Source organism: Sus scrofa, chromosome 2 (assembly GCF_054392235.1).
Source record: "Sus scrofa isolate SSC_HxYL_T2T_F1_AM1 chromosome 2, Sscrofa_HxYL_maternal_Yorkshire_Landrace_v2.0, whole genome shotgun sequence".
In the NCBI taxonomy this organism is placed as follows: domain Eukaryota; kingdom Metazoa; phylum Chordata; class Mammalia; order Artiodactyla; family Suidae; genus Sus; species Sus scrofa.
The window spans coordinates 6,700,165-6,828,961 of NC_139384.1; the positions used below are offsets into that span (position 1 = coordinate 6,700,165).

Sequence of the window (128,797 nt, forward strand, 5' to 3'; positions counted from 1 at the left end):
GTGAGTGAAGTCTTACCATCATCATTCCAATTTACAGATGCAGAAGCTGAAGCCTGGACAGGTGAAAAGATTTAGATACAGTCACTCTGCTGGGATGTGGCAGGGCTGGGACTCCATCTAAAGCCTGTTTCTCACCAGGGGACTTTTCTTGGATTCAGAAGGTAGAGAAGGATGGTTGGACCGAAGCCCCTCTCTGACAGGTCAAGCGTGAAAATGGTTCATTTCACTTTCTGGTCCCATCTCTCCGTGCCCCTCAGCACAGTAGGGCACATCAGCGGGACCTGCTTTTTTTTTTTTTTCTTTTCGCAGCCACACCTGCAGCATATGGAAGTTCCCGGACTAGGGGTCAAATCGGAGCTGCTGCTGCTGCTGGCCTACACTAGCTACACCAGATCCCTAACGCATTCATCGAAGCCAGGGATGGAACATGCCTCCTTATAGAGACAATATCCGGTCCTTAAGCCACTGAACCACACGGGAACTCCAATGTGACAGCCACTTTCAGTAAAGTGACTTTGGAGAAAGAGTCAGGGCAGAATTGTCCCCTCCAGGCCTTTGAAATTTCCAACCATCGCCTTTAGAACCCATCACCCCCGGGACCATTTCTTTCTTCAGAGTCTAGAAGCTTCTCAAAGACTTTCAGAACTCAGAGAGGTGACACAGAGCCTGGTGCACAGTCAGCTTTCTTTCAGCGGTATTCTCCCCCTCCTCACAGGCAGCCCTGCTCCCCGCCCCACCCCGGCAGCCCATCGTGGACCCCAGACCAGGTGATGAAAAAAGCTAGTGTATACTGAGTACCTGCCGTGTGGCCAGCATCCACTAAGGGCTTTATGAATTTCAGCTCCTTTGCTTCTCTGTCCAAAAATAAGGATGGAAATTCCCTTGTGGCCCAGTGGGTTAAGGTTCCAACATTGTCACGGCAGCAGCTTGGGTCGTCAGCCAAAAAATGAAAATAAACAAAAATAAATAAATTTGGGGAGTCCCCATTGTGGCTCAGTGGGTTAAGAATGGGTTCAGTATCCATGAAGATGGAGGTTCAATCCCCAGCCTCACTCAGTGGGTTAAGGATCTGGAGTTGCCAAAAGCTGTGGCCTAGATCACAGATGCCGCTTGGATCCTGAGTTGCTGTGACATAGGCCTGCTGTTGCAGCTCCAATTGGACCCCTAGCCTGGGAACTTCCATGTGCTGCCATAGGTGTGGCCCTAAAATGGAAAAAATAAAAATATAAATAAATAAAATTTTGGGGGGTCCCTTTATTTTTTTAGGGCTGCACCCACGGCAGGTGGAGGTTCCTAGGCTAGGGGTCCAATCAGAGCTGTACCTGCCGGCCTACACCACAGCCACAGCAATACCAGATCCAAGCCACATCTGCGACCTACACCACAGCTCACGGTAACACCAGATCCTTAACCCACTGAGTGAGGCCAGGGATCGAACCCTCATCCTCATGGGTGCTAGTTGGGTTCATTAACAGCTGAGCCATGACGGGAATGCCAATAAATTTTTTAAAATGAGGAAAGGCGGCAGAGAGAAGATGGAGAATTTTCCAGGTTCACACAGCTGGTGCAGGAAAATCAAAATCCCCAAAACAACCGCTGTGTTATGCTGCCCCCTGAAATGTAAGTTCCATTACGCAGGCTGCTGCTGCCCTGTCCAGACTATGCCCCCGCCGTTGACCAGCTGTGTGACTTTGGCCAAGCTCCTTGCCTTCTCCAGACCTCAAGAACCCCTCTGCAGGGGTGTTCCTGTCATGGCTCAGGAGAAATGAATCTGACTAGGATCCATGAGGCTGCAAGTTCAATCCCCTGCCTCGCTCAGTGGGTTAAGGATCCTGCGTTGCTGTGGCTGTGGTGTAGGCTGTGGTGTAGCTCTGATTTGACCCCTAGCCTGGGAACCTCCATATGCCGCAGGTGCGGCCCTGAAAAAACAAAAGACAAAAGAAAACAAAAACCCCTCTGCAGGACATTTCAGCAGTCTGCACATTTCCGGGGCTGGGGCTCTTCCTCGTCCCATGCCAGCAGAGCTCCTCATGGTCCTCAGGACCCCTCCTCTCTTTCGGACATTTGTGGGACCCTCTCACTCCTCCCTCCCAGGAGCACCGTGTAGGGCTCGGGTCAGGCCAGCTCAAATTCAATCCTCATATCTTACTCACCAGGTGATCTTAGTCTAATTATTTCGCCTTTCAGAGCCTCGGTTTCCCCTTGGCAGGGTCACTAGGAGGGTGAACAACATGCCAGTGCAAAGTGCATGGTAAACGATGGGCGCTCCTGTCGTCTCTGTTCATTCAATCAACAAACTTCAGCACCTTCTGTGTGCCAGGCCCTGGGCTAGTATCTGGAGGCAAGGCAGTGCCTTCCTGGGAGGGCGGTGAGACAATAAGTAACCAAATCCTTAGAGAAGACTGTTTCAGGAGTTCCCATTGTGGCTCAGCGGTAACAAACCCGACTAAGTATCCATGGAGATGTGGGTTTGATCCCTGGCCCCACCCAGTGGGTTAGGGAGCCAGCATTGCCATGAGCTGAGGTATAGGTCGCAGACACCGCTTGGATCCAGCGTTGCTGTGGCTGTGGTGTAGGCCGGCAGCTGCAGCTCTGATTTGACCCCTAGCCTGGGAACGTCCATAGGCCACACATTCGGCCTTAAAAAAAAAGTTTCAGGCTCTGATGAGAACGAGCAGGAGACAAACAGCTGATGTGACCCAGAGGGCCAGGGCCAGCTGTTTTAGAGAAAGGGAGGCAGGAACCTGAGATGTGAAGGATCAGCCCCATGCAGAGGCGGGAGCTTGAGGCATAGAGGACCTTGTGGGCCCAGGCGCATGGAGGGAAGCTGCTGGAGGTGGATTTTTTTTTTTTTTTTTTTTTGGCCATGCGCAGGGCACATAGAAGTTCCTGGGCCAGGGATCAAACCCAAGCCACAGCAGGGACTTAAGCCTTTGCAGTGACAACACCGGATCCTTAATCTGCTGGGCCACCAGGGAACTCCCTGCTGGATGTTTTTTAAACTGAGAAGGAGTATGGTTGGACTTAGGTGTTTGCTTTTAAATTTTATTGGACTATAGTTGACTTACAATGCTGTGCTAGTTTCAGGTGTACAGCAAAGCGAATCAGTTATACGTATACATATATCCATTCTGCTTCAGATTATTTCCCTGTATAGGTCATGACAGAATATTGAGTAGATTCCCTGTGCTGTACAGTAGGTCCTTATCACCATCTATTTTATATGGTGTAATGTGTACATGTTAATCCCAAACTCCTAATTTTTCCCTCCCTGGCCCCGAATTAAGTTTTATTTATCTTTTTAACAGAGGAGTGGCAGAGATCAGTATGTATTATTATTTATTTACTTTTATTATTTTTGTCTTTTGTCTTTTTAGGGCCATATCCTTGACATATGGAGGTTCCCAGGGTTGAATCAGAGCTGTAGCCACTGGCCTACACCACAGCCATAGCAACGCTGGATCTGAGCCATGTCTGCGACATACCCCACAGCTCATGGCAACACCAGATCCTTAACCCACTGAGTAAGGCCAGGAATTGAATCCGAAACCTCATGGTTCCTAGTCGGATTCGTTTCCACTGCACCATGACCAGAACTCCACTAGTCGGATTCATTAACCATTGAGCCATGACAGGAACTCCTGTATTATTATTTAGAAAAAAATATTGTTTTGGGTTCCTGTCGTGCTTCAGTGGTTAACAAACCCGACTAGTATCCATGAGGATGCACGTTCCATCCCTGGCCTCGCTCACTGGATTAAGGATCCAGCGTTGCCATGAGCTGTGGTGTAGGTCGCAGACGCGGCTTGGATCCCGAGTTGCTGTGGCTGTGGTGTAGGCTGGCAGCTTCAGCTCTGATTCATCCCCTAGCCTGGGAACCTCCATATGCTGCAGGTGCAGCCCTTAAAAGAAAAAGAAATTTTTTGGCTGTGCCCATGGCATGCCGAAGTTCCCAGGCCAGGAATTAAACCAGGGGCACAGCAGTGACCTGAACCACATTCATTAGGGAACTCCCTGGAATTAGGTTTCTTGGGGGTTTTATATTTATTTTATTTATTTTTAAATTGTATTTATTTATTTATCTTGTTTTTCAGGAGTGCCCCCTTGGCATACGGAAGTTCCCAGGCTCGGAGTCGAATCGGAGCTATAGCTGCCGGCCTATGCCACAGCCACAGCAACTCAGGATCTGAGCCGCATCTGTGACCTATACCACAGCTCACGGCAATGCTGGATTGCCAACCCGCTGAGCAAGGCCAGGGATCGAAACTTCGTCCTCATGGATACTTATCAGATTCATTTCCATTGTACCACAATAGGAACTCCGTGAAATTAGGTTTTAAAAGGTAACTACGGGGAGTTCCCATTGTGGCTCAGCAGTAACGAACCCAACTCATATCCATGAGGACTTGGGTGCAATCCCTGGCCTTGCTCAGTGGGTTAACGATCTGGCACTGCCGTGAGCTGCAGTGTAGGTCGCCGACACAGCTCCGATCTGGGGTGGCTGTGGCTGCGGCTGTGGCGTAGGCTGGCAGCTATATCTCTGATTCGATCCCTAGCCTGGGAACTTCCATATGCCATGGGTGTGGCCCTAAAAAGACTATATAAATAAATAAATAAATAAATGAATGAATAAATGGTAACCGTGGGAAGTCCCCCTGTGGCACAGTGAGTTAAGGATCTGCCTTGTCCCTGCAGCAGCTTGGGTCACTGATGTGCTCATGGTTCGATTCCTAGCCTGGGAACTTCCACATGCCATGGGCGTGGCCGATTAATTAATTAATTAATTAAAAGTGACTCTGGCACCAGGGGGAGGAAGGACGGGGCAGGCAGAAATGGTAATTGGGAGACCCATTAGGCGGCAGAAGGAGTCCGGACTGACCACAGAGGGCTCGGTCTCCTTGGACTCTCAGGAGAACTTGCACCTAGGAGGCGTGACGGCATCCTGGTAGATTCTAGGAGGATGGAGTGTCTGGTGTGGTGACACAGGAGATGCGGACAGAAAAGGTGGACAGGCCATGGAGACCACCTTCACGGGACTGTCACAGTCCGCCCTGCAGATCCCATCTGCATCCTTGTCTGCCCTGCTTCCTGCCACAAGGCTAACCTTGCGGGCCCCAACCCCTCCCCAGGCCCCCCTTCCCCAAGGCTTCCTTTGGGGCTCGGCCCTGGGAGGCCCAACTGGACTGGAGGAGACTAGGGTGGTATTTATTTCCTCGGCTCCCACTGGCGGCGGGGGGTGGGGTGGGGACAGGTAGTGCCAGTCTCTGCAGAAGGCCACAGCCTCCCACAGGGCAGCCCTCCCCTCCAGCTCCTGTGGCTCCTGGGTTAGGTCAAGACTTGTTGGTTTTGTTTGTTTGTTTGTTTTTGTTTTTTAGGGCCACACCCACAGCATATGGATGTTCCCAGGCTAGGGGTCCCATCAGAACTGTAGCCACCAGCCTGTGTCACAGCCACGTCCACACGGGATCCGAGCCATGTCTGCAACCTACACCACAGCTCATGGCAATGCCTGGATCCTTAACCCACTGAGCAAGGCCAGGGATTGAACCCACATCCTCATGGATGCTAGTCAGGTTCACTAACCACTGAGCCATGACGGGAACTCCCAAGGTTTGTTGTTTGTTTGCTTGCCACAGCTGTGGCATGTGGAAGTTCCCAGGTTCGGGGTTGAATCTGATCTGCAGCTGCTGGCTACACCACAGCCACAGCAACTCAGGATCCGAGCCGCATCTGTGACCTATACCATAGCTCATGGCAACACTGGATCCTTAGCCCACTGGTCAAGGCCAGGGATCAAACCCGCATCCTCATGGATACAAGTCAGGTTTGTAAGCCTCTGAGCCACAATGAGAACTCCACTTTTTTTTTTTTTTTTTTTTTTTTGGCCATGCCCAAGGCATATGGAAGTTTCCAGGGCCAGGGATTGAACCCAAGCCACAGCAGTGACAACACCGGATCCTTCACCCGCTGAGCCACCAGGGAGTTCCCAGCGTTAGGTTAATGTTAGTCACCCACCCTAGGGTGCCCACTGCTTCCTGCTGGATCCCTGCTGAGCACAAGGCATTTGGTAATGACAGTAGGTAAACTCATTGACCCCACAGCACTGCCAAGCACTGGGCTGGGGTGCTGGCCCTCATGGCTCCGAGTCAGTCCCCCAGCAGCCCCCAGCAAGGGCTGCCTTCACCCCATCCCACTCTCAGTGGCATCAGACACTCTTGGCCACATCCTCCTTCGTCCTCTTGGCTCTTCCTGCACCGCACTCCTGGTTTCCCGCTCTCTGCTCCCTCCAGCTCCAATTTGAGTCACTCCTGACTCTGTCTCCTCTCTCTGACCTGACAGCAGTGACGTCCAGGGTCTGCCCTGAGCCCTCTTCTCTCGAGGAGCTGAGGCCATCCTTCCCTGCGGCTGCAAATGTCTCTGTTGGCTGGGGACCCGAGTCCGTCTCCAGGGCAGACATTCTGTCTGAGCCCCAGGCTCCTGGACTGTTCCACTTGGATCAACACAAGCATCTCAAACTCAGCAAGTCCCGAACAGAGCCCGCCCCCCCCCCCCCCCCCCGCCCCTGGTCTCCCTCTCCTCCGCTGCCTTCCTCACCCACCCAGGGGCTCAGGCCAGACACCCGGGAGCCCTTCACAGCACCTGCCTCTGCGGTACCTTCCGCTTCACCTCATCCCCAGATTCCACCTCCCAAACACATCTCCACAACAGCCAAGCTGCATCATCTCTCTTGGGAAGGTGGCAACACACACCCCTTGCCCTGATACGGCCCCCCCTGCAATGGAAATAAAACCTCAACTCCCCACGAGGCCTCCCGCCTCCGGATGCTCTCTCTCTCCCTGGTTCCACCCCGTTGCTCGGCTCGCCTTCTCTCGGTTCCTAGGAGAAGTGAGTCTCTTTTCTAGCCCTCATTCCCACTCCACCCCATGCTCCTATGTAAGTAAATTGTCCGCTGAAGGCCCTTCAATCTCCTGGGGCCTCCTGCAGGCTTTCCCCAGCTGGGCTGGCTTCGCACCCAGTTAACTCCTGCTCCTCCTCCAGCTTCTTTCTGGCTTAAAAGTCCCTTTCTCCCAGGGGCTTCCTGGACCTCCAGGTCCCGCCACTGCCCTTCTTTCCAGCTCCCTGCTCTTCGCTGTCCCAGCACCAACCTCTGTCACAGCTTTCCATGTGGGAAATGATTTACTGTCTGTCTCCTCCAGGACAGAAGCGCCAAGAGGGCAGAGATTGGTTCGACTCTTTAGCAAGAGCATGTGTCAGGTTCCTAGTTTGTTGAATGAATAGATGCCCATTTTACAGGTGAAAAAAACTGAGATTCAGAAAGATTAGGGCTCCAACCCTCATCTGTTTATGCCGTGTTGCAAGGTGAGTCACGGCCTGCTCAAGACAGAGGAGGTCAGGTTCAGATGCGTATGAAGGAGAATAACTACAAAACGCTCAGCCCTGGAGTTCCCATTGCGGCTCAGAGGTAATGAATGCGGCTAGCATCCATGAGGACTTGGGTTCGACTCCTGGCCTCCCTCAGTGGGTTAGAGGGTCTGGATCTGGTGTTGATGTGAGCTGCAGTGTAGGTTGCAGCCTCGCTGTGGCTGTGGCGTTGGCTGGTGGCTACAGCTCTGATTTGACCCCTAGGGCCTGGGAACTTCCCGAAGTCGTGGGTGTGGCCCTAAAAAAGACAAAATAAATAAATAAATAAAACAAAATGCTCAGCCCTACACCTGACCGGTGGTAAACAGTCCTATCTCCTGCCTCAGTGTGTGACCCGAGGGATCGCGGGGCAGCGGGGGGGGGGGGGCTGCTGCTACACACCCTCCTAGCTCCCCTGGGGTGCGGGATTGTTTCCATCCTACCTTTGCAAATCCCGGCTGTCTGCACAGAGCCTGAGCCCACTGAGCAATTCAGCAGGGGTCCACTAAAGGGTCTCCCTCAGCCCCCGCCCCCTGATAAGCCCACCCTCAAGGGAAAAACCATGAGTTCCTTGCACAGGTGTGCTCGGGGACTTGAAGGCAAGTCCCTGAACCCCCATTCCCTCAGTCAGAGGGCAACCCCTCATCCCCTCGGAGAGAGGGTGTCACCTTGACTTGACTGCGTCGTGTTCTGGTCACGCCCACCCCCTGCTGAGTTCTGTGAGTCAGAGACTGAATCCTAGGGTCTCCTGGCCAGACCCCCTGGGTATGGCGTGGGACCAAGGACACTGCAGCCTTCCAGAGCCTCACTTCCAGACCAGGGGACAGGCCTGGCCCCTCTCCAGCCTTGACCAAACTCAAGCCCCCTCCCTAGCTCCTGCCACCCCCTGCCCTGGGGCCCTGCTGTGCCCCTCCCCAGCCCCGGGGCCCTCAAGCATCACCCCCCTCCTCCCGGCTGTTAGCCTGGGAAGGGGGCCAGGTCCTGAGCTCAGACCTTGGCGATTCCGGAGTGTCTGAGGCCCAGAGCCAGCCCCGCCAGCCCGGCCAGACAAGGCAAAGGGGTGGGGGCAGGGTGGGCACCAGGAAAGCCATTTAGAGGGGGGCGGGCAGGGAAACTGGCTTTCAAGCTTGGTCCTATCGGCTCCTCTCCGGGACCCCAGGGCCGTCTGGCTGGGCCACCGCGGAGGCCCTGGCTAAGGGGTGCTCCCTCCTTGAGTCCTCTGCTTGGAGGGGACTGGACCAGAACTAATGAGAGGTGACTTTGGGGTGGTGAGACAGTCCTGCGCAAAGAAGCAGGGCTCCTGCCCCCCTGGCCTCCCCCAGCCTCGGTGGCCCACTTTGATGCCCGCGGGCCGGAGGTGGGCGCGGGCCTCCCGGCCCCGCCCGGAGGAATCCGGCGGGGCGGCCCGCGGTCCCAGGTGAGGGCCCTCTGGAGCGGGCCCAGCGCGGCGGCGGCGGCGGGTTCCGGCGGGGCGGGCATCTGGGGCGGGGACCGCCCCCAGCCTCCACCCGCCCGCACACCCTCGCTCCCCCAGGCGGCAGCGACGACGCTTTAAACCGAAAAAAACTGTCTCCCTGGCCCGGGGCCAGCGTCCCAGCCCCCCTCGCCGCCGCCGCGCCGCGCTCCAGCCAGGGAAAACAACTGCTCACTTCTCCCTGCGTCCGCCCCGCGCGCTCCCTGCTTCCCGGCGGCCGCGGGAGCCCAGCCCGGCCGGGGGAGGCGCGGAGCGGGCCGGCCGCCCAGCCTTCCCTTCCCCTCGCGCCTCCTCTCCGCCTCCACTTGCTCCGGCCTCCTCGCTCCGGCCTCAGTTCGCGGCCTTCGCAGGCCGCCGGCCCCGGCTCGTGGCGGGGCTCCTTCCCGCGGCGGTGGAAGTTTCTGGGCGCCCCGCAGTCCAGCCTCCATCTCTCCGCCTCTCCCCGGGCCCGCGCCTGCTGTCCCCTCCCCGCGCGCTTCCTCCGATCCTCTCCCTCGCGGCCCTCTCTACCCCTCTCCCGGGGCTCCCGGCTCGCTCGCTCCCCTCCTCGGGCGCCGGGACCATCGCCCCCGCCCGGGCGCGCCCCCCGGGTCCTGCGGCCCCGGATGCCCGGGCCCCGTGGGGCTGCTGGAGGCCTGGCCCCTGAGATGCGCGGGGCGGGGGCGGGGGCGGGGGCGGCGGGGCTGCTGGCGCTGCTGCTGCCGCTGCTGCTGGGCCCGGGCGGCGGGGCCGAGGGGGGGCCGGCGGGCGAGAGGAGCGCTGGCGGGGGCGGGGCGCTGGCCCGCGAGCGCTTCAAGGTGGTCTTTGCGCCCGTCATCTGCAAGCGGACCTGTCTCAAGGGCCAGTGTCGGGACAGTTGTCAGCAGGGCTCCAACATGACGCTCATCGGAGAGAACGGCCACAGCACCGATACCCTCACGGGCTCCGGCTTCCGCGTGGGTGAGGGCCAGGGGCAGGGGCAGGGGGAGCGGGGACGGCAGGCACCGCGACGAATGCCGGATCCAGGGCAGGGGAGGCCAGGTGACACGGGAGGTGGGGGGCTGGGTTCAGAGCAGGGCCTGAGGGCTGGGGCTCCAGGGACAGGAGGGCCGGGGGCGGGGGGTGGGGGGAGGTGCTTGGGAGGCTAGAGTCCTGGGGTGGGAGAGGGGAGGGCTGCGTGGAAGCCCGGACTGCACAGCTTTGGGTTCAGATTGAGGCCTGAGGTGGCTGTAAGGCTGGGGTCCTGGCCAGCACCGGCCTCTAGAAAAGTGCTGGATTCTGAGAGGGCGTCCGGGTCAGCTGGCAGGGGTTTGAGGGATGCGTGCTTTCGAGGGGCAGGAAGTCTCAGAGAAGGGCTGAGTATTCCCCCAAGAAACAGACTTGCTGAAGAAACAGGAAAAGCCTCTAAAAAAATGTCTAAAGTAGGGCCTGCCAGCGGTAGACACCTGCATTCTCTGGGAGGAGGAGCTAAGGTCAGGGCTGGGAGTGAGGGAATTAGTGACTGGCAGGTCTTAGAGGGGAGGGGAGTTGAGGCCTAACACTGGCGGTGGGGGCTGGCTGGGGGCCTCAGTCTCTCCTTCCCGATGCCCCCTCTGTGCTTCCCTGATAAGCTCTCCACAGCTCTGCCTCGGTCTCCCCCCTAGCCAGCCCTGATAAGTCCCCAGGTCCACCTGGAGCCCCCGCTTTCCCAACATCTGTCTTCAAAGGGCCAGCCTGGGGCCCAGCTCTCCCCGCGCAGAGCCCTATGGGCCAGGCTGGGGGAGGTGTCCCCGCAGTAATTACCCTCCTGGACAGGGTAATTAGGCCAGGCCCAGGATGGCACCAGCAAAACAGCCCCTCTGACAATTTTCTATACTCACATACCCACTCACAGACCCGAGGAACCCCACAGATGTGGTTCCCCGTTCTCATGAGGTGTGTGTGTGTGTGTGTGTGTGTGTGTGTGCACCCGCGCGCCTGTGCGCTGGTGCATGGCACACACATGAGGGCATACACAGGCTTTGGAGCAGCACCCTGGGATTAAGTACGTGTTTCTTTGAGTTGTCTTGGGTGCGTGTGTGCAGACACTATGGGAGTGTTTATGTAAGCCTGTGTTGGTGTCAGAATGAGTCTGTGCATGTGTGTGTGTGATGAGATGACTGTGCGTGTGAGTGTACACAGGCCGGCCTCCCAAGCCCCCTGGCCGTCCTGCCCAGGCTGCTGTCTCCATCTGTGCTGCCCACATCCCCCAGGCTCGGCGCCCAGGCCACAGTGGGCGGGTGTCACTGGGAGGTCACCCTCACCGCTATGGGTGACTCACTGGGAGGCAGGAAGGAGAGGATCCTGCCTCCCCCAGCCCAGAACACACCCCTTCTGCCCTGAGAGCCTGGCCCCAGGAGGCCAGCCAGGATGGGCTGGTCTGGGATGCTCTTAGCCAGGCCCTGATGGCCATGTGTGTGGGCTGTCCCTCTGAGGCCCTCAGGTTTCCAGAGAGTAGTACCCCCACCTGCCCATCCTGGGAAGGGAGGGCAGCCATGCGGCAGGTGGGAGAGGGGCTGGGGCTGGGGCTGGGGCTGGAGCGTGAGCTCAGGTCCCCATGGCTGGACTTCAGATATGAGTGTATGACAGTAAGACAGAGATCCCGTCCTCTCAATGAGTCGCCCCTTCATTCATTCCTGCTGCACCTTCTCTGGCACCCAGAGCTGAGGCCCCCTTTATGGTGTGGGGAACAGACCTGAGTATAACCATGTTGAGTGCTGGGCAGAGTTGGGCAGAGCTGGGTGGAGGGTGGGTGGGATATGAGGAAAGGCTCCCTTCCTGGAGGAGGAGATGAGACTGGAAGGCTGAGATGTGACTATGCAGAGATGGGGACAAGGCTCTGGGGGGGTAGGGGGGGCATGATGAAAGCCAGGGAGGCAGAGGACGTGGCATGTTTTATAGGAGATGGGAGGTGAGTCCTGGAGCATAGGGTGCACGTGGAGAGAGCAGAGGCAGGAATGGACTGAAAGAAGGTTCCTTCTGGGCCACGAGAGCAGGCAGGAAAGCAAGCTATGAGCAGGTGTCTGACCCTGCCAGAGCTTTTTGTGAGGCAAGGGTCTTGAGGATGCTGGGAGGTGGACAGGCGGGGCAGGGGCAGGGGGGCGCAAGGAGGAGGAGGGATGGATTCATGAGACATCACAGAAGCCAGAACTGGCTTTCGGGACTAAGAGCAGGAGGGATGGAGCCTCGAGGCTCCCTTATGAATACTAGGCAGGCAGGGATTCCAGGTGGTGGTCCAAGGCTAAGAGGAGGTGGGGAGGCAGGATGCCGATTTCTGACAGGGTGCCCTGAGCGGAGGTGTTTAAGAGAGGGCCCTGGAAGATATGGCTCAAGTTGACAGTGGTGAGCCGTGGGCCGTGGGATGGCAAGACAGAGGGAGAGCCCAGAGAGGGCTGGATCCAGGGAATCATTAGGCAAAAGGAGGTGAAAGCGCCAGGTAGAGACTGGGATTTCCAGGAAAGGCCCACGGGGAGGAAAAGGCTATTCCATCATCACCATCAGCAGCAGCAGCAGCATCACCTTTTACTACTACTTATTAAGCACCCTCTGTGTACTAGGCATCGTGCTAAGCAATTGTACAGGCATTGCCTCATTTAATTGACAGGACACCCCTAGAGATGAGGACACTGGGGCACAGGGAGGGGAACTCAGGGCCACACAGATGGCACACGGCCCTCTAGCTGGGATTTAAGTCCAAGACTTATGACTCTGGTCGTCCCATGGGTCTAAGGATGTTGGGGAACCAAGAGGGTAGTTTCTCTGTGTGTGAAAAAAACAAAAAACAAAAAACCCAGCTTCCCAAGGAAGACAGAACCAGTGGGTGGAAGGAAGGAGGGAGGAGGGGAAGAGACAGGATGTGGCTGAGGAATGGCAGGGGTGGGTGGGGGGTCTGGGGATCGGAGTCTGCCTGGGCCCTGACCCACCTCTCCTCCCCAGTGGTGTGCCCTCTGCCCTGCATGAACGGCGGCCAGTGCTCCTCCCGAAACCAGTGTCTGTGTCCCCCGGACTTCACCGGTCGCTTCTGCCAGGTGCCTGCCGGAGGAGCTGGTGGGGGCACCGGCGGCTCAGGCCCTGGGCTTGGCCGGGCCGGGTCCCTGTCCACAGGCGCGCTGCCGCCCCTGGCTCCGGATGGCGAGTCTGTGGCCAGCAAGCACGCCATCTACGCGGTCCAGGTGATTGCTGATCCGCCGGGGCCCGGGGAGGGACCCCCTGCCCAGCACGCGGCCTTCCTGGTGCCCCTCGGACCAGGACAGATCTCAGCGGAAGGTACCAGGCAACAGCAGACCCCGGGAGGCCGAGGTGGGCGGGCGCGAGGGTGGCAGAACCCCCGCGGAGGCCAGCCCTGGAGGAGCTCCGCGAGGGCAGCGCTGAAGCCACCGTGCCCCGCCTCCCAGTGCAGGCCCCGCCCCCTGTGGTGAACGTGCGGGTCCACCACCCGCCCGAGGCCTCCGTCCAGGTGCACCGCATCGAGGGCCCCAACGCCGAGGGCCCGGCCCCCTCCCAGCACCTGCTGCCGCACCCCAAGCCCCAGCACCCCCGGCCGCCCACCCAGAAGCCCCTGGGCCGCTGCTTCCAGGACACACTGCCCAAGCAGCCCGTGAGTGAATCCAGTCTCGGCTGTACCGGCCCTTCCTTCTCTCAGGGCTGCAGGGTTCCAACCCGTCCTTCTCGGGATTGCTCAACTCCCAGGATCTGCTGGTTGAGGGGGGCAGGAGGAAAAGGGCCTCAGGAGGGAGGCCAGGTGGGGGCTGGGCACCCGGTGACCCCTGCCCACACTCCTCTCTCCAGTGTGGCAGCAATCCCCTCCCGGGCCTCACCAAGCAGGAAGACTGCTGTGGAAGCATCGGCACTGCCTGGGGCCAGAGCAAGTGCCACAAGTGCCCCCAGCTGCAGTGTGAGTGCCTTGGCTCTGTGAGATGCCCCCCCCCCGCCCGCCTCCACAGGGTAGACCCACTGACAGCCCTCCCAGCCCAGCAGTGGGAGATCCCAGCCCAAGCAGCCTGAGCCCTCCACTGCCCATAGAGTTCCTCTCAGCATCCTACTCTGCCCTTCCCAGTGCCTCTCTGCAGGCCCCCAGGGTACCCCCCTGCCATGCTCTCCTTTCTCTGCAGACACAGGGGTGCAGAAGCCAGGGCCTGTACGTGGGGAGGTGGGCGCTGACTGCCCCCAGGGCTACAAGAGGCTGAACAGCACCCACTGCCAGGGTATGGCCGGCTGGGAGATTCAGTGGGCTGGAGGGGCAAGCTGGTCGTCGCTGGGGGAGGTCCTAAGGTCGGCGAGGGAGGAGGCGGGGCTGGGGCAGGACTCTGAAGTTCTTGGAGCAGCTTGCTGTCACCCTGTGGCCCCAGCCTGGAGGGACCAAACTCCCACTTACCACAGACATCAACGAGTGCGCGATGCCAGGCATGTGCCGCCATGGTGACTGCCTCAACAACCCTGGTTCCTATCGCTGTGTCTGCCCACCTGGCCATAGCTTGGGGCCCTCCCGCACACAATGCATTGGTGAGACTGGGGGACCCTGGAAGGTCACAAGGTGTGGGTGGGAGGGTAAGCAAGGATCAGAGGTCACAGAGGTCAGAGTAGGGTCAAGGGCCTATTTCAGGAGGAGAGGACCCAAGCAGATAGGAGCAGGGATCAGTGGGTTCAGGAGTCACAAGTCACCTAGGGTTAAATGTCACAGAGGGTTGGGGATTATATGGATTCAGGGTCATGGGAGATCACGGACTTGGTGAATGGGAGGGATAATGTCTAGAGCAGTTAGAAGGGGGTCAGTGGGGTCAGTGGTCACAGGAGTATCAGGGGTGAGTGAGGTCAGAATAACAGAGGTTCCGGGGTCATATGAACTCAGGGTCACGTCGGTCAGAGGCCACATGAGGATCAAGGGTTGTCTGGGCCAGAGGGGCAAGGTCTGGAGCAGCTGGGAAGAGGGCTGTGGGCAGTGTTGAGGCCCAGATGCCCATGCCCACCACGGCCCCTGCAGCAGACAAGCCGGAGGAGAAGAGCTTGTGTTTCCGCCTGGTGAGCCCTGAGCACCAGTGCCAGCACCCGCTGACCACGCGCCTCACCCGCCAGCTCTGCTGCTGCAGCGTGGGCAAGGCCTGGGGTGCCAGGTGCCAGCGCTGCCCGGCTGATGGCACTGGTGAGCCTGGGGCTTTGGGGGCCGGGGAGGGGGCTGTCTGCGTGGCTCTCCAGGCAATGCCCACTTCCCACCCCTTGCTCTGGCCACAGCTGCCTTCAAGGAGATCTGCCCAGCTGGGAAGGGGTACCACATCCTCACCTCCCACCAGACGCTCACCATTCAGGGCGAGAGTGACTTTTCCCTTTTCCTGCACCCTGATGGGCCACCCAAGCCCCAGCAGCTCCCTGAGAGCCCCAGCCGGGCACCACCACCTGAGGACACAGAGGAAGAGAGAGGTCTGGCCTGACCCCTTCTGGTTCCTGACAATTGCTAAACCCTTAGGCCTGAAACCTTGACCCGTGAGCCACAGATGTGACCTCAGAGTATAACCGCTGTACCTCCTAATCCTAGACCAGCACTGACCCCCAGAGCTGACGCTCTGACCCCTAACCAATGTTGTAACCCCAGGATTTAACCCCTGATCAACAGGATTGGACCAGTTGTTGCTCTCCAGATTCCATTCTCTGACCCTGGGATCGCTTTGGTTTCCAGACCAGAGCATTGATTCAGCCTAAATGATGCCCCTAGATCTGACCCTCTGACCCCTGACCCAGGGATTCGACCCAGTATAAGCTTTCAAGCCAAGGACCTTGTCCAGCCTTTGCTTCACTGACCTGTAATGGAAACACTCCCTGCCTGCTCTGAGGCTTGACCCAGAGACATGGTTGTTGAACTCCTAGAGACCTGACCACAAATACCCACCTGCTGACCCCAGGCTTGACTCCCTTCTCCCAGCCCCACACTTAATAGCCCGTCTTCTTCCGTTCCAGGGGTGAGCACAGACTCAGTGAGTATGAGAGCCCAGGTGGGAGGGGCAGGGAGGCCGAGGAGACACAGAGGGCTTATGCTGCTGTCACCTACAGCCAGTGGTTGAAGAGCACTCAGCGCAGCAGAGCCACCCGACTGTCACCACATCTCCTGCCCGGCCCTACCCTGGTGAGCTGGGCGCTGCAGGGACGAGTCCTCAAGGGCTGTTACTGCCGGCGAAGTACACAGCCTAGGCACCAGGGGGCGGTAAAGCTGGGTGTGAAATTCCCCGCCGGTGATCTAAGGCAAGAGGGGCGGCTCTCTCAGCCCCCTCACCCGCCGACGGGTGTGTGCTGCCGCCCGCAGAGCTGATCTCCCGGCCCTCGCCGCCCCGGTTCCTGCCCGACTTGCCCCCATCCCGCAGTGCGGTAGAGATCGCCCCTACTCAGGTCACAGGTAAGACCCGCCCACCTAGGCCACGCCCCGGGTAAGCCACGCCCCTAATGGGTTTTTCTCCTCCCTTAACCCCTCCAATCCTTCCACAGCGCTAACACCTCCTGGGCCCTGGACTGGGCGCTAGGGGAGCGTTGGAGTGCAGCAGAGATGCCACTCTGCCCTCAAGTGATGCGGGTATTATGGTGGTCCGCCCAGTCTGAAGGCATGTCGTCACATATTCGACAAATAGTTATTGAGGACCTACTATGTGCAGGCACTGTTTCAGTACTGGGGATGCAGGAGAAAACAGAACAGACAAAAATTCTCTGTCCTTGTAGCGTAGACAACGAATAGATCAATGAGTCAAAATCAGAGTTCCCGTTGTGGCTCAGCGGTAACGAACCTGACTAGTATCTATGAGGGTTTGATTTCTGGCCTCGTTCAATGAGTTAAGGATCTGGTGTTGCAGTGAGCTGCGATGTAGGCTGCAGATGAGGCTTGGATCTGGCGTTGCTGTGGCTGTGGAGCTGCGGCTCCGATTTGACCCCTAGCCTGGGGACTTCCATATGCCACATGTATGGCCCTAAAAAGACGGGAAAAAAAAAAAAAGAGAGAGAGAGAGAAAGAGAGTCAAAATCTAGTATGTCTCATAAATGGTACAAAAGATAAATCAGAGAGGAAGGAAGGAAGTCTGGGCGTTTTGATAAGATGTAGAGTGGTGATGAGAGAAAGCTTTCTGAGCAGGGCTTTGAAGATCGGTAGAAATCAAGGACAAGAAGTGGGAAATAAATGGGCATGTGCGTTGGGCAAAAGGACAGTCTAGTTTGGGCAAGAGTTTGGGCAAGGGCATAGAAACATGAAACCCTGGTTTTGTGCAGGAGGGAGAAACCACACACAGATCAGTGTTTCTGAAACAGGGGAGGGCCGGTACAGGGAGCCTTGTTAAGAGGCTTGGGTTTGATCCCAAAGGCTGTGGGAAGTGTCTGCAGGGCTTTGGGCATCGTAATAATTGCTAGCTGCAGCTGAGCAGCTGCCCTGGGCCAGGCACTGATTGAAGAGTGTTACACAGTAAATACCATTTAAGCTTCTCGTACTCTGTGAAGTGGGCACTGGTAGCCTCTTTTCCTAGATGAGAAAACTGAGGCTAAGAGAGGTTCAGTAACTAGCCCCGGTCACACAGCCGAGCCAGACTCAAGCCCACGTCTGTGTGGACTGCAGAGCCACAGGGAGTTACCAGCCTGATTGAAAACCAGAGGCTAGAGGAGCTCCTAGGGTGAGGACTTAGGAGGAATGTGGCTGCCCTGGAAGTCTGCATAGGCTACGGCAACCCAGTGATGTCCCGGAAGCTGTGGAATGTGGAAGAAGAAGCATTTGGGGAGGCTTCTCAGAAGAGAGGGTGTTAAGGATGCCTGGGGAGAGGCCCTCTAGGCAAAGGGAACAGTGGGCAGAAGGCTGCTGGCCAGGCGTGTTTGGGGTGGGACAGAGTTCAACTTCAAGGCTGGGCTTTGCACAGCAGGGCTCACAAAGAGGGAGAGGCAGAGAATACTGAGGATGGGAGCAAAGCGGGTGAAGGTGATTCCTGGATCTGACCACTTATGCCCAACCATGGGTGAGGCAGGATTCCCAGGAAACCAGCTCCCTCCCAGCCTTGGGAGGGGGAAGAATTCAACTATTCTGGAATGGGGGAGGGGGCAGGTCCCTAAGACAAGGGGTGCTGGGGAGTCACTGGTCTAGAGGATATTAGTGTGACCGGGGCTTTAAGGCATTGAGGCGACTGGGGTCAGAGTACAGTAAGTGGGGACAGAAATATCAGGGGTCCTGGGAGTTTCCGTTGTGGCTAGGCGAGTTAATAACCTGACTAGTATCCACTAGGATGCGGGTTCGATCCCTGGTCTTGCTCAGTGTATTAAGGATCCAGCGTTATTGAAAGCTGCAGCTCAGATTGTGGACGTGGTCGCAGACGCAGCTCCGATCCAGGGTTGCTGTGGCTGTGGCATGGACTGGCAGCTGCAGCTCCAATTTGAGCCCTAGCCCAGCAACTTCCATATGCCTCGCGGGTGCGGCCCTAAAAAGAAAAAAAGAAAAAGAAATATCAGGGGTCCTGGGGTTGAGGACATAGGGATGTCAGGGACCTGGGGTCATGGTTTGGGGCTACCCGGGGTTGTGACGTCAGAGTTACCTGTGATGAGGATGCAGGGAATCCTCGGATTGGCGTATGGATGTACAGAGGCCCAGGTGCGACCAGGCTCAGGTATCCACCGCATTAGGAATGGGGTATCCAGATCCTCCTCCCAGAGGACTTGGCAGAAAATGAAGACTCCCTGCCCAGCTCCCTGACCTGCCGCACCCCCCCCCCCGCCCCTCCGCAGAGACAGACGAGTGCCGATTGAACCAGAACATTTGCGGCCATGGAGAGTGCGTCCCCGGCCCCTCGGACTATTCCTGCCATTGCAACCCAGGTTACCGGTCGCACCCGCAGCACCGCTACTGTGTGGGTGAGTGTGGCGAGTGGGTGGCCCGGGGACGGCCTCGGCTCTGCAGAATCCTCTGACACCTCCCGGCCCGCTCGTCCTCCTCAGATGTAAACGAGTGCGAGGCTGAGCCGTGCGGCGCCGGGAGGGGCATCTGCATGAACACCGGTGGCTCCTACAACTGCCACTGCAACCGCGGTTACCGCCTGCACGTCGGCGCCGGGGGGCGCTCGTGCGTGGGTGAGCACGGCCCGGCCCCGGGCTGCGCTGGGGCTCGGTGGACCCTGGGGACTCTCCTGACCGCATGTAACCCTCTCCGCCGCCCCTTGCACTCCCCTCTCGCCCCTTTCCTCCCGCTCAGACCTGAACGAGTGCTCCAAGCCCCATCTGTGCGGCGACGGCGGCTTCTGCATCAACTTTCCCGGTCACTACAAGTGCAACTGCTACCCCGGCTACCGGCTCAAAGCCTCCCGACCGCCCGTGTGCGAAGGTGGGGAAGACCCCTTCCCAGCCGACGGGGGTCCTCAGCTGTCCCTGGGCCGGGGGTGGGGGCGGAGGACCTCACTCCGGTCTCTGCCCAGCTCTGGGCCTCTCAGAGGTTTCCTTCTCGGAGCCCAGGGGGCCCGTTTCACCTTGTTGATCTGTGATGGAGGGAAATCCTGCCTTGGACCCTGAGCGCCTGGCCGCCACGTTGTCGCCAAACAGTCCTCCTCCTCCCTACCACGCAGACATCGACGAGTGCCGAGATCCTAGCTCCTGTCCGGATAGCAAATGCGAGAACAAACCTGGGAGCTTCAAGTGCATTGCCTGTCCTCCCGGCTACCGCAGCCAGGGGGGCGGAGCTTGCCGCGGTGAGGGCAAGGCCTGGGTCCCGGGTCGGGTAGGAGGCGGGGCTTCAAACCTGAATGGGCGGGGCCCTTCGACTTTGCCGGGTGGATGGGGCGGGGCTGGTGGCGGTGGGAGTTACCTCCAGAGCCGGGCTTCCCGGGAGTAGAAGGCCGCGTCCAGAACGCAGGGGACTCCAACCCCCGCAAGGTGCATCGCCCAGTGGGGCGGAGTCCGAGGCGAGCCTTCTCCGCCGCAGACGTGAATGAGTGCGCCGAGGGCAACCCCTGTTCGCCCGGCTGGTGCGAGAATCTCCCAGGCTCCTTCCGCTGCACGTGCGCCCAGGGCTACGCGCCCTCCCCGGACGGCCGCAGTTGCCTGGGTGAGCTCCAGCCTTCCCCGCCCTGCCACCCGCCACTCACTTACGCGCCGAAGCTGAGGACTGAGTCACCCATCTGTCAGAGTGTCAGACTGTCAGACTGTCAGACGGGTGGGCAGGAGGCAGCTATTTCACAGACATCAACCCCTTCACTGGTCCACTCCCTCATTTCCTCAGAGAACCTGGCGGAGGAGGGAGCTGCCAGAATTTCTCAGTAGAAAGGATCTTAGGAGACAAGGCTTGAAGCTGAGTTTGCAAAGCACGTTCCTTAAATTTGAGGGGAAAATATATATAAAAGAAAGCCCCTCCCCCAACATTGACGTTTCCTATGCACCAAGAGACGGGCTGAGGGCTGGGGTTCAGAGAAACTGGAGAACTTTGACACAGACTGCAGACTTGGATCGCGTCTGGGTGTTTCTGGGAAACCTCAGCAGGGCTGGGAGAAGGGGGAGGCCTGAGTTGTCTTAAAGGATCAATAGGAGTTAGCCAGACAAAGAAAGATGAGAGGGAAGAGCACGCCAGGCTCAGCGCCAGCGAATTCAGAGAAGAACTCCCGTGCTGAGTGTGAGGGAACTGTAAGGTACGGGCAGGGGATGGGGGCTGCGGCTGGCTGGGGAGGGGCAGGCCCTCACCGCTTGAAAGCCCCCTCCCCCACGCCCTGCTCAGGAGGTTGAGCTTCACTCCCAGGGTTAGAAGGCACCTGCAGCTTTTTAATGGGACGAAGGCCAAGAGTTGCCATGTGTTTTAGAAAGTCCCCTGAGGCTCCTTGTGGACAGTGGCTGGAGGTCTGGTGGAGACTGAGACAGAGGCAGTGGTGGAAGCAATGAGAATAGTGGCCTCGGGATGGTCATGAGATTATGTGATAGTAAATACATATCAGAACCAATTACCTGGGTTTGTTAACTGGATGTCAAGATGAAGAAGAGATGAGACTAGGGGTTCCCCAAGTTTCTGGTTTGGATGACTCCGTGGGTAGTGCTGCTCCCTGGGATAGGGTTCCAGGGGTGGGGCATGTTTGAGAAGGAAGACATTGGAGTTCCTGTTGTGGCTCAGTGGAAACGAACCCGACTAATACCCATGAGAATGCAGGTTCGATCCCTGGCCTCGCTCAGTGGGTTAAGGATTGGGCATGGCGTGAGCTGTGGTGTAGGTCGCAGATGCAGCTTGGATCTGGCATTGCTGTGGCTATGTTGTAGGGCGGCAGCTGCAGCTCCTACCTAAGCCCTAGTCTGGGAACTTCCATATGCCGCAGGTGCAGCCCTTAAAAAAGAGAGAGAGAGAAGGAAGATACTGCATTTTGGGATGTGGGCCTCTCAGCTGAAGATGCCAGCAGAGGGTGCACCATAGGGACTGGAGGCTTTGGGCCAGACACATCCACCTGGAATTGTGGAATGTGGGGGCTGTGAAGCCATGGGGGTGCAGCCAGGGAGGGGGGGGTCTGGTGAGGGGAGCCTTGGCAGAGCCTTGTGTGGACATGGCCACATGGGCAGCAGGGAGACGGGGGGGGCAGGGTGGTTGGAGGGCCCAGGGAGCACTAGCTGAGACACTGGGGAGGGGAGGCTTCCAGGGCAGAGGAGGGCGAGCTCAGTGCAGTACAGGTTCTTGTGAAATAGCTCCCTGGGGAGACGAGAAAGTCCTGGTGGCCTCCCCGCTGGTTGGGGTTTAGGATGCAGGCTGAGAAGGTAGAGGCTGGGAGCTGTCCAGGGCCATGGAGGCTACCTAGGGGCTTGCCAGAGTCAAGGCTTGAGAGGAAGAGGAGAGAGTGGCGTTAACAACGCTGTGGATCAGGCTGGGCTGGAGGCCAGAGGGTTTGGAGTGGCCCAGCGTGCTCAGCTTGGTGGCTGGCTCCAAACCACTCAGCACCCAGGATGTGAGAAGCAGGCTGGGGCTCTGACTTTGCTGGACCAGTGAGGCAGAAGGAGAGGTGTTCGTGGGCCCTTGTGAATGGAGGTGGAGTAGGGGACTTGGGGACCGCAGAGGCCATGGGAAGGAAGCCACATCTGAGATGCCCAACGTGGGGGAGATCCCAGCCTTTCGTACTGAGAGTGAGTGGCTGGCACTGAGGGCAAGGCGACAGAAACTGAGGGATCGAGGAATGTAAGGTCAGAGGTTGGGCCTGGTTGTCCAAATGGATGTTGAAAACACCTAGGATGGGGAGGAAGCAGAGGGAGAGGAGCTAGGACGGTGGGCGCTGACGCAATAGAGAGGGTGGAGGCTGGTGCGGGGGCCAAGGGCACCTCAGGGGAAGCTTGTGGTTTGGAAGGGATCTGGGTGTGGGCAACAGCCAGCTTCCACCAGAAAGGACTGCAGAGATGCATGTGCAGTCCCTTTACTGCACAAGTGGAAGAATTGTTCTCTGAGAGCAGGCATAGGGGAGCTTAGGGGAAGAAAGGGAGCCGGGGAGTTCCTATTGTGGCTCAGTGGAAATGAACTCAGTAGTATCCACGAGGACACAGGTTGGATCCCTGGCCTTGCTCAGTGGGTTCAGGATCTGGCGTTGCTGTGAGCTGTGGTGTAGGTTGCAGATGTGGCTCGGAGTGGGCGTTGCTGTGGCTCTGGTGTAGGCCGGCAGCTGTAGCTCCAATTAGACCCCTATCCTGGGAACCTCCATATGCTGCAGGTGCACCCCTGAAAAAAAGGAAAAAAAAAAAAAGCAGAAGAAAGGGAGCTATGGCAGGTGGGGAAGGGCAAAAGCAGTGGTGAGTGCAGTTGGGCCAAGGAAGCCCAGGGCCGTATGAGAGGAAGGGATGGACCAGGGGGCCTCTCGTTCGGTGAGAATGGATGAAGGATGGGGAAGCCTGAGCTTTTAGGAAGCAGACGTGGCCCAGGGCTCCTGGCAGCCCCTGGCCGGGTCCTGAGGGCTTGGTGTGCACACAGGAGCAGGGTGAGGACCCCACGCTTCTCTCCGGCTCCACTGGCCTCAGCTCTGGCACTCCAGGCCATGGGAAGGACAGGGGAAAAGGGTAGCAGAGGCCCAAGAACACCCCCACCCTGGCCCTTGACAGTCCCTGTGCTCCACAGATGTAGACGAGTGTGAGGCTGGGGACGTGTGTGACAATGGCATCTGCAACAACACGCCGGGCTCCTTCCAGTGTCAGTGCCTCTCTGGCTACCATCTATCAAGGGACCGGAGCCGCTGCGAGGGTGAGGGGGGCCTGGAGCTGGGGGAGCTGACCTGTCCCTCCCCACCCTAAAACCTCCACTGCCCAGGCCCCACGCCCAGGGGCTACCTGTAAACAAGCCAGGCACTCCCACGTCCTGCCCCCATCCAGAGCCAAGATGGGGCATGGGGGGGTGGGCCCTAGCCAGGCTCTTCAGGAGGCCTTGGGCTTAGCCTCTGAGATCCTCCACTTTTTGGATCCCCTACAGACATTGATGAGTGCGACTTCCCCGCAGCCTGCATTGGGGGCGACTGCATCAACACCAATGGCTCCTACCGATGTCTCTGCCCCCAGGGGCATCGGCTGGTAGGCGGCAGGAAGTGCCAAGGTATGGGGGGACTGGCTGAGAGCTCCCGAGGAGGAATAGCAGGGAGCAGTAATTGCCTAGACACACTGTTGATTTGTCTTTCCATCCATCTATTCACTCATTCATCCTTCTACTCGTTCCCTGAAAATAACAATAACAGTATTAATGGCAGTAATTGCATGGAACTTACTATGTGCCAACTCACCCCTACATGCATTTATCCAACAAGTTTATTAAGAATCTAATATTCGGCAGGTTCTATGCTCTGTACTAGATATTAAGCAATGACCCAGGGCTCCCAGCTAGGGGAGACTTGCATGTAATTTGATTCTTACAGTTCAGGGTGCTGGGTGCCAAAAGAGGTCTGGACTAGTGATTAGTTACAACAGAGAAGTGACAGTTGAATTGGAACTTAAAGCATAAATAGGGTTCCCTAAAGCCTAAATAGATTCCCTAAGCAGAGAAATGCATGGGATGGTATTCTAGGCCCAAAGAACAGTATTTGCAAAGCACAGAGATCTGGATGGAACAGTGTTTTCAGGGAGACCAGACATCTGTGCCCTGAACATAGAATTGAGGGTGTTGGTGGTTTGGAGTAAAGGGTAATGAAACTTAAAGATATTGGGAGACCAGGAGTTCCCACTGTGACATAAAGATCTGGCATTGTCTCTGCGGCAGCATGGGTTCGATCCCCAGCCTGGAATAGTGGGTTAATGATCCAGCATTGCATAGATGTGTAGGGCCTGGGAACTTCCATATGTCGTGGGTACAGACCAAAAAAAAAAAAAAAAAAAAGACATTGGGAGACCAAACTGAAAGTCTTCAAATACAGGGCTGAGTTAGAAATTCATTCTCTTGTCAGTGGGAACCGGTGAAAGTTTTGTGAAGTATCAAGCACCAAACGTGCACACATCTACCCAGGTGCCCAGAGAGACATGGGCAAGTGGGTTTCCTGTTGTGCTTGCTTTGAAGCCAAAGTGGAAATTCAGGTTCTAAACTTATGTGAGGCCCTTGAGGGACACTCCCGGGAAGGAGGGGCTAGTTTCCTTCTGAGACATTCTTTCTGCTCCCCTCACTCGGGAAGACATAGATGAATGCAGCCAGGACCCAGGCCTGTGCCTTCCCCACGGGGCCTGCGAGAACCTGCAGGGCTCCTACGTTTGCATCTGCGATGAGGGCTTCACGCCCACCCAGGACCAGCACGGCTGTGAGGGTGAGTGCCCCCTCAATCTAGACAACTCCCCTGAGCGACAGCTGGTATCTGGGGATCAGGGAGAATCTCTTTCCCCTGGGAGAGCCCAGTGGGGCCAGGCCTCGCAGGAGGGCAAGGACGCCACATCAAGAATGGAGCTTGGCTTTCACAGGACCGCCAAGGGGAGCCAGGGGAGGTGGGGAACAGAGGGATGAGGTGGGTGGGCTGCGTGGACAGGCGAAGAAGACATTCTGCTGGACCCTGAGCTGTTCTCCCCTCCCCTCAGAGGTGGAGCAGCCCCACCACAAGAAGGAGTGCTACCTTAACTTCGACGACACCGTGTTCTGCGATAGTGTACTGGCCACCAATGTCACCCAGCAGGAGTGCTGCTGCTCGCTGGGGGCTGGTTGGGGAGACCACTGCGAGATCTACCCCTGCCCAGTCTACAGCTCAGGTCAGGAGTCAAGCTGGCCCTTTCCCTTTCCAGAGCCTCGGTTTCTTCATTTGGAAACGTTTTGGGGGACAGGGCCCCTCCCTGTGTAGGTGGGAAATGAGGCGGAGAGCTCTGACCTGCGCCCGACCGCCAGCACGCACGCGCTCAATCCTGCCTCCTTCCTTCCCCACGGCCGCTGTCTCCTCGTAGCTGAGTTCCACAGCCTCTGCCCCGACGGGAAGGGCTACACCCAGGACAACAATATCGTCAACTATGGCATCCCGGCCCACCGTGGTAAGCCTCAACACCGCTCCGCCCGCCTGACACGCTCCGCTCCTACGGCAGAGCTTTGGCCCGCCGGGATCGCGCCAGTGCTGGCTGGTCTGTTTCCCCGCCCTGGGGTAAGGCCCGCCCACTCCGTCACTGTCTGCCCCGCCCCTCCACCAGGCCCCGCCCCATCACTCTTAAGTCCGCGGGCGGAAAAGCCCCTAGCTTAGGGTTTCCTCCCCTTCCAACGTAAGCCCCGCCTACACGTCCTCGGCCGCAGGGCCGGAGTGGCCCGGCAGGTGGAGAGTGCGGGCGCCCACGGCCTGTCACTCCATAGACATCGACGAATGCATATTGTTTGGGGCGGAGATCTGCAAGGAGGGCAAGTGCGTGAATACGCAGCCCGGCTACGAGTGCTATTGCAAGCAAGGCTTCTACTACGACGGGAACCTGCTGGAATGCGTGGGTGAGTGCAGCTGGCCCCCGTGGCCGTGGGAAAGCATCGTGGAGACACCCACAGTCACCTGACTCCGGGCCGGTTCCAAGCACTGGAGCTTCTCCTCCCCGCAGACGTGGATGAGTGCTTGGACGAGTCTAACTGCCGGAACGGAGTGTGTGAGAACACGCGCGGTGGCTACCGCTGCGCCTGCACGCCCCCGGCCGAGTACAGCCCCGCGCAGCGGCAGTGTCTGAGCCCAGAGGAGATGGGTGAGGCACGGGTCGGCAGGCTGGGGAAGCAGGAGGGAAGCTGGCCGAGTTGAGCTGTGACTTCCACCCCTACCCATCCCCTCGCTGCCTGCAGACGTGGACGAATGCCAGGACCCCACAGCCTGCCGCCACGGCCGCTGCGTCAACCTGCCGGGCTCCTATCGCTGCGAGTGCCGCCCGCCCTGGGTACCTGGGCCCTCAGGCCGCGACTGCCAGCTCCCCGAAAGCCCGGCCGGTGAGGGAGAGGGTCGTCTTGGGCTCTCCAGAGCCCTCTCCTCCACGTGGAGACCCGGGGCCGCAGTTCCCGCGAGGGTGGGTTGCAGTGGGGGCAGGCTGTCCCCGCTTTGGGCTCTTCCCTGACACTGGGTCCCCTTCCACAGACCGTGCCCCGGAGCGGCGGGACGTGTGCTGGAGCCAGCGCGGAGAGGATGGCATGTGTGCGGTCCCCGTGTCTGGGCCCGCCCTCACCTTCGACGACTGCTGCTGTCGCCAGGGCCGAGGATGGGGAGCCCAGTGCCGCCCGTGCCCGCCGCGCGGCGCCGGTGAGCAGGCCCTGGAGGGATCGGCCCAAGGGAGTTCGGGGGCGGGGGCTGGGGTGAATGGATGCCGCAGACCAATGACCGCCCCCTGCCCTTCTCAGGGTCCCAGTGCCCGACGTCACAGAGTGAGAGCAATTCCTTCTGGGACACGAGCCCCCTGCTGCTGGGGAAGCCCCCGCGAGGTGAGGGTAGAGGGAGGGGCAGGGGCGGGGGCCCTGGCCGTCGCTGCGGGCGCTGTTGACGTCTGCTTCTCCCTGCCCGCGCAGAAGAGGACAGCTCCGAGGAGGATTCAGACGAGTGCCGCTGCGTGAGCGGCCGCTGTGTGCCGCGACCCGGCGGAGCGGTGTGCGAGTGTCCTGGCGGCTTCCAGCTGGACGCCTCCCGCGCGCGCTGTGTCGGTGAGCGGGGCCGAGGGCGCGGCGCCGAGGGCGGGCGGTGGGCCCGGAAGGACCAGAAGCTGAGCGCGTCCGCACCTGTCACCCTGCCTGTAGACATCGATGAGTGCAGAGAGCTGAACCAGCGCGGGCTACTGTGTAAGAGCGAGCGCTGCGTGAACACGAGCGGTTCCTTCCGCTGCGTCTGCAAAGCTGGCTTCGCGCGCAGCCGCCCGCATGGAGCCTGCGTGCCCCAGCGCCGCCGCTGACTCCACCTGCCGGGACCTCGGCGATCACTTCGGCGGCGAGGGGTTTCTGCCTGACACTTGGGGCAAGCAAGCTTGGCCCTCTCGCTTGGGCCCCAACTCGGGGCTCGGACCCAGGGACCTTTCGGCCCGCAGACTCCTTCCCCGGCCCCATATTCCAAAGTCACCCTTATTAGCCGGTTCATTAGGCAGATGTTGGGTTTCTCGGGGGAGCTTCCGGAGGGCGTTTCCTAGAAACTGATAAATCAGATCGTGCCTCTTTACTCTTGGTTTTCAAAGCAAACTGATGTTCCTGTCCATGTGAGCAGACTCCCCAGGGCAGCGCTGGACCCCAGCTCCTTGGAGGGGCTGCACTGAGCCCAGCACAGGGGTGTGAAATAGAATTTATTGTGGCTCTGATTATGTACATGTGAGATGTGCCTGGCCACACAGGCCAGGCTCGCATGGTTTGTACAATAAATACATCTGCGGGGCCTGCTCTCCCTAGCTGGTAAGCGCCCACACCCACGATTCAGTCCAGCTTCCGGGTCCCCAGCTTCATGGGGCCCTTGGCCGCCTTTTTCTCTGCGCGTTTGGCCTCCATCTCCCTCCGCCGCTCCTCACGCTTCTTCCGGGCTAGCTCCGCCTTGGCCTGTCCTGGGAGCAGGAAGGGGAGGAGGGCAGACCTTCAGGACAACCTGAGTCTCAGCTCCCTAGCCCATGCCTGTCCCAGTGGAGGGGAGCCCTGGCCCATCACCGGCCCCAAGGGAGGCACTTACGGCTCTCGGTCTCCAGGCCCTCCCAGTTGTCATCACCCCATGAGTCGGGTCTTGGCTGAAAATAAAAGCGTAGGCTGGAGTGGAGGCCTACTCCTAGTTGAGGTCCACCCCGGTCTGCACTTCCCACTGGACAGGTGCCAAGTACCTGAGCAGCAGCCTCCCGACGCGCTGACAGGGCAGCAAAGGGGTCGCCTTTGTCACTAGGCTCTGGTCCACCCCAGTTATACTCGCTGGCCAGTCGTGTGCCCTCAGGGGGTGGCTCTGGGGGGCTTGGCTCCTGCCAAGCCTGCTCCCATGAGCCCTCAGCTTCCCAACTGCTCCAGTCTGACTCTGGGGATTTGTGGCCAGAGTTGCTGGTCTGCAGAAGAGGAGGAGGAGACAGTGCCAGAGAGAGGGAGGGAGGGGCAGGGCCCCCCCAGACATACACACACCTTCTCGCCCCCAGCTCACCTGCCCAGGCTGGCTGGATTGGCCCCCAGTGCTCCAGTCGTCCTGCTGGGCCAGCACAGACTCGGCCTCCTGCTGCAGGGTGGGAAGGAGAGCATGACCGCAGAGCCCCCATTCCTCACCCAAAAGGGCAAGGAGGCCCCAGCCAGGGGCTCCACCCTTTCTTTTGCCTTCTATCTCATTGTCTCTTTCTTTCTCTCTCTCTCTTTCTTTCTCTCTCTCTCTTTCTTTCTTTCTTTCTCTCTCTCTTTCTTTCTTTCTTTCTTTCTTTCTTTCTTTTCTTTTCTTTTCTTTCTTTCTTTCCCTCCCTCCCTCCCTCCCTCCCTCCCTCTCTCTCTCTCTCTCTCTCTTTCTTTCTTTCAGGGCTGTACCTGAAGCATGTGGAAGTTCCTAGGCCAGGGGTCGAACTGCAGCTGTAGCTGCTAGGCTACACCACAGCCGCACCAGATCTAAGCTGCATGTGCAGCTTGCGGCAATGCCAGATCCTTAACCCACTAAGCCACAATGGGAATCCTATCTCATTCTCTCTTCAGGCCTTGTTTCTTGTCTATAAAGTGGACACGCGGAACCTGGCTTGTCATCACTCCTCTGTGAGGCTGGGGAATGAGCTCTAGAGTTCCCCACCGGCACCTGTGGCCTCAGGGGCCAGAGACTGCTGTCAGCCAGATGGGCTGACTGGGCGCAGAGCTCTGCCCCCAGTCCCTTCAGGACAGCCGCATTCCGTCCGCAGCCTACCTTGAGCCCACCCCGGGGAGGACTGGCTCCGGCTGTAGGCCTAGCACTGACCTCTCCTTGCTGATCACAGGGCAGGGTAGGCACCAAAACAGGTGCAAGAGGGACAGGGAGCAGAGGTGAGGGGGGAGATCAGCGGGCTGACCCAACCATCACCAGCCCGGCCTCATTTCTGCAGTTGAGTGGGGCTCAGCTGTCGCCCTGGGCCACAATGGCTGTTCCATGACACCTGCTTGCCAGGGATGCTGTGCAGATGAGTTCCTTGCATGGCAGCCTGTGACCTCCTGGGCCCCACTCACCTCCAAGCTGCCCCAGTCTTCATCATCCCATCTGTCAGCAGCACTGCTGTCCTCTTCTGTGTCCTTGGCCTCCTCTTGTGTCTCCCAGTGGCCTGAGGTCGTGGCTGGGGCAGGGGCAGGGGCAGGGGTGGGGGCAGGAAGCCCTGGGGAGCAGAGGCCCACTAAGTGTCACACACTGGGCCCCAGGAAGGTCTCAGAACAGGGCAGCAGTGGCTGGGGATGGGAGTGCAGAGGGGAAGCTGGTCTCGAGGGGACCAGACTGTACTTTGTCCCCAGGGTCCCCATCACCATCCCAGGGGGAGTCAGTCAGTAATAGCTCCTGGGTGCCAGCCCCCCTAGGCCCTCTCAGTCACAGGTACAACCGGTCTGAGACACTCACCCTCAGGCACGGGTCTCTGGGGAACGTTGGTCTCAGCTGGGGCAGCAGTGGGGTGTGCACGGATCAGCTTAGAGGTGAGCGAGGAGACCCCTGTCACAGCCCAGCCTGCCCAGCTGGCTGCGGCTCCTCCTACTCCAGGGCTGGAGGCTGCATGGACATCCTTCTCTGGGCAGTGACAGGAGAGACAGGTGCGGACACCTCAGGCTTCCATGGGGAGGGTGATGGGAGGGCAATAAGTGGAACAGAGTGGCTTGTGGTGGCCCCCCTCTCCAGGCCTGAGTTCTCCCAACTGTGAGATGCTCAGGGCGGGGATGGGGGATGACGCTGATATCCAGTCTGTCCCCTGGGTTCTTCCAGCTTTCAGATACTCCAAAGGGGTAGAAGGGAGCCATGACAGATGACAGTCAAGAATGTGGCAAGAAGAAGAGGGGACATGAGTGTGGGCCACTCACCCACTTCCGCCAGCTGGGTGGGGTCCTCTGACACAGACTCCAGTTTGGACAGGAAGCTTCGAATGGCCTTGAAGGCCTGTGGGGTAGCAAGGGGCAGAGCTGGGGCCGCCAAGGTTCCCGTGAGCCTGCCAGGCCAGCGAGGGCCCAGGTATCCCCCAGAGCCCCAGCTCCAGGGCCCAGCCCCCGCTGTGCCTCACCTGGTCCCGCACGGATTTCTCAGGATCCACGGTGAGACCGCAGAGCACAGGCAGGATCTTGTGGGCACAGTCGGTCATCGAGTAGAGGTTGTGGGTGGCAGCGAAGCCCAGTACACCCGCGACCCGGGATGGCGCAAATGGGTCCTTAGTGGCCCGGCTAAAGGCGGAGGTGAGGACCCTGTGTCTGGTCTGGGGTGAGGCGGGGAGAGGGCTCCTGAGTATAGGGTCACTACTGGGGCCCAGAACCGCCTGCCAGGCCTTGCCCCCCAGAACAGAGGCCATCGGCAGGGCTTCTGGAGTCTAAATGTGAGCTAATCACTAACAGGTGGGGAGAATTTACTTAAAAAAACCCTGCGTCTTGGCCTCTCCTCCCAGATCACTGGGCTCATGCTGCCTCAGAGCCACGGGGGCCGGAGCAGCAGCTGCCCCAGGGCTGGGGCCAGGGCCTCCCTGCCCCCCCATCCTGCTGACCCAATGCATTCATTCCTGTTAGGTGCCCAAGCACGGCAGGTGTCTGCATTTACAGACCCTGGCTGAGGGGAGGGGATGCCAGACCTCAGGGGCAAGCGGGCCTGCCTCAGTCCCCAGACCCACCACCTACTGGCTGTGCGACCCGGTGCATCTCACTCCTCCCCTCAGACACTGGAGCTGGGGCAGCCAGAGCCTAGTCTCTGGGAGAACGGCAGCTCCCACACAGGGAGACCTGGCCCTGGAGGGCCCGGCTGTGGCCCCATGATGACGACAGACCTCCCAGCACCTGTGAAGGACACTCACGCTGGCACTGAGGTAGGAGCCGATCTTGCCCAGGCAGACGGTGGTGTTGCAGCGGATGGGGCCCTGCTCGTCCTTGGCCTGCAGCCGCGCGAAGTGCTTCATCAGCTCCACATTGAGGTTGGCCTCATTCAGCTTCGGGGCCAGGAGCAGCATGGACTGCGGGGCAGAAGACGTGCGACGTGTGGCCAGAGCAGGCAACGCGCCGCAGGCAGGAGCGGCCTCTTGGAGGCCACCAGCAGCCCTGGGCGCTGAGGAGACCCGCCGAAGCCCTCCCCAACGTAGCCCGCAGCCCGGTCCCGGCCCCACCGAGTGCTGAGGATGGGAAGGCCATTCCTCTGCCTCCTCTACAGCAAAACCTCCAAAGGGCGTCAGCACTCCTGTCCCCAGCTCTCTCCTGCGTCCACTCTGCTCAGATTTTCCCCAACCACCCCCCTCCCCAAGGACACCCAGCAGCTGGCTTGGGGTGAGGTCACCAGTGACCTTCATGCTTCGAAATCCAATGACCAATCCTCCATCCTCACCAGACCCGAGCCCCCAGCAGTCTGACACCTTGGACTTCTCTCTCCTCCTTGTAACCGTGGCCTCTGTTCTTCTGGGACAGCACACCCTCTCCTGGTCCTTCTCTGACCTTGCAGGCTGCCCCTTCTCAGTCTCCTTTTGCTGAGGTCTTACTGTTTAGACACCCCACAGTGACTCCTGAAAAGCCTCTTCTTTTCTTTCTCTCTTTTTTTTTTTTTTTCGGCCGCGCTGGCAGCATGCAAAAGTTCCCGGGCCAGGGACTGAACCTGCACCACAGCAGTGGCCCGAACTACAGCAGTGACAATGCCAGATCCTTAACCCACTGAGCCACCAGGGAACACTGAGCCTCTTCTCTTTTACATCCTAGGCAAGTTCACCCATCTCATGCCTCCGAATGCCCTAGTTAGCTGACGGTGCCCAGAAGTGCAGCCCAGACTTCTTCCCTAAGCTTCACACACGCATAAGCAGTGGCCCAGACTCAGCATCTCCACCTGGCTGACAGACATGGCGGCCCAACCTCCTCCCGCAAAACGGTCCCTCCCGGTGTTCTCGGTAGAAGGCAACTTGACCTTCCACAGTTGCTCAGGCCAGAAACCTCAGAACCGTCCTGGACTCCATCTCCATCCATCAGCAAATACTGTCAGCTCCACCTTCAGAATGTGGCTTCCCTCCACCTGCTGCTACCACTCAGATCTGAGCCACCGTAACGGGCCCTAACAGCCCTGCTTCCACCCTTGCTCTGAGGGTCAGGTCTCCACACAGAAGCACAGTGTGAGCCTTTTGACACAAGTCAAATCGGGTCAGTGCTCTGCTCATCACCCCCTGCCCTGTGGCTCCTGTCTCACTGAATGCATCACGGCCCGGCCAAGCCCTACAAGGCCCTGGCGCCCACCCCCACCACTACCTCTCAGACTCCAACTCCCACAACCACGCCCCTTCAGCCACACGGAAGCTCTTGCTGCTGCTCCTACACGCCAGGTAGCCAGCTCAGGGCCTCTGCACATGCCAATCCTTCTGCAGCGAACGCGTCTCCTCCACATCTCCACGTAGCTCAATCCTTCACCTCTTTCCGCCTTTTTTCCTTAAACAGTACCTCCTCAGCAAGATCTCCCCTTCACTGTTTTTAAAACTGCAAACCTTTCTCTTCACACTCTCCATCACTTTCTTTTTGTCCTTTTAGGGCCACACCGCAGCATGTGGAGGTTCCCAGGCTAGGGGTCCAGTCAGAGCTGTAGCCGCTGGCCTACGCCAGAGCCACGGCAAGGCGGGATCCTTAACCCACTGAGCAAGGCCAGGGATCAAACCCACAAACTCATGGTTCCTAGTTGGATTTGTTTCTGCCGCACCACGCCGGGAACTCCTCCATCACTTTCTAACATAATGTATCTTTTCCTAGTTCTGTTTACCGTCTGCCAAGCCCACTCCCCATCTCCTCGAAAAGAAGCCCCATGAAGGTGGGGAGCTTGGTCTGTCTGTGCACACTGCATCCGAGCACGGGACACCAGGCCAGGCACAGACAGGTGTTCAGTGAGTGTCTGCTGAACGGAGGGCTGCTGGCCACACCCACCCCGTCCCCCCACCAGCTGCTGAGCTGCACCCACAGCCCGGACCCACGTGCAGAAGAGTGCCTGCCCCTCCCGTGACGTGCCTGACCCACAGGCCAAAACCAAGGCCTCTGTGCCTCCTGGTGAGCCCCCTCTAAGTCCTGGAATACAAGGGTGGGCCCCTCTGGGCCTGGCCACACCCACCTTGACTGTCTGCTCCCGGATGGCAGGATTGGTGTCTAGGAAGCCGTGCACGACGTGGGGAAAGATCTGGGTGTTGACTGTTGGCTCATCAAGGTACTGGATGAACTGCTCCATCTGTGGCCCAAGTTGGGACATGAGAACTCAGTCAGCCCTTCCACCCCTCACCAGAGCCATGGGGCCACCCTTGGCATGGCTTTTCCACCTGGCAGGCACTGGCTGGCCAGGTGAGTCTCCTGAGCTCCCCATCTGGCCACTCCATCTGGCCTCCAGCCCACATGGAATGGTGAGGATGCCAGGAGCACTGGAGCCAGGGACTAGGACCTGGAGGGCCTGGCCTCTGTCCTGTTCCTCAGGCCAAATGGTCACACCCCTTTCTGGAGCCTCCACTGCCTCTTCAATAAAAAGAGGGCATAGGAGTTCCTATCATGGCTCAGCAGAAACAAATCTAATATCCATGAGGTCACAGGTTTGATCCCTGGCCTTGTGCAGTGGTTAAGGATCCGGCATTGCCATGAGCTGTGGCGTAGGCCACAGCTACAGCTCCCATTCGATTCCTAGCCTGGGAACCTCCATATGCCACGGGTGTGGCTCTAAAAGAGACAAAAAAAAAAAAAAAAAAGAGGGTATAGGGAGTTCCTGCTGTGGCTCATGGGGTTAAGAATCCACCTAGTATCCATGAGGATGTGGGTTTGATCCCTGGCCTCACTCAATGAGTTAAGGATCCAATGTCGTGAGCAGCTGCATATGTCACAGAAGCAGCTTGGATCTGGCGAGCTGTAGCGGTGGCGTGGTGTAAGCTGGCAGCTGCAGTTCTTATTCGACCCCTAGCCTGGGAACTTCATTTGCTGCAGGGGTGGCCGTAAAAAGAAAAAAAAAATCTAGGGGTATAACCCCTGCCCAGAGAAGTGCCGTGAGCAGGGCTGGCGTGTGGCGCCCGGAGACAGAATGATGCGTACACGCGGCCCCCACCCTCCGTCCCGTCTGGCGCTCCCAGCTGGCCCGGGCTGGCAAGAGAGACATTATCCCCACTCTAGAGGGCTCGAGCGACCGAGCCGAGAGTTTGGGCAGCGCCGGGGGAAGCGGGGAGGTGGGGAGCAACTGAGCCCTGCGGCCGGGCAGGCTGGGCATTCCCCAAGCTGCCGACAAGCCCTGAGAGGATCTCGACTTCTCAGGAACACAGCCGCAGTGGGCCCTCATCTGTGGGTACGTTTCAGGGAGAGGTTTCTGGGGTCCCTGCGCAGCCCTGCTTGGGGCTGGAGGTGAGGCAGGGGCGTCCCGGGTGGCCAGGGTGGGGTCTGGGTGGGGTGGAAGGAGGCAGGGTCCGGCCACGGCCCTACCTGCTGCAGGAGGCGGATGCGCATGGCGCGGTCGGTGGATGAGAACATCTTGACCACGACAGGGACGATCTTCTGCTGATACTCCTCGGCGCTGAGGAACTTACCCACCTGAGCGGAGGAGCGGGGAGGGCGCTTAGCTACGTTCGCGGGGTGGGATGGGGTGATGGGGGGGCAGGCGTTGCCTCAGCAGCCCCTCTGCCCCCACTCCATCTCCGTCAGCCCTGCCCTTGACCTTTCTGGCTCGAGGCCTCTCTTAGGAGGTTCCCAAAAGCTAGTGCCCTCCCTACCATCAGGCACCTAGATGCCACGGGCACACAGGATTCGGCCTGTAACTGCCGGGGGTTCTCGGCTACCCGGGAGACTTGCTGTCTACCCCGCCCCCGACACCACCAAGTTCCTCTGGGGAAAAGTTCTCCAGCTGAGCAGGAAATGGCAGGTGCCCGGCTAACAGAGGGCTGGGGTCAGAGGAGAGGGGAGAGGGTCTAGTCCCTAGATGCCAAGAGAGCCGAGTGCCGAGCGGTCAGGAGGGAGAAGGAGAGTGAGGGGGTGGGCAGGGGGCCCCCTGGGCCCAGGAACCAGAGGGTCCAGATCAGGCCAGGGAGGCCGTCTCGAGGCAACGGAGGACAGGCTGTAGGGTCTGAAGCAAGGGGTCTTTGGAAGAAGAACTTGGCAGGCGTAGAGTTTCCCCTGCTTGGACAAGAAGTCCCCACCGCCTCGCCAACAGCTGGTCACGTGGCCCTGGCTGGCTGAACCCGCCAGAGGTCAAAGCTCCCCCTCATGTGGGCTCGGGGCTGCCCGACCAGGACGCCCCTCACAGGAGGCCCGCAGGCCGGCCCCAGCCACGGCCTCCCCTCTGCCCTTGACCCCGACCCAGCCAGTCTCTGGGCCCCACAGCTCCTGAGGCTCCGGGCCCCGCTCACCTTGAAGAGGGGCGTGAGGACAACGGCCCCCGCGTTGCCAAACTCGAAGGCGGTCAGCAGCTGGGGCAGCACCTTGTGCCGGCAGAAATCCTCCGGGAACGAGTCCAGGCTCTTGCTCAGCTCTTGGAAGAATTTTTGCTTCTCGGCTGGCTCTTTGATCTAGGAGAGCGAGGACAGGGTGCAGGGAGGAGGCAAGCAGCCTGATCACGGGCCCTCCAGCCATGGGCAAGCATTGGGGGGTGGGGGGCACCTCCAACCCGAAGGAAAACTTAAGCTTGTGGGCTCTGGAGCCAGACTGGCTGGGTTCGAATCTCAACGCTCCTATTTATTAGCCTCGTGACCTTAGGCGAGTTCCTCCACTTGCAAAATGGCCCGACAGCCACATCGCCTCACTGAACGGTTCTGAGGATTCAACCTGAAAACGTACGCAAAAGCTGCCACAGCACAGTGCCTGGCACACCCACTGCAGGTGCTCCAGTTAGTTAGCGACTGTCATTATCACCATGGCCACCTGACTTGTTGCTATGAAAGCAGCCACTAGGGGGATCAAGCCCTTTGCTAATGTCGCCTCTACTCCTGAGGACAACACAAGTGGGTACCATGAACCCCGCCACACAGATGAGGAAACAGGTACTTGCCACCCGGGCCGACGCTGGACCGGGCACATCTGCACCTCCGTGGGAGGGTTGGTGGCAGGCTGGGGGGAAGGCAGGGAGGAGGTGCGGCTCACCCCCAGGCCGGGGCCTCCCACTGAGCCCACAGGGGCCAGGCTGTCAGCTCAGTGGCCTCCTCAGTCTTCCTGACTCCCTGAGGCTGTGATACCCACGACTCACATTTCCCGAGCACAGACTATGTGCCAGGCAGGGGTACGTGCTAAAACCTTGACACACACAAGCCTTTCTATGCCCCCATTTCTGCTTTTTAGGGACTAAGTTTCAGCCTCCATGACCTTCCCAGAGTTCCAAAGGGCAGGTTCAAACAGTTATGAATCAGGTGAGGGAGGGGATGCAGAGACAAGGAACAGTCAAGAAATCATAGTACACAGAGTTCCCGTCGTGGCTCAGTAGCAACAAATCCGACTAGTATCCATGAGGAAGCAAGTTCGATCCCTGGCCCTGCTCAGTGGGTTAAGGATCTGGTGTTGCCATGAGCTGCGGTATGGGTCACAGATGCAGCTTGGATCTGGTGTTGCTATGGCTGTGGCGGAGGCTGGCGGCTGTAACTCTGATTAACCTCTAGCCTGGGAACCTCCATAAGCCACGGGTAGGGCCCTAAATAAATAGAACGAAGACCCTGGACAAAAGAAAACAAGATAGAGGCCAGTCCTGGGGCCACTAAAAACCAACTTTGAAGAAGGATGAAAGCTTGCATCTACCCGATCCTTATCTGTGGCTCTATTTTCTCTTCCCAAACTATAAAAACCACTCTCTAATCTCTCCCAAGGGAGGGCACAGTCTTTAGGGCATTAGCTTGAGGTGGCCTCCTTTGTCTGGCAAATAATTAGCTATTTTCTTCTTGACTCCCCCCCCCACCAAAAAAATATAATAAAATAAAACCTTTACACAGATGAACTAATCCGACAAGGAAGCTGAGACACGGAGAGGGCAAGGAGCTTGTCCAAAATCACACAGCTAAGAAGCAGTCTTGGGGAAGCTGTGAGCCAGTGGTGTGGCACCTTGCTGTGCTGCACCCGGTGAAGAAGGGCTGTCACACCCCCATTGACAAAGGAGGCGGCCAAGGCTCAAGGTCACCAGCCGGGCAGGGATTATAACTCTGTGCTCTGTGTTTCCCAAATTCCTGTGACCTCTGTGGCACCCTCACCGCCACAGCCACTGCCTGGCCCAGCGGAGGTGACCTCTAACCGGGGCTGGGGAGGACCTGGTTGGCCCTCAAGCAGCTCAGTCTAGCGTGGGGAGCAAGCTTGGCGCTCTGACGACAGAGTTCAGGGGAGCAAAGGCCCAGAGAGAGGCCAAACCACATCCATGGGGTCACACTGAGAGTCACAGCTGGGCTCTCCACACCGACCCACCCAATGACAGGAGGTGGGGCCTCTGGGCCCCTCCAACTGCCATTAACAGCCTATTTCCTATGGGGCACATACTAAGGAGAAGGGCCGCCTGCAGAGCCAACCATGTGAGAAGAACTCCAGGTAACAGAGCTCATGCTGTCCCCACACTGCCCAGGAGGCAACAGGGCTCAGAGATTCCAGCACCTTCTCCTTCAAGATGCCGCTCAGGTACCTCATCGTCAAGGCCCTCCAAGCCCCTGCCTAAGTTAAACTTCCGCCCACCATCCAGGCACCCCCCCGCCCCCGCCCTTTATTCCAGATTCTCAGGCACCAAGGCTGGGTGAGAGCAGGTGTCCGGGACAGCGCCTCTCCCCCTCACTCCCTGTGGTCAGCAGGTACTGCGGTTAACCTCGTCATGCAGATACGGAAACGGAGGTTCAAAGAGGTTAGGCCGAGGGCTCCCTCCTCACCATCTTCCATTTTTTGCTGTTCCCTCTGCCTGGAACATTCTTCCCCGGGTACCATCCCCGTGCCTCCCACCTTCACACCCTTCAGGTCTCAGCTCAAATCACCCCTGAGAGAGCCCTTCCCTGAGCACCCCACCCTCACTCTCCTGGCCTTATCCCCATCCCAGGAAGCACATGTTTCTTCCTTTATGTTTTCTGTCCCCTTCTCCCAGTGAGATGGAGGCCTGGTCCAATTATCCTCAGCTGGATCATCCTTGGGGGGCAGGGGTCTGAGCCTGACTCTCCCTCCCCACCCTGCTACCCACACCACAGCCCAGCATCAGGACAGGTCTAGAATGTAAGTGTGCAGTTAACAGGGGGCCAGGAGCAGACACTAAGCTCCTACTAGGGGCCAAGCACTATACCACGCACTTCAAACTCACTGACTCCTCACCAAACTTCTTTGAAGTAGGTACTATTATTGGGACTGAGTGTCAGCCAAGGGAAGTCACACATAAATAACAGTTGGAGCCAAGGTTTAAGCACAGAGAGCCTAGCTCTACAGTCTGTGCTCATCTCCAAGGGTCTAATTCTCAGGGGGCCTGAAAAGTGGGGGGAGGGAAACTGGGTGAAGAACGTTGGGCCAAAGCCCACAGTGGGGCAGGGGGCTCACCTGAATCTCTTCCAGGAAGAGGTTGGTCTCCACAAAGCGGTTGTTCATGAAGCCTCCAGGCGCCCGGCAGTTCTGCAGGAAGCGGGCTGGGTTGGGACGAACCTTGGGGTTGGCTCCGACCAGCTCACAGTAATGGGGCACCAGTGATTTGGGGATCTGTGGGAGAAGCAGCAAGGTCAGGGCAGGGGCCACCTGGCTGGCGGACAGGGGCTGGGGTGGGGTCAGATATTCACCTTTCCAGGGTTTCGCAGGGCGGCTGCACGAGGTAGGGGCCCATTGAAGACTTCCCAGATGAGGCAGCCCAGGCGCCACATGTCGGCTGACCTGAGGCAGTGACCAGAGCTGCTCAAGGCCCAGCCACCTGCCAGCATAGAACTCCAACCTATGCTGAGCACCAGGCACTCACTGCATGGCAGACCCTGTGCTCTGTCCCTCAGCTCATCCTCCCATCAGCCCCGAGAAGTAGGTTTCATCAGCCCCATTTGACAGATAAGGAAACTGAGGCTCAGAGAAGCAAAGACACCCACCCCGGGTGACACAATTTTCAAATTCAGAACCACCTAACCCCAAAGTCTGTGTTTATCCTGCCCTACTTCCCTGAGGATCCTCGGAGCAAGGAGTGGGCCCACCCTGAGGACCCTGGTCCCCTCCCAGCTGGGCAGCAAGGGACAAGGGAGTGACACATAACTTAGGGGGCCCGAAGCTGCAGGGGCTTCCAGAACAGGGCAGGTTGGGGCATGCCGCCCCCAGTCACCCACCACTTCTCTCTGACTGCTTTGCCACTGCCATCGGCCAACTCTGGGGGATCGTACTGCTCAAGTTCGGGGACCCCCTTGCGGGGAGGACCCCCACCATTGCCCTGCGCCGAATACATGTAGTCCAGGCCCCCAAGCTTCCACTCCCCAGCGCGGTCCACGAACACAGCGGCCATGCAGACATTATTGTGGATGAGGCTGCAGTCGTTGACCAGGAAGCTGAGGGCTTTCTGGGGACAGAAGGAGCCATCACAGCCCTGTACCTGCAGCCCCCCCATCCCTGCAATCATCACCACTACCCCCCCACCTCACCACAATTTGGTGTAGCCCCCAGGAGAGCTCCATCTCCCTCAGATCACCAGTCTCTGTTCGAGCCTTGAGGTACGCTGCCAGCGGGGTCACAGCCTCCGTCACCACGTGGAGGCATTTTTCTGTCTGAAGAAGGACGTGGAGTATCAGCGCAGAGTGGAGAAGAAGCAGGGGGATGAGAGACGTGATGGGGACCGGGTGGAGAAGGGGAAGTCAAATCTGGGGGTTACTGGGGCAGGGGGCTGGGAAGGGGCAGGAAGGCAGGAGCAGGAGACTGGGAGAAAGTGAGGGGCAGAGACAGAGCAGACTGAGCGGCCGGTAGGTACCTCCAGCCCATCGATGTAGGCCAGGATGTTGGGGTGCCGGAGAGTTTTGAGGCGCTTGAAGGCGGCTTTGGCCACCTGGGTCTGCTCTTCGGCGCCGGGCTTCACATCATAGACGAAGATGGACACCGGGCTGCCTGTGGCCTGGGGCAGAACAGAGGGGCCTCAGGGGTGTGGGCCGAGCCCCAAGCTGACCACTCCATCTCCGAGATGGTCCCCGGAGCTAAGTACCGGAAAGGAAGACCCGCCGGCCGGGTCTCCCCGCAGGACAGCCCTTGGGGACTGAGTCGGGCCCACGTAACCCCGGTTGGGTGCGCCTGTTGGTCCCTCGGTCCTTCCGCCCGCCACGTCGGCACTACCCGTCCCCCTCCCCCGGCCCGTTGCCCTAGAGGCTCCGCAGCCACGTCAGGCGGGGCGCGACGCGGCGGGGCCGGCGGCGCTGACTAGGCGAGACCGAGGTCGGCCGCGGCCTGCGGAGCGGGGCCGCGCTCACCTTCTTGCGGCCGCGGTGCAGGGCCCAGGGTCCGGGCGGGCTGCCCTCGGGAGGTTCCGGGCTGAGCTCGAACGGGAAATCCCGGACCGGGTCCCGAGCAAAGAACCACATCGTCCCCGCCGCCGCCGCCGCCGCCGCCGCCGCCGCCGCGGCCTCCGGCGCTTCAGCTCCGGGTCCTCCCGCTGCCCGAGCCGGGGCGGGGCGGGGCGGGGGCGGGACGGGGGCGGGGTCGGCCGTGGCGAGGGCGGGGTCTGTGTGGGCGGGGCCTCGTGGGGGCGGGGCTGGTGGGCGGGGCGGGGCTGGTGGGCGGGGCGGGGATCCGAGGGCGGCAGGTACTGGGGAGACCAACCCTCCTTCACCCCCTGCCCTGGCGGATCACCCAAACTCTCAGGGCCTCTGCGTCTTTATATCTAAAATGTGGAAAGCCTGAGAAGGGACAGAGGATAGGGAAACGGAGACAAGGAGGCGGGGAGATGGGGAGACGCCAGAGGAAATCGTCAGAGAGACAGACATGAAGGGGTGCAGGGTTCAGTGAGGAGTGAGGAAGAGACTTAGAGAAGATGACTCTCCCCAAACCAGACGCTCTCCCACACCAGCCAGTGGGCACCTCCAGGATGCGGTGAGGATCAAGTTGGTGGAATGACTGAGTGACCAGGGAAGAGGCACAAGGAAGCAAAGCCGGTGAGAAGGAGCGTGGGTGAGAGGCAGAGAGTGAAGCAAAGGTCCTGAGGAGGTCTAGGAACCCTGAGACAGGGAGAGGGGACCTGGGGAGGGGAAAGGCAGTGACCCCAGGAAAGAAGGGTAGGAGGAACAGCCCAGCAAGTTCAGAAGAAGCCAGGAGGCCAGGAGGGGCCCCTGCTCTCCTGGGCTCAGTAGAACTGGCTCTGTGTCTCCAGGGTCAGCACCTCCAGACCCCAGCACCTGTGCAGATAGGGGCTGTCAGTGGCAGAATGGTGTCAACAGCTCAAATGCCATTCATGCTGGAGGAGACCCAGCTCCTTAGCTGGACAGAGCCCAGCATCCAGGAGGGGCTGGGCTGGCAATGGTTTCTCCAAAAGTAAGGTCACATTCATTACAACACTATTTACAATAGCCAAAACATGGAAACAAGCTAAATGTCCATCGACAGAGGAGTGGATCAAGAAGATGTGGTACATATACACAATGGAATATTACTCAGCCATTAAAAAGAACGAAATACCAGCATTTTTTGCAACATGAATGGACCTAGAAACTATCATTCTAAGTGAAGTCAGCCAGACAATGAGACACCAACATCAAATGCTTTCACTCACATGTGGAATCTGAAAAAAGGACAGACTGAACTTCTTTGCAGAACAGATGCTGACTCACAGACATTGAAAAACTTATCGTCTTCGGAGGAGACAGTTTAGGGGGTGAGGGGATGTGCTTGGGCTGTGGGATGGAAATCCTGTGAAATCAAATTGTTATGATCATTATACAACTACAGATGTAATAAATTCATTTGAGTAATTAAAATAAAATAAAAAGATTTTAAAAAATAAAACAAAACAAAGGAAATTAAAACTTATTCATCACTATGTGTCAAACACTGTATCAGGCAGTTCTGCACACAGTAACCCACTTGGAAGTTACTTGGCCTCTCTGTGCCTTATTTCCTTGTCTGTACAAACAAACCTCCTGGTGCTAGAACTTCATCAGTACTGTTTTTTAAAAAAAAGAAAGAGACTGAGGTTCTATATGCAAGATACTCAGAACAAGGCCTGCAACTGAAAGTGCTCAATAAATGTGAGGAGTTTATTTCATTCAAAACAAAACAAAACAAAACAAAACAAAACAAAAAAAGGTCACAAGGAACCCAGGGTTGGGGACAGTCTTGCAGCTGCATCCTACAGAAGATGGATGAGATGCTGGAATTAATTAGGAAACATCTGGTTGGGATGCCTTTGGGAGCAGGTTCAAGGGCAGGGGTGCCAAAGTCAGTAGGCTGGGTTCACTGGCTGTGGAGACTCACCTTACCTGGGAGCCTCGGTTCCCCCATCTGTAAATTGGGGTGGACGGTGCCCTGTGCCTCACCTGACACCGCTCCTCAGCAGTGACTCGTTCTCCCTTTTCTTGTTCAAGTACCCATGCAGGATGCTGGGAGGAGGATCCGACACAGTGGGGGCTGTTCAGGGCAGAACAAAAATAATAACTAGAGAGCCTCCTGTGGCTTCACTAGGAAGACGGTGACCACATCGGGAGTAAGGGAGTTCCCGTTGTGACTCAGCAGGTTAGAATCTCACATAGTATCTGCAAGGATGTGGGTTTGATCCCTGGCCTCGCTCAATGGGTTAAGGATCCATGTTGCCACAAGCTGTGGCCTGGGTTGCAGATGTGGCTCAGATCCAGTGTTGCCATGCTGTGGTGCAGGCCAGGAGCTGCAGCTCAGATTTGACCTCTAGCCTGAGAACTTGCATATGCCCCAGGTGAGTCCCTAAAAAGAAAAAAAAAATTGTGATTATGGAACTGGCAATGTGGGCGCGTGGGTAGCATCTTGTCATGGGAGAAGACCAAGCAGGGGGCTTAAATGCCAAATTAGAGAGTCTGGAATATTACCCCTTTACTGAAGGGTGAACCACAGCCTGAGCTGTGTGTGTGAGGGCAGAATGCTGGCATGTGGCAGGCAGGGTGGGGTGATGCTTTGGGGTGGAGGTCATGGTTAGGGGTGAGGGCCTGTGAGCACAGGGTTTACGTGGTGATGTTTAGTGAGGGACACATTCTCTGAGCACCTAGCACATGTGAGGCCTGTCCAGTGCATGGGGCTGAGCCTGGAGAGGAAACGAGGGCAGGAAGGCCAGGGCCATCGGGCTGGGGGGAGACCTGGGAGTCCTAGGGCACCAAAGAACAGCAAGGAGGTACAACAGGCTGGGCAGAGGACCCCAGGAAGAACAGTTACAAATGAAGAGACAAGAGTTCCCGTCATGGCGCAGTGGTTAACGAATCCAACTAGGAACCATGAGGTTGCGGGTTCGGTCCCTGCCCTTGCTCAGTGGGTTAACGATCCAGCGTTGCCGTGAGCTGTGGTGTAGGTTGCAGACGCGGCTTGGATCCCGCGTTGCTGTGGTTCTGGCACAGACTGGTGGCTACAGCTCCGATTCGACCCCTAGCCTGGGAACCTCCATATGCCACGGGGAGCAGCCCAAGAAATAGCAAAAAAAAAAAAAAAAAAAAGACAAAACAAACAAACAAACAAACAAAAAAGCAAATGAAGAGACAGAAAGGGGGTTTGCCTCCCAGGTTCTCTAGCTAACCCTGCTTCTCTGGCACAACAGGGCCAGAGGCTAGCATCCTAGGAAGGGAAGTGCACCCCTTTCCCAAGTCCTCAACTTGAGCCTCTCCTGCCCGCTCACCGTGAGCCTCCATCTCATCCAGCTACAAGATGGGGATGATGCCAGGTCCTCACACTGACCCTAGAGGGGGGCCCGTGTTCCCATCATACAGGTGAGAAAACTGAGGCTCTGCAGGCTCAGTAGGGAGTGGCAGGACCTGAGCACTCTGCTGCCGGCTGCCTCCCTTACCAGCCAGGACAAGTGCAAGTGGTCCTGCCAGGACCCGAGGACATCCAAGGGCAGGCAGGTCTGGGCTCCGCAGGTGCATCAGGAAGCCAGTTGTTCCAGAGGAGAAACAGGAGGAGGTCAAGCAGGAGAAGCTGTGCACAGATGCCTCAGTTTGAATCCCGTTTTTACAAGATCTTGGGCCAGTCACTTCACCCCTTTGCTCATCTGTAAAATGAAGGCAATAAAAGTAACTATACAAGTGTTTGCTGTTGTGGTTGGAAGTACTGGGAAATGGGAGTTCCCTGTGGTGCAGCAGGTTAAGGATCCAGTGTTGTGACTGCAGTGGCAGAGGTTCAATCCCTGGCCTGAGATCTTCCATATGTCTCAGGCACAGCTAACAACAACAAAAAAGAAGTACTGGGAAATGGAAAGCCTTGAAAAGGAAGCTGTAAACAATACTTGTGGCCTAGATGCAATATAAGGAGGAAGTGATTGGAAAGGCTCAACGTGGAAGTCATTTATTTATTTATTTATTTATTTACTGTCTTTTTAGGGCCATGCCTATGGCATATGGAGGTTCCCAGGCTAGGGGTCTAATGGGAGCTGTAGCCACTGGCCTACGCCAGAGCCACAACACCTTGGGATCCGAGCTGCGTCTGCGACCTATACCACATCTCACAGCAACGCCAGATCCTTAACCCACTGAGCGAGGCCAGGGATTGAACCCATAACCTCATGGTTCCTAGTGGGATTCGTTAACCACTGAGCCACAATGGGAACTCCAGAAGTAATTTATTAAGCAGAGATCTTCAGAAGATGACACGGAAGATGAAAAGAACAGGAGTTCCTGTTGTGGCTCAGTGGAAACGAATCTGACCAGTACCCATGAAGACCCAGGTTCGATCCCTGGCCTTGCTCAGCGGGTTAAGGATCCGGCGTTGCTGTGAGTGTGGTGTAGGTCGCAGACGTAGCTCTGATCTGGCGTTGCTATGGTGTAGGCTGGTGGCTACAGCTCTGATTCAACCCCTAGCTTGGGAACCTCCATATGCCTCGAGTGCAGCCCTAAAAAGATAAAACAAGAAAACAATACACGGAGGTGGAAAACCATCAGACATGGAGTTCCCTGTTGTGGCTCAGCGGGCAAGGACCTGACCAGGATCCACGAGGATGTGGGTTTGATCCCTGGCCTCACTCAGTGGGTTAAGGATCCAGCGTTGCCACAAGCTGCATCGTAGGTCATAGATCTGGATCACCAGTTGCTGTGGCTGTGGGTTAGACTGCAGCTCCAATTTGACCCCTAGCCTGAGAACTTCCATATGCAACAGGTGCAGCCCTAAAAAATAAATAAATAGGAGTTCCCGTCGTGGCACAGTGGTTAACGAATCCGACTAGGAACCATGAGGTTGCGGGTTCAGTCCCTGCCCTTGCTCAGTGGGTTAATGATCCAGCATTGCCGTGAGCTGTGGTGTAGGTCAAAGATGCGGCTCGGATCCCGCGTTGCTGTGGCTCTGGCGTAGGCCAGGGGCTACAGCTCCGATTGGACCCCTAGCCTGGGAACCTCCATATGCCACAGGAGCGGCCCAAGAAAGAGCAAAAAGACAAAATAAATAAATAAATAAACAAACAAACAAACAAAAAACCCCCTCAGATGTGGTGACAAGGTAGAGCTTGCACGTCTCAGTGAGGAAAGGAAACTAGAATCACGGTCAGTGTTAGGACATTGTTTTCAGCCTTACAATAAGTTAAGGTAACCAAATTATTTTATCTTCTCCAGGAAATTGATGCTTCTTTATTGCCACTCTAATTTTTTTTATTATTAGGTAACTAGTGTTCCTCTCCTTTCATGAAGGGAAACATTTTTCAGTTCCTAACTTGCTAACAAGCAGGAAAAATCCTTTGGTTTTGTGTATTCAAGTAACATTCTGCTGTCTGAGCATCAGGAGTTGGGGGTGAGGCAGAATTCAGGATTTCAGGCATTGCCGATGGAAATGACATGGCACGGCTGTAGCGAAGGACACATGGGCAATACCTGCTAAGCAGTTTACCGCACTCTTTCCACGCCTCGAAATGTATCCTACACAAACCCTCGTTCAGGTACGCAAAGATTTCTACGAAGCTGTGTAATCGATAGAGCCTGGATTATCAAGCCAGACCACCTGTATGCTAGCTTGGCAGCTTATGAGCTGTGTGACCGTGGGCAAGTTACTTACCCTCTTCTCACCTCAGTTTTCTCACCTGCAAAATGGGTAGAATAATGGCGTCTAGTTCATAAGTAAGGGAGGCTGAATCATGTCTGCACAAAGACGTCCACATCCCAATCCGTGGAACCTGTGACCATGTCACCTTACACAGTAAAAGGGACTTGACTGTTTTAAGTTAAGGGTCTTGAGATGGGGAGATTAGCCTGGATTACCTGGGTGGGCCTGAGCAGTTGCAAGTGGCCTTCTAAGAAGGAGGCAGGAGGATCACGGGAAGTAGTAGGAGATGGGACAGTGGGAACAGGAGGGTGGAGTGATAGGAGGAAGGGGTCAGGAACCAAGGAGGACAGGAGGCCTCTAGAAGCTGAAAAGACAAGGAAACAGATTCTCCCCTGCAGCCTTCAGAAGCACACAGCCCTGCCCACACCTTCATCTAGACTTCTTCTGTTTTTGTTTGTTTGTTTGTTTAGGGCTGTATCCGTAGCACATGGAAGTTCCCAGGCTAGGGGTTAAATCAGAGCTGCAGCTGCTACAGCCTACAGCAACTTGGAATCCGAGACGAGTTTGCAACCTACACCACAGCTCACCACAAAGCCGATCCCAAAGCCACTGAGCGAGGCCAGTGATCAAACCTGCATCCTCATGGATGCTAGTTGGATTCACTTCCACTGCGCCGATGGGAACTCCTTCATCTTAGACCTTTGACGGTCAGAACTGTAAGATAATAAACGAGTGTTGTTTTAAGCCAGTAAGCTTGTGGTAATTTGTTTATCTCTTTAGGGCTGCACCCGAGGCATGGAGGTTCCCAGGCTAGGGGTTGAATCGGACCTGTAGTTGCCGATCTAAGCCGCGGCCACAGCAACGCCAGATCCAAGCCTCATCTGTGACCTACACCACAGCTCACGGCAACACCAGATCCTTAACCCACTGAGCAAGGCCAGGGGTCGAATCTACGTCCTCATGGATACTAGTCAGATTTGTTTCCGCTGAGCCACGATGGGAACTTCAGTTTGTGGTACTTTGTGACAGCAGCCATATGAGCTAATACAATAGACGTGCTGTGAAGTTTCTTAATATATGTAACTGCTTCGGTGATAGCATGCAGCAACTGCCCGATAAATGACAGCTCTTCTGTGGATTGTAGGACTATTTATAATAATGGAAAACTAGAATATTCCAAATGTCCATCAGAAATGGCGTGACTGTGGAGTTCCCATTGTGGCTCAGTGATTAATGAACCCACCTGGTATCCATGAGGACATGGATTCCATCCCTGGCCTTGTTCAGTGGGTTAAGGATCCGGCGTTGCCATGAACTGTGGTGTAGGTTGCAGACATGGCTAAGATCCTGCATTGTTGTGGCTGTGGTGTAGGCTGGCAGCTACAGCTCCAATTGGACCCCTAGCCTGGGAACTTCCATATGCCACAGGTGCGGCCCTAAAAAGACAAAAAAAAAAAAGAAAGGAATGGCGAGATTCAAAGCTTCATCCATCCTGTGGAACCACAAGAGTTGGAAAGAAGGAGGCTGCAGTACAGGTATTGACTTGGAGATGGGATAATCATGGCAGCCTTATTACACCACGAACATCAGGACATCAGGCACTGAGTATTTTCCCGGCAGGATCTCCTCTGATCTTCCTAACATGAGGGACCTGTACCAGTCCTAAAGAAACCACAAAGTGATTTGAGCAGGGAAAGGCTACATAAAGAATTATTATCTGGGAGTTCCTATTGTGGCTTAGCGGGTTAAGAATCTGACATAGTGTCCAGGAAGATGCAGGTTTGATCCCTGGCCTCTCTCAGTGGGTTAAGGATCCCGAATTGCTACAAGGTGCTGTGTAAGTCACAGTATCGACTTGGATCTGGCATTGCTGTGGCAGTGGCTTGGGGAGCACGCCCGGGGTGGGGGGTGGGGGGAGGCATGACCCCTAGTCTGGGAACCTCCATATGCCACGGATGCAGCCCCCAAAAGACCAAATAAATAAGTAAAAATAAAAGAGAGAGAGAGAAAATAAAGAAAACTCTAAAGAATATAGGAATAGCAAATACAAGGAGCAGCCCCCACCCCTAGGCTGAGACAGATCACACCTGCTGCCCCACGTCTGAGAATCAGACTTGGTTGGAGAGGGAACGGCTCAAGCTCATTGGAACGGCTCAAGCTCATTGGATATCCGGTCGTGGCCCAGCGGAAACGAATCCAACTAGGAACCATGACGTTGTGGGTTCGATCCCCGGCCTCTCTCAGTGGATTAAGGATCCAGTGTTGCCCTGAGCTGTGGTGTAGGTGGCAGATGCGGCTCGGATCCGGCGGTTGCTGTGGCTCTGGCGCAGGCCGGCAGTAACAGCTCTGATTAGACCCTTAGCCTGGGAACCTCCATATGCCGCGGGTGCGGCCCTAAAAAGATCAAAAGACAAAAAAAAAAAAAGAAAGAAAGAAAAAAAGAAAGCCACCTGGGGTGCTGGGGAAAGCTGTGTATGGGGAAATGTTTCACTAGGGGCGTTCCAAGCCTCCCACCGCGGTGGTAAAGGCTGCCAGTCACCTGCACAGCAGGAACCCTGCGCGGACAAATCTGCCCCGAGGCCTTGAACTGGACAAGGCGGCTCCCGCTGCGGCGGAAGCCGCCGAGAGCGGCGCCTCAAAACCCGGAAGCAAAACCTCTTTCTCAAGCGGTGTCTGTTAGCGCCCTCTACTGGCCACATTGAACGTTGTGCCCATCTGGCAAAGCAAAATTATTTAAAGGGCTCACTCAGATCCATACTCACAGAGCAGGCGAACCTGATGAATTGGGATCCGAGAGTCAGTAAGTTAATAACTGGCACATACGCATTCGTTTCACTTTTACAGATGAGGAAACTGAGGCTCCAGAGAGGGGAGGCAGCACAACAAGTGCTAGGGTTTGTTTTGCTCTATCAAAGCATTTAGAAAGCAGCTTGCAAAATTATCCGTATGTCATTACTGTAATACTCCATTTAATCATAAATATGCATAGACATAATCTCCAGTATGAAGGACTACATACCGAATGCCACTCTTTTCCTTCAGGACATGGGGATTACAGGGAGTTCTCCTTGCTATGTTATTAGGTTGAACAGTATGAAATTCCTGTGTTTATTGGTCAAAATAGTGAAACATTCGCAAATTCATACAGTTCAACATAATACTTATTTCTGTGATGTAATGCTTGAAGTTTTCACAATAAATGTGAATTCCTTTTGTAAACAGGAAACTATTTGTCTATATGCATATATGATTACATATACATGCATATATACATATAATTTCATTTTTATACATATAATTTCATCATACATATGTGTCATTATATTTTTCATTATAAAAATGTATATAATATAAATGTATTATATATGCATATATGTATGTTTTGAAAAGTCCCACCTCCAACTGTCTCTTGCTCGTGGTGGTATCTTTCCCTCCAATAAAATAGAAACTTTAGGAGTTCCTGTCGTGGTGCAGTGGAAACGAATCTGGCTAGGAACCATGAGTTTGTAGATTCAATCCCTGGCCTTGCTCAGTGGGTTAAGGATCCGGTGTTGCTGTGTAGGTCACAGACACGGCTTGGATCTGGCATAGCTGTGGCTGTGGGGTAGGCCAACAGCTGCAGCTCCGATTTGACTCCTAGCCTGGGAACTTCCATATGCTGCAAGTGCGGTGCTCAAAAGCAAAAAAAAAAAAAGCGAAAAAGCTACTTTGGCTTCATTACTATTACCTTTCCAAAAAAAAAAAGATTCTGTGGCTTTTGTTGTGTTTTTATGCTTATTTTTTTTGGTTAGCAACTGTGATGCCTATTAAAAAAAAAAGCTGTTTATGGTTCTGGCCTGTCGTGGCAGGCAGAATAATGACCCCCTGAAAATGTCCATATCCTATTCTCAAAACCTATGAATATGTTACTTGACAAAGGGGAATTAAGGTTGTAGATGGAATTGAGTTTATTAATCAGCTGCTCTTAAGATAGATTATTCTGATTTTTCCCTTGTGGGCCCAATGTAATCCCAAGAGTCCTTGAAATTAAAGAGACACAACCTGAAGCCAAAAACACATAAAAAGATCTCAACATCACTAATTATTAGAGAAATGCAAATCAAAACTTGGAGTTCCTTGCCAAGGGGAGGGGGAGGGAGTGGGGTGGTTGGGGAGCTTGGAGTTAATAGATAGAAACTATTGCCTTTGAAATGGATGAGCAATGAGATCCTGCTGTGTAACACTGGGAACTATGTCTAGTCACTTATGATGGAGCAGGATAATGTGCAAAAATAGAATGTGTAAATGTATGTGTAACTGGGTCACCATGCTGTACAGTAGGAAAAAAAATTGTATTGGGGAAATAACTATTTAAAAAATTACTTATCTGAATCCAAAGTTGAGAAAACGACAACAGAAAAAACGGAGTTCCCATTGTGGCTCAGCTGTAAGCAACCCAACTAGTATCCATGAGGATGCGGGTTCAATCCCTGGCTCTGGTTAGTGGGTTAAGGATCCGGCACTGCTGCAAGCTGTGATGTAGGTCCCAGACTCAGCTCGGATCTGGCATTGTGGTGGCTCTGACGTAGGCCAGCAGCTGTATCTCCAATTCAACTCCTAGCCTGGGAATGTGATGTTTGACAAAGTGCCAATATCTCTGCTTTTGGCTTATCTGACGACAGTTGTCTATAGCTAAAAATCTTTTCCAACTGATTCCCATTTGAATTGGGCAAGGTGGGACCAGGATGGGGACGTAGGCAGATCACGGGAGGCTCCTCGGTCAGGTCATGGAGGCTGACTATCTGGGAGAAACAGGACTACTGAAGGAGTGGCACGATCAGATGTGCTCCTTAGAAACACCTATCACGGAGTTCTCTGGTGGCCTAACAGCTAAGGATCTGGTGTCGGTACAGTGGCTGTGGCCCAGGAAGTTCCACACGCCATGGGCACAGCCAAAAAAGAAGCATCTATTCAGCAACAGCCTAGGATAGGACTGGACGGAGCAGAAGCATCATGTGGAGAACACCCAGGAGGGCTGTGGATGGTCAAGGCAGGGAGCCTGGGCCAGGGCGGGGGCGGTGGGCATGCGAAGCATGGAGGGAGAGCCAGCGAGAGGGAAGCAAGGGACTGCTGGGCAGGTGGGCTGTGGGTATCAGAGGGTGGCTGGAGGCCAGCCAGGATCTGCACGGGAACCCTAAGGGGAGTCTGGGAAGGTGGATGAACAGGGAGCAGACCAGGGCCTGGAAGACACCCTGGCAGCAGAACCTTGGGGAGATGTCACGTTGGGCTCTACTTCGAGACTTGAGCTGCCAGGACTTCCCGTCGTGGCGCAGCAGTTAACGAACCAGACTAGTAGCCATGAGGACTCGGGTACGATCCCTGGCCTCGCTCAGTGGGTTAAGGATCGGTGTTGCTGTGAGCGTGGTGTAGGTTGCAGACGCAGCTCGGATCCCGCTTTGCTGTGGCTGTGGCTCCAATTCAATCCCTAGCCTAGGAACTTCCATATGCTGCACATGCGGCCCTCCCTAAAAAAAAAGACAAAAAACGAACAAACAACTCACTTCTTTCTCGCAACATAATTATTTTGACATTTCCCCATGCTATTGTGCACATCAGTGGTTTGTTCAAGATTTTGGACATCCCTACGGGCTCAGTGGGTACAGGATCCAGCGTTGTCACTGCAGTGGCTCAGGTCATTGCTGTGGCATGAGTTCAATCTCTGGTCCAAAAATTTCCACACGTTGCAGTCATGACAAAAACAAACAAACAGGAGTTCCCGTCGTGGCGCAGTGGTTAACGAATCCGACTAGGAACCATGAGGTTGCGGGTTCGGTCCCTGCCCTTGCTCAGTGGGTTAACGATCCGGCGTTGCTGTGAGCTGTGGTGTAGGTTGCAGACGTGGCTCGGATCCCACGTTGCTGTGGCTCTGGCATAGGCCGGTGGCTACAGCTCCAATTCAACCCCTGGCCTGGGAAACTCCATATGCCGCAGGAGCGGCCCAAGAAATAGCAACAACAACAACAACAACAACAAAAAGACAAAACAAACAAACAAACAAACAAACCACAACAACAAAAAGACAGAAAAAAGTTGTAAAACTTCTGCTGTTTAAAGACACAGTCACAGGGAGTTCCCGTTGTGGCACAGCGGAAACAAATCTGGCTAGGAACCATGAGGTTGCAGGTTCAAACCCTGGCTTCTCTCGGTGGGTTAAGGATCCGGTGTTTCTGTGAGCTGTGGTGTAGGTCACAGACGCGCCTTGGATCCCGTGTTGCTGTGGCTGTGGTGTAGGCCGTCAGCTACAGCTCCAATTCAACCCCTAGCCTGGGAATCTCCATATGCTGCAAATGCAGTGCTAAAAAGCAAAAAACAAAAAAACAAGAAAAACATAGCCCCAGGAATTCCCATTATGGCTCAGTGGTAACGAACCCAACTAGCATCCATGAGGATGTGGGTTTGATACCTGGCCTTGCTCAGTGGGTCAAGGATCTGGCACTGCCATGAGCTGTGGTAGGTCGCAGATGTGGTTCAGATATGGCATTGCTGTGGCTGTGGAGTAGGCCATCAGCCCCAGCTCCAATTTACCCCCTAGCCTGGGAACTTCCATATGCCACAGGTGCAGCCCTAAAAAGACATAAATAAATAAATACACAGTCACAAAAAAATGAAAAGGCAAAGCACAAGCTAAGAGAAAATATATTCAAAACGTACACTGGCAGAGAGTTCCCTTGTGGCACGACAGTTTAAGGATCTGGTGTTTTCACTGCAGCAGCCTTGGTCGCTACTGTGGCTTGGGTTCAATCCATGGTCCAGGAACTTCCATGCCAGGAGCATGGCCAAAAACCTCCACATACATTGACAAGGGAATTGTATCTTGTAAATGTAAAATCTCTTATAACTCAGCAATAAAAAGATAAACATCCCCATAGCAACACTGGCAAAAAAATTAAATGAATACTGCACCAAAGAACCCATATAAACAGCAGGTAAGCACATGAAAAGATACTCATCATTGGTCATAGAGAAATGCAAATCACAGTGACGGAGAGTTCCCTTTGAGGCTCAGCTGTAAAGAAACCAACCAGTATCCCTGAGGACTTGGGTTCGATCCCTGGCCTCAGTCAGTGGGTTAAGGATCCGGCAGGCCCTAGAAAGCAAAAAAATAAATAAATAAATTAAGAATCAGAATAGTATCCATGAGGATGCAGGTTTGATTCCTGGCCTCGCTCAGTGAGTTTAAGGATCTGACATTGCCACAAGCTGTGGTGTAGGTGTGCAGATGAAGCTCGGATCTGGCTTTGCTGTGTCGATGGTGTAGACCAGCAGCTGCAGCTCTGATTTGACACTTAGCCTGAGAACTTCCATAATGCCGCAGGTGCAACCTAAAAAAGAAAAAATAAATACAATTTTAAAAATCACAGTGAGATACCACTACATATTCACTAGAATAGCTAACATTTAAAGACATGATGGGAGTTCCTGCCGTGGCGCAGTGGAAACGACTCTGACTAGGAACCATGAGGTTGCCGGTTCAATCCCTGGCCTCGCTCAGCGGGTTAAGGATCCGGTGTTGCCACAGGCTGTGGTGTAGGTCACAGACATGGCTCGGATCTGACATTGCTATGGCTGTGGCGTAGGCCAGCAGCTGTAGCTCTGATTACACCCCTAGCCTGGGAACCTCCATGTGCTGCAGGTGTGGGCCTAAAAAGACAAAAAAAAAAAAAAAAAAAAAGGCATGATCATACCAAATGCTGGTGAGTATGGAGCAGCTGGAATTCTCAACCCTGCTGTGGACATGTGAAATGGAGGAGCCACATTGGAAAAGAGTTTAGAAAATTTTCTTAAAAACTACACATCTGGAGTTCCCCCGTCGTGGCACAATGGTTAACAAATCCGACTAGGAACCATGAGGATGCCGGTTTGATCCTTGGCCTCGCTCAGTGGGTTAAGGATCTGGCGTTGTCGTGAGCTGTGGTGTATGTTGCAGATGCTGTGTTGCTGTGGCTGTGGTGTACGCTGGAGGCTACAGCTCCTATTGGACCCCTAGCCTGGGAACCTCCATATGCTGCAAGTGTGGCCCTAAAAAGCAAAAAAAAAAAAAAAAAAAAGAATGAAAGAAAGGAAAGAAAAAGGAAAATTTATATCCAGACTTGTACATAAATGTTTATAGCAGCTTTATTCATTTTTACCAAAAATGGGAAATAACTCCAATTATAATATCCATATAATGGACTACTACTCAGCAATAAAACTAAATGTTTGTTGAACGAACGAGTGTATTTTAAGTATTCCGAGGAGTTCCTTAATGGATCGGCGGGTTAAAGATCCAGTGCTGTCACTGCTGTGGCACGCATTCCATCCCAGGCCCCAGAAGGTCCACAGGCAGCAGCAAGGCCAAACAAGAAAAGAAGTATTCCAAGGACTGGATATGCAAATATCCTGTATGCAATACTGCATTTGTTCACTAGGTGGCGGTAAACGCACACTCATTTCCAGTTCCATATACTTGCATCTTCTGTGGTTGCTCTTCATTGTCCCCATTTGTCAGGAAAACAGACCTGGAAAGGTCAGGTGACACCTCGTTTGCCAATTTGTCAGAGCCAGGAGCTAGGACTCTGACCCATGTCTCCTAGATTTCTCTGAGCCTGAATCAACAACCCAGCTAAACACTTTCTGTCTCAATTTCCCCCATACCCTGCCCCCAACCTCCAAGTCTTATTCAAGTTTCACCCTTTTACTGATGTCAGAAATATGCCTTCGGAGTTCCCGTCGTGGTGCAGTGGTTAACGAATCCGACTAGGAACCATGAGGTTGCGGGTTCGATCCCTGCCCTTGCTCAGTGGGTTAACGATCCAGCGTTGCCGTGAGCTGTGGTGTAGGCTGCAGACGCGGCTCGGATCCCGAGTTGCTGTGGCTCTGGTGTGGGCTGGCGGCTACAGCTCCGATTGGACCCCTAGCCGGGGAACCTCCACATGCCGCAGGAGCGGCCCAAGAAATAGCAAAAAGACCAAAAAAAAAAAAAAAAAAAAAAAAAAGAAATATGCCTTCCAAGTCCAAACCAACTTGAGGGCAACTTTGGAGAAGCTGGGAAATGGTGACGTCATGGCTGGAATTCAGGTTTGTTGTAGGCATGCACTGCAGTACTGAAATTATCAGGATAATGAAATCCAAGCAAACACACACAAAAAACAGCATGTAAGCACTTTATACAGCTAGGGGAGTATATAAAGAATTTTCCTGGGTTTTGTTTTTTGTTTTGGGAGCGATTTTGGCTGCACCCTTGGCATACGGAAGTTCCCAGGGCCAACAATTGAACCCATGTCACATCAGTGACCCAAGCCACTGCAGTGACAACGCAGAATCCTTAACCCACTTTGCCTGGGGAGTTCCCGTTGTGGCGCAGAGGAAACAAATCCGGCTAGGAACCATTAGGTTGAGGGTGTGCTCTCTGGCCTCACTTATTTGGTTACGGATCCAGCGTTGCCATGAGCTGTGGTGTATATAGGTCACAGACGTGGCTCGCATCCTGCGTTGCTGCGGCTGTGGTGTAGGCCAGCAGCTGTAGCTCGATTAGACCCCTAGCCTGGTAACCCCATATGCAGCAGGAGCTGGCCTTAAAAAAAAAAAACAAAAACTAGCTATCTACCTCCTTCCTCCATTAACTTGTTCGGCACCAGGAACAATCCCCAGCCTTTCCTAACTGCTTTGCTTTCCAGTGAAGTCTGTGCTTCCAGGGAGTCTTCTAGCTTCTCCAGAAGATGCTGAAACTCAGCACCAGTTCAGACAGTACTTGCTCAGGCCCAAGAGATCAGCATGGTGGGGGCTGGTCTGCTGCCGACCTGACTGGGCAGTTAATTTTTTTAACCACAGTTGATTAACAATGTTGTTTTGGGGGGACGGCAGTGATTGAGATGTATGTAGATTAGACTTTCATTCTTTTCCATTATAGGCTATTATGTAATTCCCTGTGCCCTTATTTGTCTATTTTATATTAAGTTGGAGAGTTGATTATGTGAGGACACTTGTGCACTGAAGTAAAAGCAACTGTGTTAAGTGTTGGTTTCACATCCCAGCCCTGCCGTTTTGATAGTGACTCAGAGCTTGCCCCCCCACCCCCCGCCACACCCGAGTCACTTTAGGTCCAGTAAAGCAGGACAAAATGCTGCTTGCTGAGGCCCCCCCCGCCCCCCCAGTGGGCTGAGGACGTAGCATCTTTTTCAGACCTGGGCCCCACACTCTTGGGTTTATTGGAATGAGCTCTCCTTTTCAGGGAACAGGGCTTGAGAAGCAAGGACTTAAAAGATGGGTAGGACTTAAAAAGGGCACTTCAGTTGCAAATGAAGGTCTATCTGCCGGAACACTGGCCATTCCACAGGACAGGTGACCACAAGATCACTTTACAGCTTGGGAATCGACAACCTACCAGACCACGTGGTCTCCAGCTCTCCAGATCCAGCCACACTCACGGCCAACTGCTGCTTTAAAGTGTCCCTTCTTATTTCTGTGGGTATGTTACTGGGTCTTTCGGGTCACTCACCCACTAGACCACCTCCCCCTCCAGAGGGGTCCCCTGCCCCCCTAGAAATTTGGTGGCTTGACAGTGCAGTGTGCTTTTTAGACAACTAGTTAAAACAGGAACAAGAACCCCCACAAGACACCCATCTTCTGACTACTCATGGATAGAGAAGTTCAGCTTATGCACAAAAGAATCACACCAATGAAGTTTTTCAACCTTTATTAATATGTCATCTATTTTTAAAAATAGTGAGACTGCTCCAAACAACAGATGCATGAGAGATACCTGAAAATTAAAAGGGCAAAGTAATTACACTAGATTCCTGTGAAAATACAAACACAAACCAGTTTAGGACAACAAATTCAATCAAGAGGTATAGTATAGTTTGAAGCTACTTCTACTTCCCCTAACTTCATCTGAAGAAAAAGGAGGAAAACGGAAAGGCAGAAGTAAAAGTCAAGCAAAGACGCCGCAGGGATTTGAACCCTGTCCTGGAAGCCAGGAGTGCCAACCACCAGCATCTTTTGCTTTTTTTTTTAAAGCTAGGTAAAGGCCAAAAAGCAAAACCTGAGAAAACAAAGTATTTTGTTTTCTCAGGAAAAGAAAAACCTTTAAATTTTAAGACCCTACTGAAGAGCACTGGAGAATCTGCTTCAGCTAAGATGCTAGCTTGGCCAAGTCTGTTATGTTCACCTGAAAAAGTCTTAGCAGAGAGTTTTTGCATTCCCACCCAACAGCCCTCAACTGCTAAAATGCCTATCTCCTTCAGTTTGCTATACTTTCCCACCCAACAGTATAGTTCTTACATGTTATTTCTCCATTTACTGGTTCAAGTTTGTTTTCAGCACTGGACAGAAATAATGCTACACATTTAAAACATCTGAGAGCTTTTTAGTTGTGGTCTTAATGTCATTAAACGTTTACAGGCAAATTAACGGTCTTTTCTAACAGTGCAACCCACCCAAGACCTCGGCACCAGTTACCTTAAACTGCTTATGGATCATGCCCACAAGGATCCAAGCTACCGACAGCATCGAGGTGAGGGGTGAAGGGTCTGCGCTAGGCCAAAGGCAGGGGGTGACGATGTGGCAGAGAAGTCACTTGTGGGGAGACCTTGCTTTTTAACAGGTTTCTGGAAAAGCTAGGGAGAAGTGGTTGCCCGCTTTCCCCCTTTCCCTCCCCTTCAAGCACCACTCAGGTCTGGGCTTCATCAAGGGCTGCTCTAAAAACAGCCCAGGGAGGCGTTACACAGGCCGGGGGTACGCAAGGTACGCAGGCATTCCTTTGGATGCTTCACTCCCCAGAGGCAGTTGAGGCAAGTCCTCATGTCTAACCGAAGGTGGGGTTGTGAGGCTGACACCACTTAGATTGACCTTAGTTTAATAGCGCTTTGTTGTCTCTCTTGCCACAGGAAGGCGCCAGGGTTGTCCTACTTTAAGCCTTCGGGTGCCTTTATTGAGGGGTACCTGAAAAATCTTAAAAAAAGGCTTAGCGCCCACCTCACCCCTCCACCCCCAGGCCAACAAACTTGCTCATGCTGTTTATTCCAGCATAAAGCTGAAATGAAAGGCCATTTGACACTAATTTACCCGGAACAGATCTGACTTGGTATGTAAACGTAGAAAAAGCTTGTTCACCTGTTGTCCTCATTTTGTCCCCTGGTGAATTCAACTGGAAGCTCCTTCTAGTCTGAAGAGTACCATCTGAAAGAACTAGTGGTTCCCAATCCCCACATTTAAATGGAATGTTTGGTTTGTTTATTAAAAGCAAATGAACTATTTTTTTTTCCTTACTGGGTCTGGCTTCTCTGGCCCTTCATCTGTTGTTCTGAATGTTCCTGTGTATAAGAATTGAGACCAAGGGAGGGAAGAGAGAAACCTGCACACACAATGCACTAAGACCACTGAACTGATGTTAAAACGTTTCCACTTGCCAGTTAAACTTCTTGAAGTCTGTTGTTCGTTTGGAACTTATTTCTTGTCACTGATTTTAAAGTTGCATCTGGAAAAGACTAAAGGCTTCAGTGCCCTCCCCACCCCCCCTACCAGAAGTGAACAAAAAGCATTTTACCTAAAGCACAGCAAAAAGGACTGCTTCAATCACAAACATGAATGCTTAAAGCTGCAGAAATTTCCTCAACACTCAGCCTTTTATCACTCAGTGGATTTTCCTTCAACAATCACTACTCCAAGCATTGGGGGAAACATAACTTTTAATCATACTCCAGTCGTTTCACAATGCATTCTAATAGCAGCAGGTCAGAACAGTACTGCATTATTACTTGCCAACAGAACAGACAGACCTGAGGTCAAGACAACTGCATTCTGTGTAGTCTGCAAAAAAAAAGCTAAAACAAGTAAGCCCCACCCTCTCCTCCCTTCCCTCCAAAATCAGGGGGAAAAAAATTTTTACTTGAGTATGCTGAAAACTCACTGCAAGGTCTCACACACCCACTAGGAGAACAGAAGGCAGAGCCAAGCGTTTATATGCAAGTCAAAATCCTGAACAGCCTCATGAAGGATGAAACGAAGCCTCTGCAAAGGAAAGTTCTTTAAAAAACCCACATGCCCCCCACCAAGTGTCTATATAAAAGGCTAATAAGTGTAAAGCATTGGCTAACACTAGATGAGATGGTAAGCATTTCAATTTAACATGCAAACTTTGGAAATGTGGACCGCATTATACTTCAGTACTGTCAATTTCGACTCCTGACTTTCTGAAAAATGCGTAGGTGTAGTTACCTGTTCTTCTGATCATAATCTCCCACCTGCCTAATAAGTATTTATTCCTTATTTATTTAGAGGGTCTCTATGGCCATGTGCCTGGAATTATTAAATGGTCATCAATTTTACGAAGGATAAAATTTGTCTTTCCTGCCTTAAGTTAAATTCGTTCTTCAGCTCAATTCCTGATCTTGTCCATTACAGAGTGTTCGCAGACAAAGTCTCTGAAAGATGAGAAGAATCCCCCCAAGATTGCCCAACACTAACTACAGACAAACAATATTTTATTTAAATAAGGAGACAGCTTTCTAAAAGCATACATTCGCTAAATAAAGTATTTTATTTTGAGTGATTTTACGGTTTTCTGCACAATACACATAACATTTAAATTTTAGCAAGGTTAACATATCTGATTCTGGTTAACAGCACATTATGCTATCTTTTCATAGGGTTTTCAAGAATCAATGCTAAACAAATTTTTATTTTATCAACATTATCCTTGATTATTAAGGTATTAATCTCAAGAGGCTTTAAGGAATTACTTGCCTCGAGTGAAGTGAGTTAGCCCATCATGGAAGCCCACAGGCATAAGGCCTGTCTCATTTTAAAAGGCTGGATGGGAAAATTCCTCAAAATCCTGAGATCCCTTGAGTAAGGGACCTAGGACCTCCACAGCTCTTATTAAACATAGCACTTATCCCTAACATGCAATACTGCAGATGCAAGTTAAACTTATCTGTGAACAGCTGCCTGCTGTTTTCTGCTCCCAGATGATATGAAGCAACTCTTCTGATAGAGAAACCTGTCTGAGGCAAACGAAAGATTGGCAAACAGCACAGCTTCCTCTCAATCCACTTGATCCCACTCCTTTCAATTATTTCAGCTTCTTTTATTCCAGGGTTAATGTGTAGCTTTATCATTTTCATTTCATTTCATTTTTTATTCTGCTTTTGTAAAAGCAGTATTTTGAGGTGGGCATTAGATCTTCATGGTATTTCTCATCATTTCATTATTTTATTTCTCATCGATTCATTATTTTTGTGGATACAGCTTGATATGCCATAACTTTAAGAGTAGATTCCATTAACTTTAAATTGGTAGCTTTCATTTGCTTAAATTTTTTTTTTGCATATGCAGACCATGAGTTCATCAGTAGTAAGGATTTCAGAGTTATGCTTTTGCCCAATGAAGATAGGTATGAAATATAATCTTTTCTGCCTTTACTTATCATTCACCAAGGAGCTGTTCCCCTCTCCATCTAGGCCATCATATTGCCAGGCTGGGTATGACTCAGAAGATGTTATCTGAAAAAAGTCTACAGAAAAAAAAGGTTTCCCCCCCATCAACAAAAACCCACCCCTTTTAATTGATTATGATTTACAAATACTTAGGTGCAAATTCAATACACAATTTACAACAATTTTGAAGCATACCTTTACATCTTGTCTCGCAGCCATACAAAAATTTCCTATACTAAAAAACTTGCTTATGTAACTGAAAATAGAATCTTACTTGATAATATAAAAGCTACCATCAGAAGAAATCCCTTCAGGATCATTAAGCCACTTCCTTTGCTCTGAAGCTCCTATAGTAGTATTAAGTTTTATTAAATCACCTGAAAAAAATTCCAAAAGAGAACCACACACTACCATATCCAAACAACTTTAGTGTTTAAACAATTCCCCAAGTTTTTATCTTGGTCAACCCAGTGGGCTAGACCAACCCCCAATCCAACACTTTCCTTTCCCAAGCCCTACACTTTAAATCCAGTGAATCTTTGAAGTTCCCAGCTGTCCAGTTCAAAAATTGGGGTAAAACAAGAAACTAGAGGATCAGGAGTTACTTGCCAACTTGGGAGGTGAGATTTCTTTAGTTTTTCCATCCTAAGTATTTAAGTTCTCTGGCATGAGTTATCTGAAATCATAAACTAAACAATTACCTAAACCCAACCCACCCAACCCCAACCAAAACAGGCCACTGCCAACTAATTGCCAAAACTTGCCCCTCCCCTTTAAAAGGCATCTTAAAAAGTTCCATTATTTGAAAACTTAACTTCAATATTTGGCCTAGTCAAGCTCTTCTGAAGTTCTCCTGAGATGACTGAATATGAACCAAAGCTGCACTGTGCTGTATATTTCAGCTTCACTGGGAATACTCCAAGGAAAAAAGCAGCTCCAATCCCTGAAGGTGTTTGGTGCCAACAGCATAGCAGTACAATCCTTCTCTAACTCAGTTTGTCAATAGTACTATAGCATCTGTGGAAAGTCTTAGAAAAAAACATTTTCTCCCCCACCCTCTTCCCTGTTAAGACCACCCCAAAATACTTCAAGTAAAAATAACCGGTTACATACTTTAATTAAAAAAAAATCTGATTAAGGGGTGGAAAAAGTACCAGCCATTTCTCCACTGGAGTTCCATCACAGACCTTAAGTGAGAGCTGCTCGTGTTCTAGTTTCTACAAACTGTAAACCTGTGGTGTTCTGATTATCCTGATACTGGATTTTCTTTTTTCCTGTTACCTTGAGTCATTTGCCTTTGGAATTCTAGACAGACCTAAGGGGAAAAGAACTCAAAACATATTTTGCCCCCCCAAAACCTTTACCCCCCCGAATTACACACCCAACTATATATATATAGGTAACTTAGAATAGAGAATGAGAAAGAAAATTAAGTCATCTACTCACAAAACGGAAATGCTTCATTACCAAGCTAAATATAAAACCTGCTTACAAAGCTGGCTGAAACTGTCTCAAGGTTGTTCTATCAAATTCATTTGTTTTCCCTCATATTGGTTAAAAACGAAAACACTTGCCATCTACTATTCCTCCGGGCCTTGGTAGTCTGCCCTCAAAAGCTTCAGACAAGATGAGAAAATACGCCTGAAAAAGAGAAACCTACAACACCCGAAAATCGGCCTACATCCCCATAAAACCCTTTATGCTTAAGTACACAGCTCCCCCATCACCATTAGGAAATACAACAAAGATTACCGTACTGTTACCAAAAAAAGGTGAAGAAACAAAGCAGAACCCACGATACTGCCGACCTCACGGATTTTTACCACACCACTGGCTCTCCCTGCCGGCCTTGCACACTGGGCTGCCGCTCTAGGACGCTCTATCTAGCCTCCACACCGCCTGCTCGCCTCCTCCGCGGGGTTGCCAAGCCACGCCGCCAAGCCGCACGCTAGCTTCATCACCACATCGCACTGGCTTCCTCCTTCCTGGAATCCTCTCCTAGCTTCACCTCCAACCGTTAGGGCTCCTTCCTTCTTCCTAGCTTCCTTCACCAAATCGCACTGGCTCCCGGGCTCCTCCTTCCTATCTTCACGAACTGCCGCTCGCTCCTCAGTCCTAGTTTCACCAAAAACTGGCTCCTGGAATCCTGTCTGCTGCTGTCTTCCTAGGTTCTCTGAATCCACTTCTGTGTAGCACCTGGTCAGCTGTTAATTAGCGCCTAGTCCTCAGGGTTTAGAAATTCATCTTAGCTCAAAGTCCAATGCAAAAAATGTTAACTTGGTTATCCTCGCTGTTGAATTTATCGTCCTTTAAGTTTTCCAGAAGAAACTAAACTACTGTATGGATTTAAGGCCTTTCAAATTTTTAACTCTTCCGTCTACCTTAATTTTTACATCAGTCTTTTTAGTAGCTTTTTGCTGTGATTTTAAATTTACTTCCCTCTACAGCTTCGAGATATTCTTCTAAGTTGGTCTTGGTCTACTGTAGTTTAAAACCCTCTTCTCAGATCTAACTTCTGCACCACCACAAATTAAAGTTGATGGGCTTTTTAAATAAATTTAACTATTAAAAATTATTTTTCTTAGTTTTGCGTCTTGTACTTATCCAATTTTTTGGCTTCGGACTTTTCTATCTTCCAATTACTTGGACCTCTATCTTGTATGCTTGTCTCCAACAGCTTGTTTCTCATTTTCTACCTCAAACACTCGAACATCTTTTCAACCTTCTCTTTCTAGATGTCTTCTGCCTCCTACCTTCTGGGCTTAGTTTTTTTCTGTCTTCTAAAAGCCGTATTTTTTATCTTCTAGTTTTCCTATCTTCACTAATCTTTTCTTCACCTTCCTGTACTTGTCTTCCGAGTTTTCCACTTCAAATTTCTAATCTTCTTTCTCCACTAATACTTCCATCAACTTCCAAAGAAAGCCTTAAGGCTTCAAATGACGCAGTTTTGATCGCGCCGTGAATTTGAAGGCATTTCTTAAATCACCTTCAACTGACCTTTAAAGATGGCTTTTAAAACATTTTAATCCATCTACGACTGGACTTTAAAAGTATTGTTTAGGTTCTATTTATAGCATTACGTTTGAACAATAATCTAAAAAGCTGCCCTTCAATTTAAGACTTTAAAATTCCATACTTTGCAGTCCTGTCTCGGCAACTCCTTTTAAAATTAGCTTTCTCACTCCATGAAGAAGCTTCAGCTCTTAACCTCCGTCATGTTCTAATATTATCTTTTTTCTTCTTTCTTCCTTTCTCATACTATTTTTTAAGGACGTCTCCATTTTCCCCTAAAATAAGACCTTCCTATTAATTATCAGATCTACTCTCACGAATTTAACTCAAAACTACAGCTCAGTATTTTCGCTAATTTATAATTCCTAGAGAATAAGAGTAATCCCTATCTTAACAGAAAAACTTATCTGCGGTCTCCTCAAGAAGCGTTTCCTGCCTCTCAGCCGTCTCTGCGCTCGCTGCCTCAATGCCTGCCTCCCGACCCGCAGCGCGCGGCGTATTTATAGCCCAAGGACACCTCACACCCCCGTCATCCAATAACCCTCCGCCGCCTTTGTGAGGGAAGCAAAAATAGTTCCTCGGAAGGAGTTAAAAATAGAATCTGGTTTATAAGACTCTAGGTTTTTCCTTAACAGTTTATATAACTTGCTCGCAAACTCTGTACCCAGATGTTTAAGTAGATTTGAACTGAAAACTTGAGTAAAAACAATGGAAACCACGTTTAAACAGACCATCAAACAGCTGACAAAAACTCAGAATTACTTGGAAATGTTTTAGTAGCTTTTAAAATACCTTCTGTGTTTCCTTCGAGTACAGTAGGTACAATTTAGTGCTTTGGAGGCTAGGAAAGTAAAACTAAGTTTGCTGATGGCCTTCATTTCCATTATGTAACAGAGCTTCAGCCTCACAAATAGAGCGGAGCCATCTTAGAAGGACCGAAGGGTGGGAGTTTCGCCCCCATGGGCCGCAGGTCCTGAGGATTATATCACACCGTCTTGATTGCCATTTTATTCGTGAGATCCGATCAGCCCAGGTGATCTATGTAAGAATTGGACTAAATGTGGAAATCCACTTCTGGAAAATGTCTGACAGCCACTCTTTACCACTGTTGCCTGCAACAGAGCTGGTCACGCATCGCAAGGGATTAGGACCAAAATTGAGGCATCCAGGTGGGCTTATCTTAATTTGAAAAACTTCGTGTTTTTATTGTTGATTTAGTAGGTAGGAAACATCAGCTAGGACACCCCTCCCCCCATGCTTTTGGTTGTTGCCTTCTTGGGACATTTTAAATGAAGCCTGGATTAACTTTTTCAAACGTGAACCGTGGCTAAGCTTCTAGGCCTGTCTCTCTAAAGTGTTCAAAACCCAAGTCCAATCAAAACTAACTTTACATGTCCTCTTTAAATTATCTGAAAAGGCCAGGTTTCACCTCCGAAGATACTGCGACCTTGAGCCGTCAGTGGGGGAGGGAACTTGTTCTCAAATTATTTACGAACTTTTACTGCTGGTCTGCTTTTCTAGGTTCTAATATTTTTACGTATTTTGTATTATCTCTGGTTTGACTCCCTTTAAGACTTTTAAAAGTGGAGCCGGGAGGAAAATAAAATTTTTCTCCAAACCCAAAGCCTCCCTTTCTGCGGTTTTATTTTTAAAGCACCCCGTGTTTCCCACCTGGGTGGAAAAGCGGAGGGAAGCGCCAGGGCGGAACTGGCTGCTGTGTCTCAAGGACTCTAGGAGAAGCCTCGGTCCCCGGGGCGGCAAAGGGGACCCGAGTGAGGCTTGAGGACTTAGAAATGACAATGGCGCCAGGGAGCGTCCCAGATACCGGCTTCCAAGCGGCTAAAGCGGCTGAGGCGCGAAGAAGAAGCAGGTAAGAGGCCGAGCGGGGTGGGCGCGAGCCCCCGGGGCCGAGGGGGTGGGGGACGGGTTTCCCGGCCCAGCGCTGCCCGCGGCCGCAGAAAAGGGAGAAGCGGTGGGGGAGGGGTGCTACCCGAGCGCCGCGCCCCTTCCCCCCGCCCCCCCCAAGCCTGCCTCGCGCAGGGATATGCTGGCCGTGAGCCGCCGCCTCCCTTTGTGAGGCGTAGGCTCGCGGGCGGGCGCCGCCGGTTCTAACCGGTTCCAGCCGGTCCCGGCCGCCTCCGGGAGGGATGGCGGTTGGCGCAGCCCGCCACTGCGCACGCGCGCCCCGCCCCCACAGGGCCCCCGCCGGTCCTGGGGAAAGGGGTGGGGGAGGGCGGACCTGGTCCCCGGGAGGACCTTCCGGGCTGCCCTTTCGCCCTCGGACCGCTCTTGGGCAGCTCTTCCTTTGCAGGCCCTGTGCCCTCTTTCCCTTTCCAGCCTGGGTCGTCTTTTTCTTCCCCTTTCCTGTTCTTTGTCGTTTCCTCCTTATTGTCGCAAAGTCATCTGTTAATGAAAAATCTGCACGTCATTCCCTTGGAGGTATCAAATTCTGTTTATCGTAACATCCCTTGAGTGCGTGTATGTCACCAGATCTTAGTGTCTAGAATGTTCAAAGGGGTCTCAGACCTTGCAGCTGCCTGGGCACTTTTTTTTTTTTTTTCTAGAACAATCCAGTGGTGGTGAGCTAACATGGAGAGCGCCAGGGCTTGCGATGGTTTAGAGCGTGGAGGTCAGGACAGGGTGGGGACAGCCACCCTTTATTCCAGAACCTCTGAGATGGTGTGTGTTTAGACAGTGACACCGGCAGGGGAAGATGGAGTTGAGTATCATGGGGTTGGTTAGGATGGCAACTAAATAACGACATAGGAGTTGTAAAAAGTCCCCGGTCTGTATTTTTAAAACTGCTGGCAATGGTTGTGGAAGGATCTCGAAGCAGGCTGGGGGGCTCTGGCAATTGAGAGTACTGTCTCCTGTTAACCTTCCACCTTCACCCGTCCCCCGCCACGATAAATAAAGCAGGGCCAGTTCAAGCAGCTATTTTAAATGGTCCCTGGCAGAGCTGTTCTTGTTTAATCAGTCTTTCTCCCTGAAGAGTGGAATATTACTGAGATGCAGATGGTTCCCTTCAGACTCAGTCTTGATGTTTGCTCTGGGACTGGAAAATTTTTAGTAGAATTTTACAGCTGGAAGGAGGAACACTGAGTTGGGTCACCTCATTTTACAGATGGGGATTTGGGGGCCTGGGGAGTTTGTGATTTGCCTAAAACCAGACACAGCTAATTAGTACCTGAACCTATTCTTGAATCGAGGATTTCAACTTCACTGCACCTCTTTTTCTCCCCCGCTACCTCCCACCCCACCCTCACCCAGTCCTTCTGTCAGCCCCCACAACTGATGTTTTTGCTAGGGCTGGGGGAGGACCTAGCCCCTGTCTGTCATCTGAGATCTGTCTCCCACTGCGGAGCTGCTGAAATGAATTTTAAGAGTCCTAAAGTGCTTTAAATAATTGTCAGTGCAGCTAAACCAGTCGTCTCCATCCGCCTTACACATGGATGATACTGTTAGAACGGCTGTATGTCACTTGGCTAATTCTCCCTGAATCTGGGGAAAGAGATTTGAACGAAGCTCAGCACTCAGAAGTCTCTTGTGCAGAGAGATGGCTTGCCAAAGCAAGAGACAAATATTCTTGTTTTCCCAGTTGGTAAGTGAGAAACATTTTAGAGGTTATGGACACTAGGCCCAAAGATTTACTGCCTTCATCTCTCCTAGCTCTTGCTTCTCAGAACTGTCTAGCTGTCTCCAAAATGCTCTAATTCCTTCCTCTACTTCCTGATATACTAAGCCTCTTTTTTTCCTGAAAGATGTGTTTAAACAAGATGGCCTAAAATCACCATGTTCTTTGGTGAGAAGGTAAATAATACACTTGCTTAAGTGTTCTTCTGTCAACTCTCTTGAGCTAAGGATCCCTTTAACATAAAACTAAGTTTTCTTGGAGTTCCCGTCGTGGCTCAGTAGTTAACGAGTCCGACTAGGAACCATGAAGTTGAGGGTTCGATCCCTGACCTTGCTCAGTGGGTTAAGGATCCGGCGTTGCCGTGAGCTGTTGTGTGGGTCGAAGATGCGGCTCGGGGTTGCTGTGGCTGTGGCGTAGGCTGGCGGCTACAGCTCCAATTCGACCCCTAGCCTGGGAACCTCCATATGCCATGGGAGCAGCCCTAGAAAAGACAAAAACAAAACAAAAAAACTAAGTTTTCTTTAAGGCAGCTTTCCTCTGGCCTCCATCCATGTGCCTTTTAACTTCATCAGGTCCTAAGGCAGCGGCTCTCAATCCCCTGTTTATTCCTCTCTACCTTACTCTGAAACCTAGTCTTCATTTGGGCCCAAGGGTCTAGGTATAAGAGGGCTAGTCCGTTTTGGAGGGTCATCTTGTGCTCCGCACCCACCCCACCCTCAGAAGAGCCCTCACTAAAAATAGGAGGCCCTTGGTTCTGGTTTCTGGCAATTACTCCCCTGACAAACAGCCTGTGATCTTGGGCAGGAGCCCAAATAACTTCTCAATGGCAATTTCCTTATGCATAAAACAAGGGGATGGGACGAAAGAAGTGTTGATGCCAATTCTATAAAATGCTGTAGACAAAGAGATGGGCAGGAAGCAGGATTTTAGGTCTCCTGGCCCCGGGGCACTGAAAAGGACTAAAGCAGCAGAAATTTAGAATCAGGCCTCCAGATTCTAAATCCCAGTCCTCCGGAGTCACTCAGGCCAGAAACGTCCAGAGAATGCTGGCAACCGCTCCACCTCCTTCCCTTCTGAGCAAGGCCAGTCAGGCTTAGTCAAGAGTTTCTAAGGCCCTTCCTTTCTGGGTCCAGGGTTCCCAGGCCAGTCTGGGCCCGTCTTCAGCAAAACCTGGTCTCCCCTCAGGCCTCTTTTGTCCTCATCTTTATTCTTGGGATAGTTATCTAATCCTGCTTTGCCAGAGACAGTTTTGAAATGCAGATAGATAAAAGGCCAGAGGAGTGCCCCCGGAAAGAACTTTCTAGTTTTCTAAAGACTCAAGGAATGCGCAGTTCCCAGCCCCCTCCTGCCGCCCACTTTCCGAAGCTGGAAGCTGATCTCGGGAACAAAGACAGCACCGGAGTTCAGCTCCCTCCTCCCCACAGCAGCCAACTCCCCGGGCAGGGAAAAAACCCGGCGATGACGCAGCAGCTCTGAGCTCCATCCTGCAGAAGAGAGGGCGTTGTTTTCTAGAGGGTTTGGGACAGCTAAAAATGTCCTTGGGGAAGGGGCGAAAGCTGCCAGTGGAATCCTGCAGACTCACTCCTACCTCTCAGAGGGCCGAGGGTCCTTTTAGCAAAAACAAGTTACAGAAACTACAAAAGGCTGTGTCATCGGCCTTCCCCAAAGTGCTGTGGGGCCTGGGCCACCACCAGGCCTTTCCCTCACAGGCCCTGAACGTCCCTAGGCCAAGGAGCAAGGGAGCGGAAGGATTCTGCGTAGGTGGAATCCTCTTTCTGGGGGACAACTCGGCGAAATTATCTTGAAAAAGAGGTTTCTCACCCCCGGGCCAAGACCTCAGTGCTGCTAGCTCCCTTCTCTAGTTTATTCCTCACACAATGTCCTTGGCCCTGGGCCCTGTAGCCTGTTTGTGGAGCTTCCCGGAAGGCCTGGCTGTGGAGGCCCAGCTGGAGCCGCGGGGGACGTGGGAGGACAGCATGACAGGAGGCTGGATCGCAGCTCTCCAGACCGGCTGCGTCAGCTCCTGAGCTTTGCAGGCCCCGCACTGGCTTCACCCAGTGTTTCCAGACCTTCCTTCCCTCCCCAGCAGTCCGCCCCCCTCTCTATTTTCTCTGGCATCCGTGGAGCCCTGCACCATATGCGTTCCCTACACCATCTCGCTTCAGTTCCCCCCGCCGCCTGTGAGAGAGATGCTGCCATTAACCCCTTGGACGGATGAGGACACTGAGGCGTGGGCTGTCTGAGCATCACTCATGCCTGGCACACGCTAGGAGCTCAAAATGTGTCTGTTGAGGAGTTCGCATTGTGGCTCAGTGGAAATGAATCTGACCAGTATCTATGAGGATGCAGGTTCGATCCTTGGCCCTCACTCATGGGTTAAGGCTCTGGCGTTGCCGTGAGCTGTGGTGTAGATCCCACATGCGGCTTGGATCTGGCGTGGATGTGGCTGTGGTGTAGGCCCGCAGCTACAGCTCTGATTCAACCCCCTAGCCTGGGAACCTCCATATGCCATGAGTGTGGCCCTAAAAAAAAAAGTGTTGAGTAATGATTAAGTGAATAATTTGGAATAGCATCTCTTTTAGAATTAAAAACCAGGCAGGGGGTGTGCCCTGGTGGCCTGGCAGGTTAAGGATCCAGCATTGTCACTGTTGTCACTGCTGTGGCTTGGTTGTTGCAGTGGGGCAGGTTGGGAGAGGGTTCCTGCCTGGGAAGGAGTTGCAGGGGTGGGGTTGGGGGGGTAAAAAATCAGGCAGAATAGTGCAAAGACCACATGCAGTAGATGCCCAGTAAGTGCAGTGTGACGAGGGACTGGTAACCCAGCCCGGGAGGGCTGTCAAAGGACGATGTGTCCCGCGTTCCGGAAGCCGTAGCTGCCGGCCTGCACTACAGACACAGCAACACCAGATCCGAGCCATATCTGCGACCTACACCACAGCTCGCACGGCAATGCAGGATCTTTAACCCACTCAGGCAAGGGATTGAACCCACGTCCTCATGGATACTGGTCCTGTCATGCTTTGATAGGAATAAAATGCTTTTCAGCGTGACACGACATGACCACCCAGCAGGATGGCGTGAGATGGCACTGAGCTGTACTGACACGGGGAACTGCTTCCCTCTGCGGAACTTCTAGACAGACTGATCCACCAGGGCAGGGAAGGGGGTGGCCCAGAAGGCTGCCTTTGGTTTCCAGGGAGCTCCAGCCTCCAGAGCGGAGGGGAGCGAGCCCAGGCTCAGGCCTCCTGTCGCTCAACTGCAGGACTCACTGCGGGAGGCGGGAGGCGTCTCATTAATCACCCTCTGGGCCTGTGCGTGGGCCTCCCACACAGCCTGAAGGAATCCCATCCACAGTCTTGGATCCCTGATCGGTTCAGTACCCTCTTGAGGTCCCAGGCGGATGTTTGGGTGAGCCCTGCATGCCCAGCATGGTGCCCATGAAACACAGCTCCTCATAGGAGTTTCCTTTTTGGCTCAGTGGTTTACGAACCCGACTAGTAGCCATGAGGAGGAGAGGTTGATCCCTGGCCTTGATCAGTGGGTTAAGGATCCGGCCTTGCAATGAGCTGTGGTGTAGGCCAGAGATGCGGCTCAGATCTGGTGGTGTTGTGGTTGTGGTGTAGTCTGGCAGCTGCAGCTCTGATTCGATCTCTAGCCTGGGAGCCTCCCTCTGCTGCGGTATGTCCCTTAAAAGACAAAAGACAAAAAAAAAAAAAAAAAAAGTTTCACAGCTCCTCCTGGTAATCAGGATAGAGGTCACCAAGGTCCTAGGAACTTTGCCTGAGGTCTGTTTCTCAGCACCAGCCAGATAAAAACAAGCCCTCAGCCCAGGGCTCTTTCTCAGGGTCGCATGCATGCGGTAGAGGCCTGCAGTGATTGAGGTAGAAAAGGCCTGAAAGCTCATTAGGTGATAAGAACTCACTAGAAGCAGAGGAAGCCAAAGGGGAGATAGAGGGAGGTCTGGGAGTTACCTGGAGAGGGAGTTTGGACTCTGCTCTTTGGACAGAAGGATGACTTCTGAGCTCGAGAGGCTCTGGCTTTGGAAGTATTGTGTAGCTACTCTTTGCAAGGTGGCTGAGCTCGGAGAGGTGACAGAGGGGAGGGCACTGGAGTCCATTGTCCAGCCTGGGACAGGGGTCACGGAGGCCTGGATTGGGGGAGGGGGAGGCATGGGACAACGAAAGAAGACAGGTCCGGCTCTCCCTGAGGCTCTCTGGGCTCCCCACACAGGTCTCCTCCTCTCTGTCTCAGCACCTCTAGCCCTTTCCGGGCTCGTGTTCTTTACTTTTTGTTTGGTCCATATATGCGGCATGAGAAAGTTCCTGGGGCCAGGGATTGAACCTGCGCCACATCAGTGACCCGAGCCACAGCAGTAACAACGCCAGATCCTTAACCTGCTGTGCCACCCAGGAACCCCTCTTTTCTCTTTTTAAGCATTCATGTTCCTCTTTATTTACATTTTGTACGTGCTCAGTCGATGTTTATTGAATGAAAGAGTCTTTGAATTCTATAGTGCTTTATAATTTTTAGGAGTTCTCTTGTGGCTCAGCGGGTTAAGGCTCCCGTGTTGCCACTGCAGAGGCTGGGGTTGCTGCTATGCCGCAGGTTTGATCCCTGGCCTGAGAACTTCCACGAGCCATAGGTGCAGCCAAAGTTCCACCCACATGGTCTCATGTGATCCCATAATAACCCTGTTGCCCCACCCACATATTGCTGCTCCCCCCCCCCCCCCCGAGGTAATTGCTAGTTTGTCCTCTGTGTCCGAGTCTAGACTCTTGTTTACCCTCAATGACACATCTGCATGGAATGAACCTCCCCACTCTTAGGATGACACCATTGTCACCATCCTGCCTTGACCACGTCCCTCTTGGGAAAGGGCCTCTCAGACCAGCAACGTCATCCCGCGTCACCACCACGTAGTTACCGCTTGTCACAACGCAACCCGTGTTTTCCCGGATGAGTATGTGTTTGTTAACATGTTCCTCTTGGGAGTTCCCATCGCGGTGCAGTGGTTAAAGCACCTGACTAGCATCCATGAGGACTGGGGTTCAGTTCCTGGCCTTGCTCAGTGGGTTAAGGATCCGGCGTTGCGGTGAGCTGTGGTGTAGGATCGGAGCCCACGTTGCTGTGGCTGTGGCGTAAGCCCGCAGCTACAGCTCCAATTCGACCCCTAGCCTGGGCACCTCCATATCCCTCGGGTGTGGCTCCAAAAAGACAAAAACAAAAACAAAAAACCACAGACCTGTTCCTCTTGCTCCCTCCCTGGAAGGTCAAGGGGACTCCAGGGCTGCAGGTTGCCAGGGAGGAGGGGCTGCCTCTGCTGGAGGCTGAATGTGGGGACAGAGAAGTCTCAGGCTGGCTCTCCAGCACAGACACAGGAGAAGTGGGTCTGTGTCAACATCCTGAAAGTCCCAGCTGTGGGCAAAGGGTGGGAACTCCACAGAGCCATTGTTTGGCTCCGCTTGGGGACAGGGACTTTACAGCTCTGAGGCCATCGCTCCTCTGGCTGGGGGTGGAGCTTCCAGAGTAGGGAAGTGAGGGGAGGGGAGAGGGAAGTGCGAGCTTCCTGTGCTTTCCCGGCTCCCCACAGATGTCACTTCTGCTAGGGAGCTCCTAGAGAGACTCAAAACACTCCCCCCCTCCCCGAGAAAACAGAGCATTGCGGTAATTTCTGGGGAAGTGACGTCCCCCCAGTATTTAGGTGCCCTGGGCTTGTTCCAGCCCTGCTGCCCTGCACCCCGCCCCATGGAGTGACCTGTGACCCTGGAGAACTGTGAAGGGGGTGGCCCAGTGGGGTGTCTCTCCTCCCCTTTGCCTTCCCCAGGAGCAGGAGCAGGGTTTCTGGCACCCTCAGGTGGGGGGCCAGCTCTAGTGTCCCACGGCAGCACCGGCCTCAGGCCACTTCAGCCTGCCCCCTGCCCAGAGAACATGCACGTAGACTCAGACTCGGCAGGGCCTGGGAAAAACACAGAGCCCAGAGCAGCCCTGGGGAAAGAAGCTGCGCGGAAATTTCCATGACCCTTCTGCCAAAGCAAGGACGCTTCAGCTGAGGCTCAAGGCAGAGACAGAGACCTGGGAGCTAGAAAGCATGGAGGTCACCAAGGGTCACCCTTCCTCATTCAGATCTTTGTCATCTGCTGTCCACCCGAACCCAGCCAGAAACCTCAGTCAGTTCCCCTCTGTTCCAGCCCCATCTGCTGCCAGATGCCTAGTTCACACGACGGGACATGCCACCACCTCTTTCCCAAGGACATGGCCGACTCTCGGCCAGTGGGAGCTCTCCTGTAGGAGCCAGGTCCTCGAGGCCCCTCTCCCCCTGCAGGAAGCCCTCCCCGATGAATGGTCAGTCTTTCTGCAGACGCCTGCGGCCATCAGGTTCCAGTGACCTCACCAGCACTCCTGTGATCACGCCCTTCCCTCAGGCGTGACTGACTCATCTGTTGTTACCCTGAGCTAAGGCCTATGGCTTGGATTGCTGTTGGGCACTTATCCCTTTTTTTTTTTTTTTTTTTTTTTTGCTTTTTAGGGCCACACCCGAAGCATATGGAGGTTCCAAGGCGAGGGGCCTAATCGGAGCTACAGCTGCTGGCCTACGCCACAGCCACAGTGATGTGGGATCTGAGTCGTGTCTCTGACCCACACCACAGCTCATGGCAACATCAGATCCTTAACCCACTAAGCAAGGCCGGGATCGAACCCGCAACCTCATGGTTCCTAGCTGGATTTGTTTCTGCTGCACCACAACAGGAACTCCCACTTATCCTTGAAAATACTGTCCATGTCTTCCTATAGCCTTGCCTCAGTCAGAGCAGCAATACACAGAGCTTAGCTGCATCCACACAGTCGGTCCTGTGTGGCCTCCAGCAGTGCTGGGGACTCTGAGAGGCTCACCTTGGGTACTCGCTGATGGTCCCCAAGCCAGCACATCCCCGGCAGGAGTCTGGCAGGAACATTTATAGGCTTGCCCTCTCCCCCTACCCCAGCCAGAATCCCAGCATGGCCATTCAGAGGCAGCGTGACGAGGACTCGGCCCTGGGTCCCGTCCGCAGCCTTCGCTGGGGCCTGTCTGGCCTCGCCTGCCAGCCCTCGGCCCCAGCCTGGCATCATGGGTGTCCCAGAGCCAAGCTGGTGTCTCCTTCCTGTTCTTCCACTCAGCTGACCTGTCACCTTCCTCCAGCTCCCCAGAAGACCGTGGCTCTCCCCCCACCCCGGCGCCCTGTCCCTGTCACCACCCCATCTGGTTCTGTAGCCCTTCACGCACTCTGGAGGGGCCGTGGTGAGCGTGGGCTTGAGAGCCCCACTCTCGGTCAGTCTGGGCTCATCCCTCCCCTTGCTGGCTATACTCAGAGACGGTAGCAAGTTACTTCATTTCTCTGAATCAGGTTTACCCCTCAGTGAAACAGGACCCCCTTCTCAGGGCTAAGTTCCCACGTCAGGAACTTAGTACAGTGCTGGCTCAAATGATGTGCCATAGAAAGGTGGCTGTCACTGCCTTCCCTTCCCGTCCCCTTCCTGTCCTACACACGCAGCCCCCTTCCTGCCCCTCCCCCAGATCTGACTGGAGCCAGGCACATCTCAGGAAGGGGTTAGACAGTGGCGATGACTTCATCTTTGCCTTGGCGCAGGAAGGAGGCAGGGAAGGTAACACACTCAGGCCAGAGGCTGGATGGAATTTTCCAGCGCTCATAAACAGGACCATTGCGGTTGCTAGCTGAGGTCACCATGGAAACGGTCACATGCGCTAGCCCGTGGTTCTTCCACTCTGGCTTCAGGCCCATGACACAAGCTCCAGGCCTCTTCATTGGCTGCCACCTTCCTCTTGCCACTGAAATCTGGCAGGAGATTGGCCAAGGGTAGTTGCTGGGCTGGAGTTAGCTCCCCACCCCCAGCCGGAACCTGCTGGAAGCTGTTGTTTTGAACCAGAGGAAGATGGAAAATAGGCTGGCAGAGATGTTGCCATAGCAACTGCTTTCCTTTCTGTTCTCCTTGGAGTTCGTGGTTGACTTCTTTGCGGTTGAAGCACTTTTCCAAAGGCAAAGAGGGCGGCGGCCCCTTTACACTGACCTGACTTCTTCTTTTGAGGGGGACCTCCCTCAGCTTGCAGAGCAGTTAGAATTTCTGAGCCTCTGCTTGGAGCTTTGTTTACTAATCTGTGCCTGGTTGCTTTCTATGAAATGGAATATTCACTGTAGGACCCCCGTCCTAGCATCGAGGGCTGGAATAAGGCTCCAACTGGACTAAGGTGGCAAATGCTCCTTGTCACCTGTAAAGCTCTGTGCACCTACCACATGTCTTTAATTGGCTGCCACTGAAGTTAGCATAGGGCAATGGCCCTATCAGCTGGAGTCCGGGGAGATACCAACATGTTTAGCAAAGCCCAGAGCCCTGCGACCCCCAGGCCCTTTTTGAGTCTACTTCCTCTTGTCACCACTGCCTTCTGGGACCGTCAGCAGTTCACACAGATCTCCAGGGACTTCATTTCTCTTTCTGTAAAAGAACTCTTTAGGAGTTCCCGGCGTGGCTCAGTGGTTAACGAATCCGACAAGGAACCATGAGGTTGTGGGTTTGTTCCCTGGCCTCACTCAGTGGGTTGAGGATTCGGCGTTGTTGTGAGCTCTGGTGTAGGTCGCAGACACAGCTCGGACCCCGAGCTGCTGTGGCTGTGGTGTAGGCCAGCAGCTACAGCTCCAATTGGACCCCTAGCCTGGGAACTTCCATATGCCGTGGGTGCCACCCTAGAAAATACAAAAAAAAAAAAAAAAAGTAAAAAAAAATAACATAAAGAGACATTTAAAAATTATTAGCAGAGCAGAACCTGGTTTTCCTGACTTCTAGCTTCATTCTTAATATGATTCTGGAACAGAATTTCAGTCATTCATCAAACACCCTCCATACAAGGCACAGTTGGTAGAAATAAGGCAGGAGAAAGGCGAGGTGTCTGCCTTCATGGAGCTGGTATTCTCGTGGAGGAGTCGGGCAACCGTTGGTGAAGAGCAGCAGTGGAAGTGTTCTGAAGAAAGTAAGCTGGTGGGGTAAAGGGAACTGGGGAGGGGACCGATTTTCGATGGGGTGGACAAAGAAAGTGAGCAGCCGGCATCGACGCATGAGAATGAACAGGCCTCCAGAAGGGGCGGGGGTGGGGAATTCCAGCCAGAAAGAAGAACAAGGGTGGAGAGCAGGTCAGGGTCAAGGAGACGGTGACCTGGGCAGTGGGCTGTATCCCAGGCCCAGGGCGGGAGAGAGGGGTTCCTTCCCCTTAGTCCATGGGGAAGGCTCCAGTGTGGCCATCTGCCCTGGGCTTACAGGTGTGAGATACGCAGCTGCTCTCCTTGTCCCCCCTCCCCCCATTCTCAGCACTACCCGTGTTAAGACACATGCCCGGGAGTTCCTGTCCTGGCTCAGCAGAAACAAATCTGACTAGCATCCATGAGGGTACAGGTTTGATCTCCGGCCTCGCTCAGTGGGTTAAGGATCTGGTGTTGCCGTGAGCTGTGGTGTGGGGTGCAGATGCAGCTCGGATCCCGAGTTGCTGTGGCTGTGGCGTAGGCCAGGGGCTACAGCTCCAATTCCACCCCTCTCCTGGGAACCTCCATATGTCACAGGTGCAGCCCTAAAAGGACAAAAACAAAAAAACAAAAAAACCTCCAAAAAACAAAAACACATGCCCATCTCCTTCTTCATAGGTGGGGCTCCAGGGCTTCTGACTTTTGGACTTAACCTCAGACAGGCAGCTCCTGGAGTCCTGGCTTCCCGTACCACACTTGCTTTGCCCATGATACCTGCGCTCGGGGCTGTGCCACACAGGAGCCGGGTTTCCCCTGGACCAGCCTCGCTCCAGTGAGAGCTGGAAGCTGAGGGAATTTTTCAAAGCTCCGGATTCAGCTTTCACTGGGGGTTGGTGAACTAGTCATCAGCAAAAGCCTTGGTCAAGTCCCAACCAGAAGGGGTTCCACCTTTTCTGGGTTAAGAAAGTGGGGGTGTGATCAGTGCTGATGAGGGGAAAGCTAGGGGTACTAGAGCAAAGAAGACAGGCTTGGGCTTAAGGCAGAGGGCAGAGCTTGGAGGGCTTCCAGGAGTAAGCAACCCACACACTCAGAAGAATCCTGGAGCATCAACCAAAAGGCTTGGTTTTTTGTCACGGATATTTATCTAAACCAGTACACAGTAGGTGCTTGGCAAACATCTGCTGAATGAATAAATGAGCCAGGGGGGTGATAATTTAAGAACTTTTGTTAGTAGTAATAGGTAGTGAGAGCCTTATTACCGGGAGGAACCAAGGATCTGCTGGATGGCCACTTGTCTGAGGCCCCACCTTAGAGCGGTGAGGTCTGAGGTCCATCCCAGAGTGCGTGAGGCTCACCCAAAATAACCTGCACCTGGGGGGGGCGGGGGGGGGTCAGATCTGAACAAAGCAATCCACACTCGCTGGGACTGTGTGCTTAACCGCTTTGAACCTAGACCCCTCGGCGCCTCCGAAGCCGCTAATCTAGTCCAGGCGCTCTTGTCTCCCAGGTCCCCAGACCTGCAAAGCGCCTGCGCCTCCCTCCGGCGGAGCTCAGCCTGGAGAAGCCGGGCGTCGGGAGGGCGGCGGCGCTAGCTCTGACTCCAGGGAGGCGAGGCGGGGCGCGGGGGCCGCAATTGGGGTTCTTGCGTTTCCGCCGCCGAATGAGCACAGCCCCTGGGCAGCCGCCCGCGCCCCAGCGGCTGGAGGAGGACGGGGAGGGGAGGGGGCGCCAGCACCAGGGTGGTTCGCAGTTCCGGACGCCCCACTTCTCAGCCCCAACCTGGGGCAGGCAGAGCCCAGAGCCCCACACTCCTCCTTCCCTCCCACGCTGTGCCCCCTCTACCCCGCCCAGTGTCTCTTGATTCCCACAGAGGCGAGGGACCTGCCCACTCCGCGCTCAGCCCTGTGCGGTTCCCCGCCTCAAAGCCCTTTAAGTGCAAGTGACAAGTCCAGCGCGCACGCTTTGGTTCCTGGTCCGATGAGGCCGGAAAGTGGCTTAGAGTGGAGCTGGTGGTAGAGAAGGCGTTCCGGAAGGGACTGCTCTGTATCTGGGTAGGAGACTCCGGAGTCTCCCAGAGAGAAGAGCGGTTGCAGAGAAGGCAGTCCAGGTGCAGGGAACAGCGTGTGCAAAGGCACAGGGGCGAGTAAGAGCGCCCCGTGGAACAGGAAGAGGACAGGCGCAGCCCAAAAGGCAGGGCCGGAGAGGGCTTTGGAGGGGATGTGAAAGGGCCGGATGCCACGCGGTGGATGGGGCTGGGTGCCAGGGAAGGCTGCTGGCCCTGTGTGTGTCCGGGAAGGGAGGAGGACCACGCGGGAGAGGCTGAGGCCTGAGTTTCCTGGGGTGCCAGTACCATCGGAGGCACGGCAAGGGCTTGAAAGCTGCTTAGGGGAGGATGAGAGCCCAGAGTGTAGACCCTCGTTCCCTCTCCCCAACCCCCCCAGCACAGGCTCCCGCCCCCCCCCCCCCCGCCGCGTCCCTCCCCAGAGGCTTTCCCCAGGCTCTCTCCGACCTTCTTACCCCTCCACTCACTCCTGACGACCCCACCCCACCTGTCCTGAACCCCAGCAATGAAAGCATGAAGGTCCCAGGTTCCTTCCAGACCCCCTTCCTGCCCTTAACTCCCCTCCCCAGCCCGGACTCCTGGGGCTTCCCAATCGGTAAGACCAGATCCAGACCCTGGGAAGGGGAGAGGCTTTCCTGCGCTCCTCCGCGCCCCACCCTGCCCTGGGGCCTCTCGGCTGGGAGATAGGCCAGGCCGGGACTGGCGCCTCTTCGGCTCCTATCCAGCGGCTCAGTCCGCGTGGCGCCTCATGTGACTGCCCTAGTAAACATCCGCCCGGGACGGGGGTGGGGCGGGTGGCATCTGGGAGTCCCTGGACTTGTGAAAAAGCCCCTGCCTCTCCTCCCGGCCACACCCTGTTCGGGGACAGACGGGCAGCCTCACTGCTTGGTCCCTTCGCCCTGGGCGGTTCCCTGATCTGTCATTTGTGGGTGTGTCAAGGCCCGGGGCGGTGTCCGAATTGGCTAAGGAGGAGTCTCGCTGGAGGGAACTCCCTGGTTTGTGCCCGCCTTGGTCTTGGAGAAGAGCTTTTCCTGCCGTCTTGGCCCAGCTTGGTGCTTGCATAGTGCCAGGCGGGTCCCTGATCCAAAGGCGCAGAAGCGAGATCTGGGCAGGGGCCTGGGGGCGCCGGGCGGAAATGGTGTTTGGAGGGACCAGGTGCCTAGGCCTCGATCTCCGAGTCTGGAAAGGTCTGGGGGATACAGGCAGGTGAGGCAGGACTGCTGCCCTGGCTTTTACAGCCTGAGGTTCATCTCTTGCTGCCTCACAGGGGCCTCAACTCCTGCTGATTCTGCCTCCTCCAATGGCCACTTCCCTCTTCCCTCTACCTACGGCATCCTCCCCCCAGGCCAGGGCCTCTCCCCACTCTCTGCTGTACCCCTGTCTCTTCCCCTGAGCCTCAGTCATCTGCCTTCAAGGAACTTTGACCAACCGATCTTTGGTCCTGTTCCATCCAGGGCCTTTCTGAGTTAACCCCGGCTTCTCTAGATTTATTATTCTCCAGGCTCACCCCAGTCACCCTGCTCTGTGGTCCTGGTAAACTCTAGTTTATCCTCAGGTCTCAGCTCAGCCCTGAGCCTCCTTGAAGACAGGGGTGTAAGTGTGCTCCCCAGGAGTTCCCCTCATGGCGCAGTGGCTAACGAATCCAACTAGGAACCATGAGGTTGCAGGTTCGGTCCCTGCCCTTGCTCAGTGGGTTAACGATCTGGCGCTGCCGTGAGCTGTGGTGTAGGTTGCAGACGCGGCTCGGATCCCGCGTTGCTGTGGCTCTGGCGTAGGCCGGTGGCTACAGCTCCGATTCGACCTCTAGCCTGGGAACCTCCATATGCCGCGGGAGCGGCCCAAGAAATAGCAACAACAACAACAAAAGACAAAAAGACAAAAAAAAAAAAAAAAAAAAAAAGAGTGCTCCCCAGGGCTCCCTGACCTTGGAGAGAGAGTGGACTCATTTCTGTCCCTGGGTCCCAGCTTGGCCCCCAAGACAGGAGAACCAAGAGTTCCCATTGTGGCTCAGCAGTTAACAACCCAGCTAGTATCCACGAGGACTTGGGTTCGACCCCTGGCCTTGCTCAGTGGGTTAAGGATCCAGCGTTGCTGTGGCTCTGGTGTAGGCCAGTGGCTACAGCTCCGACTGGACCCCTAGCCTGGGAACCTCCATATGCCATGGGTGTGGCCCTAAAAAGACAGAAAAAGACAGGAGCACCACTGGTCCCAGAATCGGGGTAGCTCAGAGGGCTGCCACCAGCGTGGACAGTTCAGACCAATAACTCGGCGAACACTCACGATCAGCAGAGAACATTTTGAGAAGGGGTTAAATACTGCTCCTCAGTTAAGAGAAACTTATTTAGAATTTCTGACTGTCAGTCCCAACTTGGTGAGATGATGTCAGTGACTCTGGGAGGTGGAGAATGTGACCCTGACGGTCACCAGCCTGTTTGTCTGTAACTCAGTCATCTCATTCCAGCCCTTTTTTTGGAGGCTCTAAATGCTCGTCTTCCTGGTTCTTTATGAACCAGCTCTTCCACCGTGTTGGTACCTTCCTTAAGGCGTGAAGTCATCTTCGACACAGGCTTTATACTGAGAGTCATGCTTTTAGTTTTGAAAATTATAGATTGTGACGCTTCCAGGGACTGTCCACCAAAGTGTCCACCTGGATTCAGCGGCCAGAGCCAATTACACTTTGTTGGAGAAGCGTGTCTCGCGGGCTTACCTGGAACACTGCCTCTCTTACCTCCAGCTTCTGGATTCCGCCCTCCGATGCGTGTGTGATATTATTATTTATTTAGAAATACCTAATGCTTTATTGTTACGATATTTAAACAGTAGGGGGTAAAGGGCCTGGGACCATTGCCTCCCATCCTAGGCCTAAAGCTAATTGCTGTTACTCTGTTAGGTGTTATACATTTATCAGTGTGCAGAATATATACACGTACTCCAGTTTACATATATGTATATACACAAACATACATATATTAAATAAATATACACACCACACACATACACACACATATATACAAATACACACACATTTGATGTATGTGTATATATGGTATATACAATATGCAAATGTACCATTTGATACAAATATATCATTTTAGTAGTTGGGGATTTTTTTTCATAAAAAGTATTATACTAAAGATATATATATACTTTTGGCCACACCCATGACATGTGGCAGTTCCCAGACCAGGGATTAAACTCCTACCACAGTAGTGACAAAGCCGAATCCAGGGAACTCCTAGAGATATTGTTTTGCAACTTACTTTTTCTTAGAGATCTATTTTGGCACAAAAGACCTACCTCATTCTTGTTTTTTTTTTTGTCTTTTGTCTTTTTAGGGCCCCACCCTCGGCATATGGAGGTTCCCAGGCTAGGGGTCCAATTGGAGCCTTAGCTGCTGGCCTACACCACAGCCACAGCAACCCAGGATCCAAGCATTTAGATCCGGACCTGCCTTTTCTTTTTCTTTTTCTTTTTCTTTTTTTTTATTTTTATTTTTTTTTGGTCTTTTGTCTTTTGTCTTTTTGTCTTTTGTTGTTGTTGTTGTTGCTATTTCTTGGGCCGCTCCCGCGGCATATGGAGGTTCCCAGGCTAGGGGTCGAATTGGAGCTGTAGCCACCGGCCTACGCCAGAGCCATAGCAACGTGGGATCCGAGCCGCGTCTGCAACCTACACCACAGCTCACGGCAACGCCGGATCGTTAACCCACTGAGCAAGGGCAGGGACCGAACCCGCAACCTCATGGTTCCTAGTCGGATTCGTTAACCACTGCGCCACGATGGGAACTCCTGCCTTTTCTTTCTAACTGCTAACGTGGCAACACAAACCATAAAATACCTGGGAATAAATTTAAGAAATGTGTGACACATTATGTAGAAAGTTATTAAAGATTTTGTTATGCTATACAAGTTAAAAGGTTATAGGAGTTCCCGTCATGCCTTGGCGGTTAACGAACCCGACTAGGATCCATGAGGATGTGGGTTCGATCTCTGGCCTCGCTTAGCGAGTTAAGGATACGGCGTTGCAGTGTAGGTGGCAGACATGGCTGGGATCTGGTGCGGCTGTGGCTGTGGCTATGGCGAGGCTGGCAGCCACAGCTCTGGTTCAACCCCTAGCCTGGTAACCTCCATATGCTGCGCGTACGACCCCAAAAAGACCAAAAAAAACCCCCCAAAAGTCATAATATTTACAACCTTGTAATATCGATAAATTTTATAAGTGATGAAATATATGAAGTAAAAAGTAGAAGGGCGCACCCCCCCCACCCAAGGCAACAGCATTGTTTTTTTCCAGGCTGCTTCTCTCCCCTCCCAAGGGTATTATTTCTGGAACTTGCTTTTGGGGATTGAGTTAGTGCCTCCTCACAGGGAGTTGACGACACCTATAAATAGCTGTGACGCAGCCTCCGCCTGCCAAGTGCTGACGCTGAGGCATCGGCTCTGCTGGGGACCTGCGTCAGGGGACAGTCACAGTCACGAGCCAGGAGGAGGCTTTAATTAGACCAGGAAGGATGAGCTGGGGGATCTGTTGGGCAGGGCATTCCAGGCAGGGGACTTGGTGTGGACGTGGGAGAACCATTTCTGAATAGCAGAGCCCTGACAAGGGTGAGACCCCATGGAGGGGAGCGGGGGGCTGAGCCAGGCGGGGGCCCCACGGCCCGTGGCCAGAGCCAGACTGTGGCTCCTGTTCCAACCCCCAGAAAGAAGCAGGGTCCAGGCTGTGAATCTCCTGCACCCCTCAGAGTGGGGGCAACAGGGGGGCCCCTCTTTGCTACATGGAGAGGGGTGTCTGAACCCTAACCCTAACCCAGAACGTGGGGGTTGGGACCATGTGTGGCCACAGCAGCCACAGAAATCAGGGGGGGTGGGTAGGCCGCCTCTATATCCCCCATGCCATCAGCTGGCAATGGATGTATTTGTTCTGTATCACGAATCCCAGTTCTGACACTGAGAGCCCCTTGGAGGAGGGCACACTGCCAGGCAGCCTGGCAGGGCGACACCTGCTCTCAGGGTGGAGCGGGCCCTTCACCCTCTCAACATTTCCATGGCCACGGGGACACAGAGGCCCAGAGACAGCTCCGTGGGGAAGGAGAAGAAGCCAGTCGGGAATTCACATTTCCCGCCCCTCAGTGTAGGTCAGGCCTATGACTGGTCTTTTTTTCCCATCACCAGATGTGCCCACATCCCATTATTCCTGCTGTGGCACAGTGGCTTAATGATCCAGCAAGTCTCTGTGTCGTTGCCAGTTCAGTTCCTGGCGCATTGGGTTAAGGATCTAGCATTGCCACTGGGGCTGCTCAGATTGGCTCCGTGGCCCAGGACCTTCCATATACCGCAGGTGTGACCAAAAAGGGGGAAAAGAAAGTATTGCTCCATCCTTACTTGTCCCGCATAGCACGGCTAAGGCAGGTCAGCTTCAGGGCACTAGGTCAAGGCCGAGGTCTCCCAGACCTTCCTCAGTTTCACCTGAAACTCCCACCCCACCTCGAGAGGATCTAAGCAAAAAAGGTACAGGCCTTCTCATGTCACTTGGATAAAGTGGTTTGTACTGTACAGAAGGGACAGTACAAATGCTTGTTACACTGGTTTAACAAGTTTTGAACGGTCGACAGTTTACGGGGATTTGCTCATGCCGTGGAATGCTGCAGCTGAAGGAATCAGTGGGAAGCGCTTTGAAATTATCCAAATATCGGATTCATCTGACCCCCAGACCAGAGAGGAAAAGCTGGTGTCAAGGTCAAAGCAAAGCAGTCGGACCAGGCCAGAAGAAATGCAAAGGGGGATCAGAGGACAAGGCGCGAGACAGGCCCCGGAAAACTAGGTGCTGAAGTTCAGTGTGAGTTTAGGACACAGAGGCTGAAGCCAGAGGGAAGGGCGAGCCGGTTCTCTGCCCATCTCAGCCCTAACTCGAGATGGGGACAGCACGACCTTGACTATTTCCCATGCTCTGTGACTAGGGGTTTGCAGTGCACAGACCCAGTGTGTGGCTAACGGGGGCCTTTTTGCAGCTCGCTCTGCGGCGGGCCTTGTGTCTGCGGTGTCTCTGGTTCTGGCACATTTCCGTTTTCCTGCAGAGCCCTGCTGAGCTCTTCCTGCGCTCCTGGTTCCCTCTGGCCCCTGTATGTTATTGGGAGACAGAGTTACCTGGTCAGGAGTGGCTGGGAGTTGAGCATTTTCTTTCTTTCCTTTTTTTTTTTTTTTTTTTTTTGAATTTCTGTCCTTTTTAGGGCCGCACCTGCGGCATATGGAGGTTCCCAGGCTAGGGGTCTAATCAGAGCTGTAGCCGCCAGCCTACACCACAGCCCCAGCAACTCGGGATCCCAGCCGCATCTGCGACCTACACCACAGCTCATGGCAATGCCGGATCCTTAACCCACTGAGTGAGGCCAGGGATCGAACCCACAACCTCATGTTTCCTAGTTGGATTTGTTAACCACTGCGCCACGAGGGGAACTCCGAGCATTTTCAATTAGAGGGACTCCACACATTCCATAGCCTCTTGTGGGGTTGGTCCTGGAGCCTGCACTCCTCTGCTGGGTCTGCAGCCTGTGGATCTCTCTCTCCTGGGCTTTTCGGAGACAAGAAGTCAGCTCATAAAGGGATGGGGAGGAGATGAAGCTGCAGGATGAGGCCATGGAGTCACCAGGGCTTCCTTCAAGCCAGGCTCCTCTGGGGAGCGGCAGGCTTCCAGCAGTGGGAAAGCCGTGGTGCGGGCTGTGGACCACAGCGGGTGTGAGATAAGACAGCCTCCAGGAGGTCTCTAGCAGGGCCCCCAATCTTTTGTGCTGCAGGCGGACTGGACAGTGCAGGAGAAGCCCACTCATGCCCACAGAGCCTGCATCTATCTTGAGTGGTCATTTGAGGCGAACATGGAGTGAAATTGATACAGCTACACAGGAACTTCCAAAGATAATGCAGGGTCAGTCCCCTTCGCCCAGTTTCCTCCGCAGCAGCATCTTACATAATTACAGCACTGCCTCCATCTTTCAGCTTTGTCTGGGGAAAACTCTCCTGTCTTCCTTTTTTTCTCACGCTGCATTTCATGTCTAACACCAGATGTGTGGGTTTTCCACACACCAAGTGATTCTTCAGCCCCAGCGGATGTCCTGCAGTTCAATTCTGACACCATCCACCAGGAGTGAGCATCTGATCCCACGAGTTAAGGGTTCGGTCCCACAAGACCGTCCCCACTTCAGACACCAATCTCAAGTGCTAGGCTGTCACCTATACTTCTGACCAACTGGCTCTAAGTTGGGATTGAACCCAACCACGCCACAGCAGCAACTTGGGCCACAGCAGCGACAAAGCTGGATCCTTAAGCTATAAGTCGGGATTTCCACAATCTCCTCTTGGGTTCAAAATTTTTAAAAAATTCTTTTTTTTTTAGGGCCGTGCCTAGGCACGCGGAAGTTCCCAGGCTAGGGGGTCACAGCAACTGGGGATCCGAGCCTCGTCTGCGACCTATGCTGCAGCTCACAGCAACGCCGGATCCTTAACCCACTGAGCAGGACCGGGGATCGAATCCACATCCTCATGGATACTACTTGGGTTTGTTTCCGTTGAGCTGCAGTGGGAACTCCTGGGTTCAGCAGTTTGCCAGCATGGGTCACAGATCTAAGAGAAACACATTTACTGGGTTATTATAAAGGATAGAATAAATAACACAGATAAAGGCCAGGTGCAGGCTCAGTGGTGACTAGTATCCGTGAGGATGCGGGTTCCATCCCTGGTCTCACTGAGGGTCCAGGATCCGGTGTTGCCACGAGCTATGGTATAGGTTGCAGACGTGGCTCAGATCTAGTGGTGCTGTGGCTGTGGTGTAGACCGGCAGCTGTAGCTCCTCTTTGACCCCTAACCTGGGAACTTCCATATGCTCCAGGTGCGGCCCTAAAAAAAGAAAAAAAAAAAAAAAAAAAAAGCCAAATGAAGAGATACAAGAGTTCCCGTCATGGCTCAGTGGTTAACGAACCCAAGTAGGATCCATGAGGATGCGGGTTCAATCTCTGACCTCGCTCAGTGGGTTAAGGATCCGGTGTTGCCATGAGCTGTGGTGTAGGTCGCAGACACGGCTCAGGTCTGGCCTTGCTGTTCCTGTGGTGTAGGCCGGCAGCTGTAGCTTCCAGCATCTTAATGTGTTGAGCAAGCTTGAAGCTCTCCAAACCCCATAATTTGGGGATACTTATGGAGGGGGCATCACAAAGGCATGATTGAGCTTTGACTCAATCCCCAGCTCCTCTCACCTTCCCAGAGGCTGGGAGGGGCTGCAAGTTCCAAGTTTGTAAGCCTGGCTTGATCTTTCTGAAGCGTCACCCTCCTGGAGCTATCCAGGTGTCTACCAAGAAGAGTTCCCTTGCTGGAACAGAGGACACTCCCATCACCCAGAAAATTCCAAGTGATCCCAGAGCTCTCTGTCAGGAGCTAGGGTCAAAGACCAAGTCGCAGGACAAAACTGACTCCTCTAGTGTTCTTATCCCTTAGGAAATTACAAGCGTTTTAGGGACTCTGTGGCAGGAGATGCTGGCAGAGACCAACGTAGATACTTTGTTATTTCACAGGCGACTATAACATTTTCACATGAATTTTGGAATTAGCCTGTATTTTTATTGAAAAGACTGGGGTTTTGGAGTTCCCGTTGTGGCTCAGCAGGTTAAGAACCCGATGTTGTCTCTGTGAGGATGCGCGTTCCATCCCTGGCCTTGCCCAGTGGTTAAGTATCTGGTGTTGCCTTGGTTGTGGTGTAGGCCTCAGCTGCAGTTTTTTTGTTTTTTTTTTTGTCTTTTTGTCTTTTTGCCATTTCTAGGGCTGCACCCATGGCATATGGAGGTTCCCAGGCTAGGGGTCCAATCAGAGCTGTAGCCGCTGGCCTACGCCAGAGCCACAGCAACGCGGATCCGAGCGCCACAGCTCACAGCAACACTGGATCCTTAACCCACTGAGCGAAGCCAGGCATCGAACCTGAATCCTCAAGGACACTGTGTTGGGTTCTTAATCTGCTGAGCCACAACAGAACTCTCAAAGGCAGCAGTGAAACTAGAGCTAAATTTGCCTCACTACCTGAGCCAAAGCCTTCTGAACACCCTACCTCATCCCCGCCAGGCCCTCCGTGAATTCTGAGCCTTTCCACTTTGGCTGGAGGGGTCCCAGTCCCGTGTGATCTCCGGGGAGTCTTCGTTCTAATTCCTTCTGGTGGTGCTTTCCCTGCTTTAGATAATGTCCATAGGTTCCTGCCTTGGTCAGAACCCACATGAAGCCCGAGGGAGACCCTCTGCAGCTCCTCCAGTTCCCTCTCCTTTCAGATTCTGCCCTGGGACCTCCAGCCACCTTGGTCTCCCCCCGTAAATTGGGGAGTTCTCTAGACAGTAAATTGGGAGAATTAGAGGACTCGCCTTGTTGGTTTGTTGTTTGTTTCTGACCCCGGGGCATGCAGACGTTCCCAGGCCAGGGACTGGACGTGGGCCACAGCAGTGACCAGAGCCACAGCAGTGACAATGCCGGATGCTTAACCAACTGAATCACCAGGGAACTCTAGGATCGCCTTGTTTTTTTCCGTCTTTCATTCTTCTCAGCCCTTCACTGACTGATGATCAAGATCTTAAAAACTGGTCTTTCTTATATTTTGTCTGTTTTTTTTTTTTTTTCAGTTGTTTGAGGTGGTTTGGTAAATCCTGTCCTTGTTGCCCCATCTTTGCTGGAAGTGGAAATTTAACGGACTTACAGTTCCCTCATCTATATATAGTGCCATACAATTAGCGAATCAAGAATACTGATATGGGAGTTCCCGACTAGGCACCATGAGGATGCGGGTTCTATCCCTGGCCTGGCCCAGTGGGTTAAGGATCTGGCCCGTGAGCTGTGCTGTAGGTCGCAGACGCAGCTTGGATCCCGTGTTGCTGTGGCTCTGGCGTAGGCCGGCGGCTACAGCTCCGATTGGACCCCCAGCCTGGGAACCTCCATGTGCCACGGGGAGCAGCCCAAGAAAAGGCAAAAAGACAAAAAAAAATTTTTTTTTTAAGAAATATAAATTAGGAGTTCCCATCATGGCTCAGTGGTTAACGAATATGACTAGGAACCATGCGGTTGTGGGTTCGATCCCTGGCCTTGCTCAATGGGTTGAGGATCCGGTGTTGCTGTGAGCTGTGGTGTAGGTCGCAGACATGGCTTGGATCCCATATTGCTGTGGCTGTGGTGTAGGCTGGCAGCTGTAGCTCCGATTCGACCCCTAGCCTGGGAACCTCCATGTGCCATGGGGAGCAGCCCAAGAAATGGCAAAAAGACAAAAAAAAAAAAAAAAAAGAAATATAATTTATATAGTATAAAATGGGCCCATTCTATGTGGATAGTTCAGTGTGTTTTAACAATGATAAAAATGACCATCATCAACATAGAGCACTTTTCTATTAATTTTGTCGTTTGCAGCTGGATCCAGCGAGGTCCGAATATGGTCCAGTTAGCTTGGGTCTTTTTTTTTTTTTTTTTAGGGCTGCAGGTGCAGCATATGGAAGTTCCCAGGCTAGGGGTGGAATCAGAGCTGCAGCTGCCAGTCTATAACACAGCCACAGCAACACCAGATCCAAGCCACATCTGCGACCTACACCACAGCTCACAGCAATGCCAGATCCTTAACCCACTGAGCGAAGCTAGGGATGTAACCCTCATCCTTATGGATACTAGTTGGGCTCTTAACCTGCTGAGCCACAATGGGAACTCCCCCAGTGGACAGTGTTCAATGGCTGTGGGCTATGAGCAAGAAAGAAAAAAGAGAAAGGAGAAAAAAGAAAGAAAGGAACCCTGGCCCTAAGGTGGTGCCAGGGTCTCTAGCCTGAGCGGTTGGATGACAGAAATGCCATCAACTGCACTAGGAGATTTTGAGGAAAAACTGGCAGCTCTGTTGTGGAGTTAGGAAAGAGAGGTCCATAGGCAAGTAAAACTTTGGGAGTTCCCATTATGGTGCAGCGAAAACGAATCCGACTAGTATCCATTGAGGATTCAGGTTCAATCCTTGGCCTCACAGTTGGTTAAGGATCCTGTGCTGCCGTGAGCTGTTGTGTAGGCTGCAGACATGGCTGGGACCCCATGTTGCTGTGGCTCTGGCATAGGCTGAAGCTCTGATTCAGTCCCTAGTCTGGGAGTTCCCATCGTGGCGCAGCAGAAACAAATCTGACTAGGAGCCATGAGGTTGTGGGTTCGATCCCTGGTCTCACTCAGTGGGTTAAGGATCTGATGTTGCTGTGCCTGTGGTGTAGGCTGTCAGCTGTAGCTTTAGATCCCTAGGCTGGGAACCTCCACACACTTTGTGGCCCTAAAAAGCAAAAACCTGGAACTTAGCCTGGGAACTTCTATATGCCACAGGTGCGCTCCCCCCCAAAAAACCAAGGCGTTCCCATTGTGGCACAGTGGAAACTAATCCAACTACTATCCATGAGGATGTGGGATGGATCCCTGGCCTTGGGGATCCTGTGTTGCCATGAGCTGTGGTGTAGGTCACAGATGGGGCTCGTATCCCACATTGCTGTGGCTGTGCCATAGGCCGGCAGCTATAGTTTGACCCCTAGCCTGGGAACGTCCATATGCCATGGGTTCGGCCCTAAAAAGACAAAAAAAAAAAAAAGAGAGAGAGAGGAGTTCCTGTCATGGCTCAGTGGTTAATGAATCCAACTAAGAACCATGAGGTTTTGGGTTTGATCCTTGGCCTTGCTCAGTGGGTTAAGGATCTGGCATTGCTGTGAGCTCTGGTGTAGGCCAGTGGCTACAGCTCCGATTAGACCCCTAGCCTGGGAACCTCCATTTGCCTTGGGTGCGGCCCTGGAAAATACAAAAAAACAACAGTAATAAAATAAAATGAAAGAGATTACAACAGGATAAGGAAAACCATGAAGAAATAGCAGGTATAAGCAGTCACTACCCCGAGAGCTGAAGTTGGTGCCCAAGGAAGAAGTTCCCCATTGCAGAGCTAAAATCCAGATCTTGTTGGACAGGGCATGGCCCACCCTTAAGGAACAGCAGAGAAGCTGCTTCTGTGTCACACTGGAAGAATTTTCTGGAAATCTGCTCTCTATAGTACTAGGGAAAGTTTCACGGGGAAGTGTCTCAGCAGAAGGACTCCATTACATAAGAGGCGGAAGGGGGAAGGAGGGGAAGCTGCTGGTACCCAGGTACTGCTGATGGCTTGGCAGGAGCCTGATGCTGGAGACACCGCCTGCAGGATACCGCCCAGCGAGCACACAAGGAAGGGACTCTCCTTTCTTTTGCAGTGTATCTCCCGTGCCCTCTGCTGACAAAGCTTAACATCACGCCAGCCATCAAAGGAAAGATATTTAAAGGCCCAGATCCTTTTTTGGAGAGCAGACAATGAAGGATACACTTGGAGCTGAGAGGCGAGTAATTGATAACTGGTGCAACTCGGCTCAAACATCCACAGAAATTCTATAGTTCAGCCATATTTTGCTTAAGGCTTGAGACAATGAGAAATACATCAAGGAGTTCCCGTCATGGCGCGGTGGTTAACGAATCCCGACTAGGAACCATGAGGTTTCGGGTTCGATCCCTGGCCTTGCTCAGTGGGTGGTGTAGGTTGCAGACGTGGCTCGGCTCAGATCCCGCGTTGCTGTGGCTCTGGAGTAGGCCGGTGGCTACAGCTCCGATTCGACCCCTAGCCTGGGAACCTCCATATTCCACGGGAGCGGCCCAAGAAATAGCAAAAAGACAAAAAAAAAAAGAAAAGAAATACATCAAAACTAATTGTGGTAACTAACTCCATTAAGCTGAAGTCTCAAAGTTGATTAGCCAAGTAGGTTACAAAAACAAGTATAACAGGTCAGGTATATCCAGGGGGGAAAAAAAAACAGAACCACTTGAGCTTAATATTTTATTGAACCACAGTGTAAGCATATAATGTACAAAATGTATAGTACTGGCTATTTCAAAGATAAAATTTAGAAATACATGTTGAAAAATACAAATCTTTAATTGTTAAAATTTTCTTTCATCATCTGTTACTCCTTTGACTTGGATCAGAGCCCTGACATCTTTTTCTCTGCATCTTGGTGGTCTCATATTTCAAGTTGCAATGTGTAGAATTCAATCTTGCTTTGGGAGCAAAATTTAGCTTTACTCAATTTCCTAACAAAAAACAGCCGTTCACAGACACAGATACTTCCCAATATGGACAGAAACTTTGCTCAATGGTTTCTATATCTACAGTAACTCTTGCTGAGGTACTTGGAGAACTCTGGTATTCTGACGTCATCACACTTCGTTTTCAGGACTGTAGACACTGAAGCTCAATAACTTCCATTTGCAATTTTTTTTTTCTTTTTTTTTTTGTCTTTTGTCTTTTTAGTGCGGCACCTGCAGCATATGGAGGTTCCCAGGCTAGGGGTCGAATCAGAGCTGTAGCCACCAGCCTATGCCACAGGCACAGCAACACAGATCCGAGCTGCACCTGCGACCTACACCACAGCTCACAGCAATGCTGGATCCTTAACCCACTGAGCGAGGCCTAGGATCGAACCCACAACACTCATGTTTCCTGGTTGGATTCGTTAACCACTGAGCCACGACAGGAACAACCTTATCTTCAGCAGTGAGGCCTTCCAGGGAGGCTACATGGGCCTGGGAAGGAAAGGGAGAGTGGAGAGTGTTCTCTGAGGAAGCCACAGGAGGACTGGCAAAGGGCGGACGGCTCAGGGATACTCTATTAGCTCTACCTTGATCTGGGCAACTGTCTCCAGGCCGGTCACTTCAAGAGCATGCAGCTCCCAGACGTGGACAAACAGCTGTATCTTGGCGACCTGACAGAGAAGAGTGAGGTCAGGAGCGGGGAGACGTAGGGGGAGAGGGGTGGGAGTACAGGACAGTTCTTGGGTCCGAAGGGCGCTTGTGCAGCGGACCGCATTCTTAGGAGAATCGTGAGGCAGAGCTGGCCAGAGCCCGTAGGAGGGGCACAAGCGGGGCAGGTCAGGACCTGCTTCCTGGTCCTCGGAGCCCTGCAGCCGTCAGTCCCTCAGGTTTCACGGTTCCGTTCTACCAGGATCTTACCTGGACCCTGTCTCGCGACGCCGCTGTAACCGTGGAAACACAACTCAGAAGCGGGCGCGAACACATCCGCCACTAGGGGCGCAGTGTGTCCCTGCCGCGAGCCTTCTCACGCCTTCCACTGGGGCCACACCCCCTCCTTTGCCGCGCCCCTCCACGATCTGCGCAGGCGCGGGCACCGGCCTGGGCGCCGAGGCTTTCGGAGGGGTTGGCCAAGACGGCAGCGCGCGTGTTCCGTCCGACGCTTGGTGAGCTGGAAAGTTGGCTCCCTGCCCGACTGTGGACCGCGGGAAATGATGGGAGCCGCTAGGTCTAGCACTCTTAGGAAGGCCCAGATTTTTGTCGGGACCTCGGAACAATGAGTTTTTCTCCTTCAAGATGACATTTTTAAAAGCAGAGACAGGGTTTTGGGGCGCACAGGATAGACGGTATGACGTGGCTTCAGGTGTGGCTAGCAGAGGTTTTCGCCCAGGATGGGGAGGCGGCGGAGGTCACAGTTGGCTGCAGCTACGGAAAGCACATTTGGTGCGGCTGCCTTATTTCACTTAGGCAGGGGGAAGGAGGCAGGTGTGGAGGTGAAACTGCCCGGATCGGTGGGTCCCAGAGCCTCGGTGCCCCAGCTTTGCAGTCCCTTTCTTGTAACCTTCAGGCCTAGTCCAGCACTGGACTCTGGTTCTGGAAAGAGAAATACTCGAAGAGCGTCCTTAAGGCAGAATAGTTAAGTTACAAATTGTAGAAAAAAAATCTACAACTCAGAATTTAACCCTCCCCAGCCCTAAATTTCAGTGAAGCTGGGTAAAAATAACTAGGTAAGTTGGTCCCAGAAAAATAGACTTAAATATTGAAAACTTTAAATCTTGGCCTTGTGTAATGGTTCAGACTTTGTAGCCAGACTGAGTTCAAATCTCAGCTCTGTTCTGTATGGCTTATAATGTTATGACCTTGGACAAGTCACATGATCTTTGTACCTCAGTTTTCTTTTTCTTTTTGACTTTTTAGGGCCATACCTGCAGCAGGCTAGGGGTCGAGTAGGAGCTATAGGTGCCAGCCTACTCCACAGCCACTGCAATGCAGGATCTGAGCCTGATCTATACCACAGCTCATGGGAACGTGGGACCCTTAACCCACTGAATGGGGCCAGGGATTGAACCCATGTCCTCATGGATACTAGTTAGGTTCATTACCACTGAGCCAGGACGGGAACTTCTGCAGTTAGCTTCTTTAACCCACTGTGCCACAGCGGGAACTCCTCATCCCTTTTTTTCTTCCTTGTATGCCAGCAGCATCCCAGAGCCCTCAAAGCACATACTGTGTCCCATCCTTTATTTGGGAGTGGAGGTGTTGAGAGTGTGCCATGGCTTGTAGAAGTTCCTGGGCCAGGGATCAAACCTGCACCATAGCAGTGACAACACTGGATCCTTAACCCACTGTGCCCCCAGGGAACTCCTGCTGTGTCTTGAGTGCTAGCACCTCCACTCCATGTGAGCCCAGGATATGGGGGTAGCGTGAAGGCTCTCGGGGACCTCCAGGTGCACTGTGAGGACAATAGCATCCAGCACCTTTGCCCTTGGCATTGGTGGAAGAGCCCTACTCCCACACCTCATGGTCTGCTGAACCTGTGCTTGGCTGGGTGGGAATGGGATCTATGGTGAGATCCCCCAGAGCAGGCATCCCTCCTCCTGGGGAGGAGACAGAGGGCAGATGGGGAAAGGTGAAGCACCCAGAAGACCTCAGTGGCAGGATGCCCCCAGCAGGCCTGTTCTTGGCCTTGCCTCTCTTCCATCCCTACTGGACAGGTGGCATAATGAGAACATGGGCTTCTCTGGGTCTGATTCTGGCCCTGCCACTCACTGCTGGTGTGACCTGGGTTAATCACTAGCCTCTATCAAACTCAGTTTCAGCAAAATAGAGATAATCCTACACTGGACTTCAGAGGGCTCTTGGGAGGATAAAATGAGGATGCACATAAATCACTTAGAACTCTGCTCCTTTGTTTCAAAGATTTTCCTGAGCCTTCCTGCCCTAAAGAAGGGAGATGTCAGCCCGAGAGTCACCTAAAGACCCACTGCAGCTGCGGTGCTGGGCTCTTCATTTATCCGTGCGTTTCTGCCTCCGTGGGGGGTGCTTTCAGAGGTGCAGGATGTTCCCCCTCGTCTGCAGTGACCACCCACACCAGCTCCATGTGAGAAGGGGGTAGCAGCTGGTTACTGGGTGGTGGTTCAGGCTTCTGGCCTCTGCCTTTTCGGGGCTATAGAGATAGGACCCAGAAGGCCAGGCTGCCCTCTGGAGAAAGAAGCCCCTGGCTGGGCCTGACTGGCCTTCCCTCTGGCCCCACAGAAGGCTGTGGAGGGCTTCGCCATGACGCTGCTGGATGTGATGCCCATCACCCAGATCAGTGAGGTCTTGGGACCACGCTGGCCGAGGGCCGCTACATCCTGGCCCCTAGAGAAGGGCTTCTGAAGCCTGCGCTACAGTGTCGCCCGCATTACTGCCATGCTCAAGGGGCCTCTGAGCTGGGGAGAGGTGCTGGAACTGGGACATGGGGAGCACAGTGACTGGATCTTGAGCCCTGGCCCTGCCCTGAAAGGGGTGCGGGTGGGAACCCACAGAAGTATCAGCAGTGGAGGAAGGCTGACAGGGCTGGGGTCAACGGCTAGGAGCCTTCAGGGAGGGGCGTTTGTAGAGACCCACCTGGTGCAGCCAAGCAAGGGGTGGGGCGGGCTGCTGGCACCCGTGTCCAGCCCCTTCCTGCTTCGCAGGTGGCGCTTCTGGCCCTCTCCCTGGCGGGAGCATATGTCCTAACCCAGCTCTAGCAGGAGGCAAATTCAGCCTCTGAAGTTCATGTGGAACTAGGCCCCCTTGTCTCTGTGACCTGTGAGTATGGCTGAGCCCCTGCCCTGGGCCTGGCCGGGCAGTGTGGGGCCCTACAGAGCTGGGCCTGGAGGACAGTGGCCCTGGGAGGAAGGGTTCCCTGGTGGAGGGGGGAACCAGCCATGGTGTGCCCGCAGTCTCTTCCACCCCAGATCCTCTTTGTCCACCCAGACATGGCAGCCCACTCTACAAGCTTAGAGGGCAGGTTCTTCACTCCGCCTCTGGTTGCCTTGGTGAAGGCTCGTCCCCTTTCTCCACTTGGACATGGCAGCCCCCAAGCGGCTTCCAGGGCCCTTGGGCTGGTGCCTGATGCAGAGTAGCAGTGGGGGGGAGCAGCAGTTTCAAGGACCCAGGACAAGCATGTCCCCTTCTCATGGTCACTCTGGCTTCCCCTCATGTCCAGGGTGAGGTGCTGCCTTCCAGCTGGATGAAGCTGTAGGGAAGGTGTCCTTTTTCTGGTCGTTCCCCTCCCAGGCAGATGGGGACAAGCCACCCAAGCACTGAGAGGGAGCCTGCAGGCCAGAGGATGCTGGCCCTCCCGCTCCCCACCCTTTGCCTCCACGTGTGAGCAGGGCCTGAAGCTGAACCCCTGTGGGAGGAGAGGGGTGCAGTGGAGTACAAGCTTTGGGGTCTCCCAGACCTGGACTCAAATCACACTAGACAGTGCAATTCCTACTCTCTAAATGACGGCACAATTTCAGATTAAAAAATAAAAAACTGAGATAGCACTTCACACTAGGATGGCCATGATTTTTTAATTAAAAAAATTTTTTTTCCTTTTTACTGCCCAACCTCAGCATATGGAAGTTCCCAGGTTAGGGGTCGAATCAGAGCTGCAGCTGAGGCCTGTGCCACAGCCTCAGTAACACTGGATCCGAGCCGCATCTGCGAGTATGCTGCAGCTTGGGGCAACACCAGATCCTTAACCCCCTGAGCAAGGCCAGGGATTGAACCCACATCTTCACAGACAGTGTGGGGTACTTAACCCACTGACTCACAATCGGAACTCCCTGTAATTTTTTTAGAAAAGCAGAATAAGTGTTGGTCGGGATGTGGAAAAACGGGAAGCCTCATGTGGTGTCAGCAGGAGTGTAAAGTGATGCAGCCGCTGTGACTCAGCTTGGTGGCGCCTCAGAAAGTTAACCCTACGACCCAGCAATTTCACTCCTGAAAGGGACTGAAACTAGGATACTTGTATGTGAATGCTGACAGCGTTATTCACACTATTCAAGAAGTGGAAAAGACTCCAGTGTCCGCCAGCCGTGAAGTGGATTAAAAAACATATGGTGTATTCTCGGCACAAATGAACCTTTCCACAGAAAAGAAACCATGGACTTGGAGAACAGACCTGTGGTTGCCAAGGGGGAAGGAGTGGGATGGACTGGGAATTTGGGGTTAATAGATGCAAACTATTGCCTTTGGAATGGATGAGCAATGAGATCCTGCTGTGTAGCACTGGGAACTAGATCTAGTCACTTATGATGGAGCCCAATAATGGGAGGAAAAAGAATGTATGCATGCATGTGTGACTAGGTCACCTTGCTGTACAGTGGAGAATTGACAGAACCCTGTAAAGCAGCTATAATGGGAAAAATATTGTGCTTCGAGAAGTGGCCCTAGAAAAGGCAAAAAAAGACCAAAAAAGAAAAAGGTGTATTCATACAATGGAATATTATTCAGCCATAAAAAGGAACAAAGCACTGATACCTGCTACAGCACAGATGAATTTTGAAAACAGGCTAAGTGAAAGAAGCCCGACACAAAAAGTCAATTACTATAGATTCTACTGAAATGAAATGTCTAGAATTGGCAAATTCATAGAGGCAGAAAGTCGGTTTGAGGTCTCAGGGGCTGGAGGAGTAGCTGCTTAATAGATGTGGTTGCTCTTTGGGGTCTTGCAGCTTCTCCTTCTTGCCCTTTCAGCTGCCTCGCTTCAGAGAGACGGGCACTTGCTGTCCCCTGCCGAGCCTGGAACAGGCTGCTCGCCGGGACCACGGCCTCCTACTGCCTCCTCTCACCACTTCAAGAGACACCATCTCCTAAAGGTGATTTTCTTTCTTGTTTTGTCTTTTTAGGGCCACACCCCTGGCATATGTAGGTTCCCAGGCTAGGGGGCGAATCGGAGCTGTAGCCACCGGCCTACACCACAGCTCATGGCAGCACTGGATCCTTACCCACTGAGCAAGGCCAGGGGTCGAACTCGTGTCCTCGTGGATACTAGTCGGGTTTGTTAACCACTGAGCCATGACGGGAACTCCTAAAGGTGATTTTCTATCACCAAAACTCGCCAAGGGGCTACGGGGCTGCAGATGATGGCACTAGGCCATCGCTCTCATTCAGGGGGCCCAAGCCAAGGCCCCTTAACCCGGCCCTGTCCTGTCGCTGGGTTCCACTCCCTCAGCCCTGCATCCTGCATTCCCCTCAGGCTTGTCTGGGTTTGGTGTCCCTGCCACCCTGTAGGTGCCCAGCTCTCCTGGGAGCACTAGTACCATCATCATGTGACTTGAGTTTGGCCTGAAAAGACCTACCGGGCCTGCTGTCCTAACTGGGCTTGAGAAGTTGGGGTTCCTCAGCCCATCTAGGAGAGAGCCCTGCCTCCCGTGCCCCCGGGCCACACCACCCCTCCTCCTTCCAGCTGCTCCTTAGGGCATGTGGGTTGTCTTTTTGTGTGTGTCTTTTTAGGGCCACACCTGCGGCTTATGGGAGTTCCCAGGCTGGGGGTCGATTTGGAGCTGCAGCTGCCACAGTAGGAACCAGCCACTTCAGTGTAGCAGGGCTGGGATGGGTGAGGGCAGAGGGGGGCAGGAGGGTGCCTGGGAGAGGCCCTGGGGCCCCCCAACATCTCTCTTTGGGAACCATGAGGTACCTGATGGGTGGGAAGGAAGGGCCTGGGGTGTGGAGCTAGAAGAAGCAGGGACGCTGCGGGGACTCGAACCCCGGCCCAGCAGTGCCAGGTGTGCCACCACCAACGTCTTTTGCTTTTTCCTGCTCGTTTTCTCACAGACTCAAAGGTGAAAAGCAAAACCTGAACGCGGCCATGAGCCGCATCCAGGAAAAGAAACACCTGCGACGGCTCTGCGCCTCCCCCCGCCCCAGTGCATGCCTCCCTCCTGACACCCCTTCAAAGGCATACGGGGACACAGGTCCCCGCAGCCTCGTGGCCACTGCTTCTCATCACGCTGGCTGCACATCCCAGCCGCAGGAGCACCAAGTCAGACGGGGAAACAACCACATGGCACAGCCCTGCTGCTCAGGACAGGCTCAGCGCTGACAAGACTGGTGGTGGAGAGAAATTGCCAAGATGCTAAGAAACTTGAGAAGCCACCTCTGCAGCAGGGCTGGGACGGGTGAGGGGAAAAGAACTTACTTTCATTTTATACTTTTTCCATGGCTTGGATTTTAAACTCTCCATAGGTTACTTTTATAATTAAAGGCAGAAATCTGGTTTTCTCATCAGGACAGGAACTCAGGAGCTAGTGGGGAAGCCTTGAGCCCTCTGGCCTGGCTCAAAGGCCAACGGCCCTCCAGGCTGCTGTGCCCCGACCACGCTGGGTCACACAGACGGGCCCACCTGCCTCGCCTGCTGTCCTGTCCTGCTCTCCTGCCATCGCCGGCTGTGGATTCCTTCCTGGGAACAGCCAGTGCTTGAAACAAAGTCGGAAGCACAGCGGCCCCACCAGTGTCTCGTCTCACCCCGGGTCTGAGTTTTGGGGAGGGCGGGTCCAGGTCCGCAGGGCCCCTGGCCAGCACCTGCCCCCAGGCCTCCCTCCCAGCCCACTGCCCGCAGCACCCACTGCTCCCAGCCCAGGCCCTGCCTCCCTTGGGCCCACGGCGGGTCCAGTGGGTGCACCCCCTGCTCCCCACTGTGGAGAGCTTCACAGTCCTTGTCCGGGAGTCCTGCCCTGGCCCCTCCTGTTAGCCCTGAGGAGCTCAGAAGCCCCTTCCCAGCAAGGTCCAGATGAGAAGCTGAGGCTCAGAGAGGGCTGAGAGCTGCTGGGGGTCACGCGGACCATCAGGCAGCAGTGGGTCCTCTACTCAATCTGAGGAACGTGAGCAGAGCCAACCCCACCTCACACACACACACCCCAACCCCAAGGTCTGGGGACCCCCAGGTGGGCTCAGAGCCAGGCCTGTGGCCCAGCCTCCGCCCCCTCATCCCAACCCCCTCACGTCCCTGCCCTGCCTCCCAGCCCATCTCCCCTCCCAGCCCCCTTCGGCTTTGTCCCCCAAACACAACACAAAGGGCAGGCACTTACTTATTGCAGCAGGAGAGGGGACACGTGCACGGCCATCTAAGTCCCAACCTGATGACGAAGCCACAAAGCTCTGACCTTAAAAGGCCTCAGAAATGGGGGTAGTAAAAACACTCTGTAAGATGAGCAAAGAATTAGTTTGACACGTTAGTGACAAGGCCCTCGCTACCTGTCCTTTAGGAAACCGAGACAGTGATCTACACACGGAAACACGCCACGCTGGCTACAAGGGTGCAAGTTAAAATGGCGTCAAGAAGCCACCCCCTGCTCGTAGTCCACGAGCAAATACATAAGGGAATTTGCCCAGACACGTTTGTGACTGTGATTTGTCATTACAAGATGCTGGACCCACAGGGCAGCAGTGACAGGCTCACACCTTGGAATGCCCTCGAGGCCGGTGATCTCAGCAGGGTACCCGGGCCTGCAACACGACCCAAAGTGGGAAGAGCCCAGTATCTGCCAATCCCGCCCAGTCCAGTCCCGCCCCGCCCGGGTAGCATAAACATTCACACAGGGGCGGAAAGCAGAGAGAGAGATGACCCGACAGGTACTTCAGTCAAATGCAAACGAGACGGCCAGGCCAGGGTGGGGTAGGGGGTGGGGGCAGGTCCCCCCCTGTCCGCGTCGCACAAGGTGAACTCCCAGCAGAAAGCAGGCCACACAGGAGGTGTCTCGACGTTCCCACAATGCTGCAGCAAAACACATCGAACAAGCGGGTGAGCTGTCGCGGGCCGGGCTGGGGGACCAGAAGCGGGGGTGGGAAGGCCACCCACTTCCCGTCCCAGCCCCAGGATGCAGGGGGCAAGGACGGGGCCGAGACACACGCGGAGGGCCCGGCCCCGAGCGTGGGTCGTGACGGGCCTCGGCGGCGCCCGTGGAGCGCTTACGAAGCCAATCACAGGCGCCCGCGGGGCTCTGGGCCCGGCCCAGCCAGTCCCCTCGCGGCCCAGAGGCTTTGCTCGAGCCCTTTGGGCCCCGGGAAGGCTCGCTCTCGAGCTGCCCTCACCCTCCGAGAGAGAGCGCGAGGGTCCCCTGCCCTGGGTCGGGCCCTCTGCCTTCAGGGCCTGCTCAGGCTACACCGCCCTCCCCACGGTGGCTTGTATAATCACCGCCTGGGGCCTGTCCCCGTGAGAGTGGGGGCACCGGGACGGCAGGCCAGCAGCCTCCGTGCTGCCTGGGTCTGTGGGCTCAGGCTGGCCACGGAGGCCAGCGTTAGAAACGGAAAGCCTGGCGGAGGCTGCTGCTCTTTGCTGACCGCCCTCCACGCGCCCGCTAGGCCCCGGCCGCCAAAAGGGGCCCCCACATCCTCCTGGGGGCATCAGGAGCCTCCCTGAGACGGCTCCACACCCCGCAGGGCGGTGGCAGCTGCGGCGCCTCACGTGGCCTCTTCTTTCCGCTGTTACAAGTACACGCGTCTTAACCGGAGCCAGTGAAGGATGCGATGCAAGGCTCTCAGAGAAACGAAACGAAATCCAAGGAAAACCGGAGGAAATAATGAAATAAAAGTAGAGATGAATGAACTACAAAATCAAAGTAAAACTACTTATTTAAAGCTGCTTCTTTGAAAAGGCCAATAAAGTAAGAGTTCTTCAAAGACTATTCAAGAGAAAGAAAAACTAAGAATAAGAACAAAGCAAAGGAGTTGCCGCTGTGGCGCAGCAGAAATGAATCTCACTAGGAGCCATGAGGTTGTTAAGTTCGACCCCTGGCCTCGCTCACTGGGTTAAGGATCCCCCGTTGCCGTGGGCTGTGGTGTAGGTCGCAGACACGACTTGGATCCCGCAGTTGCTGTGTCTCTGGCGTAGGCCGGTGGCTATGGCTCCGATTCGACCCCTAGCCTGGGAACCTCCATATGCCGTGGGAACAGCTCTAGAAATGGCAAAAAGACAATAAATAAATAAAATAAAATATAAACTTATTTTATTTCAGAGGACACTACCAAGAAAGTAGAATCACAATCCACAGAATGAGAGAAAATGTGAGCTAATCACCTATCTGATAAGGGTACAGTATCCAGAATATATAAAGAACTCTTACAACTCAGTAGTGAGAAGACCAGCAGCCATTAAAAAGTAGGCAAAGGATCAGTATAGACACTTCTCCAAAGATACTCCTGTGGCCGACAAGCACCTAAAAAGGTGCTAGACATCATTAGTCGTTGGGGAAAGGCGAATCAGAATCCTGCGAGCTACCACCCTCACCCTCACCGGGGCGGCCAGAACCAACAAGGCAGATAAGAACAAGAGGGGCGAGAACGCGGAGAAACTGGGGAAACCCTCAAACTGCTGGGGGGACCCACAATGTGCACATTCCACATCGGGAAACACTCCGGCAGCTCCTCGAAAAGTTAAACATAGTTGTTACATGACCCAGTGATTCCACTCCTGGAATTATACCAGAGAGAATTTAAAACCTGTGTTTGCACAAGAACTTTTACACAAATGTTCACAGAAGCATTACTCCTAAAGGCCAAAATAGTGGAAACAACCCAAACGTGCAACTGATGAATGGATAAACACATACGGCATAGTCACACAAGGGAATCTTATTTAGCCCTAGAAAGAAAGTGTTACCGCACCTGCCACGGCCTGGAGGAACCCCGAAAACATCACGCTGCGTGAAATCAGACAGACACAAAAGGACGAATACCATGTGACTCCACTTAGACGAGGTATCCGAGTAGGCACATTTAGAGATGCAAAGTATAACAGAGACGACCGGGGGCAGGTGAAGGGGAGCGGGCAGTGGGGGAAGATGGGACATTGGATGGGTAGGGAGTTTCTGATTGGGCTGATGAAAAAGTTCTGGAAATGGGTCATGGGAGTAGAACATTAGGCTATGCTCATTGATGTGAACACAGCACGTTTATGACACAGTGAACATACTCAGACACTGAATTGTACGCTTCAAAAGCATGTGTTTTATGTTACTGCAAATGATATTTCAATTAAAAAAGGAAAAATAAATCTATCTTGAAAGGAAACTTTGTATTACCACCACAGATGGAAAACTAGGAATTTTCAAATACATGTTAAATATATAAATACCAACATTTAAATGAGAGATCACCCCGACTCCTCTTGAGGACCACCGGCAGGACAACCACGCCCGTGGGAGACTTGGTGTGGGCCTGGGCCTCCTCCTCACCTGCTGACGGGTCTCCCTAGAGGGTCATCTGGGAACAAAACCGCAGTGCTCACAGCTCACTAGTGATGACAGCCAGCGCCAACAAGACAGGAGGGAAGCATGAGAGTGGAATAAATCACATGGATAATATAACCATTAGTTAATTATGGTAACATAATCATTGCTTGGAAACTAAGAGAACAGCACTCACTCGTGTCAGCAGAGCAGGCACAGTCTTTACCGTATTTCATTTACCTTCATCCAGCTTCTTAGTGGGTAACACCATTATCTCCTTACAGATGGGGAAGCAGGCAGAGAGATGGCCACAGAGTAAGAGGCGGGTCCAGCACAAAAGCAGGGTCATTAGATAGAAAGCCTTCACTTTCAGCCAAGATGCTACACTGCCTCCCGACTGGCTCTAGTCATGAAGTCCAGCCTATTGATTTACAGGATACATACATTAAACCTGTCTTACCACCTGCTACCACAATCAGAAATTTTAGCAGAAAGTCAAATCCAACCACAACACGGAATAGAACATTCCCACGATCAAACTTTGTAAATGTGCAGAACTTGTCTGAGGGGCGAAACTCCCCAGGGACAGGAAAACCATCCTATCCTGAATGAACAAAGGCCAGTGCCTAAGTGGGAGGTCTCAGTGATACAGTTATAAGTGTACTCGATTCCTACAGAAATCCAAATACGTAAGGGCCTGTATTACCATACATTAAATCAGATATTATAAAACAAAATAATTCAAACACTGAGTTGGCAAAAGGAAAGACAGATCAGTGGGGAACAGACCAGAAAGTTCAGAGGCTCAGTTAAAGTATTTAGCCCATAATTAACAAGAGGCATTTCGAATCAGTAGAGAAGATAGAATTATTATTCAGTGATGGTGTGGGGGCATTTGTTGATCATTTTGGAGGAGCTAAGATAGAGTCTTACCTCATACTGCACACCAAAACAATTCCTAGATGGAGTAAAAGTTAAATGTGAAGAATGAAACCACCAAAGAACCAGAGGAAAATATGGCACAACATCAAAGTACATAACCCCCCAAATCAAATTAAATAATTACAAAATTTAAAACCGTCAGTAAGATCCAATGTGTAAACTTAAAAGACAAAAATTACAAACTTGAAAAACATTTTGTAATATCTAAGGGTGTCTAATAAGGGCAAATGTCCTCAGCATACGTCTATCAGGAGAGTTTAGGATAAAACCTTTGTATGCAGTCCATACTATTTAGTTCCAAAATAAATTGTGTGTGACTTCGTGGAGAAAAAAAGTCCTCAGCAAAAAGAGTTCTTGGGAAGCAAATGAAGAGTGAAGCACAAAGCAGATGCACAGATCGGGCAGCTTCGCAGAATCAAAGGGTGCTAGTTAACACATTGAGACACTGCTTCGACTTCCAATCAGCCAAGATAAAAACAAAAAGAGCCAGAACCAGGGCCCGGCTGAGCTGCGCTGGCCTTTCAGGAAGATGCCTGGCAACCTGCATCCAAAGCCTTCACACTGGTCCGGCCCTCGGAGCCAGTAATGTTCCCTCGAGCAAACAATCGGGTTTGTGCAGAACATGCCCTTAGAAAACAGAGAAAAGCCTCCTATGTTGAAAGCATCCTTTCAACAGTAAATCAGAAAAAAATCATACTCAGAGAACAGAATCATGTTTGGTGGAAAAATAAGCTCAACCCATGATTTCTGAAGAGACGCAGGCTGCCGCTGACTCCCAGGGGAGAGTCAGTCCGGTCCGTGTAACCAATTCGATGAGGCAGGAAAGTCCGCGAGACGTTTTATAAACAGTCCACTGGGGGTGGACAGGAGACAAAGGCGGGGCTTGCGTGGGTCAGGTGCCGGTTACCAGCACGGGATTCGTTCGGACATCCCAGGTACACAGGAGTCCCAGGGACGGCAGCTGGCTGCACCGGGGCAGAGGTTTGGCACTTGCACCCTCCCGGCCGAACTCCCCTCCAAGAACACGCCCAAGTCATTCTCCAGGCTGGGTTTGTATAACTGTATCAGCATTTCCAGCAAGACAGGGTGTCTCGGAGCTTTTCATCTGTAAAGTCCACCGAACTGGATGTGGTTGGTTCAACGGTGACAACCTTTAGGCACAGCAAAAAACCATGAAAGTGCCATGATGGGTTGGTCATTAGGATGGGTGAGGGGCTCTCGGGAGGCAGGTTAGGATGCCTAGATACACATTCATAGGAAAATGGTTAAAATAACTATGCAAACTGTAATAATAATACAATAATATGGAGCCATGAAAATAATAAGGTAACTGCAGACAGACCAAGATGAGCCTAAGCGACCACAGCTTTCCGCAGCCTACAGGGCCAGGTTGAACACACGTGCATGAGTGGGAGGCCAGGCCTGATGCGTGCACAGGAAGACAACGGCACACAAGAATAGTCAGGAAAACTCGGGGAAGTGAACAGCGAAGGCAGGGCTACTCCTACCACAGAGTCAAGCACAGGCCCACGACATTCCAAACTGGAACTGGCACACGGACGGACAGATAAATGGTGAACAGGTGCATTCCTCAGCACCTGCGGTGGGACAATAGGCAACTAGCCCTCAGTCACTCATCATGGCAAAATTAAGTCCAGATAGAGCTGAGGTTCAAATAATAATAAAACCTTAAAAGTTCTCAGCAAAACACGAGGTTTAACAAAAAATCATCTTGAGTGTGATGAGTCTTTCTGAACTATTCATAAAATCCAGAAGTCATAAAACATTTATAAGTATAAATATACTTAAGACTCTGAGAAGCAAAAATTTAGCCTAACATTTAAAGATCAATGACAAAAAAATTACAAAAAAGGTCAATGGAAAATGGTATTTGCGGCACAAACCACAAAGGGTTAACTTCTGTACTATGTAAAGTGCTCTTTAAAAATCCCTAAGTAGACATCCCGATAGAAATACACACTTCAAACCTGCACGTGAAATACTGCTTTCACGTCTCATATTGACATTAAATAACCAAGGTCAAGAACACAGAGCTGGTAAAGGTGCCAGAAATGTCAAGCAAACCGCCTCCCTGGAGTGTAAGCTGCGGCTCCGGCCAGGTTAGAAAAGCCCAGGGCTGTGGCCCAAACCCCTCAAAGGAAACGTTCCCCAGAGACACCGCTGCCACGTACGTAAAACCCAGGGAGGAGACAGGCACTCGGAACAGCCTCACACACAGTGGAAACTGCTAAAAATCATGTAACTGTACCGCGAAATGGGAATGGGGAATTCGAACAGGGAGCACCACGCAGACAGCGAGGCGCCGCGGGCAGCCCCTGAATACAGCGAGCTCCGCCATGTGCTGTTAACTGAACCACCCAGAGGGCAAGACAGCGCACGTGGGACAGCAGGACCTCAGAGATCACGTCGGCAGAATTCTCCAGAAAGAAAGTCCAGCAACTAACTGGCCCAAGGCCCGCCTCTGTGGGAGGGAGACGGGGTTAGAGAAAGACGTCCCAGCATCTCCTCCGGGCCTGAATTACTGCAAACGCTTTTTACTCCTTTAAGTTAAAAAACTTAGAAGAGCCTTTGCCCTTGGAGTCAGCACAGGGCAGAGGCAGGGCCTTGCTCTGACATACAGATAGCGGGTCACACAGTTGTCATGTCAAGACAAAGGGGGACAGTGCACTCATCACCTGAGGCCGAGGGGAGAGAATAATGCTAGTGGGACAGGTCCCGGGCCTGCAGTTCCCAACATCAGCTCCTCAGGACCTGCGAGGTGAATGAGAGACAGGGCGCGTCCATACCTGTGCTCCTGGCATTTGGCGGCCTCTTCCAGGAGAGAGCATGTACTTAAAGAACCGGAAGGCAGCCCAGGTTGTGCTGAGCACGCAGGAGATGGGCAGCTGTGCCCTCATCCAATCTCTCCTTTCCTCTTAGGACTAGAAATGCCCACAGACAGATGCCAGGTGGGAAGACTTCAACAGACCAAACCTCCAACCAGTGAAACAATTCAATGCTACTTTTCGCAAATGTCACAACTGCTTTCCTAGAAGAGTTTGTCTTTCAACCTGCTTAGAGACTCTGAGGCTTGTTAGGCCCGTTCTTGCTTCGTGCTACCTAAGTCAGACACCGTCTCACGTGAAAATCTGGTATGGACAAGCAGTTTGCACAACTCAACAGTTTTAACTCAGTTTCATAGCACATTAGGAACAGGCCAACGTTATTCCACTTTGGCAGCAGAAACTCTCAACCCATCTCACAAGACTGAGAGCCCCAGACCCAGACAGCACAAGGAGGGGAGCGCTGCAGGCCGGGCAGGGCCGGGCCAGAGCACATGAGAATGCCGGGGGCGCGCACGTCCTGCAGGCATTAAGATCCCAGCGCTCGCTTAGCAGGTGCACAAGGAGTTGCTCCTAAGCAGCTCACGGCAGCACTGTTTGCAATGGTCAGAAAACCCCAGAAAGATGGACTGTATTTCAATAAAAGTGTTAATAATAATAATAATAAAGAAAACCCCAGAAGTAATCTTAAAAGCCCACCAACAGGAAGATGGTTAAAATACCTGTACCAAAATGTGCAAGGTGAAATGTTATGGAGCCAAGGAAACAACAAATTAGTCGCAGAACAGTAAGTACATATTGTACGCTTCCATTTTAGGGCAAGGAGTATATTAGGATAAATCGTACCATGTCCCTGGAGGGGGAACAAAGGTCTGAAGGAATATAAATGAAGTTATCACTTAGTAATTGTTGTTGGGAGAGGAATAATAGAGAATATTTTATCTTCATTGTTTTTCTACAATGTCCTAAGTTTTAAATAGATTAGTCATTTATAAAGAGATTAAAATAAATCCTGCCACAAACATACACTCAAGAGTCCCCACATTACAACACTACATATGGTATAATAACATTAGCCATGAACTTACCTAAATTTGCCAAGTTTTGGTCCCTTTGACAGTGGCTGCAGAGTGTTCGGCTGGGCATCCTCACAACATGAGTAATTAAAAAAAAATCACACCTCGAGAAAATTAAAAATGATTATGTGGCTTGGACTCTGGGATCCCTATGAGCATTGAGTCCACAAATGTTAAACCCACAGATGTCGAGAGTCCATTGCACCCACCGAAGTCTCTGTGGCTCACTGTGAATACGCCGCCCGTCAAAGCAGGCAGAAATTTTAGAGCTTGCTACACAGAGTGTCCAAGAGGGGTGGACAAACAGACACTCGCAGTCGGGGATGCGATCCCCACGCCCACGCCGGAGGCCCGCAGGGCGAGCTGAGCGCTGACCCGGCCTGTGACCCAGCAATTCTGCGTCTTGGTACCAGAGAAACAGCCACGTGTGTGCATACGGGGCGGGTATGAGGATGATTCCACGGCATCCAAAGGGACTGGAAAGCATGTAAACGTTGATCGGCAGCAGAACAGCTAAAGAACTCACAGACTGTTCCAGAAAAAGAACACCACGCAGCCGCTTAGCACGACAACAGCAGCCTGTGGGTGCTCTCTGACCCTCCCCTCGCTAAGTGAAAAAGCAAGTCAGTAAAGATGTATGATCTAGAACAGTATTTTCCACTTACATGGATGTTTTTATATTAGATATAGATAAAAATGAATAGAAAAAGGTGTGGCAGCAAACAGCCAGCTGGGGGTGGGTGGGGTACTGGTAGTGCCGACCTGTCAGTCAGGCTTTAATTCTGTTCACAAGAGCGTCCACCAATCACTTACCTATTTCCCTTAAAATAAGAGAAGCAGCGGGAAACATCAGTTAACCGTGTTATAGTCACAAGAGACTCCAAGTGAACACACACGGTCAAGAGTGAATCTTAATACTGGTAAAGGAGAAAAGCTTCAGAAGATTCGATACGATGTAATACCTTTTCTATAAAATTAAAAACAACTAAAATGAAAACAAACAGTTTAAAAACATTTAGGTAAGTTTTTTTTCCAAAGTTATATGAAAAGAAAGCAAGTAAAAGATAACCCCACATTCAGGGCCGTGATTACTCCGGCCCGGGGGAGGCAGCGGGGAGACTTGGGGGGGAGGTGGGGACGACGACGACGACACAGGCAGAGTAAGTAACTGGCCAAAGTCCTGGTTTATACACCGAAGAGAAGATTCAGCATGTGCACCACATTCTTAAAAACACCGAGGAACCAAAGAAGAGCCATGTTATGTCTTGAACCAAAGACTAACCGCATTCTGTGTGCTCCAGTTCCAACAAGGAGACAGAAGTCTTGCCTTGCTTGAGGAGTATCACAGCTTCCACTCTGACTTCAGAACATAAGGAGCATTTTATAACATAATGAACAGTGACAGTCATTAAAATTCATTGTATTTGATGAGAAACAAAAACTAGAGATTAAAATTTTGAGAAACAGATTCAGGCAGATAATTATTAAGCTAATATTGACAGATCTAGAACAAAACAGCAATGACAGTATTTACTCAATTAAAAAAGTATGATATTTCACCTTTGCCAGTGTTAAGGAATTAATTACATACGCTCCTGGGTTGGATTCCTAACACCGTAAACGGAGCAGAGCACCCAGTGTAATGGGGGAGGACATGCATGTTTAGTTACTAAAGAAAAATGTAATTAGGAGCAAACCCAATAGTCTCATTAGATATTATCAGACTTATCACATCAAATTTTTAATAGTCTTTGTATAAGAGATAGCTTTGTACACAACAAAGATAAGAAAAAATGAGAGTAAGTTTGACAATCACCAGCAAAAGCTTCCCTTCCCAACTCTACAAAGAATTCATGATCTTTATAAAAATCAACATGGTTGTTTTACAATGTAAGTAAATGGTCAAAGCAGAAAAATGCAGCTGATAAACCAAGTGGCAAAATAGACTAGACAGTAATTACAGAAATAAGACTGACTGCTAAAGAACTTCTAAGAGCAGCAATAAATACTTCATAACATTGGATTTGGCAACATTTTTTTGGACATGACACCAAAAGCACAGGTAACAAAAGTAAAAACAGATAAACTGAATTACATCGAAATTAAAAGCATCAAAAGACACAATCAACAGTGAAAAGGCAACTCTGAAATGGAAACAATTTTTGTAAACCACTTATCTAATGAAGGGTTAGTATCAGAATATATAAATAACTCCCACAAATCAAAACCCAAAAAACCTGTTTTGTCTGTTTTTGTTTTTTTGTAATGGGCAAAAGACCTGAAGAGGCATTTCTTCAAAGCTGATACACAAATGACCAACTAGCATTTGGAAAGATGTTCAACACCACTAATTATGAGGGGAGTTCAAAGCAAAACCACCATGAGATCCTTCATACCCATCACGGAGGCTGCTATAAAGAAACAAGCATTGGTGAAGAAGCGGAAAATGGGAACCCTTGTCAACTGTTGGGAGGAGGGTAAAATGGTGTAGCTGTTATGGAAAACAGTATGGCAGTTCCCTCCAAAATGCAGCAATACCACCTATATACCCCCAAAGAACTGAAAGCAGTGTCTCCAAAAGGTATTTGTACACCCATGTTCATAAGCGCATTATTCACAGTAACAGAAGTGGAACAAGCCAGGTGCTCACGGATGGCTGAATGGATCAATGAGACGTGGCGCGCGTACCACGGGACGCTCTTCTACAAAGGGAAGCATCTTGATATGTGGAATAACACACACGAACCTAGAGGAGATCACGGAGTAAAATAAGCCAGTGCCGACAAGACAAACACTATATGGTTCCACTTAATAAGAGGTGCCTAAAGTTGTCGAACCCATAGAAACAGAGAAGTAGAATGGTGGCCGCCAGGGCTGGGGGAGAAGGGAATGAGGAGTTTCAGGGGCACAGAGGTTTCAATTTTGCAAGCTGAGAAAGTTTCGGGGATTGGTTATATTCACAACAACGTGAATAAACTTAACACTACTGAATTGTACACGTTAAAATGGTTAAGATGGTGACATTTATGTTATGTGTATTTTACCATACAATAAATAAAACAGAAAAACCTCACATAGGCAGTTATGAAGGGAAACAGATATTCTCACAAGAGCAAGTGCAAGGTTTCTAGAGCAGCTGCGAGACTGTGACAAGAGTTCTAAGACCACACATGCTCAGTGACCAGGCAAGGCCCCCTTAGGGAACAGGCAGGATGTATGTATTTGTACCAATACATATTTAGATATTTTCACAAAATTTAGAGAGATGCACAATCACAGCAGCACAAGTGAAAACAGTCAAAACACTTTACACCTTAAGAAATCAGTCCAACATCCCACAGTGTAAGCGCAACGGATACAGTAACACAATTGTTTATTGGTGATATCGAGGTCGTGGACCCCTTCAGCAAGCTTATGCTTTCCATCCACAGGGAAAAAAATATTATATATATATATAATATACATACACACATATACACACACACAGTTTCAAGCACTTACAGGCCTCTGGAAGCCTTCCATGGAATTCCCGCGGAAGAATTAACAGCCCTAAGAGCCATTTTCAATGCATTTGTGGACTCCGCTGATACCGGAAAATGTGAATGGAAACAAAACTGAGAGTAAAACCGGAAGAGGCCAGGACAGGCACACAGACTCCCACTACCTCAAAGGCCCAGAGCAAGGCAGACAGGCCACTAGAGGCTGGGGAGAGGGACCCGGGAGGAAGCGGCTGGGTCTGAGGCTGGCCAGTGAGGGAGAGGAAGCATCGCTGCGACACTGAGTGAGCAGTCGCTGTGCACCAGATACACGACCTTCACCCCCACTTCCCGGGCGTGGCCAGGCTCAGTCATTTGCTCCCAGTGGTAAAGCTCCCCAGGCAGGAGTGGAACCAGATCTGTCCGTCTGCCCCTGCTCTTGGCCACCCGCCCTCGCCCAGGGTTGCCTGGTGGTCTCAAACGTTAAGATGGGCGGGAGGGAGTCATGGAGGAGAGACAGCCAGGACCCCATCGGGAGACAACAGTCCCTTGCCCGCCCAGGTCTTCGGCGAACTGGCCTTCTGTGACAGTAACCCCCTCAGCTGACCGGGCTCGGGAGGTGGGTGCCTGGAGAAAGCAGGCTCAGGGGTTCTGAGGGGGCATCAGGCCTCCCCAGCCACACACACAGGCTGCACTACAAACTCCAGGTGGATTGTGTGTTTAAACATTAACAAACTGGACCATACAAGTGTCACAAAATAATACAGAGTAAGATTAACACACTTCGGGGGTGAGCGATCTAAGCATAACACCAGCACAGAAAGCATAAAGAACAACTTCAGAAAAAAGTAACTTTTGTTATGTTTGAAACACAATACACCAATGAAAAGGCAATCTATAAACTGCAAAAAATACCTGCATCAAACATAATGCATTGTTAATACATAGGCTTTCACAGATTAATAGAAAAATGAGCCATTAAGTGGAAAGGCACACAGGTGCACAAACACTGCAGATGTTCAGGTCACAGCTGTGCCCACACCCACGGGTAACGCCTGGACCCACCCAGGGAGCAAAGGTTCTTAGCGCGCTACCCAGGCTGAGGAACGGGGAGACAGTGTTGGGTTCACCCCAACAGTGAGAAGCTCACTTAGAAAACCCCTCCCAGGAGTACAGTTTAACAATACGAACTAAAGTCTTAAGAAGGTGGACAAGGCAACTCACATGCAGAAATGCATTCATGTCGCCCAAAGAAAGACAACCTGGTGTGATACAGTTTGAGCTACAGCAACAGTCAGAAAGCCTTACTTCCTAAGGGGGCAAAAAAAAAACTGGAAAATGACTTGCCTGTCATCTAAACAAGATTGTTTAAATGGATACAATGGAATATTATGACACCAGAAAGAATGTTTCCAGCGACAAGATACTCATTGTACATTAAGAGGAATTGCAAAACAATTTACAGCAGAATTCCTTTTTTGTTTAAAAAGGCATATAACCTATGCATAGGAAGAAAACTCTAGAAGCAAATATGCTAAAACAATTGTCAATGGAAGATTACTGAGGATTTTGCTTATAAGTTTTCTTACTCGTAAACCTCACAATAAACTCTCTTCACAACAAGAGAACTTAACTGAGAGTTATTTAAAAGAAAAGAGCTTCGGCGGTACAGAGCTGTGGGGCTCGGAGGGCTTCCAGCAGTGTCCTACCTGGCCAACCAGGTGGTCAAGGCCACACTCCCTGCGACACACAGCTTCACATCTTCCTGATTTGGGGTTATTTTGGTATCTTCCTCTTGCCACTTCCAGACTGCATCACTCTATTTTTGTGTTAAATATGAACACATAACACATACCACACACATCTGAAGCCTCATTTGGCCTTTCATTTAATATCAGCACAGCACAAAAACAAGCACTGCTCAAGGCGAGAGGTTAACATGTCCTCCAGAAACTTGATCTGTAGAGAGAGAAGAGGTCCTAGGAGGCCCCGGCCATGGTCAGTCAGACAAACCAGGAGCAGTCAATAGGGTGTGTGTGGTGGGGCCGTTCCCATCCAATCCCTTCTGTAACACAGGCCATTTCTGCAGTTTCTACCCATGGCTACAACCCCCCCTCACTGAATTTCACCGCACCCTCCGCCGCCTCTGGGAGTTGAGAGGAAAGGCTGGATTCAGATCGACGCGTGAGCAAGCACGCTGCTTAGCAAGGGCCCACACAGCCAACACCTGCTACCTGAGGATAAGTGGGGGTGAAGACCGGGCAGAGGCCTGGAGGGCGCACACACAGCTCTCAACTACCTGCCCTGGTCCTGTTAGCAGCCCCGTATTATAAGCCCTTCCAATGACAAACATTTACACCCCTGCTGGGAAATTCTTTTCTCACTGAACACACGCAGTCCCTAGGAGACGGCACTCAGATGTTTGTAGCAGTGTCCGTCAAGGTTGGAAGCAAGAGTTTAGGAATCACTGTATCAAGACCAGGGGAGAAACAGGCTCTGAAAAGAGGGCCAGGCAGGTGGAGGGCTGGGCAAAAGGCAAAAAGGTAAAGGAAGCAGGAAAGGAAGCCTTCGACTGTGCTGGGGATCAAGAGACGGGCCTGCGAGCATAGAGGGGCTCCCGGGGCCTGGCCAGCGGCACCCACTCCCAGCAGAGCCACGCACCCTGACAGGCAGCTTGCTGGTGGGCACCCAAGTCATTTCTCAGCAGCAAACACATGAGGGCTCACGAGGACCGAGGAGGCCGACAAACAGGAGGGAGTGAGGCCGACAGCGCTCTCCCACCTCCTCGGGTGGTCACGCCTGGCTCATGTCAGGTCTTTCTTCCCCTTCCCACGCTCTTGGAAACAAGCCTTCTCAGCAGAGGCTGCCAGTGGGTTTTCTTCTGAGCCCTAAGTTGGTCACCTTACAGCCCTAAAGAACTGCAGCAGAAGAGCTCCCAGGACGCACGGCTGCTGCGCCCTCCCCACCCAGGACGCAGGATCAATCTGGTCCAAGTGCTTCTACTCACACCCTCTTGGCCAGCTTAGCACAACAGTTACACAACTGAACCCAACCCCTGCATCACTCACCCAAAAAAGCTTAAGCCCAATCCTTCAGTAAAATGAGAATTATGTGCTTAAACCCAAACCCCAGGTACATGGTAGGCTCCCCAAAGACAAATATAAGTATTACATTGTCCTTCCTACTCCTCGAAGCAAACAGGAATAGAGGTCCTCCTTCGGACAATACCACCTGGAAACATGACCCGGTGGAACTCCAGGCCACTAGAAAGTGCCCCCCACCCTGACAGGCCCCTCATTGGCTTGGCGGGGTGACGTCACATCCTGCAGAATCTTCACACACCCGCAGTGAGCAGAGCTCCCTCCCCACCCGCCCGTTTACAGACCTTTCAGAACACACCAGCTCTGCTGGAGGTTCCCACACGCCATTGAATGACCTCAACCTGGAGCTACTAAAAAGTGAATCCAGGCCTAAAGCTATATTAATATGAAGATACGTTCAATTCATGATGAAGGCAACTTGATACACAGACAAGATCAAGGTGGAAAAATATAACATAGGGATACAATGCCAATGAGTTTAGAACTCAAACCTTTATTTGTGCTGTGAAGGGGAAGAAAAATGATTAGTCATCATACATGATGCAACAGGACTGGTTCTCACCACACAGAGCAACAGAGACGTGATTTTCACCACCTACTTTTACAGTTTCGATTTCACAACAGCATAACGCAACATATTTCCCGACACGCGTGACTGGTGCTCTTCAAATTCCAATGAGTCACCGCATCATGCCCAAGTCACAGGTTAAGAATTGAACTACATGTCAACATATTTTTAAACATCACCAAAGAACCCAGAAGACGTAACTCCCAAGGGTAATAAGTAGTGGGGATTTAAAATTTTCAAAGTAAATTTAAGGGGAAAAGGGAGATGATAAAAAGCCACAGCTGTTACTTTACCAATTAAATAGGTGCATCTCAGAAACAAGTATCATAAGAGTTCAGATCTTCCCCTGGATTTTTACAGACCGTATCTAAAGCACTTGCCCAGCCCTAGTTTTGTTCTCATTTCCAAAACTGATTTTGGTTTAATAGTTTCCCACATGAAGTACTGGGTCACTTAAAAAGCACAAACATTCAAACTAAAGATACAGCGGATTATGAACTGAAACCTTATCAAGGATACATGGACTATTTGCTACCAAACATACAGTGACGACAGCGGTCACAAGGTTATTACGTTCTTCTTGTCACAACAAGGACAAAAAGGTTAATGGGAAAAACTTCTGCTGGTAGTAGTACCAATCACAAAGACAAGAGATGTGTTTAATAAGGCAGGAGATGACATACGGAATTCCTCTAGAAACCATTTTCACTCTGCTCAAGTTTTCAATTGCAAAACCTCAGCTAAGATGTTACAAACCCAGAAAAGTACATCTGACCATCTTAAGTGCACACCAAAATCTGAAACATAATACTTCAAAAGCCCTCAATTTGGGTATTTAGAGTCTTAAGACTGCTCGGGATTCTGCACACATTCAGATAAACCACTTTGAAGCTTGCAAAGCATTGAAAGATGTTAATCTGCTGATGCAAGTTCCTGACACCAGTCTTTCAAGTGACTGATAACCAGGCTGTTACCTTTTCCAGTCCTCCCCATCTTGCAAAGCAAAACAATTTTGCTTTCCTTCCTGCAATTAAGAGTTCTAAGCATTTTAGAAAACTTGCAACTTTTGCGCTTCCAAGCAACAACTAGCGTTAACAATTTACTATTAACTAACATTTTCTTCTCCCACGAGCTCTACGTAACTCCCCAGAGCTCTGCCTATTGATATTTTCTCCAGAAAATTCCCTCCGACCCACACTCCCAACCACTCCCACCCTACAGAACCCACACCTAATCACAACCCTCTCCCTTTCTTCCCCCCCTCCCCCTCCCCAGCGCCAGGGCCAAATCATCCCCTCCCTCCCAATCCCTCACCTCGGGGTCCCCTCATTTGAAGACTAAAATTACTTTGAAATCTAATCAAATAAAATTCAAGTTAAAAAGTATATAGGGCAAGATGGAGCAGAGACCACTATCAGTACCCTGACCACACCCTTCTTGTAGTAGGAATGCCCAAACCAGACCTGCATTTCTATCCCCACTTGCGCAGCACCACCTTGTACCCTCCCAGACCACAGCACAACACAATGACCCCCTCAGTTTGCCAGGTGGCTTCCTGTGAGTATTGGCCTAAGGCGTTTCAACAGTGAACACTTTCTGGACACACAGGTTACATCATCACACTAAGAATTCCTCCGACCGAGGCTGGGGCAGGCAGGTGAGTAGATGACAGGGTCCCTGGGCTCCATCTGCAAGCTCCATCTACCAGGCATCACTCTGCGTTGAGGCATCAGCGTTAAAATGTTCTACATCTTAAGAGTCTTCTGGAAGCAAGGTTCGTAGCACAGAACTAGCATGACAGGAGGCATTAGAAGACGCAGCCATCGGAAAACCTCCACCCCCGAACAGGAGAGGTGCCTGCTGGCATTCAACGTGCCCAGAGGTTGGTGCTCCGGATCAAACACTCAACACATCTGCTGACGACCCCGGATGCATCTGCTTGGGACTTGGAACCATCACCCTCTCACAAGCTCATTGACACCCTTAAAGGGTGGCCTCCTGAATACAGGGCTTCCTGAGCCAAGGCCTGGACACGGGACATTGGAGAACTTCCTCCTCCTAAGCCTCTGGAAATTCAATCTGCAGACATCAATTTAGGCGGGCTCTCTCCTCCAGGGTCTCCCCTCCTGCACTGCTAGGACTCACACTGGCCAGAGGCTCCATCCTCCTGGTGCCATCAGCTCGCCATGATGAACACTACAGCAACAAACCACCATCTATGAGGGCATTTGCGTAGCTTTCAGCTGGTACCATGGCCGCGGGCCCACCCGGGGGGTGCACATCCACGCCCCACCCCCTCCACCTGCAAGCCACCCACCCACCCAGAGTCTCAACAGGGGAGGCCTCTCCTCCTTCAGGATTACCAGCAGTAGCGACTCCAACAGGGACTGGAGCAACTTCCCGGGCTTACCAGATTACCAGAAGCAACGCTTAAGCCAATGGGGAACCTCGAGGGAGTTAAAGGGAGGAGGAGGAGGAGGAGGGGCAGAGTGAGCTCACAGAAGAGGTTAGCACGGAACCTACAGGAAAAGTCCAAAAGGGAGCACTGCCACCTGGAAAATAAAGCGTGGGTCAATTTTGTCCACTTCCAGCCCCTGCCTGTCAAGACACACACGAGGCGCCACCGCTCAGCATGGCACCTCACCTCCTCACGCAGTCCCTAGACCCCCCTCGCACCCAGACCTGGCCTCCGCCAGGTTGGGCCTGGCTGGACCCTGTCCCAGGTCGAGCCAGAATTACATACCGCCCTGGGCCAGAGCTGTCAGCCCGCGAAGCTAAGGTCAGTTGCCACCACACCAGGCCTCATCCCCAGGCGGGCTCACACCCCTTTGTCTGGAAAAAAAGGGGGCGGCTGGTATTGACAAGTTCAAGTGCTGCCTTCCCAGCCTAACTGCGACCCCGCACCCCACGGCCTGCCTTCTTGCTCATGTTCAGGGCATCGACGGCCAGATATCGCCTCCAGCAAGGGTGGCGAGACCCTCAGCCTCCTCCAGTCTCTGCCTCCCTCCGTCAGACAAAGCAGGGCACAGGGGGCCGCCCAGCCTACGCGGAATCGGCCCCCTCCCAGGGGTCAAGTTCCCCTTCTCCAGCGGGCAGCAGCGACACCCAGGCCTGGAGTGTGCTCCTCTCCCCGGGTTCCTGCGGGCCCTTTCGAGGCAGCTCTGCCCTGCAAGACTTCCCTAAGGTCTAGTCTCCCCTCTAACCTGCCTCCAGCAGGCACACTCCCACCCCCAGCCCGCCAGTATCGCCTGACTCTGTCACCGCCCCCATATGTCCCCTGAGGCCCTAAACTGCCACCTCCTCCCCCACAACTCAGCCCAGGCCCGCGGCCCTCCCTGTGGCTAACTCCTGCTGGACGGGCCACAACTTTTGCTTTTATAGCCCCGGCCGCGTCACCCGGGGCATTGCTCAACGGGACGATTCCTCCACCGCCACCGGAAAAAAAGTCCCTCCCTGACCCTGTCTGAGGAGACGCCTCGGGGTGGCACCGGGTGTCCCGGGCTGTCCGCCCTCTCAGGCGCCCCAGTTATCCCCGCCCCCCTTAGCAGTGCTTCCTGAGATCCACGACCCATCTCAAGGTCCCCTTTGGGAGGCGGATTCCAAGGGGAAAAGGGGAGACGTCCCCTTTTCTTTCACGGGCCCGGGGAATTAGGGGATGGGTAGGGGAGGTGGCTTGGGGGCTGCCCTCTCAAGAAGAAGGGACCGCCCGGGGTTGCCTCAGGTCACCCTTTCCCGAGAAATCCGAAAGAAGGGCCGGCAGAGCGTCTGGAAAATTCCAGGCGGCGGCGGCGGAGGGATCTCTGCAGAGGACGCATCACTCCCGGGAGAGGGGGTGAGGGGGCGCGTGACTCCTCGTGATCGCAGGTGACGTCAGCGCCAAAGCGCGCGGGCGGGGGCGGGGCGGCGTCAGGCCCGCCAGGCTGGAGCCGGGGCCCCTCCGGAGGGGAGTGGGCACTGTTGGCAGGTTGGCAGCTGGGCTGCCTGTGGAGAACCGCACCCGCAGCTGTGCTTAGTGTCTGTCTCTGGTTAAGAAGCCCTGTTGTGATTTTTATTTTTAAAAGTTAATTAAAACGTTACATTCCCCCCCCCCATTGCCTTTTGATAACTTGAGGGGCATGTATCATGGCTTTGTTATTCTCAGTTAACAAAGGCTTTGGAGGTTTGAAATGTTTCATCAGAAAAGGTGTTCTTGTTGGGACAGAATACTTTATGATTATTCATTATGTAATAAATGGAAAAAGGCAGTTGCAAAGTAATGAAAAGCAAGATCTTGTTTGTGCAGAAAACAACACACGTGTAATTCCTTGGCCATCTGTTCCTAAGGGTAGAGATAGACATTCAATTCCTCTTTACTTCTGGATTGGGAAGTGGGGGAAAAAGAGTTTTTGGAAAAACTAGTTTGTGCAGGCTAGTTTGCAGTCTGTGATGGGAGCCTGTTTGAGGACTGCTGCTGGGGAAGCTGCCTGCTGTCTGCCCCCAGGGAGTAGGCCCCCAGGCTGGGTCTCCTAAAATAAGGCAAAAGCAAGCCAGGCACGCTCTGATCCCCTCTCAGGCCCTCCCCAAGGGCCTGAGCGCTTGGGGAGAATTTCAGAATTGGTAGTTGGCATTTCCTGTGCCAGTGTGGGGCTAGAAGAAAGAGGAAGGACAGCCTCCCCCCCCCCCCCATATGGCCTCCTTTCAGCCCTGGGCCCCTTCAGCAGGGCGTGGAAGGACAGTGGTCAGAGTAACCAGAACTGGGAATGGCTTCTCTGACCAACTCCTGCCAGAGGTCGCCTCCCAGAATACCCACCCACACCCCAGCAAACTGCCTGTGATGACAGGCTCCCTTGGCAACAAGGGGAAGATTTTTTTTTCCCCCTTGCCTCTGCAAGATGGCATCTGCGGGTGGGGCAGGCCAGCTGCCACACCCGCCCTGTGTTCTCAGAAAACTGGTGACTCTCATGTGACCCTCCTCCCAGAAGGTCAAGTAGGTGACAAGCCAGGGCTTGTTCACAGGACTGCTCAGGGAAAGATTCTGGCAGTTTGCTCTTCCCCAAGATCTTCCTCATCTGTCTCATCCTGGCAACATGTCCAGGGGTGGGTCGAGGAGACTGGGGCCTGAAAGAACGGTGTGGAAAGAAGGACTTGCCTGTCAGAATGTTCTAGAAAGGCTGGGAGGTGTGTGTAATCCCAAGCAAATGCCTTCCCTGCTGTGTCATAGTGCCAAGCTGTGGGCTCAGCCCTTTATTTATCTCCTAGGCGCCTGAGAGGAGGTAGTCACTGCGGAGTGGCTTGCTACTTTTTTTGGCCACGTCTGCAGCAGGCAGAAATAGCTGGGTCAGGGAGTGAACCTGAGCCAGGGCAGTGACAACTCCGGATCCCTAACCCACTGTGCCACAAGAGAACTCCTGTAGCTTGCTTTTTTCTCTCTCTGGTCTAATTACCTTCCTCATCCACACGTCATTCCCAAATCCCAGGAACAAACTGTATTAGATTGTATTTTTCAAAAGAGCAGGAGTAGGTGGAATTAGCAATGCACAAAGCATTAGGATTCTGCGCTGCTTAGGACTCTCCAACACGAAAGGAACTAAGGCCTTCCTTTGTGCCCCTGTGTCTGGAGGGGTCCCACCACCCACTACATTTTCAAGGACAAAATGGCACGGTGTCCATGGGCCCTGGCTTAGAAGCTCTCCGGGCAGCATGGCTAGCTTTTGTTGGAGCTGGATTGTCTCTGAGGAGGAATGAGGGTAGAAAGCCACACAGGGACCTCTCGGTCCGGCCTTTGGGGCCAAGGCTGTCCTTACAGTGAGATGGACAAATGGAAGGCTCGGGTCCTGCCTCTTTCTGCAAATAAGGCTGAAAATACCTCGGGAGTATTTTTACAGAGAGGAGGGCAGGGCAGCCAGTGCGTCAGCAGATTTCTCCCGAGCAAAACAAGCTGTTCCAGGAAACGGCAGTAAACAAGAGAACTTTGGTCCCTGGGTGGGGCTGGGTGATGAGAGGCCTGCCCCACCCGGGGGGTGGTTGAGACCTGCTCTTCCTGGGGCAGTGCCCTGAGGGGCTCATGGCTGGGGGGACGGGGGGGAGGACCCCTTGGGCAACATCCGGATTTCAGGGTCAGGGCCAGGGCTCCAAGTCCTTTCTCACAGCCAGGATTGCCTTCCCTTCTCATTCTGAAGCCTGCTTAGTTCTGTTGTTCCTGAAAACACATCAGCCCAGGACGGGTCCCAGGAGAGAGAAGAGGGGCGAGAAAGGGCTGGTGCTTTAGGGTCAAGATGGGTAGGAGGGTGATGATATTGCTGCCACCACTAGAGAATGTGCCAGAACCCTGCTCCCGTCTCTCACAGGCCCAGTACTAGAGCTGTGGCCTCCTGGGTCACCTTGGACTTGTAACGGAGCAGGACCCTGGGAGGCCTTCCCAGAATAGACCCCCACTCATCTCCTCCGCTTGCCTTTTTAGCTATAGAAAAACTTGAAAGAACCAATTTAATCAGGGAATGAAAAAAAAAAAAAAAAAAACAGAGAAAAAGAAAACAGTAATAACAGCTCAGCCATTCAACAAAGTCGAGGACCTTCAGTTCCTCAGAGACTTTAGATGGGAGTTCCTATTGTGGCTCAGCAGGTCAACAACCAACTAGTACCCAGGAGGATGCAGGTTCAATCCCTGACCCCGAGCAGTGGGTTAAGGACGTGGCATTGCCGTGAGCTGTGGCTGAGGTCACAGACTTGGCTCAGATCTGGCATGGCTGTGGCTGTGGTGTGGGCCAGTGGCTGCAGCTCTGATTTGACCCCTAGACTGGGAACTTCCATATGCTGTGGGTGCAGCCTTAAAAAGAAATTAAAAAGAAAGAAAGAAAGAAAGAAAGAAAGCCAAAGCCTATAGATAATATTTTGAGCCATGACCCTGGAGCTGTTTTGCAGGTGCTGAAGCTCCCACCGTTTGGAAGAAGCCAACTAACTTGATGCTGCCCACAGCACGTAGACCCCAGACCCGATGGAACCAGCACGTTAAAGCTGCCGACTCCCAATGACCTCCCCACCCACCAATCAGGAGCATGTCCAGGAGCTGACCACGGCCGGCTCCTCGGACACTGTAGGACTCCTCACGGGCCCCTCCGAGGGCGGCACCAGCCTGCTGTGTGTTCCCTCTTTGCCTGGCAGTTAAAGCTGCTTTTTCTGCTTCCTCCAACTGTCTCCGTGCTTCTGTCTGGCACTGGTGCCGAGATTTCGACTCTCCCCCTCCCAGGAGCCCCTCGGCCTGGGCCTCTCCCTTCAGAGCCCCAGGGCCCGGGTTTCAGGGCCTGGGTAAGGAAGTGCACAGTCACTGCGTGCTGGCCGGGAGCCCTTCCTGCCCTGGCTCGCCTCCCAGCGGCCCAGCGGGAACAACCCGGACCTCCGCCCAGCCCCCACTGGCCTCTCCTGCCAGGAAGCTGGGCCCCAGCCTGGTCTGGCCCACCCTGCTGCAGGCCCCCGGGCAGGCCCTTCGTCAGCTCTCCAGCCGGCTTTCCCTGTTCTCACCTCCTCGCTTTAACGAAAGAGTCTGCCTGGAAGCACTTAACCCAGTGGCTCTGCCTGGAGGTCACCTTCCCAGTGAGACTCCATCCCCACCCCGTCCTGCTGGGACGTGAGCTCCTCAAGGGAGGGCCTTCCGTCTGTTTGTCCTCCCCTGGGCCTCTGAGCTGGCAGTCCCCGAGACAGCCCTGGCGTGGAGTGGATCTTGATAAATGTGTTGATCAAACAGTTGTGCCCACTGTGAGGCTCTTGGTCAATATTTGTGATGTGTTTCTGGGCTGATCGGAGGAAGGAAATGAGTTCCCAGGTCAACAGCAGGCCCACAAAACAGGTGGCGGGCCCGGATCTGGGGTCCCGTCCACCCCGGACTCCCAAGTCAGGAGATGTGGAGAGGGCGGTGGGGTCGGGGTGGGGGGACTGCTGTTCCCTGTGGCGGGGGGCCCAGCAGCTCCCAGGAAATGGCTGGTGCAGCTCAGGGAGACAGGGGAGCCTCTCTTGGCGGACGTGGCAGAAGGCATTTGAGGGGGAGGGTGTCAGGGGTTGGTTCTCCCGGTTTATAAGGCAGAGGAGGAAGTGGGCCAGTCCACCTGCATTTCCTGCTCTCATTTTGGGAGCCCATGTGTGTCCAAAAGAGAGAGGGGCAGGAGTTCCCGCTGTGGCACAACGGGATCCGGCAGTGTCTTGGGAGCACTGGCTCTCAGGTTCCATCCTGGCGCAGTGGGTTAAGGATCCAGCATTGTTGCAGCTGCAGTTTAGGCTGTGACTGCATCTTGGATCCGATGCTCCCTGGCCTGGGAACTCCATGTGCCTTGGGGAGGCTGGAAAAGGAAAAAAAGAAAAGGCGGGACAGGCAGGGAGGTGATCCTGTTAGGAGGGGGCTCTCATATGTGTGACCTATGCCTCCTCTGGGGTTCCAAGGGCCCCCCAACTGGGAGCCCCCTGCTTCTAGCGCCAGGCCTTGGGCGAGCCGTGGCTCCAGGAACTAACTGCAACGCCATCAGTCGCCTTCATCCAGCTCTTTGGGACGCTCTGCCGTGTACAGAGGCATCAGGGGGGCCCTGGTGCCCAGCCCCGCTCCCCAGCCTTGCACGAGCCGGCCTGCTGCCTGGAGCTCACGTTGCCCTTTTCCTGCCAACTCCTTCACTGGCTCATGGTCGCCTCCCTGTGTCCAGAAAGCCCTGCTCACCAGACTCTCTTGTCCCCCCTCCCGAGTGCCAAGCACCGACGGGGAGCAGCAGGAAGGCCTGTGGAATGAGGTACCCGGTCCCACAAGCCTTGCCTCCCTGGACCACTGTCGCCCCACCAGTGGCCCCAGACGTCCTCGGGCAGGCCCCCTGTTGCTGACGGAGCAAGTCCCAGCTTTGGGGGGCCCCGCCCTTTGGCCCGTGTCCATCTCACCAGCCTCGCCGCAAGCCTCACCCACCAGGAACCTTGGTGACAGCTCCTCTGGGTGAGCAATCTGGTGGTGCTGACAGCCGCCCCTTCCCAGGCCTAGGTCTGCACAGCCCCCCCAGGGACCCTCTCCTCCCAGGCTGCCTGCAGCCCCCCACCGGAGCTCACTTCTGCTGGTGTCCCTGAGGCTGGAAAGGTCCCCAGGCCTGAGCCTCTCTCGACCCCACAGTGACCCCACTGGAGCACGGGTTGTTCAGACCGCCCTTGAATCTCTGCCCTTTTCTGTTCTGACTCCCCTAGACCTGTCCAAGTGGCACCTGTGAGAGGCCCAGGTGGTGCCGGGGCTTCTGTGGGCAGCGTGAACCCCTGAGGGGTTCATGTGCCCCTGGAGGCTGCCGACCTTGAAGCTGTGGGGGAGGCCTGTGCTCCTACCAGCCCGGAGTGTCAGCGGTCACCACCCCCTCTCCACCGAATGCCAAGGTCAAACAGGCAGGCGACACGGAAGTCCTGGGAAGAGCTGGGACTGTTATTATTCTCCCACTTGCACATTATACCCGTGACGAGTAGAGTGAAATAGCTGCGGGGAAGGGGAGGATAAATGAGGAGTCTGGGATTAACATATACGCACTCCTATATGTAAAACAGAGAACCAACAAGGACCTGCTGTATGGCACGGGGGCCATGCTCAATATTTTGTAGTAACCTAGAAGGGAAGAGAATTCGAAGAAGAATATATACATAATAATATTATACATAAACTATATATATTATAAATACATAAATTATATTATACATGGGGAGTTCCCGTTGTGGCTCAGCAGTTAACAAACCTGGCTAGTATCCATGAGGACGCGGGTTCGATCCTTGTTCTTGCCCAGTGGGTTAAGGATCCGGTTGTTGCCATGAGCTGTGGTGTAGTTCGCAGATGCAGCTCGGATCTGGTGTTGCTGTGGCTGTGGCATAGACCAGCAGCTACAGCTCTGATCAGACCCCTTGCCTGGGAACCTCCATATGCCACGGGTGCAGCTCTGAGAAGCAAAAAACAAAACAAAAATAATAATAATAGCTGGGAGTTCCCGTCCTGGCTCAGCAGTAACGAGCCTGACTACTCTCCGTGAGGATGCAGTTTCTATCCCTGGCCTTGCTCAGTGGGTTAAGGATCAGGCCTTGCCTGAGCCATGGTGTAGGTTGCAGATGTGACTCAGGTCTGGTATTGCTGTGGCTGTGGTGTAGGCCGACAGCTGCAGCTCCCATTCAACCCCTAGCCTGGGAACTTCCTTATGTCTCGGATGTGGGGGGTGGGTGGAAATAGCTGGAGGGGTCCGTATGGGTGGGGGAGGGGAGGTGCTGGAAGAACTGGACTGCTGGGCAGGGGGAGGGGCCTGTTGGCAGGGGCCTGGGACTGTCAGCTCCTGTGGGCAAGGGGCAGAGCAGGAGAGAGAGGAGTAGCTCCAAGGGTCTACCCACTCCACTCAGTGGATTCCCCCCAACAGCCCTAGGTTTCTAATTTTTTTGGGGGTGCTGTGCCCGCAACATGAAGAAGTTCCCCTGGCCATGGATTGATCCGGCGCCATAGCAGTGATAAGGACAGATCCGTTTTCTTCTTTTTTCTTTTTTTTAGGGCTGCACCTACAGCATGTGGAAGTTCCCAGACTATGGGTTGAATTGGAGCTGCAGCTGCCAGCCTATGCCACAGCCAGAGCAACTCGGGATCCAAGCTGCATCTGCGACCTATGTCACAGCTCACGGCAACACTGGATCCTTAACCCACTGAACGAGGCCAGGATTGAGCCTGCATCTTCATGGATACTAGTCCGGTTCTCAACCTACTGAGCCACAACAGGAACTCCAAGAACAGATCCCTAACCTGCCAAACCACCAGGAATTTCCCACCCCTAGTTTTAAATATTTTGACTTGGTTGTCATTTCACAAAGCCCCTCCCCCCCAAAAAAATTCCAAAGCAGAATCTGTTTTGGGAACATGGATTCTGATCTTTGGAAAAAGTGGATCCTCTCGTCAACTGGGAATGGGGGGGGGAGGCAGGTGCTTTCGGAGGTCCAGGACCCCCGATCATGGCCCAGAGGCGGGTGGTAGTGGTCAGGAGCCAAGGCACCCGCTCTGAGAGGGGGGTGGGCATGTAGTACCAGCCGCCAGCCCCCCTGACTCTGCCCTGGTTCATGGCTGCATAGATCCGGGCAGGATCACAACCTCTGCAGCTAAGCTGGAGGAGAAAAGGGCAGGCTCGACTGCCCCCTGCCGGCCACAGCTGGACCCACAACCTGTGGGCAGTGACTTGCACTAACTCCCAAATCAAACCCCGCCCTCCCTCCCCCTTTGAAAGGCCGGGAGCCGCGGGGCACCAGGCTTGCTATTTAAAACAGAAGTCCTGGAGTTGCCTGGTGGCTCAGCGAGTTAAGGATCTAGCATATCGCTGCTGTGCCACACGTTCAATCCCTGGCCCAGAAACTTCTGCATGTTACAGCTACAGCCAAAAAAAAAAAAAAAAAAAAACAAAACGTTCCCGGGCCCTGACCCAGGCCCCAGCACCCCAGTTCTGGGTGATGTTGGGTAACCTTCCTCCCTTCTCTGGAATGAGTTGATTTTTGTCAGGGAGAAAGTGCTGGATGGATCTGAAGCATCCTTCTGGCCTGGGAGAAGGAGGAGCAGTGAAAGTCTGTTCTGAGGTCTGCACTTCCTTGGCTTGGGGCTTTCGGTGACCATCAAGATCAAGGTCACGGTCAGGCTTTGCTTGGCTCCCGTGTTCTACCCCTTGCCATCTCACTCTGCTCCACTTGTCTCTATCCTATCGAACCACTCAGGCCCCCTCCCCCAGGAAGCCTTCCTTGATCTCTGGCTGCCACCCCATCTGTTGTCTGTTCCCCTTTGTCTCATGTTAGGTGTGGCCTGCATAGCTGTCAGGGTCATTGTGTATGTGCCAAATAGCTTGATTTCCTGCCCTTTATGTTTCCACCCCCAGTGTCCCCTTGAAAAGCTGACTGGACTCTTGGGCAACTTGGTCCTGAATTCTGCAACTCCCTGTGCAGGGGCTTGGAGAACTTCTCACCAACACTTGTCAGAGGTCCCTGGCACCGTCACTCCAGCCCTCTCCTTCCCGAGCTTTATCTGATCTTATCCCTTGGGCTGTTGTTTTTTCATACTGAGCGCATAAGCTCCCTGGGTTCCCCAGCTGCAGCCTTTCTGGATCCAGTGGGACTCTGGCCTCCCTGGATCTCCCAGCGTGCCAGCAGCTCCTGGGCCACGCAGCACGAAGTGCCAAGCCCTCCTCCTGTGGGTGGCTCTGAGTTGGCCTCCTTTGTGTGTGTGTGTGTGTGTTTTCTAAGGCCACACCCACGGCATATGGAGGTTCCCAGGCTAGGGGTCTAATCAGAGACGTAGCCTCTGGCTTATGCAAGAGCCACAGCAACGCAGGATCTGAGCCAAGTCTGCAACCTACACCACAGCTCACAGCAATGCCGGATCCTTATCCCACTGAGCGAGGCCAGGGATCAAACCCGCAACCTCATGGTTCCCAGTTGGATTCGTCAACCACTGAGCCACGACGGGAACTCCTCTGAGCTGGTCTCCTGATGGGCTGCAGTGTGGCCCGAGCCGCCTGTGCCAGCTTGCCCAGAGGCCGGGGTTGGGAAGGCCTATGGGCGTGTCCCAGAGGCTGTAAGTGGTGGAGAATGACCCAGAAATACCCCAGCTTCAGAAGGAACAATGGGACCGCCTGTGGTGATTGTTATAGTGAGCTCTGAAGTTAGGGGGTGTCTGGGGACTATGAACACCAGACCCTGTCTCACTGCCCTGGGACAGTGGGCATCTCCGCTGGGCGTCCTCTTCTGGTCTGGGGGCCACTGGAGCCAGTGCTGGTGAACAGGCTGTGTGTGGCCGGCTGGTTGGGATAAGCCTCTCCTGCTTCTCCATGCAACCCAAGAGCAGCTGGTATTTTAAAATAAACTTTTGGCGTTCCCTTTGCGGCTCAGTGGTTAACAAAAACTCACTAGGACCCATGAGGATGCAGATTTGATCCCTGGCCTCGCTCCGTGGGTTAAAGATCCGGCATTGCTGTGAGCTGTGGTGTATATTGCAGACGTGGCTCAGATCCCACGTTGCTGTGGCTGTGGTGTAGGCCAGGGACTGTAGCTCTGATTCAACTCCTAGCCTGAGAACTTCCATGTGCCATGGGTATGACCCTAAAAAAGACAAAAAAAAAAAAAAAAAAGGAGTCAGGGGCAGATGTGGAGAGGGAAGGGGAGGGCTGGTTGTGAGGACCCCACTCGCCTTCACTGGCTTTGAATCTGGAGTTGGGGTCACGGGCCAAGGAAATGGATTCTCCCCAGAGCTTCCAGGAATGCAGTCCTGCTGATGCCTTGATCTCAGCCAGTGAGACTCACTTCAGACCCTGCCATCCAGCACGGGGCGTGGGCTGGTCTCGCAGCCCGAGGAAACTAGCAGAGGCGGCGAGGGCCGAGGGGCCTGCCCGAGGAGGGGAAGGGCCCCAGGCTGTTGGCGCTCCCCCTGCCCTGACCAGAGTAGGGGTGTCTGTGCCATCGGCAGGGCCTGGCCTTGCACGTGGACCTCACTCTCCGCCAGCCTTCCAGGGACGGGGCTCGCAGAGATGATGAAAACAGCTAACGCCTGTCGCGTCAATGCCAGCCCCAGGGAGGTGGGTACACTTCTGCTTCCCACTTAAAGGTCGAGAAGTGCAGGCTCAGGGCGCGTCTGCTAAGTGGCCTCACGCCATCCTGGCCAGGCAGAGGACCCTACCCAGTGACACACAAGTCCAAGGGGGCCCTAGTCCCAGGACCTATTATGGGGACACAGGGCTTGCTCCTTCCAGCTCCAGAAACGTTCACAGCATGAAGCCCAAGCCCCCACGGTGCTCACCCTCTAGGGCCAAAGCCTGCAGTTACGGCTCCTGCTTTTGGTGGGGCTCCTGGGTCTCGTGCTGTCCCCCTGCAACCCCAGGATCTGTGGGAAAGCAACCACCTCCTGGCCAGG

The 128,797-nt window shown here is 53.3% G+C and overlaps 2 protein-coding genes and 4 long non-coding RNA genes across 19 annotated transcripts; 3 read left to right on the forward strand and 3 right to left on the reverse strand.

Moving 5' to 3' along the window:
• Positions 1–9,048: 9,048 nt before the first annotated feature.
• On the forward strand, positions 9,049–27,627 carry LTBP3 (latent transforming growth factor beta binding protein 3). Of its 6 annotated transcripts, none has more exons than XM_005660703.4 (28): positions 9,049–9,814; positions 12,809–13,138; positions 13,267–13,469; positions 13,661–13,766; positions 13,984–14,076; positions 14,252–14,374; positions 14,853–15,011; positions 15,101–15,286; positions 15,821–15,837; positions 15,914–15,986; positions 16,164–16,253; positions 18,602–18,727; positions 18,812–18,943; positions 19,065–19,193; positions 19,432–19,554; positions 19,788–19,910; positions 22,929–23,051; positions 23,277–23,396; positions 24,460–24,588; positions 24,854–25,021; positions 25,211–25,294; positions 25,605–25,733; positions 25,838–25,975; positions 26,070–26,210; positions 26,356–26,517; positions 26,616–26,696; positions 26,781–26,912; positions 27,006–27,627. In XM_005660703.4, the coding sequence occupies exons 1-28, from the start codon at positions 9,481–9,483 to the stop codon at positions 27,155–27,157; spliced, it is 3,906 nt and encodes a 1,301-aa protein (XP_005660760.2). In that variant the 5' UTR covers positions 9,049–9,480; the 3' UTR covers positions 27,158–27,627. The 6 variants fall into 6 exon arrangements, with proteins under 6 accessions (XP_005660760.2, XP_020938513.1, XP_020938514.1 ...); XM_021082854.2 differs by having other exon boundaries at positions 14,856–15,011; XM_021082855.2 differs by lacking the exon at positions 15,821–15,837 and having other exon boundaries at positions 15,101–15,287; positions 15,913–15,986.
• SCYL1 (SCY1 like pseudokinase 1) lies at positions 27,526–40,904 on the reverse strand. Of its 4 annotated transcripts, none has more exons than XM_021082856.2 (18): positions 40,724–40,904; positions 40,234–40,374; positions 39,911–40,033; positions 39,602–39,828; positions 39,077–39,167; positions 38,844–38,999; positions 35,717–35,875; positions 34,797–34,904; positions 33,460–33,573; positions 31,193–31,348; positions 30,419–30,607; positions 30,222–30,297; positions 29,770–29,934; positions 29,391–29,533; positions 28,363–28,431; positions 28,058–28,270; positions 27,913–27,967; positions 27,526–27,790 (listed from the first exon to the last, which is right to left on the reverse strand). In XM_021082856.2, the coding sequence occupies exons 1-18, from the start codon at positions 40,832–40,834 to the stop codon at positions 27,666–27,668; spliced, it is 2,421 nt and encodes an 806-aa protein (XP_020938515.1). In that variant the 5' UTR covers positions 40,835–40,904; the 3' UTR covers positions 27,526–27,665. The 4 variants fall into 4 exon arrangements, 2 of the variants coding, with proteins under 2 accessions (XP_020938515.1, XP_003122606.2); XM_003122558.6 differs by having other exon boundaries at positions 28,363–28,434; XR_014836840.1 differs by lacking the exon at positions 30,222–30,297.
• Positions 40,905–64,818: 23,914 nt separating this feature from the next.
• LOC102163816 (uncharacterized) lies at positions 64,819–102,728 on the forward strand. 6 transcript variants are annotated; one of them, XR_014836842.1, is made up of 6 exons: positions 64,819–65,079; positions 65,565–65,780; positions 97,433–97,554; positions 98,513–98,856; positions 98,967–100,916; positions 100,968–102,728. It is a non-coding gene; the product is annotated as an uncharacterized LOC102163816 (long non-coding RNA). The 6 variants fall into 6 exon arrangements; XR_014836843.1 differs by having other exon boundaries at positions 98,967–100,478; positions 101,117–101,378; XR_014836845.1 differs by having other exon boundaries at positions 98,967–100,478; positions 101,169–101,378.
• LOC146405050 (uncharacterized) lies at positions 91,456–92,781 on the reverse strand. The gene is made up of 3 exons (XR_014836849.1): positions 92,642–92,781; positions 92,311–92,394; positions 91,456–92,215 (listed from the first exon to the last, which is right to left on the reverse strand). It is a non-coding gene; the product is annotated as an uncharacterized LOC146405050 (long non-coding RNA).
• Positions 102,729–114,814: 12,086 nt separating the features above from the next.
• LOC100513133 (uncharacterized) lies at positions 114,815–118,263 on the reverse strand. The gene is made up of 2 exons (XR_115737.5): positions 117,653–118,263; positions 114,815–117,461 (listed from the first exon to the last, which is right to left on the reverse strand). It is a non-coding gene; the product is annotated as an uncharacterized LOC100513133 (long non-coding RNA).
• A 195-nt stretch (positions 118,264–118,458) lies between these two features.
• On the forward strand, positions 118,459–122,072 carry LOC146405051 (uncharacterized). Its single transcript, XR_014836850.1, has 2 exons — positions 118,459–118,773; positions 121,810–122,072. It is a non-coding gene; the product is annotated as an uncharacterized LOC146405051 (long non-coding RNA).
• Positions 122,073–128,797: the final 6,725 nt, after the last annotated feature.

Excerpts from the sequence above, each read along its gene's own strand:
- SCYL1 (XM_003122558.6), bottom strand. The coding sequence starts at position 40,834 with ATGTGGTTCTTTGCTCGGGACCCGGTCCGGGATTTCCCGTTCGAGCTC. Across the intron at positions 34,905-35,716 it reads TCCTCACGCCCCTCTTCAAG|GTGGGTAAGTTCCTCAGCGC; the intron begins GTGAGCGGGGCC and ends TCCTCCGCTCAG. Across the intron at positions 29,534-29,769 it reads CCAGAGACCCGTGCCTGAGG|GGCTTCCTGCCCCCACCCCT; the intron begins GTGAGTGTCTCA and ends TCTGCTCCCCAG.
- LTBP3 (XM_005660703.4), top strand. The coding sequence starts at position 9,481 with ATGCCCGGGCCCCGTGGGGCTGCTGGAGGCCTGGCCCCTGAGATGCGC. Across the intron at positions 9,815-12,808 it reads GGGCTCCGGCTTCCGCGTGG|TGGTGTGCCCTCTGCCCTGC; the intron begins GTGAGGGCCAGG and ends TCTCCTCCCCAG. Across the intron at positions 13,470-13,660 it reads ACACACTGCCCAAGCAGCCC|TGTGGCAGCAATCCCCTCCC; the intron begins GTGAGTGAATCC and ends TCCTCTCTCCAG.